At 43.1% G+C, this 104,072-nt stretch overlaps 7 protein-coding genes across 13 annotated transcripts; 4 read left to right on the top strand and 3 right to left on the bottom strand.

The window, feature by feature from the left end:
• The first annotated feature begins 411 nt into the window (after positions 1-411).
• Positions 412-5,399, top strand: LOC311032049 (cystine/glutamate transporter). The gene is made up of 12 exons (XM_084038658.1): positions 412-874; positions 1,641-1,767; positions 1,865-1,980; positions 2,082-2,207; positions 2,295-2,394; positions 2,504-2,548; positions 2,638-2,761; positions 2,831-2,934; positions 3,049-3,145; positions 3,877-4,026; positions 4,111-4,288; positions 5,033-5,399. Exons 1-12 carry the CDS (start codon positions 649-651, stop codon positions 5,095-5,097), a joined length of 1,458 nt encoding a protein of 485 aa, XP_083894784.1. The 5' UTR covers positions 412-648; the 3' UTR covers positions 5,098-5,399.
• Positions 5,400-5,450: 51 nt separating this feature from the next.
• Positions 5,451-14,759, bottom strand: foxm1 (forkhead box M1). 4 transcript variants are annotated; one of them, XM_084038237.1, is made up of 9 exons: positions 14,730-14,759; positions 9,638-10,128; positions 9,394-9,533; positions 8,987-9,169; positions 8,476-8,604; positions 8,284-8,343; positions 7,826-7,874; positions 7,520-7,692; positions 5,451-7,427 (listed from the first exon to the last, which is right to left on the bottom strand). In XM_084038237.1, the coding sequence occupies exons 2-9, from the start codon at positions 10,086-10,088 to the stop codon at positions 6,609-6,611; spliced, it is 2,004 nt and encodes a 667-aa protein (XP_083894363.1). In that variant the 5' UTR covers positions 10,089-10,128; positions 14,730-14,759; the 3' UTR covers positions 5,451-6,608. The 4 variants fall into 4 exon arrangements, with proteins under 4 accessions (XP_083894363.1, XP_083894364.1, XP_083894361.1 ...); XM_084038238.1 differs by lacking the exon at positions 14,730-14,759 and adding an exon at positions 14,446-14,587; XM_084038235.1 differs by lacking the exon at positions 14,730-14,759 and adding an exon at positions 11,203-11,364.
• rhno1 (RAD9-HUS1-RAD1 interacting nuclear orphan 1) lies at positions 11,464-13,242 on the top strand. Of its 2 annotated transcripts, none has more exons than XM_084038243.1 (3): positions 11,464-11,485; positions 11,745-11,929; positions 12,106-13,242. In XM_084038243.1, the coding sequence occupies exons 2-3, from the start codon at positions 11,765-11,767 to the stop codon at positions 12,844-12,846; spliced, it is 906 nt and encodes a 301-aa protein (XP_083894369.1). In that variant the 5' UTR covers positions 11,464-11,485; positions 11,745-11,764; the 3' UTR covers positions 12,847-13,242. The 2 variants fall into 2 exon arrangements, with proteins under 2 accessions (XP_083894369.1, XP_083894368.1); XM_084038242.1 differs by lacking the exon at positions 11,464-11,485 and adding an exon at positions 11,498-11,611.
• tulp3 (TUB like protein 3) lies at positions 13,650-32,424 on the top strand. 3 transcript variants are annotated; one of them, XM_084038240.1, is made up of 12 exons: positions 13,650-13,770; positions 19,919-19,960; positions 21,361-21,412; positions 25,208-25,373; positions 25,602-25,826; positions 28,965-29,098; positions 29,196-29,387; positions 29,503-29,615; positions 30,052-30,169; positions 30,271-30,369; positions 30,452-30,623; positions 30,715-32,424. In XM_084038240.1, exons 1-12 carry the CDS (start codon positions 13,751-13,753, stop codon positions 30,846-30,848), a joined length of 1,467 nt encoding a protein of 488 aa, XP_083894366.1. In that variant the 5' UTR covers positions 13,650-13,750; the 3' UTR covers positions 30,849-32,424. The 3 variants fall into 3 exon arrangements, with proteins under 3 accessions (XP_083894366.1, XP_083894365.1, XP_083894367.1); XM_084038239.1 differs by lacking the exon at positions 13,650-13,770 and adding an exon at positions 16,948-17,106; XM_084038241.1 differs by lacking the exons at positions 13,650-13,770; positions 19,919-19,960; positions 21,361-21,412 and adding an exon at positions 22,848-23,054.
• Positions 32,425-32,549: 125 nt separating this feature from the next.
• On the bottom strand, positions 32,550-34,986 carry LOC311032204 (protein mono-ADP-ribosyltransferase TIPARP-like; the record flags this gene model as incomplete). The annotated part of the gene is made up of 5 exons (XM_084038839.1): positions 32,550-33,005; positions 33,287-33,547; positions 33,644-33,831; positions 33,926-34,094; positions 34,193-34,986. 5 exons carry the CDS (start codon positions 34,984-34,986, stop codon positions 32,558-32,560), a joined length of 1,860 nt encoding a protein of 619 aa, XP_083894965.1. The 3' UTR covers positions 32,550-32,557.
• Positions 34,987-36,013: 1,027 nt separating this feature from the next.
• Positions 36,014-38,595, bottom strand: LOC311032012 (E3 ubiquitin-protein ligase TRIM35-like). Its single transcript, XM_084038617.1, has 7 exons — positions 38,534-38,595; positions 37,899-38,347; positions 37,726-37,821; positions 37,422-37,652; positions 37,196-37,218; positions 36,984-37,102; positions 36,014-36,908 (listed from the first exon to the last, which is right to left on the bottom strand). The coding sequence occupies exons 2-7, from the start codon at positions 38,319-38,321 to the stop codon at positions 36,364-36,366; spliced, it is 1,437 nt and encodes a 478-aa protein (XP_083894743.1). The 5' UTR covers positions 38,322-38,347; positions 38,534-38,595; the 3' UTR covers positions 36,014-36,363.
• A 19,943-nt stretch (positions 38,596-58,538) lies between these two features.
• On the top strand, positions 58,539-100,462 carry ptn (pleiotrophin). Its single transcript, XM_084039101.1, has 5 exons — positions 58,539-58,714; positions 86,478-86,572; positions 87,330-87,503; positions 90,133-90,294; positions 98,318-100,462. The coding sequence occupies exons 1-5, from the start codon at positions 58,554-58,556 to the stop codon at positions 98,371-98,373; spliced, it is 648 nt and encodes a 215-aa protein (XP_083895227.1). The 5' UTR covers positions 58,539-58,553; the 3' UTR covers positions 98,374-100,462.
• Positions 100,463-104,072: the final 3,610 nt, after the last annotated feature.

Below are 104,072 nucleotides of genomic sequence, written 5' to 3' on the forward strand. Positions count from 1 at the left end.
GTTTATCCGAGGCCACGTGTGTGTGAAAGCCGAGAGAGAGAGAGAGAATTACTGAAATAAACAAATTTGACATCAAACGACTCTAAGATGTTATAAAACGGAGATAAAAATGTTCTTTTGTTATTGAAAGCCCCCCCCCCCTGTTGTCTGTGCAGCTGCAGCACCAGGACCCCTTTCCCCCCCAGAGCCCCATGGGCCTCCTAAAGATGGAGGCTCCACCCATGTTAGAGCACAGGGCGAAGTACAGCGTAGGAACGTGTTGAGCCTTTAAACTGCAGTAATTAGTTGCTGATGTTTGGAAGAGTGCTGGCCTTGTTCCCAGCTCCGACTGGGTGGTGGGGTGAGAGGGCAGAAGGGACCAAAACATGCACGGGGGGGGCATGTTGCATTCATTCACTCAACGGCTGCAAATGTGTGTGCAGAAGGGTTAACAGGAGGCGCAGAGAGGACTGTTGATTGCTGTTTTGGAGAGAAAGAACCCACCACGGGAAGACATGGAAAGGATTCAGGGACAAGGAAAGAAGTGAGAACTTTAAGTTGCAGGACTAATATGCAATGTAGGTGTAAAAACCTCCAAGTGAGCAGAATTAAGGGGAACTACATGTGTTCAGTGTGAGGCGTCCCAGTGGGATCTGCAGCCACAGAGACATGGACGGCACACAAGTGGAGAAAGAGGAGGACAAGAAGGAGAAGCCGGACAAAGAGGGGGTGCACCTCCGGAGGGAGATCGGCCTGCTGCCGGCGATGTGCTTCGTGGTCGGCACGGTGGTGGGCAGCGGGATCTTCATCGCACCCAAGGGGGTCCTGGTGAACAGCGGCAGCGTGGGGCTGTCCCTGCTGGTGTGGGCGCTGTCTGGGGTCCTCTCCATGTTTGGTAAGTCGCCTGATGACATCATTTAGGAAAGCACAATATAGAATGATATATGAACGGTCCAGTGTGAAGCATTTAGGAGGGTCTTAAAGCAGAAATGCAATACAGTATTCAGAACTATTTTTCTATTTGTGTCCCTCATAACTACATAGTTTGAGTCTGAAATCACTCGTTCACTCCTCCCTACTCACTATCCAGAGAGTTCAATGTGCAGGACTGTGTAGTGTGCTCATGTGTAGTGAAAAAAACACACAATAAACAGATCAGATCAAAACAAGGCTGGTAGACCATCCATAATACGTACTATATGTGTTTTTTCAATAAATACATAATGTAAACTATGTTGTTGTATTTTAGGTTCCCCTGGTAATCAGGGATGCAACGTCAAAGAAATATTCAAAGTACTTTGAGATCGTCTCTGCTGTGATGATCTGCTCACATTGAATATATTATTTCAATGCTCTTTCTACTGTTATCCGTCTCAGAACTCACTATACAGGACTGTAGTGTGTTTTTAGGTCACCTTGAAGGCCACCGTAGAACTCTGGCACGCTTGGAAAGGGAGGGGTTACCATATTGGTATTCAGTTGGTTGCAATCGGCATCACTGCTTCTTTTTGATTAAATGATTTCTTTCGATATAGAATAATGACATACAATTATTGATTATGACATCATGTGAGTGTTTGTGATTCCAACGTCAACACTGATCGAGGACTATCAACTTCTATTTCACGTGTTTCCCCCTTGTCTGCTCTCTGGTCCATCAGGGGCCTTGTGTTACGCTGAACTGGGCACCACTTTCACTAAATCCGGCGGACACTTCATCTATCTCCTGGAGACGCTGGGCCCGCTGCCTGCCTTTTTACGACTCTGGTCTGAGTTCTTATTCATCAGGTTGGTTTGGTCCTGTTTGTCCCGACTCCAAGTCAAATCACACACACACACACACACACACACACACACACATAACCAGCATGTGTTCTGTGTCCAGGCCAGCTGTGGCCTCCTACGTGTGCCTGGCTTTTGGCCGTTATGTGGTGGAGCCCTTCTTCACGCCCTGTGCTCCTCCCCCAGAGCTTATCAAACTCGTCAGCATCCTGGGATTCAGTGAGTGGGTCCAATACCTCCTTCTACCCACAATGCATTATGTCCACGTGGTGCAGAATGTAGATTGGGAAACCTCTCTCCTCGTCCGTGTGTCTTCGCAGCGTTCGTCGTGGTGGTCAACTGCTGGAGCGTGACCATAGCCTCTCGCATTCAGATCGTCTTGACCTTCGTGAAGATGTTCGCTCTGGTCCTCATCATCGTCCCCGGGTTCGTCGCGCTGGCCAAAGGTGGGAGGACGTCACCGTGTCTCCATGAGGGTGCAGCTGGCTTTCCAGGGCCCCGTCACATGATCATGTTCTTTTGTTTTTCTCCAGGAAAAACAGAGAATTTCCAGAACGGTTTTGAGGTTGACTTGATAACGTTGGATAAGTTGCCACTGGCTTTCTATAATGGCCTTTATGCTTACGGTGGATGGTGAGCGAGTATTAATTCAAAAACACTTCGTTCTCCTCTTTGACCACATGGAACATTTTTTGCCGTCCCTATGAGATTATATAAACCATCTTTTTCCTTTCCCCCATAGGTTTTATCTGAACTTCATCACAGAGGAGATCATAAACCCGAATAGGTATTTTGCCTCTCATCTCCTCTCCACTCTCAGTCTTTTTCTAAAGCCATGTCGTCCCATCTCCCCGTTTGTGTGTCCTGTGTTGACAGAAACATCCCGCTGGCAATAATCTGCTCCATGGTGATAGTGACCGTCTTTTATGTGCTCGTTAACGTGGCCTACTACACCATGATGACCCCAGCCGAGCTGCTGCTGTCTGATGCCGTGGCCGTGGTCAGTGCTGCGCCCGCAGAGTGCCACGTCAATGAATATGTCTGTGTTTAAACTGCTGGTCTTCCGCAGACGTTCGCCAACCGGGCCCTCCAGGGCCTGGCCCCTGTGATTCCCTTCCTCGTGTCCCTGTCCTGCCTCGGGGCGCTCAACGGTGGCATGTTTGGGGTACCCAGGTAATCCGGACACTGAAACCTTGTTATTGTGATTAACTGCAGCGTGTGGCTTCAAATCCTGCCCAGACTGACCCCTAACAGCCTGATTGGAAGTCATACTTGTTTGTGTTGCAGGATGCTGTTCGTGGGAGCCAGGGAGGGCCACTGGCCCCCGATCTTCTCCATGATTCACATCCACAGACACACGCCTGTGCCTGCTGTGCTACTCCTGGTGAAGTACTTTACAAACACTTAAAACCATGCGAGCCGACAGCACCTACTGACCCAGAAACTCTGAAACAAGGCGACCCAGTCAGGTTTTTGTTGGCTGTCTACATCAGAAGACATGGGATTCAACAAGCCAGTCAGATCTGGCTCTTGCCTCCCCTCATCTGACCCACAACTGAATTTGCAACAGTGCACCATATTTTTCTCGGAGTAGAGCTTAAAGAGACAGACACTAATATGGAGCGTTTCAGACAGAGAGAATACAGGTATATAAAACATACAGTAATGTGTTTGTTGAACATTAAAGCAGGTTAACATGTTCTGGTTGAAAACCCAAAACATAAGTACGAACCTGATAATTAGCACGATTTGTCCCCTTTAACTCTAGATCTCTAGATCCACTTGCTAGTTATTCTCTAAACTGCAACTCACAGTCTCACCAGCAGATGGAGTTTTTTGAGTAATGTGTGAGAAAAGTGTCAAAAACGTTAACATTTTAATTTAAACAGTACAGTACAGGGTTCTGGGACTTTTTTTTTAAATGGATATTGAGACCCATAACAGTGGTCACTTTTGTTGTTTCAATTTGCAATCAATGATCACTTCAATTCCTTTACTTTTAGAACATGGTTCTAAACGGAACCCTTTGGATGGCGGTATCAGATAGATGTATGAAATGTGAAAAAGAAAGCAGACCGATGGATAAGTCATTATAGCCGTATTGTCTGTCTCCAGTACCCCATGGTGGTGGTGGTCATAATCACCGGAGAGATCTATCAGCTCATCAGCTTTGCCTCCTTTCCTCGCTGGTTTTTCATCGCCATGGCAACCACAGGGATGCTTATCCATCGATATCGCTTCCCCCTCTACCCAAGGCCCTTCAAGGTCAGTATGTCCGACTGCGCAGCATTTTCCCCGTCACACTGTACAAGTAAGTAAGTTGGATTTGCTCTTTTTGATCACCCTTAGGTGTCCTTGTTCATCGCGGTCCCATTCACCTTGGTCTGCTTCTTCATTGTGGGTCTGTCTCTGTACTCTGACCCCTGGAACACAGGGGTCAGCTTTGCTCTCATGCTGACCGGGATCCCAGTTTACTATGTGACCATCTACCGATTTTGGGTGCCGCGCTGCTGCAGACGCGTCTTCAGTAAGTCACGCTGCAAATCTAGCAAACTAGCTGTGTTTGTTGTTCGATGAATGTTGATTCACCGATATTATCCCGATAATTATGTACATATTACATATATACATAACAAAACTTCTTCAAATGTCACTCAAACATACTGGTATCACTTTACATTTGGTGAAGGACCAAATAGCACATCTTTTTTTAGTGAACACTGAAATAATCTTAAATAAGATGGTATCACAAGATCTCTCTGCATAAATAAATAAAAAATTTACTTTTGTATCCTGATTTTTTTTAATAAACAGGCTCTAATTTTCACTTCTCTACCATGAGCATCTTTTTCAAATCCCACCTGATGATATTCCCGATAATCCAGGAAATGGAAATTCACCACCATCAACTTAATCTGTTTTTTATCCCTACATGTAGTTACATCTTCCATAAACGCACAAAAGAAGGTCAGTAAATGACTTCATCTTCTCTCATTTTAGAACAAGTTTTTCTTCAGGAATCGAGTGTGTGCAATAGTGTAGGTCATTGGCTTGTAGAGCACAAACACGTGTTTGAAACACAGAGAAGGAAATAGAGCTTTCCCACAATCGTCGTCCAAGACTTCAAACTAACATTTGTTTTCATTTTTAAAATTGGCGTCCTCGGCTTCTATCTTATCAAACCCCACTCGAGACTTTTTGTCCTAACTTTGGCAAGAATGCAAAACCTTCTCAGCTCTTTCATAATTCTGATTCTCTTCAATATTCCCAGATTACATCAGCAAGCAGCTGCAGATCCTTCTACAAGTGATCCAACAGGAAGTCCAGACGTACTGAAGATCGTTTCCTACTGACAGCCAACCTGGATGCCACCTTATCACGTCCAAGAAGCTTGATTTAGATTTTTTGTTAAATCTGTGTTTTAAGCTTCCAGTTGGACTCTAATAATTTCAAGAATACTGTTACAAAAAGCAATCTATTACCTGACTTCTCTTGTAGAATTTCACAAGTGTACTTTTACATTTTAGTAAGTTCCTTTATACTGCCAGGGGAATAAGAGGTGCCTTTCTCTGATGTTATTATTCTTCACGAAGATCTAAAGCTCTGTTCAAGTTCTTATTTTTAAAGTACCACTAATAAAGTCATCGTTGAATCACAGAAACAATCTCTATTTTTTTTTTGTACTTTTATTCAAATATAAATACAAATAGCTATGTAATAACACCATGCAGGGGTTTCAACATTTGTGAGATTGTTGAAAACTTCTTTATTTACATTTTTTTTTTAAATGTGGACCGAGCGAAGGCAAATCTTCATGCGGTCCGAGGCACCGTCACCAGCAGATTTATCGTACAGTCGTAGAAACACCGATTTAAGAAAACAGAACAAGGCACATGCTTTGAAATCTGTTTGCTCCAAACCACAACATTTCACTCTGGCATGGCAATCAACGCTGTGGATGTAAACGGATCAACTGCAATGTAAAACCTCTCTCTCACACACACACACACACACGCTCATGCTAACAACCCTGAAGGACCATACATTATTTTGTTACACTCTCAATACAAGAATATCTCTCATTCTGCCCTCCTAAGATGGCGTTGATGTTGCAAAATGATTTTTCTCTACATCTCAGAAAAACACAATGGCATCTAATACAATCTGTGCTATAGATAGAAAATATTCAGTATTTTGCACCCAAGACTACCTTAAAATACGATGCTGATATGAGGAGTCTGCTGGCGTACTAATGAACGATCAGGAGGTATAAAGTCACGTGGTGAAGACGGTTCTACGAGGAACACACAAAGAGAATCCCATTGCTGTTAGTGCTATTTGTATTACTTTGCCGTTGCTAACAATCTCACAATCTAAAAGTCGATTCCAGGAGGCCGCTAAAATCAAACGCGGACGCATGTCGCTGGCCATATATCGTCTTTTCATTTACATATGCAAAAGCTAAATTATATATTAAAAATGTGCAAATCAACATACAGAAGTGTGTATGAACATACACACATACAGACATATTTCCCCTCTCCTTCAAGAGCCCAGACGGATACGACAGGTAGGATAAATGACCAAACTAAAGAGGACAGCGAATAGTTTAACAGAGAAATGAGAGGATAAAACCAAAATAAAGCGGTTTAGGAGTTATGGAACCAATTAAAAAAAATCCAGAGGCGGAGAGGAACATCTAACGTGAGGGACGACAAGTGAGCAGCTTGCTAATTTGACCTGGCAACAAAAGTGTCCCTGTCAGTATTCCCATCTTCTCCTATAGTGTTTTGGAAAACAGATGACACATCCATGCAGATAGAATGTCATGTGTTCTGGGCCTCCGTCTACTTAAATTGAGGGATGAAGTCGGACCAGCTGATATTGGCCATGCCCAGGTCCTCATCGTCCAGACAGGAGAAGCTAATGTCCACCAGTATCTTGCTCAGGCTGTCGTTCATTGTGTCCAGGACGAGGCCCTCGGTGATGGAGCGGTTAGCGGGCGTCGCGGCGCCCCCCGCCTGAAGCAGCTCTCTGGAGCAGCTGCTCCTGAGGCATTTGATGGGAGATTCGGTCGGTCCGTTGGACCTGGACGGAGCCGACGTCAGCAGCTCTCTGGGGGAGCTGAACAGCGGCCAGTCTTTAAAGGGGGTGGTGTTGAAGCTGAAGGTGGTGAACTCGTGCCGCGGCGTGACCGCGGGGCCGCCCGGTGTGCGTATGGGGCTGAAGTCCAGGAGGCTTTCGCTCCCTTTGCCCACAGGGGTCACCTTCCAGGGCTCCGGTAGGACGTAAGGAGGTTTGCTGGGTGTGGAGGACATCATGTGGCTGCTACTTTTTATGGGGGTCTTGAAGGAGAAGTCCCGATCGGGGCTGTGCTGCTCCTGCTGCGGCTCCTCGTCCTGTTCAGTGTCTTGCATCTCCTGGAAGGTTGAAACATCATGGACTACGCCGGAGTCAAAGAAAGTGTTATCGGGGCAGAGCAGGACGGGCTCCTCGTCCAGAGAGTGGACCAGGCGCTGTTTGCGTCGAGAGCTGCTGGCTTGTCTCTGCGACGGGGCTTTGGGAGTCTCGCATTTAATCGGGACACAAAGCTGCTCCTCCTTCACCTCGAGGTGTTTGTCCTTCTGAGGATACGCTACCACGGCTGGAACGTCACTTTGGATCACCTGTAGGGCATACAACCATGCACTTTACAATCCTATATGACGTTTCAACTGTTTGTTTGCCAAAAATGTGCAATCCGACATAGCCTTTTTACCTTAGGAGCGATGCGCACTCTCTTGGCTCCTCGCGAAGTGTTTCGTTTCTGCTGCGAGAAAGACGGGGAGAACTGGGTCGGGGGGGACGGCAGGTAGACGGGGGAGGCGACGGGGAGCTGGATGGGAACCAGGTAGGAATCCGTTCGAGGGAGAAGAGGTTTCATCCTTCTCTCTGAATGCAGAAAAGAGAATCTTAATGAACAAGATTTTTTACTTTTCTTTTTTTACTATTAATATTTACTATTACTGACATTTGTGTCTGCCCCCCATTTGACTCCATCAAAGTTCTTTGATCATTTACTCACCAGAGACAGGTGGTATTTTTCTAGCGTCTGGAAGTATCCTCTTTTGGTGCTGTGAAAAATGAAATGACAGTTAAAGCATACTGCTTCCGTGGCTTTATTGTAACCTCTCATTCCTGACTACACTTGAGTGACAACCTGTGTTCTCTATTGTTTTAGGCACCTCTTATATCTGTCCTGATACTTCAGGGAGGAAACAGATTTCTGAATAGAACATTTTTGTTGGACAAGAATTTCAAAGCAGACTTAAGTGTCGGCGTGACTTCAGCCTCCCTGCTGCTCATATCGTCTCCTCCTGCAACAAAAACATTTCCCTCGACCTCCATCTGCAGCTACACCCTTTGGGTCAAAGGCTCTGGTGGCAAGTGAAAGTAGACGTCTGATTTTCTTTCCCTTTTCTGCTTTCTTCCTGCCTGACTGATGACGAGTGTTAGAGAACTGAAAGGAAAAAGCCATCTTACTTGGTGGGGAAATAAAAGCATTGGCACCGGAACGGGAGCAGTCATTGGGTCACAACCGGGCTGTAGAGCGAGATGTGGAAGAAGAGGGTGGGTGATGATGAAAACAAATATACACAATGACGAATCATTCGGTTTAAGGGCTTGTTTCTTTTAGAGGTGGAAGAATGTGAAAAGGGTGACAGCAGTGCTCACCTTGTACACCTGATCCAGAGTGAGGCATCGGTTGGCTTCAGGCCGGATGGTCCAGAAAGAAATTTTCCCGTCTGGTGACGTCTCACGGATGAACATGTCGTGTAGAGAAAGGTTATGGCGGATGGAATTCTGCAATATAAATTAGCATAAAAAAAACTTTAAATGTGCTCAAATCTGAATTCAGAGCATTAAAATAGCAGCAAACAACGATTTGCTACGTAAAGCTACAGTAGAGTATTGTCTTCCTGAGATGGGGATGAAGTCACACTCCTCCTGTGTGTGTTGGAATCTGATCTTCTGTGTTTTGGAACCTGCCAGAAGTGTTGCACCCAACTTAATCCAACATCCGATACTGAAAATGTACGAATACGTGTACTGTTGAACCTCTAATAGATATGCTCTGATCTTTTGGAATTCCGCACCTTTAATGTGTGTTTCAGCAAGTGAGACGCAAAGATTTTCATTTTCTATATTACATGCCCACAAATTATCACTTTGTGTTGGAAAGCACCTTCCATCCGGGTTTGGCCACCTCTCTGAAGAAAGGGAAGTGTTCCTCGATCCAATTATAAATCTCTTTCAGGGTCATCCTCCTGCTCTTCCGACTGTTGATGGCAAACTGGATCATGGCCATGTAGGAGTACGGCGGCCTCTCGGACATGGGCTGCTGAACAGCCTCTCCGTCCGTTTGTGCCTGGAGAAGAAAAGGAAAGAGGATGTATGATGTGTGTACATCGATTTCTACTTTACGCACGGAAACATCTTAAATCTGACTTCAATCACATTTCTTCCACCCTAATGAACCGCACCACTTGTGAACTTTGAGAGTTAAACAGACACACTCACAGCGCCTATTAAGCTATTACAAAGGCATCATTATTCAGCTAATATTATATGTGAGGAGGAGCAGCAGCTGACCTGGGAATTTGAGTTTTGGTTCTCCTTGCTGACCATCTGCTTGGAAGGATCCGTTTCGAGGGCACATGTGTTCATTCGGCCCAGCCACTGGATGTTGGTGAGGCTGTCGTCTAAAGGACCGCACTCCAATTCCTTATTCACTAATAAAAAGAAAATAAAAAAAACATCAATGCTTCCAAGAAAAAGAAGGAATACATGTCAATCAAACTTGACACTGAATCTTAGAAAAACAGCTTCATCATACATGCTTTAATTCCGGTGAGAGGTTTTGCGTTCGGGGGGCTGGGCACAGTTTCTACTTTCACTGGCTGTTTAACTGGAGGGACATCATCCCCCTCAGCAGCAGTCTGACACAAAGACTCATTGTCCCGGCAGTCATTCCCGCTCAGAAGGATGAATTTGTTTGGTCCCTGGACTCCACACTCTTTGCCTTTGGCAGTGAGGGCCCCGATAACACTTTGAAGGTCCGCCGTTTTGGGGATGACGACCACCTGTGTGTCGGACATGGAAGGATGATCCATGATGCGGACGCCATCGGGGAAGCACTGGCTGGCGGCTGCTGCTTTCGAGGGTTCTTTGAGACCCGACTCATCAGCCGGGCTGGGTGACTGAGCTGCCGGTGGATCATTTTGTTGAAACGGCAACTTTCTTCTTCTGAGGATCAGGGGTCTCCTTGGGCTCTGTCTCATGGTCATCAAATCATTTAAGATGCTCCTTGGTGTTCACTGGTACTCTCTACAAAAATAACACAGACAGGATTGTTTAAGCCTTCTGAGCTTGTATTACTGCCTCACACCAACACACTGTGCTCACTGGAACCACCTGTAAGTCAACGTTTACCTGCCAGAAGTCAGGAAGTCAATGTCAACTTACTGGCTAGCTAGGCAACTGTTATTCTAAGTAAACCAGGTTGGATTCAAACCGTCGATTTAGACTGACACTTAGAAATACAACAGCGTTCAGGTCAAATACCAGCACTCTGCACACTGGTGGGACTGGTTATACATTTATAATTACCCTCGAGATTAAATACAGATCCAAATTGCTCCTGTGTCCGGTGTTTTTGCTCCGTTTTAAAGCGTATTCCCAGCTCGGTTGGTTGTGTTTCCTGGCGACTAACGTCTTCTAGAACAACAGTCGTTGCATGCGTGTCTTGTGTAACCCTAACCGCTGATTCCCCGTTAAAAATATCTAACGTTCAACGTCATATGGCTCCATATCTGACTTATTTAAATATGATTAAAAAAAAAAAAAAGTTAGGGCTCCCAGAAAAAACTCGGCTGCTGGGCGAAACAACAGAGAGGATTTAATCTCTATCACAATACAAGCAATTCACACGGCTCTCTACGTTACGACCGTAGTAAGCTAGCTAGCGTTAGCTAGACGGGACAACACGAAGCGGTGTGATAAACGTAGCTAATGGAGTTATGTTTTATTCGAACAAATGCTGCATTGTTTGCGCCGAATGAAATGCTGCATTGTAATTACTCACACAACACAACAAAAGAACTGAAATGTTAACTTTAAACGTTCAATATGCCACCGTTTTGATTCACACGAATTACATGCACCGGGGTACGGAATGAAGATTAGGAAGGAAAGTCCTGTGTTGTCGCGTTAAACCTGAAGTAAATAGAGATGTGCCATTTCCCTTAGCGAGCCTGGGTAACATTACAACTTTCTATCCGCTTAAGATGAACTATCTAGCTAAGCTAAGTTAGCTAGGTGGCTAGTCATCACGTATGTTACCGGCTAAAACTTAGCTAACTGCACCGTTGTAAAGAATAGCAAAGCTATAACGAGACAAACCTTCATATTATTGTGATGTTTCAGTCAACTCCGCTTGCTTCCTTATAGTTTAAACACTTTGTTAATATTCGATGTTAAATCAACGGATCCGTGATATCTATTATAGTCTTTCATTTCGTTTTATTTACATGCCGACTGGTCGATAAAGAAACGTTTTTGAATTTTGGCGCTGTGGGTGCCACCTCCGTCACGTCGGTCACGTGGTATAAAACGCCACCAATAGCAGCTAGACAAGACCGCGGCGGCACCAATCAGAGACGACGCTGGTGGAAACCGGGAAATGGTAAGTCACAAGAAGAAAAACAAAAGAAGTTCGTAGTGTTTCATATTAGACAACGACAGTTTGATAACTAACAGGTGCTAATTGTTTGAAACAATAACTATATCATGTGCGAAGTATCACATTTAGGTGAGTACAATATCGGGCTAATAGCTAACGTTAGGAGTGAACACGTTCAAAGGTATTCATCTGGGTGTTGAAATCCGAACTGTAAAAAGTAATGTAAAGTTAGGTTGATTCGGTGATGCCTTCATTCCACCAGGTTGGAAATGATTCCTATTAATGCCCCGTAAAGCCATAAAGACAGAGAAGCCTCCCCTGCTGTTCCTGGAGCAGCCTTTGCGTGGAGCCACATTACAAAATGGACCTGAAGTCCGAGCAGCACTCAACCCCAAAGACTTTTTCACAGAGAGCCGAGAAGAGAACACCTCAGCTCTTAATTCTTGGGTAAGTTGTAAATGCATTTTTATATATATATTTTTGGGGTACGACATGGGTATTGCCATACAGCAACTGAGCCCACTGCTAGTGTCCTCGAGTATAATCATTTATCATTATTATTATTGTATGAGACTGGGTTTTTATACAGCCGTTTTGTTTTCTCCACACTACTTTACTTTTAGGTAAGACCACAATTTGACTGTTCTGTGGCAGCTCTACCTCCAGTGAGACGAGGGAGGAGGAAATGCCTCTCAGCCACAAGCATCCTTGACAGTTGCAGTCAATTGTCCAGGAAAAAGACTGTGTGCAAATTCCCCTCATTATCGTTTCAGACAAGGTCAAGAGACCAATCTCATCAACCGAAGAGCACATGCCCAAAGAAATCTACAGAGACCACAGTTGCGTCTGATGTGGGAAATCAACCAGGGGGATCATGCCAAATCAAAACGACAGATTCAAGTGCACAGCACTCAGACACACCACAGAGACAGATGATCTTCAGGAGGAAAAGGAATGTGGAGAGATTTTCTGATGGAGCTGCACCCTCCAGCAGATGTTTGGACCAGCCTGAAACTCCATCTACTCAATCGACAGAGAAATGCAGAATTCCAGCAGATGGTGTTTCAACACCTACCTCCAACGAGTTCATCCCCACAGAGGTCAACGATGTCAGTCCACCACCTGATGTGGAGACTCCAAAAGTAATTAAAGAGCAGAGTAGCTTTCCCTCCTCCACCTCTCTACACTTGCTACAGACTCGGCCATGTACACCACCGTGTAATCAGCCACCTGACATTTTAGTGGCTGACACACCAGAGAGGGATTATGGGGTGAAAGTGACATGGAGGAGGAGGAGGGGTTTGATGAAGTTATTAAAAGAAAGGGGGAATCTCTCTGACTCGGATGCCTTGATTCACAGCTGATGTAGATACTTGGTAAAAAGAGGATTATGTAATGTCAACAGAGAACAGACACTGATAATTCATTGGACCATGTCTGTGAGCAGATTTTTTTGCCTACAAACTTTTTTTATTGCACTGCATTTTAAAGTCATGATCACATTTCAGTTGATTAACTTTTTACTTTGTTTTGCTCTGAACATCATAATGATAAGCCAAGGATAAAATTGTCAAAGCTCATGTCCATATGGACTATATCAAGCAAACAATATATAATTTTGTCAATGATCTGAAATATTGAGTCGCTGATGTAATAAAAGCAACGGTGCAGCTGAAAGATCATTTGAACTCAACTGTTGGTGATTGTGATCAATGATGTGTAACTTAAACCCCATTTCCTCTTTCAAATGTGTTTCATAAAAAATATGGAATAAATATACAAAGGGCAAACTAAATTATTGATTTATTATGAACTCTCTAAAGCTACGGTTAGTTATTGGTGTTAAATATTTTGTGACGATTTCAGAGAGGAAAGACATCAGTAACATGCAGAATCTCCATCTTGATGAACTTGTTGTCATGGTTACTGGTCACTGTCCAAATCCTTAACCAAACCATACTATACTGTATATTTCTGTGGATATATGCTTTCTTGTCAAACCTGTGAGGCATCTTTGCAATGAAGCGATAACGTATTTCAAGGTAAAATAATAATTAAAAAAGATAAACATCTGTCTCCACGAAGGATAACTCTCCGCCCACCAGAATGTCCACCAATCAACGTCTACATAAGTAATCTCCCGACCAATAGCAACATCCGTTCTTAGTGCTCTCGGTAACTAAGGACCGAGTAACACAGAGGTGTCCCCAACCGCGTCCACAAAAAGTACTACTGCACGAGGATCTTCCTTAGCAACCGTGGATAAACATGAGTTACTACAGCATAAGGTAAAATAGCACATACACCGCTTGTACGTTGTGTTCGTGTGTGTTCCGTACGGGGAACTGCGGGATGAGAAGCTAACCGGCGTCGTCACAATTTTCTTTTAACCCGAAAATACTTGACTGTCGCCCACAACTTTTAGAAAGGCTCCGTTCCATACAGTGGAGGCTGCGCTGAGGGAGCTAACGCTAGCTTCTAATGGCATCAAGCTAGCTATTACATTCCACAGCTGGCAGAAAAAGGCAGATGACAGTTTCCACGTCTATTTTTTCCTCATTTTTACGTTTTGTTACTTTATTTAATGTGACGCTATAGCGAGCTATCTAACGGACGGTGGCGTCACGGCACGACGTCGCTCACAAAATTGCTTAACATTGTAACCGAACAATGAAAAGGAAAAGAAACGAATAATTCAGAGGCATTAACGTTAACACAAGTGAATAACGTGCTTTAATAGTCTGACAAACAACATGTCCGCTACCCTGGTCGAAAGAACACATTGAAGGCAATGGACTAGTGGTCGTGAGAGAAGTCTGAGCTATTTAGTGATGTAAAAAAAGATACGTGTGCGTTTAGTTACGTAATATCTTTTTATAACAACAATGACATTTACGTATTTGTGTATTTGACGAGTAATTCCCTGCGGCATTTCCTTCGATACAATGTAAAAACAGGCCTACTTGAATAGGTTTGATGATGGAAGCCACTTCAAACCTCGGACTGGGCGACATTAGCTTCGCATACAGTGAACCGAGAGGCGTCAAAAAAAAAAGTTTGCGTGTCCTGTTGGAGCATGCCATTCTGCGTCAAAGCATTCCTAAAGTGGTAAACGTAATCAGCACCCGAATGAGTTAACAGCTCTAAAAAATTAATAACCTAGTAAATAGACGAGTAAATGCAAAACATGGATTTTATTCTGCATCTGAAAGTCTCAGGAGGGATCGATTGTAAACATGTAACAAACCTCCTGATAGCTACTGTCAGACTTTTCCTCCAGTGTGTGTGTGTGTGTGTTTCATTTTGCAGGGAGATAAAAATCAAAGTAGCTCCCACCCTTTCCTGTTACAGTCAGTCTTGATTTTTGTCAGTTTGTAGACCAGAGCTGTCATTCAAGGCATAGACACAATGCAAAACAAAAAAATACTGTTTATTACAGTTACATTCATGTTAAGGCTTTATTAATTGCATATCATGCTTCAAACAAAGCAACTTGCTTTATCTGTGGAACATTCTTGTTAAATATTACATTCATCCATGACCTGAGTGGTGCCAGTCAGTGTCAGTTGGCCCGTGACTTAGAAAATACTGTTTCTACCACCCTGTTCATGGTTTTTACCCCCAGGTCTCTAACAAACACTGATTTTGCACACAGAGAACTCTTGGCTTTGTAACTGTGTCGGTTGAGAAATGTGAGACACGGTATTTCTTATGAGCACACATGCTGTGATGTGCACTACTCATAGGCTCAACTGACCCAGACGGTGTGTGTTATAAAGTTCACAGATGGCTTACTCGGCATTTGTAATGATCAGCCTTCAAACGGCAGTTGAATAAGGGTTTGAATTTTATCATCTCTTGTGAATGTATTAATTACTATTTCTAGGCGCACTGTGTCACTGCAGAAATGTTCCAAAGGAAAAAGTAACGCTAACAATTCTCTAGGTGGTTTTTGTTGACAACTGAAGCCAGGTCTGCCAATGCTCATAACCCTTATGGATGGTTTTCTTTACTATGATTCTGGCTACAACAGTTATGCAAGTATCTATTATTACTGTGAAGAACAGCCTATAGTGGACGATCTTTAGCAAATTTGTTGCAGAACATGCATCAGTCGTTTACAGTAATCGTCAGCATGGTTGGAAAATGTAGAGGTATGGATGTATGAAAACTAATTCAATGCTCATAAATTGACCATTGGAGCATCGTCATCGTGGCAGACCGTTGCAACTACAGCCTTGGCTTGTGGTTGAGTTGTGATTTACTGTGGTCGTCCAATGCACTCCAAACCCACACGGCTCAGCTGGCCAGAGTAATCCACTCCGTTGCTCAATCACTGAGACACTGAAAAAACATCCCTGGTATTTGGAATGGACTCACTTTGTCCTTGTTGAACGCTACAGCGTGCCATTCAGTTCACTGACGTTATAGTTTCTGCTGTGTGTTTGTGATAAATCTGTGTTTCTGCATGATGGACGATCAGTGTCATGTGGCTTCTTTCAACATGAGAAGATTAAAATCAAACACTTCACGGACAGTAGCTGATATTTCTTCAAAGCTGCCTAAACAAAGTGCAGTTTCCCTTTAGGAGAGTCATGTGTAGAGCGTCAGGTCCCCAAGAGAAATGGTATTATTATCGACTCTTGAAGCTTATTTCCATCATTTGTTTTGAGCTCAATAATTACTCCCTCTGGTGAGTGATTCCCCTGCTTATCATCCGTTGACTTATATGCCATTTTACTGCTGTCTCTCAGGGAAAACATACACAAACACTCATTTACTCTGAGCGTTCTTCCTCTCACTCTTGCAAATAGGCAGAGAAAATGATTGGGAAGCTCTGGTTTCCTAGCAACTAGATTAAGATCCCCACACCATGTCTTGCTTTTAGAAAGGGTAATCTATAGTTTTCATTGATTTACCTCTCCGCTATTATTATGAGGAACATAGACTGGCATGGCTTACTCATAAGCAGACAGTTGAACATGGAGCAATCCAGTTATGTTGACCAGGGTGTTTCAAAAGAAATTTACGCTATTTAAAGCTCCTTAAATTCCAACTATTGCTTATAAATGAGTCGCCAGACAGAATGTGCATCTGTGGTTTGATATGTCAGTGCCATCTTATGAGTCAGAGGAAATGAGCTGCGACTGCTGAGTTTCAGAAAGTTACTGGAAATGGCAATAAAATAAGGGAATTTACAGTAGGTGACAGCAAGCAGTCAAACTGATTTTTTAAATATATCCAGCCACTTGTGTAACTTTATTCACTTTGCTAATATTTAGGCCTGCCACTATAATACCTATTTCTACTTGAATCCTTGTGGGTTGCCTGAGGTTTGATGTCATGGTAACGGTTCCAAGCCTCCCGACCCCAGTCTGCCTCTGTTCTGGTAGCTGTCACTCCCCTGGGTGGGACATCGCTACTCTTTGTCGGTGACATAATAGCAGAGATCTTGCAGCCCCGCAGGGCTTACTTAGGTAGGGCTGCACAATATCTCTGAGCTCCAGTGTGAATGAAGATTTTTCTGTGATAGGAGAGCCCTGGACTAGCATTCCTGCAGCCGCATCCATGGACACGATAAAGAATGGGGGATCACAGCCCGTCTACAGTCGCTGGTCATACAGGTAGCTGCACACAGGCAGACATACTTATATTATGCTCTACAGAGACGGCTCTTTCAAAATAGCGTTCCTTATGTGCTCTCCAAGACTTTTATTTATTTTTTTGGTCTTTACTTCTCCAAGCTGTATTGACTTTTCAGGATTGAGTGGCCTGTGCCAGGACGAGAGGTCAGCGCTACTATAATGTTTCTTCCAGCCGTTGCTCCATCCCTCTGGCCAGCTGAATGGCTGACCTGCAGTCAAAGATGTGCCTCTCGCTCATGTTTCTGCCGCCATGTCGTTACTTATTCAGAGCATCAGGCTGTGACTGAGCTGTAACCAGAGTTGGTGATTTGCGTGCGTGTCAAAGCTGTTTTTTGTTTTTTTTTGTTTTTTTTATGCTGTTGGCTGCTTGATTGGAACACTCATGTAACTAAGGATGTGCTGCGAATATCCATCCAACTGATTACAGAAACAGCTGAAATGACTGTGACTGTTCTTTGTCAAGGCTCAGCGATCAGTAGATTCTAGTGTAATGGAAGTATTGCCATGTTTGCTTTATTCCTGATCCAGTTTGTTGAGGTTTCAGCTAAACATTATTCATTGTATTTGAAAATTCTTGGCACACTTTTTAAAGGTTTCCCCTCTCCAATATGCCTAATGTATCATGTTATTTTTTTTAGATAGTAGTTAGCTTAACTGAGATGGGGAAAGCTATATCTGGGGATAAAGTGATGCTTAGGAAAGAGAATAGCAGACAGGCCTCCACGCTTCCTCCAGTTTTTTCACATTAAAATACAAAAGTTTTAATTATTAAGTTCAATATTTTGCAGTGAAATGAGATATTTCATCATGATGTTATATGTGTGATAAAGCTCAAATATTTTTTGGCTGTATTTATAAGTCACTATCTGGTGCTGAAGGAGGTAACACATTAGCCCACTGTATCGCAGTATTTATACATTTTAATTAAATCCATATTACAAACTGGGCAACTGGGGCTAGTAAAAAATGGTATATTATAGTTTTTGTCTATTAAAAATTAAACTATGCACACAAAGTGCAAGCTTCTAAACCACTCCAGACTGCTTAACTCTAAGCACATTTATTCACTCAAATAGACCTCACAGTTTTATGCTCACTACAACTAAACTAAGCTCCACTGCTTCTCCATCAAGCTGTCAGAGCGACCAAGGAGCCACACTGTCACTAACTGCACACCTGAAATAAATATTATCTCATTTTTTTGTGAAAAATGAAAAATTTCAGAGAGAAGCAGACATAAGGGTTTAGAATATGTCAGCTCCACAGGGTTTTACATAGAAATGAAACATATGAGAAATGCAACGGCTTAGAAACGTATATCTCCTTTCAAAGGCAGCGTCGTGCCGTTTTCTAGACATTTGGAAACTCCAGCAGCGCTGACAGACTGGGACGTTAAATCCCAAATATGGTTTCATGTCATGTTTAAACTCCTCGCCTGAAGGTCTGAGGAATGCCTCTGCTCATCGTCTGAGGATTTCTCTCTCGCCATTGATCTGTGTTCTCGACGCAAAGGCAACATTTATACTTTGCCACCGGGAATAATAGCAATCAGAGGCCCAAAATGGAAAATTGCAGGGGCAAAACTTAATGACTGGGATTCGTGGATCGGGCTTTGAGACGGGGCAGATTGTGGATGCAAGTGCCACAATCCATTCTTTGTGAAATTCGGGACGTGGTTCTACTTGCGGTTGCAGTTTCTGATCAGTGTTACATAATCAAACACAACCATGTAAAACTCCACAGGCAGTTAACCTTATCTGTCCTCCTTTTATTCCATATCCTCTCTTAGATAGAAGCTGAATTGCCCGTGGCAGACATTACATTATGCTCATCCAACTTTCAAATTCCTTTTTTGAAGTGACAAAGGCTTTTAATTAAAATGAACAACAGCCTGAATGGGCCGCGTTCCGATAATACCATCCCTCTAGTTAATGCCTCGCAAATCCTTAATGGCTTTGATACTGTCATCTGAAAGGAAGTCTCCAGTGAACTTGTCCTCTCTTGCACCCCGAATCAACAGTGGTGTGATAGAGAGTTTTCATTATTTATAGCATTAAAATCCCGTCCTTTTTTTGAAGTCTACAATATTATATTGCACTTTTGAGAGTCGCCTTCGCAAATCCTTCTGACCAAATGCTGTTTGAAGAAATATTTCGATTTGAATGTGCATCTGAAGAGAAACCACAGCCCTCGCAGACCCCTCCCCGTGTCAGTCTGTAAATCTTTACAGCGCAGTGCTAAGACCTCCAATTTCAGTGAAGCCCAAGAACCGGCTGCAGGCTTTTAATCAATGCTGGTGGAGGTGCGCTGTTGACGGAGCTGAAATCTCCATGGCTACCACCGTCCGACACACAACGTAGGGACAACAGGGGCTTGTCCTTCTCTTGTCACCCAAGCTGTGACGGACTAATGAAACATTGATCACTCACAGCTGTGATGAAGCATTCTGGAGGTGTGTGTGTGTGTGTGTGTGTGTGTGTGTGTGCATGTTTTCAAAGAACATTTGCAGCAGAGGACATTCTCTCAACCCCCAGCACATTGAAGTATTTATGATGTGATGGATGTCGATGACTTAATGAGATAATTACTGTCCTCTTAAATTATTAGAAGCCTTGTTCATCCAAGCTAGACGTGAATTAGTAAAACCTTACAGAAATATGGAGTATTCTTCATGTCCCGCTGATTTCGTGTTAGTTTTTCGATCTTGTCGCTGAACCTGTGTCGTTCTCTTATTTCCCACATGTCGTGTGCCACCGGCTGCCTTGGTGCCAAATTGCCATTTTCCCCGAAGACCCTCGAGCTCTGCCAGCTTCTCCTCAAACTCCACAGCAAGGTAGACTCTATCACACACAAACACACACTATTTCTCACAAGCTGTGACTTGATCTACCAGGTTAACAGAATTTAAATAGCATTTTATCCGTTATCGAAACACCATAGTTGCCTGATTTTGTCGAAGATGTTGTATGATTGCTCTCTCTGGGCAAACACACTGAATGTGCTTCTTCTGCCGCTACCAAGTGGCACGTCTTTGTGTGGGCAAACATGCTCTACTCTGAACCTAATCCACAGGTCTCAGGCCTCATGTAATAATACGAGACTTCTGCTATAGAGCACAACTCGTTCCCTACCATCCAAAATGACCTGCATGTGTAATTCAAAACTACCATCATCCTCCGCACTCTCCCCCGTCTCCTCGGGGCCACCACCTGCTCTCAGGTGCATTCATGGCCTCCGAGGGGACCCTTCTGTTTGCCAGTGTAAACAGTGAGGGATTTTACAAGTGATGCGAGATGACTCATTTGGACGGAGGATCCACAGGTCATTACCCAAGCCCACGCTGACCGTTGTGACTTGTAACTGTGGGCTGAAGGAAAGCGGAACATGTTCTTCTTGGCATTAATGGGTTTCTGCAACCCGTCACCTTGTGACATTAGGTGATTGTCTTCCAGCCCAGCGTAGGGCTTGACAAGTGTGTCATCACATACGCACTGGAGCTGTGGAAAGGATGTGACTGAGGGAAATAGAAATAGGGGGGCGAGGGATGAGTTAGTCATATATCTCATGAGCTTACCTGATGGTGAGATAGGCAGCCTGATTTAAAGACTATTCATCCTATATCCTTAATCCCTTTCTTAAAAAAAAAAAAATCTCATTACAGCCCAGCAGAACATGATATTTATAGATTTACCCGACAGGAAATGATGAGAAATGAACTTAGTGACTCACGTAGACATTATCGGCCTGTGCGAGGGACTCTGACTGACAGTACAGTCTCCTGCTGTTGCCCTTCTCTTTCCTCATGGTAACTAAGCAACACGGACCCGGTCCCTTCAGAAAGGTATCCAGGGTAAATTCCCAGAGCACCCAGACTTCGAGGCATCCTCTCAGCTGGAGATTTGTTCTTTTTTCTTTTTTTCCTTTCTCTTTTTTTTTTACCCACACACTCACTTTCTTTTTTCCCTTTTCTCCACTTCCAGAGAATGAGCCACGTATCAGACAAGCTCAATATTACTTGTAGATTTGGTTTTATTTGACTTTTAAAACCACCATTACTGGGACTAAACACCCTAATTGGTTTAATTCATAGAAGACCATACAGGATACAAAGTCTTTATTAGCTTGTATTAACAGCAGTGGCGACCTCTACTGGTTTGATTAAATAAAATTCAGTGTAAGGATTATCGTGTGTGTGAAATCTCTAAATTCACTTTTTTTCTTTTTCCTCTGCAGCGGTATTGAAGATGACAGTGTCAGTCTTATGCAACAGAAACTGGAAAAACAGGTAGGAACCTAAACTTTTAAACTTTTAACACACGTTTTGAAAAATAGTTTTTTCGGCTTTTCCTAAAAGTTGATGTCCCCACTTTTTTATCGCTGTATTTTCAAAGTGGGGTTTCATTGCTGAAGCAGAGCTGGATCGGGTATCAGTGACAATGGGGCCAGACTACAGTTCATTATTTACATTATACACTGGAATTAAAATCATTGTGCAGGTTTTGTCGCATTGCTGCATGAAAATAGGTTTACCCTTGAATAGTAAATCCTGTTAATTTTGATGATTTACCAAGTTGCTGGTGTATAATTTATCTTTTTAATGATCTTTTTAATTTGTTACATTTTGTTTTATAAAGTTAGCAATGTTAAAGTTAAGCCTTACACCTAAAAACGAATGATCCCAGTCACTTCCTCACAGTACAGATTAGATTGGTGCTTGGTATCGGCCGATACCCAAAGCCAGGTATTGGTATCTGGATCAGTGCATCCCCATTTCAAATAACATCTGGAGTAGTGCATAGCTACTAAGCCTTCTAACTCGCACACAGATGATGTTTTTGAAAGCTAACCTGTAGTATTTGTATTTTCTGCCAAGATTTCGCATGAATCAGCTCAAATTATAGGGCTTACCCTGGTTTCACCAAGGGGTACCTGCTGTTGGCGGGAAGCAGCTTCCACATCACGCCAGCAGTGTGCAATTTAGTGATTAACCCTCGCTTTGGAAATCTCCTGTTTTTCACCTGCCCAGTCACTTGGAATTTTAATGCTTGCTCCCTCTTGAATTGTTTCCTTTTATCCACCCATTTACCTGACACAGCCCTTCCACTGTCGCACGTATCTGTAAGACGCTTCATCCCAAACCTTGCTGAAGAGCCGCGGTAGAGCTTTGATTTAAGCCGGAAGCCGTTCTCCACTATCTCACACATTAGGCAGAAAGTAAGGGGAGGGCCACGAGTGGTGAGTTCAAAGAGAGGGAAGGATTTAGTGCGGGGCTCCTGGCTTTGTGTGCGTGTCCCATGGTCCCGCTGTGCCTCAGTTATGAGTCTGCTGTACTTATATAACTCATGAGGACAAACACTATCTCATGCCCAGAAGGGGATCACATGCAGGCTATGGGAAATTGATAAATATTAAACAATAAACAATCTTTTTAACGTGACTAAATTCTGTGTTTTTCCAAACATGAAAGCATTTAGATGATTACACCAGGAGCAGCGTGGCTCTGAGCATATCTCACTATGAGCGCCCCCCACAGCCCCTCTCCTCTCTCTCTCTCTGTCTCTCTCTCTCTCTCTCTCTCTCTCTCTCTCTCTCTCTCTCTCTCTCTGTCTCTCTCTCCTGCTGGCGCACTAATGACGGCTGATTCGGTTAGCAACGGCGGCCGCACATACACTCACACAAACACAGTCACTGGCGCTCAGTGTCTCCGCTGTCAGAGGAGCACATAGTGTCGAGGAGGCTGTTGGCTTTCCGTGAGGAAGAAGAGGAATGAGGGACGGGGGGTACGGAGTCATGCCCAGCACGAGTGCTGCTCTTTGGGAGAGAACAGACTTTCATCTGACCTCGAGACCAATGGGACTTGAAATGTTCTTTCTTTAAAGAAACCGACTAACTTTGGCTCACACTTGATCAGGATGTCAATGGAACGGGTTGGTAACTTTGAATAATATTTTTTCTTATTTCTGAGGATGTATTTATATGACATGGGTGTGTTTTTCAAACTTTTTGTCTTCGTCTATACTTTATTCCATGTTACAGGAAAGTCTGTTGGAACCCGAATTAAGTCACATCCTGGTCTCAAAATGCCAAGTACTGATTAGATTCTAAACAAAAGAATAATATAACAATAGATTGGCTTAAAATAGCAACTGGAAAGGAAGGCAATGCATACTGACTGTGTAGACTGACTCATTTTCAGTTGTTTCTGTTGTGGGTTTTACATCATTCAGTAGTCAATGCCTAAATAAAGGCAGATATGTCAGATCACGGCAACTGATTCGAGAAAGTAACACTTAATTCAAGAAAATCGTAAAATGTGTTCAATTTAATGGTTTCATTCATAACCTCAGAGAGAAAAAATGTACTTCAGGCCATTTTCATCTTTACATATAGCTTCAACATCATCAGTCTTCTGTGTTTCTTCCCTCCATCACTATTGTTATGCATCTGGAAAATTGGCTTTATTTCAGCATGCATGTATTACACAAAACAGTAATGATGTTCTTTATAATCCTGCTACTGTTTTATTCATTTGTTGCCTTTATCAAGCATGCAAATCCCGGTCCGCTAACAGAAGATTCTTTTGAAATGATAACAAATCTCCATACTTTAAAGCTGAACAAATGTATTCAGTTAATCTAATATTTCTTATATTTTCCCTTGTTCTGTCCTCTGCCTGTTCCACTCATGGAGATTGTTTTTTTTATGGAGCTGCTGATGTTAAAACTTTTATCCTTGACATTTCCACTCATTAGTCGTAACAGTGGTAGAAGATGTTGCTGTGGTTGAACAGAAACAGTGAGACTCACTGACCGATGAGTTATGAAAGCTGTTTGGTCTGACAAATATGAGACAAGGCCTCTCGGTCTCTTGAGGACAATAAACCGGACTTGTTGTGCATTTGACGTGCTAATTAATGCTTATGTAATCCACCGGCTGCTTTGACCACTGAGAGCGGAGCTGGGGGGCCGTGGATACAACATGGGCCTCACTGAGACCTCATCACAGAATCACTTCACACTACACCATACCACCTAAAGCATATACTGATGCTGCGTAGTCAAAAATACCATCACATTGTGTTGAATCCTAATAGGTCAGCAACTGCATAAATAATTGCAATAAACCACATTATTGTCATTTTAAGACCTTTTTATGCCAATTATAAATAACATGCAACTTTCCAAAGAACAGCAAACTTTTAATTTAAATGATATTCAGACCATAGAAATAGAAGAAGAAATCTAAATACTGAAAACCAAGCTAAAAGCTAAAAAATAAGAATACAACAAAAGCACACAACCAAAACAATGAACAAAACGTCACGAGTCTCGCGCCCTGTTAACCAAAATTCCAGCGACAAAAAATCCGATCAATTTTGTGCCATTGCATCCAAGGTAACATTAGCGAGCTAACAGTGGCAAAACAGGTCTGTATCTCCCTGATGATGTGTCATGGTTGCTGTGGTGATATTCAAACGTAACTACTCATTGTAATTGTGTTTTGTTATGTTCACATTTAGACAAAAAAATATATATATTTAACCACTCGGTAGTACCTCTGCAGACCACTAGATGTTGAGCGCCAGCCCAGTGGTTGAGAATAGCTAAAACACCAAATGAGGCTGTGTAGCACCCATTATTTCAGCCATTCAGGGAAACCATTCAAAGCACTCACATGTATTCAGGCCTTGGTACGATTATTGCATTCTATTATGGCTTTATTTATTTTTTTGCCCCTTCTCTTTTGTCCTCATTGTCCTTTTTTCTGTTGTGTGAATCATCCCATAATCACATCACCTCTACTGTGCCTGTGTGTCATCTATTCAGTACACATGTTCCATCACTCATTTTTTAAATTAAGCAATTTCCTGTTTTCTATACCAGGAACGGTTGCTATTATGTAAAATATCTTCCAAAGTTTAATATCGTAGGTGAATTGTAGTTAGTGAATCCCTGCCTTTTTTGTATCATCAGCCACTAGAAAGTCCTAAAAGTATTAAATACAAACTCCCAGTTAACCTTATTTTAAAACGTTACAACATTTTAAAATAAGCGTTTCTGTTCCCCTGTTTATTCCACAGAGGGCACTGCTGGAGCAGAAGCAGCGGAGGAAGCGCCAGGAACCTCTGATGGTCCAGCCCAACACGGAGGCTCGGCCCCGGCGCTCCAGGATGCGGCGTGGTGAGGAGCAGGCCCCTCTGATGGAGTCTCAACTCAGTACCACCAACGATGTCCATGAGCGGTGCGGTGAGGAAAACGCTTCTTTTTATGTTGCATCTTTTCTGAACAATAAAGATGACAAAGAAAAAAGGACATCTGTTTGTTTGAAAGGCAGCTTTATATGCATTACATGAAAGTTGATGTGGATATCTGTATTACTGCATGGTGCACTTGAAGAACAGCACACACACACAGTTCTATGTAATTAACCACATCATGAGAGCATCAACTACTGTCTGGTCTCCCCTGCTGCAGGCATCGATGGTCCAGCAGTTGTCTTGGGCCCAGAAGCCCCCGATATGGGAATAAAAATCCTGTCAGTGAGCCAGTGCCAGTCCCAGTCTCAGTTCCCGTCTCAGTTCCAGTCACAGCCTCAGTCTCAGCCCCAGTCCCCTGCTGAGGAGGAGCCTGAGAGAGATGGAGACACTGAGACGCTGCTCGAGCCCAAGACAGACATCCACGAATTACTGCAGAAACAAGGTGAGTCCTGGCAGAGCTGTAATATATGTTGTTGTTTTTTGGGGGGAAAATATACTTCAACCCATAAGTTTTTGCACCTGAAATATAGATTTCCAGATCAAAACGTTTGTACTCACATTACTTTGGAACATAGTTTTAAAAGTTGTACAGATACACAGAATACAGCAGTACAACAATAGCCGACACTCCTGTAAGCACTCATTGTGTTTGGGGATAGTTTTAAATGTGAGTGGGAAGAATGGACCAGCAAACAGGCGTTGATTTTCTAGAAATTCTAGATAAATTCAGACCAACTACAAAAAGGAAAAACAAACAAAACAGAGACGAATCAGTCTGCTGGTCCATGACCTGTTATACCTTGTCACCTGCTGCCTGTGGCCAATCAGGGAGGATCTCTGGAATTAGTGCCGCTTTAACCCAGATGGCCTCTCTGCTCGTTTGAAACCAGTTGATAATCAAATGCACTTTGACAAAAAATATTAAGCAAAAGTGCCTTCTTAAGAGGTACAATTAAAACATAATTGAAGTGTGTGAAGTAGAGAAACAAACATTCCCTTCCTTGGAACTGACGTATGTTACAACAGGAAAAAGTAGCTACAAAAGCAAAGGGGAAGCGCAGCAGAAAGACTGAACACAAGCATCATGCAAACATCCCAATTACCCGGCTCATATAAATGTTGAACAGATGAGCGAGAGGAATGTGTAAAAACCAACATTAACTCAAGTAAATTACACATCAGGAGTGAGAAAATAGGCTCCACGAGGGATGGAATGTTGGGTAAGTGGTAAGAAATTACATTTACGGCTTAAATATCGTTTTTAATTTACTTCTTAAAAGATTAGCGAGGCACTAATTTTCTATTGAAACATTTTAAATCCATGAAGCCTCATTGATTGACTTTTATCCTGTGACTTCAGTCAAATATATAGTTGATTTGTTTTCATGGGAACGTCCACTTAATTATTCGCCTCCCTCAATATGGTGGAGTCCCCTGATGCTGTTTTACAATCCACTCTGTGTTTTAATGTAGTCATGGTCCTGAATCATTCCGGATTAGCAGCTGTGCTTAAGCAAAGTCGGACATTTTTGACGTTGCCTCAAATTTTAAGCACCCTGCCGCTGCAGTAAGGAAGAGCGATGCAGCCAGTGGTGTGACTGATGGCGACGCAGTGAGAAAAGAGGTCATTTAATAATTCAATAATAATAATTTAAGAACTTTGAGACGGCTCTCCAAGTTTCAGAACGTTGGCAGAGCCACAATTCAATATGGGGGTCAAATGACCAAAATGCCACAGTAGCAAATGTCACTGTCCTTCTCAATAATGCAGTGGCTCATTGTTAATGTCAGCCCAGTTAAGTAATATGTCATCAGGAGGTATTTTTGGCTCCCTGTTCTTACATAGCACCCCATCCCCCGAGGAAGCGGAACAAAAAGAATAGTGGTGGTCATTTCGTATTTTGACTGACTGCAAATTTTAGATGTAGTGTTCGCAGTGTGGTGATTATTACGTGGCCGTGTGTCTTTGTTTGGGGGGGTTTGGTTTAGAAGGTTGTTGGTTAGCCCTTTATGAGTCCTCTCTGACATTTACAGATGGTTGATTTCATAAGCCACTGGCTCACACACAGCCTTGCTCGGCGTTTTAATTGGAGCCCTGGTGTCACTCTCAGAGCGGCGCTCACATTTGCAATCTGTGTTGCACGATGGTACTTGCTCCCCTCTCACGGACAGCTGCATATCCAGGGTTCATCTATTGTAAATACCCCCGTGTAAATATGGTCCGTCACCTTGTTATTCTTGTTGAATACTGCAGAGGCCAGTAGCAGAATGGCTCGTCTGTTTGCTCTGTGTGTGGAAGGACATTTCACAAAGTGTCATTGAATCACTTCAAAGATGGAGATTGTAATTTCTATCGTTTTATACCAACCCCATTGTTCTAATTAATGTCATTTCGGATTAAGCAATTCATTCAAGTCAACTTTTCATCAAAGTAAAAAAAAAGTGTCTAAGACATCAAAGTAGGACTTTCCATACCAGTGTGCCGCTGTGTTCCTCTGACAGCACATTAAACTGGGCTACAGCTGCAGAGTTGCATCCCGGCTGATAAATCCAATTTTCAGCGAAGAGACAGATGTCTCGAGCAGTCTCCACTGGCTGCAGTGAGCCAAGCTCATTTTACATCTGCATGGCTGCACGGAGCCGTCTCCTCACACAGATGCAAGCTACGCATCTCTTCACATTAACCTCAACCATCGCAGAAAACTGACTTAGAAAAAGGATGCATCGTTTTTGACAGTTTTTGAGGCCACGTGTCGCATGTGACCTTTCGGTAGGGTGAGTGCTGAGCACAAACCCTCTGAACCCCGAACACTTTCAGGGCGTTTTTTTGCCTCTATGGAAACAGCATATTTATGGCTAGATATGTACATATTTGCAACATCGTTTCGTCTCCTCTCTGCACTCTGTAAACAACCTGTAGTTGAGTGGAAGACTCTTTGGGACCACGTGACTGCTGGTCTTTATGTCTTCCGAGTGCAGAGTTTTTTTGACAGGATCTGGTTAGTGCAAAGGACATGCTCAGCTAAAATGTAATGTAATTTAAAATGAGAAATAGCACTTTTTTAAGCTTAGGTCACTTTTCCTGATATCTCTGATGTAATTACTTTTTTTTTTACGGTGTCTGGCTATGATAAACACTGTAATTTGTGCGATTTTTGAAAGAAAAAATGCTTTGGTTTCAGTGGGTTAACTGAATTATTGTTGTGTTTGATAGAAAGCAGTCTGATGGCTCGCTGAGATTCAAGACCAATTTGGTTGTTCAAGAGTTCAAATAAGTCTCCTGTGTAAAAGAAATACCCTTCTAAATATTTCTGAGAAATACATCAGATGTATAAGGCACTACTTTTGCTTCAATCATTGCATAAGTATTGCATCAGTTCTGAATTACCATCGATGAATGAAAAACTGGTGAAATCCACCTTGGGGACAAACCAAAGTAATGCCTGGGAAGTCTTCCAGCTTCTTTTGTATTTGGAAACATACACGGAGCATCTGGGATTTATTTTCCTCTTCTGTTGTGTGTGCATTTTTGTGAAATTGTATCTGTAAAGCTGCACCTCTACCTCCTCTCCCCCACCAGGTCTGTCGGGCAGCATGAACTTCGATGAGGCCAGCGAGCACGAGGACGACGCGGAGGAAGAACGCGCACGTTCTCTGTCCCCCAACGTGGACGCCACCAGACCCGGCTCTGCCGCCAGCGGCAAGGACACTCCAGTGAGCGGCGCAGGAAATGCACACAGACGACATCATCCCAACCCCAACGCTAAATATTGTTCCTCTAACTAATGTACGTGCGCTGTGTTGTCCCCAGGAGGTGGTGGCGCCCGGATCACCCACAGCAGACAGCTCACTCATCGATGTGGCCAATCTGGAGGAGTTCGTCCTGCTTCCCGCCCCGCGTGGCGTCACCGTGAAATGTCGAATCACCCGGGACAAGAAGGGCATGGACCGCGGCCTCTACCCCACCTACTTCATGCACATGGAGAAAGAGGACGGCAAGAGAGTGAGTCTACTATATATGAGGCTTGATTTTTAAGAATGACCACATAAACTACAAGATGACTAAAGAGTTAACTTCTCAGGAGTAAAGATGTAAACACACGTCTGTCTCTTTCAAGGTGTTTTTGCTGGCAGGAAGGAAGAGAAAGAAGAGTAAGACATCCAACTACCTTATTTCAGTGGATCCAACTGATCTGTCACGAGAGGGAGAGAGCTTCATAGGTAAACTGAGGTAAGAACTTCTACTACCTGCATCCACTGAGGACTGCAAAGTATTTAACGATAGTAGATATGTGATCCTAGCATCCTAATTAATCCATCTGCTCATCGTGAAGTCTCAGGAGGCGATCTTATAATTAAAAAATGAACTTAAACTTAAAAATAATTATGTCTCCTCTTTGTGACACCAAAGAACATAAACTACACTCATCAGAGGCTTTATTAAGGGGCTGCAAAAACTTCTGTCAGACGAGTTACCTGAGGTTCTCTATAAATTCATGTTTATAAAAAGTCAATGTGAACACGAAGCAGAACTAAAATGCAACAATGTATAATTCCCCCCCTTTGGTCTGGACCAAATAAACCCAACTACAGGTGTGTAGGAAGTTTGTTTGGTTTGAAGATAGCCGAGCTCAGTGATCACATTTCATGCGTGTTTATTCTATCAGGTCCAACCTCATGGGCACCAAATTCACAGTGTACGACAACGGCACCAATCCCTGCAAAAACCCCGGGACGCTGCTGGAAGAGAGCAACACACGGCAGGAAGTGGCTGCCATCTGCTATGTGAGTGAACGACAAAAAAAACAAAACACCCACACAAGCTTTTTGCCGCGGCCCCTGCTCATTCATAACACGAGGCGAAATCTCTCTGTAACATTTGGCAGGAGACCAACGTGCTGGGATTCAAAGGGCCGCGGAAGATGACTGTCATCATCCCGGGCATGAACATGAGCTTTGAAAGAGTCCCTGTAAGGCCTCAAAACGTGAGTCTAATAATCCCAGAGTCATTCCCTGTGAAGACGAGCATCGCCTGAATGTGTCACCGTGAACATGCTTGTGTTACAGGAGCAGGAGAGCCTCCTGAGCAGGTGGCAGAACCACTCGCTGGACAACCTGATCGAGTTGCACAATAAGGCGCCCGTGTGGAACGATGACACCCAGTCCTACGTGCTGAACTTCCACGGCCGCGTCACTCAAGCATCAGTCAAAAACTTTCAAATAGTGCACGACAACGACCGTGAGTAGTCCTCCTCGCTGACCACCATTCCCAAAAACTGTTCAGGCTTAAGGATTAACGTTGTTTTACCGCTCTCTCCCCCCAACTCCAGCCGACTACATCGTCATGCAGTTTGGCAGAGTGGCAGAAGACATGTTCACTCTGGACTACAACTATCCCATGTGCGCTCTTCAGGCCTTTGCCATCGGCCTGTCGAGCTTTGACAGCAAGCTGGCCTGCGAATGAACCGCCGGTTTTAGTTCAGCACCACCACCTTTCCCTGGAATCTCTTCTCACGGGACTGTTTGGAAGTCAACATCAGGAGCCGGTTCACGCAATATCAATTTAAACATATTGTACACTTTATGTGTACACATGTATACAAAATAAAGGGAAAAGTCAAAGTGTCACACACACACACACACAACTATGCTGTCGGACATCTGGTGCAAAAAGAACCAATGTTAAATGGTTGACTGTCGTTGTTTGAAGGGCGGTGATATATGTATTAATTATGTATTTTCTGTTGCCTTCAAGTTTAGTTTCACTCCGTGTTTTCCGCCGCAGTAGTAGTTTGGCTCTTAGGACTTACAGAGTGTAAACCATTCATGACATGACCTTTCCTCTGGCGCCACCCACAGGCCAAACTGTATTTAGTCAAAAAGGGACTAAGAAAGAAAAGCTCCTTTCAGTTTTTCACCCATCCAGCTGTCTTTTCCAGTAAGTATCCAAGTCCGAATTTTAATCTCGTTCCCATCTTTAAACGTGACTACAATCTGTAATCTGTAATTCTTTTATTATCACTTTTTCAACCCTCTCGTTGTTCTTGGGTGGACGGTTCCTCATTCAGAACAGGCCTCTTCTGGTTTTTGTGGGGTTTATTGTGAATACTTTTATCAGTGACTGATTTTTTTTGTTTTGTCGTAACACGGATTATCATGAAAGAAAAAAATCCAATGCGGAATTGCACATTTACAGAGAGGATATACATACTGTATATAAAACACAAGGTGATGCCTTATTTGATCTATTGTAGCAGTCTTTAAACATAAAAATACTAAACGTCATTTCAAGACATGGAAATTTAAAATAATGGATAGAAGTTGATACACTAGATGGAGCTTCTGTTTTCTTTGATGCAGATACAGAAGTCGCCTCATTAAGTTACATTTTATTGAGTTGAGATGGACTACAACAATGTAACTGCCAGCGAAACTTATGGAAACGGATCCATACGTCATTAAATGTTAATAATATTTCATGTGAAAACATCTGTATATTACACGTTCAGGGTCGTAAACAATTCAGTTATTTTAAATGAGTATGAAGGAGAAGTGTTTTTCAGGATTTTTTAATGCAATTGCCATTTTAATTTGGCAGAAATCTTCCTCTCCGGGCTAACAAACACCTGGTGAAGGAAATTAATGTTACAAATATTTTTCAAATTAATCGTGCCAGCAATTTATGAAAATCCTGTTTTGTGAATTAATGTGGAGTAATGGAGTTGTGAGGAGAGAGAAGGGAAACAAAGATATTTTGAAATATAAACGTATGTTTTTCCTACAGATGTCTGAAACACATTCCAGTCCAACATGATGTTTATACGATTTATTTTAACGGGTGAAAATATAACAATGGATGATCAAACTTCTTTATCATGTTAAAATACAGAGGGATGAATGTATTCAGAGAACAGTTTATTTTCATAAACACATACGATGTCAATTTGAATCAGAACACCTTTGAGAGAAAAACAAAAAGTACTTATTTCCGTCAATGTAAAAAACGTTTGAATAACCAAAATAAAAGACATTATGAAAGATCACGTGCTTGTTCATTGACTGCAACTGATTTAATATGATAACACATCAGGTCATCTTACAACTGGACCCTATTAACACTTTTAAAGTCAAACAATCAACATCAACATCAACATCGAGGCTCTGTCCTCTTCATCAAATATCAATCTCTTCAGGCAGGTCTTTGTACTTGATAAGGTAGTACGGGTAGCACCGACAGCTATCAAAAACTACAAACATGGTGGGCTTGTCAGTGTTGTCCACGCAGGTGTCGTAGAGGTGGAACTGACCGGTCTTGGACTTGAGTGGCGGCGGTCGGCGGTAGCGGGTCTTCCCGAGACTCACCTTCCCCACCAGGACTTTGGCGAGGAACATGTGGCGGACCTCAGCCGTCCCCGACTTGTGTGCGTAGGTGTTGGAGAAGGAAGCGGTGGTGGCGAAGTAGGAGCCATGACCGTGGGACGCTCCGTTGAGCCCGGCCACGCGAGGGTCAAAGTTGTTGTGGCAGATGTCCTCCGAGGACTCTTTGGAGGTCCCGTGGAAGAGATGTCTCTCCAGAGGCTCCTTGGACTTCATGTGCTGCTTCTGCATGTACGCCTTCTGCCTGTAATGACAGCACAGGTACAAGTGTTTCGATGTATGATTCACTTGCATAGAAACCTTAAATATAGACTTACTAGATATTTTTTTCTTTCTAAGTCTTAAGTCTTTAAGTGCGTTCACACCAAACAAAGTGAGTCTGCAGTCTTTGCATTGACTTTGTATGCAATAGACAGTCAGTCTGAAGTGCTGAAATAAGCTTTTAAGAAATCAGATCTTGCTACCAGCTCATTTCTGTCTGCAGAAGAGCTTCATGGTACGAGCAAACAGACTTTAAATTAATACCTTTGGTACTTGTCCCAGTGGAGGAGGTTCTGGACCTGCTGGATGCTGACGATGTCCACCCCGGTCTCAGGCAGACTCTCACAGAACAGGCTTTGGACACTCCGGTAGGCCTGTGTGCCAACCGGAAGGTCCACCAAGCTGTAGTCCTGCTCCGAGTCCAGACACCACGATGGAGGATACCAGGAGATGAACTCCTGCAGAGGGTCCACGCTAAAGTATCCTCCTGGAGGTTCAGGTTCAGGCTCGGTCAGGGTTCCTGTCCTGGGTGTAGAGGAAAAAGAGGGAGGATGTTGATGTGATGAAGAAGAGATATGGTATCTACTAGGTGTGAGTGAGACAGAGAAAGCGGACACTGACTGCAGGTGAGGCCGCATGGATTCGGGGGAGCGGTAGACCGGTCTGCAGCGGATGTTTCTCGTGAACCCTGTGTTGACGTTGGTCTGGATCATGGTGGTGAAGTCCACCTCGTACTCCTGCAAGCGGATGAAGAAGGAACACCCGTTCTCCTTTTCACGCATCTTCTTCAGCAGCAAGGTGGACAAATCCTGATGAACCAACCAATCAACAAGGAGCTGATGAAAAAACAGGCATTGGTTGCAACTTGTAGCTGAGAGAGAGGGGGAAAAAAATAGCATTCACCTTGTTGTACTCCTCCCAGTCCAGGTTGTTCCACCAGTAGATGTGCCATTTACTGGGAAAGTAAGGGTTGTTGACCAGACTGTCGGAGTTCGTCAGTCGTCTGACTGCGTCGTACTTGTATGACCTGTTCAACTCCATCTGGTCAAAGACCAGATTGTAGCAGAGAAACCTAAAGACAGTGTATACATATTTAGTTTTCACTCATCTCCATCAGAAGAGCAGATCTTCTAAAGTCAAAAGCAGAGATCTGCGGCTCCTCTTACTCACCCATCCTTGATGCAAATTTCGTCTTGTCTGACATCGCAGTACCTCCTTTCCAGTAAGAGCTGGGCGTGGGAGGGCACGTCCACCCACAGGTGGGTGCTCACGCACCACAGCTGCCAGTGGAACGGGTAGGGAGTGTGATGCATCTTACATTTCCCCCCCGCCTCACACAAACGCAGGAGGAAGTCGTCACAGATCTGGACGTCGCCAGAGAGCTTGGTGTGGAACGGAGAGGGGCAGGCCCCTACGGACGGCTTGGTGGGCGTGGCCGTCGGGGTCTGGATGGCGGGCTTCTTGGTCGGGGTGCTGGGCTGATGGGCGGGCTGCGGTTGGGTGATGATGAGAGGCAGGGAAAAGACGTGGGAGTTGACGGGCGCAGGGCTCCCGGGTGTGTTCGGCGGCAACTGGGCGCTGTTTGCGGACAGGGTGAGGAGGACGCAGGAGCTCTGGGACTGGATGACCATCTGAGGCTGCAGGACCTTGGAAGAGGGCGCCATGGGCGTCTGTGGCCCGCTGGAAGTGCTTTGGGTTTGGGTGGAAGCGGGGCTCACTCGCCCAGAGGTCAAGGGGGTTAAGTGGACGCCGACGCTGTAGGGGTTGACGTTCCAGGCGACGTCCACCTGCTGGGACCTCACGGCGTCCCACACCGGGAGGCTGGTGTTGGTGTCGGCGGGGACCTCCAGGAGGATGAGAGACGGGCTCAGGAAGGTGACTTTGGAGGATTTGGACTCTGGATTTGGAGGCTCTGCAGCCAAAGCACCCTCCGCCAACTTCTTCTTCTTCCGAAGGTTCGGCATCTCCTGTAATAAAACATTTATAGTAAACAACGTGGAGGAAGATTATATGTTGTTATGAATTAGACCTCAGACCAAGAGTTTTTAGGCTCCATGGAACCAGATTTAAACTATATTTTAAAAACGTTAAACATGCATAATTAGTTGAAACTCAACGCCCGCAGACAAGTAGACGTCTAATATACATCTATGACGCGTATTGTGGAGGTCAAATTTCAAATTGGGAAGTTTAATAGTAACAGAAAGAGAAATGTGTTTTTTTTATCGACGTCCACAAACTAATTAAATCTATCTTTTCCAACACTTTGACCGTCACAACTTTTTAACGTTCAATTATAAAAACACACCCTATTAGCTGTTAGCACTGCGGTTATAACGAGCTAATAAAGGTAATTAACGAGCTAGCCGTACCGTGATTCCTGCTGAGGCCTCTACCGTTGAACCTGGTCGGGGAGACGAAGCTTCATACAAAGTGGAAAAAAAGGAAAGAAAAAGGACACACCTGCTGCTGCAACTTTCCTCACGGTGAAGAAGAGGAGGAGGAGGAGGAGGAGGAGGACGTCGACGTGCCAAGCGAGGAATGGGTGAGGAGAAGGGGGAGGCATCATGCTGTTTAAATACCAATCATTTATCCATTTAGAGTAATTTCACAGTAATGGCACGTATAGATAACATGAATAATGTATATATACAAATATAAATTAAATAAATAAAATATCTATCAAAAATATACATAATATTTGTATATATTAAATATATATATATAAAAAAACCCTAAAAAAAACATATATATATATATATATATATATAGATATAAAAATAGATATGTATTAAATACATATATATGGATAAACAGAATCTTAATATTAAATATCACACATGTAGAGTATGTCTATAGTTCTGTATAAATGTATGTTTATGGAACCTTTTTCCACATTAATACCATTCATCACCCTAAACATGAGAGAAGAACATCGTTCCCATAGTTTCATAGACTTGCTGATTGCACAAAATCAAGGGAAGTCCCGTATTTGCAAATTATTTATTATATTTAGATTAGAATTCTCATAGAAATTGCACATAAAACATTTTATTTTGCAACTAGCTAGCTGGTTTGACATGCACATTCATAATCATGCTACAAACGCTGATCCACGGCACGACAGATACACTTTTGGTTACTTTTTAAACACATTTTGCTATTTTACATGAGTGATTTTAAAGAAATAGCAGGAGCTTAAAGTGCAGAGATCCATTAGTGTACTCAATATGCTTTAAACTGGATTGAACCAGGAAAGAAAAAGGCTGAAACGTGATTTTAGATTCTGAGTGTCTGACATCCTTTAGTGCTGAAGAAAAGCAAAACGTGGAAATGCACTTTCAGAAATATTCCACAGCTTTCACAGAAACCTCCAGCGGCTCCACGGTCAGAGGACACTCCTGGCAGCCCACCCAGAAGTAAGGGAAGACCCTCTCGGTGATGGCGTGCTTGAAGGTGTAGATGTGCGTGTTGTCCTGCGGGTCGTAGAACGCCACCCTGCCCTTGTCGCAGTCCAGCAGCACCCGGATCCTCTGCGGGTTCCTCTTCAGGGTCAGCCTCGTCAAAGGGGAGGTGCCCGCAAAGTACATTTTGTGGTAGAAGTACACGCTCAGGTAGCCGTTCTTCAGCACCGAGGACACTTTCTCCTTCCTCTGGACGGACTCCTTTGCCACGCCGACGACCCACGCCTTGTTGTCGCCCACGTTGACGTCCCAGGCGTGCTTGCCCGAGGTGAAGCTCTCGCGGCCAAGGATGCCGGTGTCGGGGTCGAACCTCTCAGGGTTGTCGGGCAGCTTCTGCTTCTCGTCGCTGTCACAGATGCTGGCGAGGTCCTCAGACAGGATGAGCCACGGGGCGGCGGTGTTGGGGTCAAGGGTCACCGGAGCTGAAGGGAAACATGGCAGATGTCAGCCGTCTCATATTCCGACTGCAGCATCACTTGTGAAGCAGAAATACTCACTGAATTTGACGGTTTTATGCATCTTCTCCCACACTTGGAAGCTCAGAGAGCCCAGGTATCTGGCCACATCGAGGAGCGCCCCGGGAGGCAAAACGGGATCTGAGATGGGACTGTTGACTCTGCAGGGAGCAGAATGAGGCACTTTATGTATCTGGTTATGAATGCAGAGTAAAGAAAGAAAACTTTAAAAAGAAAAAGCTTTTTGTTTTCACCTTGCCAATGTCTTCTTGCATTTCTGAAAAGAAAAAAGAGTTAAAAAAGAAGCTTAAAAGCAAGGCTATTTTTCTCTTAGTATTTGCATTTTATTATATTATACTGATAACTATCAAAATATACTTCAAACTCTTAAATTGCCACCAAAACAGATATTTTTGTATCCTGTAAAAACCCTTTATCGTCCCATCCCTACTGCATTCATTCATATCTTGAAAAACGTACGTGAAGCACGGAGAGGCCCTCCATAGCCATCGCCTCCTCCAGAAGTCTGATGGATTCGGACGTGGACGTTATGTTTCGGTCAATCTCCTCGATCTTCTGCATCACGGCTCGACTCTTCTGCTCTTCCTCCCCCCTCAGCGCCGCCATCCTGGCTTCCTCCTCCACTTCCAGGAAGCTGCGAAGCTTTTCAAACTCCTCCCGGGTCCGTCTCTCCACAAACCGGGCCTGGACCTGAAGTCAAAACCTGCATGAGCACGGAAATGACCAGCGCTGCTTATTAAATAAGTGCATTAAGGTGCTTTACCTGAATACACTCCACGGTATCCTCATATTTTTGCTTCATCTTGTCAAAGTTATCCCTCCTCTCCTGCAACGAGCTGAGAGCAGCCTTCATCTTCTCCTGAGGAAGAGAATGAAGAGAAAGGTCATTTTAAGGCGTCTTTATGAAGCATCTTAAAAACGTTCTGAAGTATTCACCTTCACGTCTACGACAGCCTCGCTGACGGGGCAACAGTCGTGCAGTTTGTGCTTCTTGGAGGTGTGGCAAACCACGCAGATGGGCTCCTTATCTTGCACGCAGTAGAGCTTGAGCCTCTCCCCGTGGCGAGGGCACATCTCCCCCGGATCACAGTACAGCTCGTCCCCGGTCTCCACCTGAGCCTCGCCCTCCTGGACGTACGCCTCGCACAGGTTCTTCAGGGTGAGACTGGGCACGGGGTCGTCCACACTCTGGCTCCTGCACAGGGGGCAGTCGCGTTTGCGAGCCCCCCCGGTCCAGTACTGCTGCAGGCAGGGCGCACAGAAGCTGTGGCTGCACTTGAGGACCACCGGGTCCCGGAAGATCTCGCAGCATATGGGACAGGAGAGGTCCAGCTCCGGGAGCGAGAGCCTGCCCGCCATTCTGACACTTGACACTCCTGTATTTGCTGGGAAAGAGAAAGTGGGGCAAAGGGGCAGACACTGGTCAAACACAGGGAGAGCCCTTCTAAATACCCACAATCCCTCATAGGCTCATTACTTCACACTATGAACACAACTCATCAGCATTCGGTCTTTAGAAGTGCAAACTCCTTAACTGTCAGTTTCCCATGAGAAGTTGGAGGCGAACATACCTCACAGCCAGAGTCCTGTGACAGATACGTGCATAGGAGGCGAGCACTTCCTGCTTCCTGTATTGTTGAGTCATCCAAAGGAGGCGGAGTCTCAGAGGCAGAGCAGGCACTGTTAACCCTTCACTCCCCCTCCCATCTGATTTACAGTCTCAACGTTCCCGAAGGGAGACAGGCGTTACCTTACAGCACACAGCACAGTGTCACTGCATCTGTAGCGCTGTGAGAATCGGTCAAATTATTATTATTATTAATAATTAAATAAATAAAACATGATTCTTTGGTTGAACTGCTGAGTCCCCAAAATCACTGATCTCTGGTTTCATTAGGAGCCACAATATACACTACAATAATAATTAAATAATAGTATATTGCAAATATACTAACAAAGAAATTCACTATCTGGAAATATATTCAAATTATACTAACATCATACTTTTAACTATGTTGTCATAATAACACATTTTAAAATTATTAATAATAGTCCACTTTCTATAAATATATATTATTGTAAAATAAAGTTCAAGTGAAAGTTACGTGTAATTACTAAAGTGCACTTGTGTCGACTTTGTACAAAATATATGCATAGAATTATTATTGTATCAATGCAATTGAAGAACATTTAAAATGTTTATGAATTGGAATAAGCCAGAAGTATAACAGAGCATATTATTATAACAAGTATTAATAGTTTATCACTTATTTATTAGCAAGACCCTCAATACATTTTTCATGACTCATGACACAAACAAAGCCAACTTTATCTTTTTTTTAAACCAAACAATGTATATTAGTACATGCACAGCTACGTACTTAAGTATACTTGAAACTGCTCCATTTTAGCACATACAAGTATACAAAATACACTTAAAATTGTGCTTTTCGACAATTTAAAATCCAACTTAAATACACGTGGTACAAAATGAGTTGTTCCAAAATAGCAACCTTCAAGATTAATCTGTCTGCAAGTACACTCTAGTATACTAAAATATAATATACTTATGTACTAGTGTACCTTAGGAAATATTGCAAATATTTAAATATAACATTTTTGCTCCACTGCTTCTCATTTGACTGGTTTCATAGAGTCCTGTAAACAGCTATATGTCGCCATCTAGTGGCAACAGAGGTTTATATCAGTGTGCAACTAAATACCTGCTGAGTGTATTATGTCGTCCAATAGGGGGCGTAATCAGTTAGCAAATATAAGGTTTAGCTTGTTATGAAGGTTCAGCAGCTTTTTTCCAGCTTTCATTTCCAGCAAACACAACACGTTGTACCGTGCTGCTTTCCATTTGAGGAAAATAAGAACGCTTTTCTGTGTGTTTCTCATTTATAATGTCTGTCATGGTGGTAATATAGTTTATAGTTGTGTAAAATAAAACATTTTATTTCTAGTCACTTTCTATTTTATATAGCTTTTGTATAGTTTCTAATGTATGTTTAATGTATAATGTATGTTCTATGTATGTTATTGCTACTGGATGCTTGAATTTCCTTCGGGATCAATAAAGTATCTATCTATCTATCTATCTATCTATATATCTATCTAAAGTCCCTTTGTCTTATGTTTATCGTCTGCTCTCCCGTTTTCTGTTGCAGTCTTTGAAAATATACACAGAGAAAATGGAGTCTGCTCACTCTTGCTCCTTGATAAATGTATCGCACAACTTCAGGGCATCATTCTGCTGACTGTGTCTTAATATCCAGAGTCCAGTCGTGCTGAGCAAGAACGGCTTCTTCTGCATGGAAGCTCCTCGTCGGGAGCCTGGTAACGTGCTGCGTTTGGCCCCGTCGTCCCTCTCTGGCGTCTGATTAGAGACGCGGAGCTCTACGATCGCTTACATTCTGGAGAGAAACAAAGTCATCCCACTCACAGATCCTCCTACCTTCTTTGAATGCATCGAGAGCCGTTTTGAGACACGTGGGAAAACAAAAGAGTGGGAGCTTTTCTATGGTCTCAACGGGGTCACAGCTGAGCCGGTGGCTTGCAGCTAATGGTGCTAATGTCAAGGGTTAAAAAAAATGGCTTGAGGGAGCTTGTATGCAATGAAAGTAGTTCTGCAGAGGTGTCAACGGTGGAAAGCGATGCAGGGTGGAGGTCGGCCGTTAGAAGAGAGATCCAGGGTGAGATCGTGTGCCAGCTTTTATCGCCTCAGGGCCCAGGTGAGTTCAATCAGATGAACAACCCCTCCGCCTGCTGATGTCGGCCAGCAGCCTCCAACACAATTCACCTTTTTACATGTAATCGTCATGTCATTGATTGCACGAATAATGCTTTGGTAAACTGAGTAAAGTCAAGAGTCTGTACTCGGCCACGCCGTCGCCTTCCAGAAGAAGGTGAGCATTAAGTCGGCTCTCCAAAAGCAGACACTTTTAATTGAGTTTTCTTCACTTGATGGCGCTATAATGGCTTCTGTGATGCCGACATGAGTTTTAGCAACATGCACAGATGGTCTGTTTGTCATCCGTAAAAGAGGGTTTTTTTTTTTTGGTTGAGTTTCCAGCAGATGCTCAGCCTGTTCTTTTCCTCACTTCCCTCCTGGAATGACTCAGAGTCTTTAACGGCATGCTAAGCTGCCGCTTCGGCAGGGTCAATGAAGCACTCACCTCGACACTCATTGTATATGGGACGTCGTGAAAACGCTGTGATGCCTTTGCAAGCCGGCCACTGTTCATACAGTCATTTAGTAATGAGGCAGCAATGCGTTTTATTGTGGGGCAATCACGACAGGTGCTTCGTGGGATGTTGTGACATTGAACGTCGTTAAATTAAATGATGTATTTGTTATTATGCTGCTGCTTCATATACCTTCTTGTCATGTACACATTTGTTTCCCGCAAACGGGATGTGTCGCATAATCTGTTTGCTCGGCATACGGTATATAGAGGACTCAAAGTTTGCATCTATCTTTATTGGGGACAAAGTCAACGTCTTTCTTCGTGTGACACTTTGGATGATGAAGTCTTCCTTTGTACTGAAATGAAACACCATGTGTCCCTGATGTTGGGATTATTTTCCACCAGTAGATGTCAGAGTGCACCCACGTATGGCGAGGCACCGCCACAATAAGGCACTGAACATAAGTGCATCAAAGGGAAATCAAGAGATAAGACCTAAATAATTTTTATTGATTTTGGGAATACCTGCGTTAACTCGGGATAAAGTGGTTAAAACACTCACATCTACCTGGATGTCACCGTCTCCAACTTCTCCCAGCAAATTGGTCGTCAGCCGCTGTGACCTGAGCTAATAGTGATTCATTATTGCTCACACCCTGCTAGTGTTCGGAGATTCATGTGGGCTGAAGGGGAAGGGAGGAGGGGGGGGGGGGGCTGTGTCAGTCTCCCGGCCTCTAATGAGGACAGGCAGGCTAACACACGAGAGAGGCAGCCCCAGTCAGACCTGTCCCTCAGCCTGATACCTTACCCAGAGCCTCCCTTTGACAGATACCCATTTCCTCTCAGGTCGAGTGAAGTAATGATGCAGCTGAGGTGCATTAAAAAAAAAATTAAATATAAAATAAAATAAGATCAATGATCAGTTTCATATTTAATTCATACTCAGACAAGCCTATTTGCAAATGTCTGACAAAAAGTCAATAGTCTGTGCTGGGCTGCGCAGTAAAGCTGGACAGTAAAAAGTGAACTAAAGCTTATGAATTATGGGAGAGAGGGAGGGGGAGAGAGAGACTCCCCAGAGTCCCCTCCACTTCATTATCAGCTGTATGCCTCCACAACACCTCCTCAGTGTTCTGTTGGTTATATAGCCCTTTATTAAAGTCCCCACTTTCTAAGTATGCACACTTAACAAGTTGTGACTAATGTCTTTTTAAATAGTCATTGAATTGTTTACGAGTAACTGAATGCTACTAAAAAAAAAAAGACAGAACTCTCACTTTTGGCCACCGGGGGGCAGCAGAAGCAAACTGTAAAACAAAAACATACATATTATCGCCTTCCACCTCATAATGTGTTCAGGGTGAAAGAAAAGCTCATTTTTGTCTCTAATATGTACAAATATATATTGAGATCACTGCAAGAAGGCAGCAGCTGAGTCAGCGTGTCGTGTGCAGAGGGTTGGGTTTAACCCATTATATATTAAAGACTAGTTTTGTCACAACAGAGGCAAGAGAAAGAGTGGAAAGGGGCATCAGAAGTGCATTGTTCTTTCTGCCACAGGAAGCATTTGATCTTTTCAGAATAAAACACACTGGTGACGCGGTGGACACACCGTTCTCATGCTCTTCACATTGTGACTCAACGATCTCCGTCGTCGCCAGAAGCGGAAATCCTCAAGCACATCCGTTTCATCGGGAGGACGCTTTTCATTTCGCCTCTCTTTCACACATGAATCGAGTGCTCAATATAAAAAACTAAAATCGGATTAAAATGCACAATTTCACGAGGGCTTTGGAGGATCTCACGTGGATATTGAAAGACATCGTAGAGAAGAGAGTTCAGGTCTTTTCCCTGCTGGCTATTTTTAGTGTGTATTTGGAGGTGTGTGGACTGGAAGACATGTTTGCTCACACCCACACACACGTTAACATGCCTACATAAGCAAACCAGGCATTTCCACACAAAAAAACCCAAATGTGCACTGGATCGGAGGTGAATTCGATCTTATTGGAGATGCTGCTGGAAAAGCCTGGGGGCTCAGAAACCTCTTTCAGCCTCTGGAAGGTCGCCAGGCCCGCCAGAGTCACAGGAAAACCACAGTTATCAGTATTTCCCTCCCTTTCTCCTTCACTCTCACTCACTCGCACACACACACACCTGCACACAGCGACCCAGCCCACTGGAGTTTAAAAAGGAATGACATCAATTCAATAAGCCCGGGCTGACGGGGACAGCGCAATACACCACAGCACAGCTGCTCTCTCCATCTCTTCGCGAACCCATTTCCCCTCCTGGCTTCCTCCCTCTCCCTTTAAACTCCAGCTCAGCAAAGCAGAGTGATGACAATTTTGTTTTAGCCGGATGAATCTGCCGTCTGTGATGACCCAAATCTTTATTAGTTTTTTTCCCCCACTGCTCTGCCATTAAAAAAAAGAAAAAAAAAAGTATAGAACGTGTCAGGAAATGGTTTTCAGTGTCTGGAAAATTGCTCACGATCATTTCCTGCTGGAATTGAGTTACGTGTGTAGTTATTTTTTTTTTTATCTCATTAGGGATTCGTGTCATCTTGAGAAGGCGAAGTGGGATATTAACTCAATTGCTTTCAATCCTGTGAAAGACTCGTAGAAAAATGAATCTCGATTAGATCAAATTGTAGCCTTTCAACTCGGGTCTTTGTGGTGGCTCCGCGGGGCCGTTGCAGGGCCAGGGGGGACCCTGCGCTGACCGTCTCTATGTGGGTCATCTGGCTCAGCTAAGGCCAGAGCCGCCTGTCACCATCGATGTGTCAAATCAGCTGTGGCGTGACAAGATAGGCCGCAGGGCTGATGCCAGGGATCTAACATGGCGGAGCGTCATTATCCAGCTCCAAAGCCGCCGAACACTTCCACTAATTGTGATCATCACCTGCACCGTGGCGGACTTTATCGGGGTGTATCAAAATCCACTTTAAGGACTAGAGCAACAAAACGAAAAAAAGCCTGTATGGCGGGTTCTGTTCTTCAGGAACAAATTGGCCCCGGGCTCCCTTTCATTCCATCTACTGGAGGGAGGCCTGGGTCTCTTTAAGGCTCAGATGGATGGGCTTGCTTTGCCAGCACGACACCCAAAGGGCCCCCGTCACGTGATAGCGCACATTAAGAGCTGATCTGGGTGACAAATACCCCGCCCGCGACGGCTCCACGTTGGGGCAAATGCGAGATATGGATTGCTGGATGGAGCTGCAACAATCCCCCACTGACCCCTGAAAGTCCTCTGTGCGTGCACATGTGTGTGTGTGTGTGTGTGTGTGTGTGTGTGTGTGTGTGTGTTGCTTCTGGGAGTGATAAAAGCACAGGACAACACGTGGACGAGTGCGTGATACACATCATTTCACTTGATGAATGAGCCGGTAGCCTGGACAAAAACTGTGGCAGAATACAGAGCTCTGTAATAGATACACGAGCTGCTCAGGGTAGTGGTTTTAAGGCTGCAGACCCAGGAGGTTAAATCAAACGCATCCAAACCGCTTTTCCCGACTTCAGTGTTAATTAACATTCCTGTGGCTGCACATATCAGAATTATTTCAGACAGTGATAATTCCGTGGGATTATATTAATAAATATATATTTTATTTTTTTTATCTTAGCACCAGGTTTGAATGATTTAAATCCTCATCGCCAGAAAAAAGGATTGGAGCTTTTCGCCCGACTTAAAGAGGTGTCGAAAAGTCCGCGACAGCAGTAATCCTGTAATCTGGGCAGTCAGCAGCACCGCAAAAGGTCCTGACTACAGTATGTACAACACACACACACACACACACACACACACACACACACACACACACACACTCGTGGACTGATGGAGAAGCACAGCGCTGCCATTAAGACTACAGCTGCCACCCGCCACACCGGCAACACCACCACCCACATGGCTGCTGTCGTCATCTCCCACCTCGCACTGCTCCACTTTCTCCCAACTCCCACTTTGTCCTCGGGTGAGATCACGGAGCTGTTGGTGTTTTTTTTTTCTTTCTACGGTACTCCTTTTGTCTTTGCGCTTACATTCTTTCACATCTTGTGTTTTACATACAAAAGGTTTAATCTTGCTCATATCTGGGAGGTGTCATTGTGTTTTGGTGGTAGTGCTCATTGTGAGTGAAGAGCCCATAAAGCATTTAAAACCATCAGTTCAGAGGGAAATGTTTTAGAACGGCCGATAAACACAAAGGGAGGTTAAACTTCATTTATCCATATTATCAGTATGGCAGTAATGAGTCCCAATGTTTCAGCTGATAGGGAGAAAGCCTAGTTCCCAACCACATAACACTGAAACTCATGACAAAATGCCTCTTCCATAATAGGAAATGTGGGCTTCAGGTTATTGTTTGGCACAAAATCTCGCAAAGTGCTGACACTCAGAGTCTCTGGCTGAAATGAGGTTTGCAATAAGGGGGGGGGTTCGTTCTTTTAAGCCCTAAAGAAAGGGCGTCGCCACGCCCTCATTGGTCAATAGGGGAACTGCGTCAAGCTGCTGTCAATTCTTAATTAGCAGCCAGCCTCCACACCTGCAACAGGTGGTCTAAGCCTCCAATCAAGTCATGGGCTCACTGGTAAAATATGACCCACTAAGTTTAAATGGCAGCGTAATTACTTTGATCAGTTACACCTGCGATACGTTGGCTGCGTTCTACAGATTGGGGAAAAGGAGTTTGATTTCATGAAAATATTAATCAGAACTTTAAACAATTAACAATACAATAGTTGTTTTGTTAACACATTTTTTTTAACATATCTATTGTTACAGTAATTTATGTGTAACAGTAAAGGTTTATAAACTATAGGTGTATGAATATTGGACTATATCCGTGTGCCTACATGTGTAGGGATACGTGATCATGTGACCATATCATGTTTGTGTGTTTTTAAATCTACAATGAACTGCAATATGGGGACGAAGACCATGTGATACAGCTGAAAGCTCCAGGATAGTCAATAAATGGACCTCAAGTTGTGATTGTTTTGTCCATTGTCCATTGTTTTTATTTTCAGGGTCAATAATGAACTTCCTTATTATTCAAGGTGAAATATAGACCAATTACAGATGAGAAGTGTAACGCACGAGGACCATGCAATGTGGTTGAAAGCTCCAGAATGGAATCGTGGACTTTTGACTACCATTTGGACTACAAAGAGAGAGAGAGAGAAATACAACACTTTCCAGCCACCTGGTGGTTCTTACAACAAGATACTAACATATCCTTAGATCTAGTATTTTACTCCAGCTTGCAGCATCAGAAGAGGACCACGCCGACATATTCTCTGGTCCTGACCTGCTGGAAAATGACTGAATCCTGCTTGTCCTTTTGAACACCAGCATCTTGCTTGCAAGAAGCTGCCGGGCAGAGATGAACACATTCCTCTCGGTAACCAGCCTGTCCCCCTCCCACTCCCTTATGTATCGGCTGGCAGGAAAGATTTAGAGGTCCGGGAAGAGAGGCGCGGACACGTTGCCGGGATACCGGAGGGCTGGATACGTTGATGCTTAAAGATGTACGCTGAATCGGATTACAGTGGCTTGTTTGTACCTTATTAGTCTTGATTTGTACAGGAGGGGGAGGACGGTGTCCCCGGATGACTCAGGGAACTGGCTGCATTTAAATGTCTACAAGGGCTAATAATCTTTATGTCTTCACATACATTTTAATATGCTTAAGAGGGGAGAGGGGGAAAAGAAGCCAGTCTAGAATTGCAGCGGAGAAACTGATAATTTCTTCTTTTATTATCACTGCATATACCCTTATTAATCTGAAGGGTATATCTACAAGTGAGTACTCAATCAATATATTTATAATATCATCCCATCTCAATATTAACAAATATTTACTTCCATCTCAGTGATTATGGAAAACATTGTTTCCTCAAGACGAGGAGACGCGGCAAAGTCTTCGAGTGAAGCCCCGTCTGAGTGCATTTGATGATAGCAATTGCATAATGAGTCTATCCTGAAACTCGGCTGAGATGTTCACAGGTTGAGTGTGGGGGAGTCAGAACAATGTTTGAAGCCTTTGTTGTGGTCCTTCCCTTTTTGTTTTTCCTCGTTTGAAATATTAATAACGTTCGACGATGGCCTAAATCTAATGAACGTCACATGGAGTTGAAGGAGGCTCCGCTCTTGCATCAGCATCTCACAACAGGAAAGCACGACCTTACCTGAACTACAGCATCTTCGTTTTACACCAGGCTCATATGAAGGAGAGACAATAACTCAGATAATCCATAAAATGGCTATCATGTGGCTTATAATAAGGTAGATATCTGTATTGACCCGTGCTGCTATCGTGCTGCACTCAGGGTTTGTGCAAAACATGCTTAAAACCACAGCGGGCGCCGTAATCAGCCATCGATCCGTGGACGGGGTACTTGCTGTATTCAGTCAGGTCTTTTTTCGATTTTGATAAAACAATGATGTATGGTGGGCGACCAGCAGGGGAAACGAGCTGAGATGATTGTTTTGTTGGCGTTCCCTCCCTGACCACGGCGCGCCCTCGGTGAAGGTCACGCCTTATTGAGTGTTTGGCAGCACTTGTGACCATAACCACAGGCGGAATAGTGTTATCGATCATAGCTGTTTGCCGCCGGGGAGTTTTATATTTTCACACGGCTCCCAAATATATACGGAGAGAGGGGTCGTTGAAAATCTTGGAGGTGGCACAAAAGCTAATCCGTCAGGGGGAATGCATTTTAGTTTTTTTGTTTTGCAGGCGCTCGTTCGGGGAACCCGCTGGAAATGTGGCTTGTAAAGTCTCATTATCATAATGCCGGCAGACAGGAGTGGAGATTCGATTGAATTTAAGTCCACAGGAGTAGTGGCTGTGAGAGGGAGACACCATGAGCTATATAGCCTGTATTAAAGTTTATTATAGTTATGATGAAAATACCTTTTTGTCATATTTGCTCAACGTTAGCCTGATGGAAGAACAGAAGATAATCTGTGGTTCCTCCTTTTAGTGTTCCTGATGGCATTTCAAGGTTCCACCGAAGGAAAACGACCAATCAGAGCCGGACGCAGCACTTGGTTATACAGCGAGCGGATGGCTTGTTACGCGAGTCCCCCATATCCCCCCCATGGGATGTCCTGGGGGGGTGAGGGTAACAAGGTTACATTTTTTTCTCACTGGGAATAAAGGCATCAATCAATCTCATTGTAGTGTAAGTTCAGGTTTTTATGAAATATCAACACGGAGGCTCCGTAGTCCAAAACAAGACAACCGCACCTTGATTACTTCTTTCACATACCAGAACCATACCTTCCTTTCTTACCTTTCACAATAAAAGCCCCATTTCATCGTTTATCCCTCACACCCCATGTGCGTAAAAAAAAAAAAAATAGATTTTTGGATTTACCATTGGTTGTTCAACAAAAGATATTGGCTGGTTTTAAAAATGCTTTTGTAGATTCACACCATGAAAAATAACTAAAAATGAATATTGACTGCAAATAGAAAATACATTTTACTGAACAAAAATAAATAAACCTGCCAGTGGAAGAGAAATGCTTGGATATATTTTTCTCCAATTCCCTCTCAATAGTGCATGAAAGGTTAAAAATGAAATAAGTATACATAGTACATTGTTTAAATTGATGCAAATAACTGCACAGCCAGATAGGGATTCATTGGGAATTGATTTCCCCCCGATGTCCTCTGTGCTGGGCAGACAGATTCAGACCTCTCCACAGTGAGTGATCTGCATGCTCCAGCCAGTGCTTCGGTCAGTAGTTTGCAGGCTGTCAGCCTCTTGTGATGGATGGTTATGGGGTGTTAAAGGTCAAAACAGTCTGGCCTAACCCTCTCGCACTGGGGCTATTCGCAACCTCATTAAGTGGAAATCACAGAGCTCCTCTCGGACCAGACGCTTTCTCATCTGTATTCTAGGAGACACTAATACAGACATCAATGTGGCTGGCGCTCTGCTCCGTCTGCTTGGCTGAAATTGACCCAAATAAAACACAAATGAAACACATATCACTGCTCGGGCGATTTTTTTTCCAGACGGTGCCAGTCATAAAATGTAACTCGCAAATGCAAACAGCTCAAAAATGCTCAATTTTTAATGCTATGATCAATATTTATGCAAGCCGGAATGAAGTTAAAGGCTTATCTTATAAAAATAACATTCAGAGAAGTTTTCGAGGGGAAATTAAAAGTGCATAAAAGATGTCGCATTTGTGGTTAAACTTACAAAGCCACTCATCCAATTACTATAATGCAGCCCATTTGGGAGGGCCGCATTGTAATGCACCATGTTTAATGCTTGCTAATGGGAATACAGAATTGCTGTACCTCGGTGATAGATGAAAACTCATCAGTAAGCATCAGGCATGGGCCGCTGCAATGCAAAGGCTAATCTTCATACTTTATCTCTGCAGGAATGTCCATTTCCATCCGTGACGAATTGTTCGTCGCCGAAGCAGCCGCGCGTGGCTTCATTAAAAATGGATGTTAATCAAAACGAGTTTGGAGTAGTGTGATCAAAGTTAAGTCCCTGTTTACACAGTCGACTTTGTCTCGTCCCCGATGTGAATCGGACGGCTTGTGCCTTTCAAATGCTGCTGCAGCGTCTTGGAATTTGAAAAATGCACCCTCTTACAAACAAGCAAGCATTCATCAAGATTGATTGCATTTTTTCAACTGAAGGAAATAAATTGACTTCTGCAAATGCTGCAGGTAGACTGGAGCGAATCCTCAAGTCTGATTAAAAGACCAATAATTCCCTGCTGTTTTCTTGTTTTCAATAACGTGCTACTCGAGGAAGAATCGGCGGCCTGCAGAGCGCCGGTTGCAGATGGTCTGAGCTGTGATGTCAGACGGACTTTTATTTACTTTACCACCTCCCCTGGATTGACAGTGAGCACCTGCAAAGGGCAGGACCAGCTGCCCGCTAAGCTGATGTGTGTTTACACGCCTGGCCGACTCGGAGAGAAGCCCACGACTGCAGAAATGAGGCCAAGGGGGCCCCGGTGCCAATCACAAACACTTGAGCTGTCTCACTAAATCCCTCCAAGAAGAGAAAGTAAAAAAAATAAAAATAAATCGAGACAAAATCCATCACTTTTGCATACGGCCCCCATCACCCAGATGCTGTCTCATTATTGGAAGTATTACTCAATTCTTCTTCTTTTTTTTGGGAAAGGGTTGACTTGCAGCTGCGGCTCAACCTCTCTCCTCAGTCATCTGGTGGGGATCGCGGGTGGTAATTTATTTTCCCATCGATCGCGACTGCAGGCCCTTCCGAACACCGACTGGCGATCAGCTGGAGTGAGACAGAGGTGTTTTATTATGAGGGTATCGACTTCTATCTAAATTCACTTAAGTACTACAGGTAGGTCATCTTTGGGAAGCGCTCCGAAGCGAGTTGACGATCAGAGCGAGTAGCGTCGCCTTGGATCGGGATGTTTGTGTGGAGCCGGATGGTCCTCTGGCTGACAACGCTTCCCTTCGCGGTTCCCTCGGAGGAGGAAGGTTCGGCGTTTTGGTCAGAGAGCTGTTTCCCCGTCTTTCTTTCTCTCAATCAGCAGATAAAGGAGCAGTGCAGTGCCAAGCAAATAGCCCACCGGCTACAGACGAGATGACAGAGAACAAATCAAACAGGAAGTCGAGTGCACCCTCGGGGGGGTTCAAGCTCCATCAGTGATAGCAGAGAGATCCCAGGCAGGTTTGATCCTCGCCCCCTCTGCCTCGGCACTAATCCCATTGTTAAAGGTGACTGCCGGGAACGCCGAGACGCTCCGAGCACAAGCAGCTCTGTGTTTTTTGTGTGTGTGGATGATGACACAAAAGTAACTTTAAGCGAACCGTGCAAATGATATGCCATTTAAGTTTTTCTCACCTCTCTCACTCCGGCCCTCTCTGTAGTTTCCTTCCTCCACAGCACTAATTGGCCTCAAAGCTATTGTGTACCAGGCGTGCACTTTCTTCCTCCTTGAGAATTTGGTTTGTTTTGACAACGGAAAGTCTGAATCGTTGAGTTGTCTTTGAGACCCCGGAAATCGGGAGGAATGTATTTTCTGTGGAACGAAATATGGAAGGCTGTGTTTATTTCAGCAAAGCAAATACCCAGAGGGGGGAGAGAAAGAATCCATAATCCCAACAACAGTTAGGAAGCACTATATGTCTTGTTTAAAAAAGTAAGGCAGACAAACTTCTGGATCCTTTTTGGCATTTGACCACCTCATGGTGAGGTTTCCAATGTACTAGCAAATAGGATGTTTGAAGACCAATCACTGAGATATGATAAAAGTTTGTTTTTCCCCACAGCTGTGGATATTTTTCTAATAACCGACTAACTACCGTGCTGCGAAGGGCGCCTTTCCCTCTACCCTGATTTTTTGTTTGAACTACGGCTTGCTTGACGCTTTTACACATTTTCAATTTCTGTCATCATCCCTCCTACCAGATCACGTACTCGATTATCTGCAACGTTCACCATCAAATAACTACATGAAGCATCGCATAGATTTTCTACTTCCAATCTAAGCCTTCTCTCTCTTTTTTTCCCATCATAGCGTAAGTACATTTCATCGTATAGCGTAAGATTGAAAAGCCATTAATGAGAACATACGCGGGCCATACCGGGGAACACAGAATTAAGCCATCAGAGATTAATGAGTTTTCGGGGGGGAAGCGTATGGAGGCAGATAAACGCTGGGGCGACAAGGCCAGACTGTTGGCTGGGAGACGAATCGGGCAGAGAGCTGTTTTTGCCAACCATGTCACGCTCCGCCAGCCACGCTGGAGTGTTTTTGGCTCCTTCAGATTAATTGTCAGTCATAAATTAAGTTCTGCTGCGTTTCAAACAGGACAGCCGGGACGGGGGGCTTTCACCGACATACATGAGAATAGGAGAGGATGTGTTTGATTTGTCTGGTTGGAGTCGCATTGAGATTCAGCTGGAAAAAGTTCTGAGGCGTCGTACACAGGAAAATGAACCTTGTACTGTATCAGATTTCCATTTGTATGGCGGGTAGGAGACTCCGCAGTCTGTCGCCCAAGAGTAACTGAAAATTTGACATCCTCTACCTATACCCGGGGGATCACTGGCTTCCAAGTATGAGGGAACCACATTATCATACAAAAAGTATCTGGCTAATAAATCAGCATTCATTCATTGTCAGTCTGATTATCTCACCAATCAATACATTTCCAGCATCACAGTGCTGATGCTGTGCTGAAGTGTATGACGACTAATTGGCATTAAAGAGATTTTAAATTGAGATTAAATACTGCATTTAGGACTGAATAGCAATTGCAGCGGTGGTCTTGGAAGCATTAGAGGTAAAGCTTTGCTTCTGACATTGAAAATGTGAAAAAAGAAAAACACCAACCAAAAAAAGGAAAACATGCCAAATCGAATTCCAAGGGGAATGCCAAGTATGATTTTTGGAAAGTAAAAAAGACTCTTGCCTTTTATTAGCGAGGGCCTAGAAATATTAATATTAATATTCAACAAAGAGCTTATGCTTTACGAATGAAACTGAGCTTCTCGCGGAATTAAATGGCTGTAATGGGACATCCATCCACCTCATGCTGAATAAAGGTTGAGCTTTCATAAGAACTTGTGATGGGAATTGACTCCCGAGGCTGAAGTAATCAATGTTCTTACAGTAATATGAAAGGGAGCGAATACTGAGCGAATTATATCGAGGGAATTATTGAGCGCTTTAGCTTCTTTCAGCTCATCATTTTGACTTTTCCGACTTTTACTATTATGATCACTGCTCTCATCAACTGAGCTTTCAGTGAGCAGCATAAACGACTCGTTGGTGAACATAATGGAGCAGATATCGCAGCCAATCACCACAACACACCACAACTTTACTGCAACTTTACTGTGATTGGCCCTCTACCGCCACAGCAACTTTCCCATACAACCAGGCTCATCTGCACACGGCATAGAACAGGGAGATATCTAAGCCGGCAGCTAGCAGCTAACGGTGCTAACAGCAGTAACGACGGCAACAATGCTTTCAGAGCTAAAAGTGGGGAGGAGCTTCTCCGGGGGATGGCGTTATCAGCTGTGATTAGCCACTTGATGGGTATCGAAAGAAACACGTCAAATGCAGCTTGTTCAGTGTTTGTGAGTTTCTACGTACCAATTTAGCTAAATCGCGTTTCGGCATCATTTCCCTCCTCTGCAGTGACAGTCCTCAAAATGGCGGAACGACATTGAAGCCTCTGGAGGACTTACCAATCCAATGTAAATACAAATGCGAAATTCTTTGCTTACGAGGAATCAGAGGTAATTATACACTTCTGAGGACCTATTTATAAATGGAGATATTGATTTTAGCTAATAAATGACTTAAAATGTTACATACTGTCCCTTTAAAATTATGGTCACTGACAGACTTCTACACGTTCACATGCCGACTTTACGACCTTGGTGTGTTTGTACTCGCGCTCATGCAACTGTGTCGTTTGACTGCCGATTTCATCGCAGAGAAAAGTGGTGTTCGCTTGTGAAGATTACCTTGCTGAACATGCGAATAGAGTTTATGCAATAATCCAAAAACCAGTCGAAAAATCCCATTGTGCTTTTGTCAAGGGAACCAGGGCGATGTTAACTTCCGGGGGTGACCTACAAAAGTGTGTCATCCCTGCAGCACTCCATTGTAATTACTATTACCACTAGTGCTTTGACTATCTGGCACTTGTGTACTTTAAAGGCCCTATATCCCGAGGTCTGTCTCTCCACTTTCCCTGATAAGATTTTCTTTTGTGGAGCACTTCTTTATCCGAACCAAGGGGGTTAGGATAGAGGACGCCGTACGCTGTATGCATCGCAAAGCCCTCTGAGACAAACTTGTGATTGGAGGTTGACATAAATAAACTTGACTTGTTTCATTAGGTGTACGGTCGACAGCTGGATGCAGTATTTAGCCAGATCCGTGTTTAAATGGCGGTCACGGCCCCACAGATGTTTCGTGTGTGTGTGTTTGTGTGTTTTCTCCTGTGTCTGATATGACTTGTGGCCCAGCGGGGTACATTCTATGAATCACACTGTCAAGACATTTTGTTCCTGCATTCGGTCTTCGTAGGGGGAATATAATGTACGGACAGTAACAGTGAAGACAGCACACATGTGACCTTGACTCTGGAATATGTTACTGGGGGGTTCTGATATGCTTTGTATGATTAGCTGACATCTAAACAGTTGTTGAGTGATTTTGAGAGGATGTCCTGAGACATAGCTATTTTCTCGCCTCCTCTTTTACCCATAAATTCAATCTCCATTTCCTTCCAGACATGTCGCACAAATTGAATACTTGCTTTCAGAAGAAAGGTATGAAAAAAATGACCTTCCTACCATTTTCACTGCACTCTAGTCTGCGCAGATATTTTGCGACGCTCATGCCAGCGGACCACGGGATGGAGGGGCAGAGCCGATGGAGCTGTGGTTAAAAAGAAAAGGAGAAAAAAAACTGACTGGCTGACTTCGACAAGGCTGATTTCATTGGGTTTCATCAGACTCTCACCGCACACAGGCCCGGCCCGATGCCGTCTTCTCATCGGGCTGCCAGCGGACATTTACAGGGTTATTGGGGCTCGACAGTGACTTCATCCCCGGCTCTGTTCAGGCTCACCACGGCAGCAGCCAGTTTAAAGTGAGTGAAAAATAACGAGGAAGCCGCTGGATTCAATTTAAAGATCATATTTCACTCAAACTGTGATATCAGTGTATCAGTGTTTTCTGAAGCCCCCCTTCCCGCCCCTTTTTGGGGGGGCTTTCAGCTGAACCAAAAATCTCTTGGCCATCAAGATCTATGTTAATTATTTTTTTTTCATCATTTGCCATATCTCATTTAATCAAATGTTGGAAATGATATCATTGGAGAAAGCTCCTCTTGGATGGCATTAAAGCCTATCGCACACTTAGGGGAGGGATGAAGGGGGGTTGCAAATGGATGAAATGTATTATTAATGAGCTGAATATGAGACGGCAGCAGTGGAATGGTGTATCGTTATCAGCAGGGGGGTGGGGGGGGGATGAGTCATACTAATTACTGGCCATCACTGGGACTGATGCTGGAATCCCTCAACGGTGCAACATGATGCCGAACATGTGGAGCTGCAGTGTTTGCAGCTGCAGCACAACAATGACTGTGAACGAACAATGGACTAACGTGCAGGGTAATTATAAAAAACACAACCTTTAACGCATTCGCTGGTTATGAAAGTTAAGATCAGAGGGGCTTTTATTCCCCGTTTGTTGAACGTCTGAAAAACACATTGTGTTTTGATGCGGTTTGGCCGCATGTGAAGCTTAAATTCAACTTTGTTCAACTGCTTGTTCTTTTCCTAAAAATCAATTCCTTTTATTTCTGCTTTAATCTAGACTTTGGATGAGGCATATTATTCTGGGACAGACACACCAAATGGCCTTAAAGCTCCTTACTTACTCATCCATTATTTTGCTGCTGGCCTATTGCTCGCCAATTTCAACATTTCTTCAACACTTGCACCCCTTTGATGACTTTCAAAACAAGCTCTGTTGCAAGGCGAAAGGTGTGTGAAGCGTCTGCATTGCTTTGATTGAGCGATGGCCTCTTGAAATGTATAACGTCAAGTCTCACCTCTTTACCCCCCTTCATCATCTTTCATATCGCCCTGAAAAATAGATACACAGTGTGGTACCGAAAATACCATTTTTAGACTTTAAGGGACATTTCAACCTAAAATAATAACAAAATAATATTTTAGCTTTTGTCCTATTTTTCAATCTAGGTTGATTTTTAATTAGTTGCTGAGTTGTAGATATGCCTTCTATCAGATATAATGGAATAAGATGACACCCTGTTTGTAAGATAATGAAGTGGGCGTCGACTCATGGATGAGTGGCTGATGTTTATAATTTATAGCTGAGCTAAAGCTGCTAAGCTAGCTAGCTACGCTGAACTAGCTAACGTTACAGCTCATTTGAAAGCAGCTGAGACCGGACTGGAAGATTTTGGTATTAGTTTTAAGACCAAAGCTGACCATTAACGTATGTCCTTCTTGTTGAATGAATAATGCTGAGTCTTAATCACTCGGCCTAATGGTTCCTGAATATGCTTCCACCTGTAAATGATCATTATATTAGTGAAATGGTGCATTATAATTACATTGTGAGGAGCTCTGAGTATCACCTTAACGGCAGAGTCTGGCACTAAAACGACTATCTTATAATTATGAGCTAAAGAGCTGCTGCTGTCTTGGCACTATGACTTTTTTTTTTTTTTTTTTGCAGAATGAATCCGTGCCAGCCTCTCAATCAATAACGCAAGTCGGGAAAGACAGCGTTATAAAGTGAAACATACGACCATTTTCTGTGTGTGCGTACTGCAGAGGCGGTCAGACATCAGTATTGTACACGGGGCTTTGTGGACAGAACTAATGGTACACTTTATTGATTGTGTGTGCTGTAATCTGTCAATCCAGGCCTGTCCAGCTGTGGCAGAGTGCCGGGGCTGCTCTATAGGGTCATCTCCAGCCATCTGCCACTCCAAACACCCTGAGAGTACAACACACAACTTATTACCACACTCCCTCTCAAAGGATACGTGGCCACAAACAGGAGAGAGAATGGATTAGCTGGAAACATGAGAGGAAGAGATTAACTGGCAGATAGATGTTGAGATTTAATTATCTAAATTCAAGTTTGACGGTTAAAAAGGAGCAGTTTTTTAACTGTTTGCTGTTTGTAATCTTTGGGACTGTGGTGCTTTGTTTTGGTCTCAAACAATTAGCCAACTAATCAATTAGTCGAACAGAAAATCAGTCGAGCGAGTTACTTGAAAAATATAATCAATTATTACTTATCGAAAACAGTAATTACTTCATTAAATACTCATCAGCAGAAGTAATTAGTCATATTACATCACTAATTACTCAGCTCAGATAAAAGGTGACTTTAAACAACCCCAAAACTTCAACATCTGACCTCTGCTTTTCGCCGCACTAATGCATCTTGTACAGGTACTCATGGTCCCCAGAGGATGAGTCATAATGACGTCTGACTCTTCCTGTCGTGTCATCAGCTTGTAAAAGTTTTCACTTAGCTTGAGAATAATGTCAACATTTACTACGGCGTACTGATATTCATATCCCTCTTAAGAAGAATTATAATACCTTTGACGATTCCTTAACTTTTAATTAAGCATTAGAATCAGCTTAAAATTTAAATTTATCCAATACTTTAGTTAATGACCAAATACCTGCATGAAGGTGTTAGCTTGGACTCTGGGAAACTATGACGCATACTTTTCACAATTGTTACACTTTTAAGGGACCGCTTTCATCCAGGTGAAGGGAGGGACTATGGGGCTACGCTAACTAGCTAATGCGATACATTTATTTAATGTCATAAAATTATAACGCAGCCAGAAAATGAACCAGGATACATTAAGGTTTGTTCCTGGAACATCTATGTTAGCTAGAGTTTGCCATGTTGCTAGCGCTTTCTAGACTAGCAGCTAAAATTACACATTCATGCTTCATTGCCCATTTAAAAATCTAAACAAAGAAGACATTTTCTTGCCGTGGCCTCTCCAAAAGGAGCAAGTGAAATGTATTATTTTCGCTTCATTTGTCTTTGTGAATTCTCGGGAGAAGAAAAGTTCAAAAGTTGCCCGTTGCCACGTTAATCAAAAAAGTAAATGACAGATTCAGCCCCAGTGGTTATCTCAGCGACTAACTTTAAGTTGTAAAAAAAAGCAGTGATTTTCAGTCACTTCGTTCATTGTGGTCCACAGAGCAGCTAAGCCAACCATGAAGCCAGCATATAAAAGAAACAATATATTCTTCCAACGACATAATTGGAGATATACCGTCACACATGACACATTTTTTTACAATGTTGGCCCATATAAAAAGTTGCAAAACAAATGCACAGCCCCAGCTACTGTTTGTCAGTGTTTTATTGATTACTGTGGTTGGACTCACTTTTCCATGGATCAACGAGATATTTTATATAACTCTGTGTAGCTGGGCCGGGCAGCTGTGGGCTCAGCCAAGGCTCCTACAGACACATTCATCTGTTGTGTTTGCTTGCTCCTCCTGAATATCTGCCTCTCTGTTTGGTGTTCGGATCAGCCTTCTACTTCACTCTCTTACTGTTTATATGTGTTTGTGCATCTCTTTTTTTCACTCTCTCAGCTCTTTCTCCTCGTCCCCACGGATCTCCAGAGGCACTTTGGCTCTTAACTGCTCTCTTCCCTTCCCCTTTTCTCTCACGCTCTCATCGGCACAATCTCACATCCTCCTCTCTGGTGTCTCAGTGAGTGCCAGGCAGGGCGTCCCTGGAGTGACCTTGGGGGTAATGAGCTCCTGATCACGAGTCAGGAAACCCAGCATTCAACACCCAACCCACCACCCTCCCTTCACCCCATGCAACACACAAAAAAAACTACACAGCTATCGCATGCTCAGCCCACAAAGAGAAATAGTATTGGAGAGGCAGGGCAGCGGGGCAGAGGTGCAGATGAAAAGAGCATAGAGAAAAATCTTTTTCCATCTCTGATATCCAACCACCAGACCTCCAAAATAAAGTAAGTGTTTTTATTTTTTCTGTTAGCACACTGCGGATGCATGGTGGTTGAAGGTGTGGTGTGATGGTGAAGGTGGTTGCTTGAGCAGGAAAGTTTGGAGTTCAGCTGCGGTCTGTGCCGAAAGACTCGGCAGTAGAGAAGGCCATTATTTTGGCGTTTGTTGTTTGGTGTGGCATGTTGGGGGTGGGATTTATGAGATTTAGAGAATATCACCCCTCTGTTGTGTTCATGCTTTTAAATCTTACAATCGGAGAACTTCGAGAGTTAAGTTGCGAAAGAAAGCCAGTTAAAGTTACTCTGGTGATTAATATATTATTAAGCCTTCTCCATTTTTCCTAATATATTTATTTTTCTTGTGTTACCAAAACACTTCTGTAGACGCGATCCTAATCGTTTGTTTGTTGCTCTTCCCATTTAAAGCAGATTTTGCCCCGAGGCTGTTGATAAGAGATAATAAACACAAGAAAATATAAAAGACTATTTAGCTTAAAATGCAGAGAATTATGGCTGCAGATGGAAAAGTGGCTTGTAGACATATTGGGTAAACAATGGGAAAGTCCCAATAATCCAGCAGCCATGGGCTATACGGACGGTGGTGTTAAATCATTTACAGGGCCGTCTCCTCAGTGATTAGACTTCAAACATCCATATGTTTGGTTTATTATCGCTATCAGCCAATTTTATGCGCGTCCAATTAAGTATGTCTGTGCATGTGCAGCGGTTGAAGTAGGCCACTTTTGCCTAGGATGTCGTAATTTGGGTCAGGCCTGACTGGAATGACAAACCCCGAAGCGGGTGTATTGTATCGGCACTATGTGGTCCGGCAGACCTTCTGCTTTCGTTGCCATGGCTTTCTCCAGCACTGGTATAGCAACCCGAGTCAGACCAAACAGTGTTCCTCTCTGTCTTATGGGCATTCCTGCTGAGGACAAAAGCTTTCTCTGGCTCATTCTTGCTCGAAATGAGGTGTCCGCTTCATTTCTTTAGAATCAACACATGGTGTGGTCTAATGAAAGAGCTGGGGGGAGATTAAACATGAGGTGGAGATGAGCTTGAGAAACCAGCTTTGGGCCCCCGTAGGAAGTCAGGACACAATGTTGATTAAGCTGGGCGACTGCCAGCGGGGCCAAACTCATAAAACCGGCTTAATTTTTTAAACAGGTCCTGGCATTTTCCTTCCAAGTTGGCCACTTGGAGGCCTTCAAGAGACATTTTACACATTCTGCCCTTTTCTCTTGTTAAACACTTGCCCCACAAACTTCACCCACGTGATCGCGCCTATATGTCAAGACCAAGCACAAAGGCTGGTCATTTCCTTCTGTGTCCTCACAAATGCTTTGACGAGGCTGCTCTCCATGGAGGAGCTGGAGCAATAAGGCATAGAATTGCGCTGTTAGGGCCCTGAGAAGTCCACTCCGGGGGTGGGGGGGAGAGAGAGCTGTGAATGGAGCCAATTCTCATCTATAGGGCACAAGTAAGTGAGGGAGAGAGAGAGAGAGAGAGTTAAAGAAGGGGAAGGGGGATGAGGACATACACAAAGATCCTCACATTGAGTGGCTGGTTTATTCTTCTGGGGTACGCAATGACCCCTCACATGTGGGATGAACAGAATGTAGACTCGATGGGGTCCGGAGGGCCTCCACAGAAAAGGGAGGATGGAATAAAGAGTGGAATGGAAGAAAAGAAGAGGGGAGAGAGGTCTGTCAAAGAAGCATCCTTCATTGCATCCAGTTGGAGGCATCATATCGCAAAAAAACGTCAAAAGTTGCGATAAAGCAGACCTGGAAAATGGAATGGTGAAAGGACTATTCTGGTGGATTGAAACTTAGACCTTATTTTATTATGTTTGGTCATCATTCCTATTAGTAGTAAGGTGGGAAGTAATGAAATGCAAATACTTTGTTGTAGAAGTTCACATTTTCAAAACAGGCTCATTACTTTGGTTATAAAGCCTTTGAGGGGAATTATCGATTCTTTTTTATTTTTATTTTTAACACACAGAAAAGACGGTGCCTTAGTGTGTGTTTGAACTTGTACAAGCTCGACCGCAAAGAGAAAGCATGAGGCGGTTCATGAAGAGCAGTAGAAATGTGCCTCATAGGGATACTTTTGACTTTTTATTTTATACTTTGAGTACCTTTCAGAGAGTGTACTTTTTCACTTTTGCTTGAGTAAAGAATTTGAATCAGTACTTCTACCTTTACCAGTCTTTCTGAACAGAAGTATGTGTACTTGAGTTGAGTACTTTTGGCACCTCTGGTAGTTAGTTATTTACTGAGATCTAGAAACATGGTGAAGGGGCTCGAGAAAGTAAGACCAGATCCAAACCAGCAGAAGCTGAGATGATGTTCAGTTCCTAGTTTAGGTCGAAACACCAAAGACACTGGGTCCCATAATGCAACCAAGAAGTTTATTTTGTCTAACGCTCCCTGCCTTGTAAACTCCATGGCAGCAGCAATACCAAAGAAGACAGAATACAGCTTTTAGAGTAGCAATTTCCCAACAACTAAATTGAAGTGGTAGGCAGCAACACGTGCTCATCCCAACTAATACTGATGCTTGGTCTGGATCCTTGGCATCACGTTCTAACCTCCTATTGGGCTTAAAATAAGTATGGAAATTATGTTAAATGTAAAAATATAAAATACATACAGAAAAAATGTCACTTTAAATAACAACAAAACTTTGGGTCGCTTAAACAACCTTCAGGTTAACCAAACTTAATAACAAGAACAAAGGTGCAGTGTAAAATAATTACAGTGACCATCCATTGTAAACATGACCTGCCATCATTAAGTACACAGTTTTTCAATTTCACTGAATAAAGTGCTAAATTATTAGCTTGTTTCCAATACCTAACCACTCAATTTATTGAGCACAACATGCTCATTCAATAATCTATAAAAAAGAATGATATTATCCTTTAGTCCCGAGTTTGCCACTGAAAGCTCCCCTCGTCCTTTAATCATTTTGAGCAGTGACTGCTCCTGATCAGTCTGCTGGGCTAATGGCAATGTGTGGAAACGCAGACGTTCTCATGGAGACGTCAAGCAAGCAGCTATCTCATTACAGGCGAGGGCGAGACAATCAAAGCTGTCTGCAAAAACTCTAAGCCGGTGATGAGAGATTGTTCCTCTTGTGTGGTTTTGGTCCCGACTGCCTGAAGGAGCCCATTGTTGGGGCTACCAATGCTTTTCATGAGTGATTGAAATACACAAGTCAAGGTTTGCGTTCGTGCACGAGTGTCGAGGCATGTTGCCGTGGTGCCTTTTTTGATCAGAATCAAACGTACATCATTAGCACCCTCAAAAAAAGGTGTTCCTTTTTTTCCATTTTGTACAGATTTTCTCCTTTTCCTATGGAAAAACAAATATCTAATTGTGGCCTCCGTCTCTCCGCCCTGTTGCTGACTTGATCTGGTGTTTGATCCTCAGAGAGCTAATGATAACCCGGGGCTTTCCACTGTAATCAGGCAGCTCATTAGTGTCCCACTCAGTCACACAGCCACCCACACACACACATACACACAAACACACATAAACTGTCCCCAGGCCTGCTGGTAGGTGACTGAAAGAGGGCTAAGGTCACGGCTCTGGAACATAAGTTCTGTACCTTTTGACGAAGCACAAATACAGCAATGGAAGACAGAACATCTCATTTTGCAAACACACTTTTTAAAACATTCTTTCTGCTATTCTGGCATCCAGTGTGATATGAAAATACTTTAGAGGCTTCTCAAAAAATTAATTCTGCATTGTTGTTGCAAAAATCACATTGCGTATTTCCATTGTGTTTGAAAAGGTACATTATGTAGAATTGTGGTTGTGCATTGCAACCAACTGAATATCTCTGACTAAATATCATGTTGGTGAGGAGTTTCAGGCGCAGACAGTGGCTGAGCATTGGCTAATAGTAAACATGCTAGGATAACCATGACTGTTATCGCAGTAAGTTATCTCCGACAACAACGAGCCAGTTAATCACGTAAACATGTTGATGAAGTTCGCTGTGCTTCACTTCGTGTTTTGCTGTCTATTAGGGGTGAAGTTACATTGTTTAGATGCTGGTGAAGGCATGCTAATGCTAGCTACAGTGCTAACGCTAGCTACAGCTGCTGTGTTTAGCTTTCAGGCTCTGATATTCAGTGCACTCTTTAGCTTTTAAATCCACCAAATTCGGTGTGTTGACTTCTCTAGCTTTGTAGTACACTCGACTGACCAATGGTGCAACTATCATCACCGACTTACTTACTAACTTACTTACTCTCTCAGTACCAAAGTTCTGCACTTTGTGACTCACATTATCGCAGTTTCACAAGAACTAGCGTGGCCTTCGTGTCCTATCAGACGCCGAGGGGGGAGGTGGCGTGAGAACCAGTCGATGTTTCTTTAGAGCATTTTAGTTGAAAAGAGCCATTTTCAACCTGTTGCCATTGCTGCTGATAATGAGGTTGATGGAGCAGTGAAGCTGCAAAACCAAAAACAAAGAGCTCAAAGACGCTAAAAGGCTCCATAGAGCCAAGGGAAAACGGGGTTAGGAGTTAGGTAATAATTCTCCATGGGCGCATCTACCGGTGATGAACACAAACTCATAAAAGACATATTGATCTGAGCAGCTTTGAGTATGAATGATTGGTAAATAAGACGCTAATAAGGTGGAGGCACATTTGCGCATAAGCTTGAGTGCCATTTGATTATCTCACAAGCAGCTTAAACTGTTCCTGCAGTGTACGAGATGCAGCAGAGGCTTTGGACAGAGATGCTGTAGTTATGATATTTTTAGCAAATGTCATACAGGGAATACAGGTCCTGGGGGTGCACCCCCACCCCCAGTTATTGTGTGTACAGGCTTCAGAGTGTGAAGCACAGGGGAGCGGGGAGTGTTTTTATTCCTCTAATGAACTGAGGGATGATTGTGTCTCTCTCGAGCACCGTGTCATCAGAGAGAAAGCTCGAACCTGAAAGCAGTCTGACATAAAATGCTCCATCAGTTGTATTCACCATGAAAAGAAAAACATTAGGGTGCAGAATCACGCCGTGGAAGGTGTAATGGTCTTTTTTGTAACCCCTGACCATCCGGTCGTTCATCCCTTAGTCCCTCTCCTGATGATTACAGGTGCAGCAGAAATTGAGCAACGTTATCGACTGAGAGAACTTTCTCCCCGAGAACCTCGCAGAATGGCCCAGAGGTAAAAATCCTGAGGGGCCGGTCTAATAACATACAGCCAATATGCTGCCAAAGCTCCACCTAAATGCTGTAATCTATTGGCTCGATCAATGCAATCTAATTTTATTAAGAGCCCCATTTTTTTTGTTTTGTTTGGCTGCTAATGTAGCCGGGAACGAATTCGACCGGGCCAGTAGAGTTATTAGCGACATTCTAATCATTTCTACGGGGAGAATTTGATTCTTGTAAAAAGGTGCAGCTTGTAGGCGATAAAGAAGGGGTCCGTTCAGAGACGTGTGGCAGCAGGTCGCTCATACTCGCAGGGATTTGTTGTGCTGTGGCTACTGATGTGAAATGGAAAGGTAAATTGATCGTGAGCGTCACTGTGGAACACCGTCTGCCACTTAGTGTCTCCATTCCAATCCCAGTGCTAATTAGATTGCTAATGGTGGGGTTGCACAGGGATGACAAACTCCTCTGATTAGAAGGGCTGGCTATGCTCAAAACATTGTTGACTCTTTAAAAACAGTTAGAAAATTGTTGGTTAGAAAAAAGCAGCCACCATCATTGCACATCACTCAAAAGTTGAACTTGATGACCTTCCGCAGTCTTCTTTCGGCGGACATGTGCCTGATGTACGTTAATTCACCACCATTTAAACAATGTGTGGTTGTATTATGTTGGTATTGGGTCTGTTTTCTTCTGTTTGGCAAGTGAATCTGGCAAAAAGAAACCCTGATATTCCCCCATGATATAAATGATTGCTTTCAAAATCTGTCCTGTCCACTATATTTACTGGAATTAGCCGATAGTGCCACCACTGATTGTTATTGTGGGTTTTAAAAATGGATGCTTGTTCTGATTAAATTTCATTGTTCTTTCACGTCAGCTACTTTCTGCCATGGTTCATTTCTATCTACCATTCAGTGCATCTACTCTTCTTCTTCTTCTTCTTCTTCTTCTTCTTGTATTATATTGTTGTATTGTACTCTTTTTACATTTTTCCTGTCCAGTGACTGCGGGTGCAAATTAGCCACATAGCTAATTCTGGCTTAACAGGTGTGTTGTGCAGGACCCCTGTTAATAAACAAGCTATACTACTACTTCTACTACTACTACTACTAGTAATAATAATAATAATAGTTGATCATGAAATAAAATCATGTTTTAAGTGCAGCAATCATATAAAAAAGACTATTTTCTTCAATGGATTCAACTAAATGATATTTTTAGGATATAAAACTGCTGTCTTTTCCCCTCTTGTGTATCTTTTTATTAGGCCAAACTGTGGTTACAGGCTGCTTAAAGCGCCATATCTTCAATACTTAAGACCAAAAAATAATTTTAAACAGTTTATACAGCCTCCTGCTGCCAAAGGGGGTGTCTAATCCTTGGTTAAATCAGCAGGTTTTAATCTAGCCCGGTGGAGAGATTCTGCAGCTCTGGGACGTCTTTTTGTTCCTCCCTCAAGGTGCCACATTCTGGAAGAAAGATTTGGAAAGTTAAACACCTAAAAATGGATGGCGAGAGGATTAAATAATCCCACTCAATGGTTGCAAACACCAATGATGCTTTTATGACCACCCACCAGTAAGTGATTAGAAACCAGGATCAGTTAGCGTGGGGGTGTGTTCAACAAAGCCCCGAGGGGGAAAACATTCCCTCACTTGCCCCAAATAACGTAGAATGCATGTCACACCTGTCCCTTCAGTCGTTACTGAATTATGCATTTTGAAGCTCTGACCGGAGAGTTAAACGTTTCATCCACACGGAGGCAACGGGAGAAGGAGGGTGAGGAAAGAGAGTCAAGTGGGAAGGAATCAAGGAGAAAAGGGAGAGAGAGACTCATTAGTCATATCCATTAGTATTCCATCCACAGCTTGTGCTGTGAGACAGCCGGTCTGTCCAAACAAACAACCGGCAGAGGGGGGATGCCTCATTATTACTTCCTCTCTTTTTTCTCACACGGAGTTCACATTCCAGCCCGACTGCAAACACCGGGCCGGGGCTGTGGCCTTGCCCTCTGTCCCCAGCTGGAGTTGAGAGACGTTAGCGGGGCGAGTAGAGCAACAGTGCACATGCTGTTCGGTACATGACGGGGACACGGAGCGAGGCTGCGGCCCCGGAGAGGGGGAGGCAAAAAACACACGCGAGTTCAGAATGTTTCGTTCGCTGAGCGCCGACACACTCTACAGCCCTTCCACGTCAGCCACCTTACTAGTTGCCCTCAGCTGGCACGCAAACCTCAACGATTGAACAGAAAAGGGGTTTCGACAGATTTCCATTCAAACGTTGCGAATATCTGCAAATGTAAATCAGTGCATATTTGCTTTAACCGTCGTTTCATGTAAATATTCATGAGGCGATGACAAGATTATGTAATTAATGTAGCATGAGTAACTCTGATTCATTAAGCCATTTCAATGCCGCTTCCCACCTAAGTTGTCATTTGTCTTTCAATGAATAAATTGATGTTTTTTGATGCACATGCTGGTGTTTTTATCAGCCTTTATGGCCCCCTCCCCGGATTGTTGCAGTTACCCCCCCACAACATGATTACAACTTTGGCCCTTAATCCACAAAAAGATAATATTCCCACTAAGCTGTTTATACGGCAAATGAATATTCAGCTAATATTTGCTTTCACAAGCTGCTGAGCAGACTTGTAACATAACTCTCTCTCTCTTTCGCCTCCTTACAAAGGTTGGCGTTGTGCTCTTTGTGTATATACCCAAAAGCCTGTTGATACATTTTAAAAACGTTTAAAAGTATGTGTCTTTCTCCTTCCGACCAGTTATGTGGGCTTTTCCTTTGGGCATGCATCTCTACCTGTCAACAGGTCAAAGGTCGTGTGTTGCAAACGTGTGTTGCTGTAAAAACCCACATTTAGAGACACATAATGTCTGAATCAAGAATTTTGTAAAATTTTGAATATCCACATGGAATATGCTGCTTATACACGACCATCAAATTGAAAATATCGTCATATTTGAATACAAGAGGAATATTATAAACGTAGACAGTGAGTCCCTCTCTACCTCCTGCTCTTCGCTAGAAGGAAGACTGTTAAATAACCAGAGGAGACTGATCCCTCACCGGCTTCCCACCAACGCTTACAATTGAGGTCAAGCATGGCTGCCGGAGATTGCTCTCTCTCTCTCTCTCGATCTCTGCACTGTTTTTTTCATCAGTTCGCTTGCCTTAACTGACTTTGAGAACATGACATTTAATTCAGGCGGAACTGGCATCGGTAGCTTTATGGTTGATGAAAAAAGAAACGTACACATCTGCTCTCTTGAGGGCCTATTCATTCCAAATCTAATATCTAAGATGGGATTTTTGTTTTCCTTAGAATCGTGGCGTCCTCAACAATTTGTGGCGTGCGTTAATTCACAAGAGCATCTGTTACGTTTCTCCACCCATCTATCGCATATATTGCCAAGCGTCTGCACGCCTTGTTTGTGCTACATTTGTACTTTTTATTCTAGAAGTATTCTACTCTACTCTCTGCAGAGACGAGTGGCTCAGCGCTGGAGTTATCGAACCGACTGTGGTGTCACTTTGGGGGGTGAACCTACGTTGACTGCGGAGGCTTGTGTGACACACATTAGAGGAAGTGAGGGTGCCGGACCCCGCCACGCTGCTCTGTTTGTACATGAGGACTCGACGTCTCCTCTGACTGTTGTAATGCTCAGTGGCAAGTTGAAATGTCACGTTGGATGCCCTGGGCTGTGACTCTGGGCGAGAGCCACATTACCCCCCCCCACACACACACACATAGACACACACATAGACACACACACAGCTGAGCACAGCCCATGTCAGAGAGGAGCTACTGGCATTTGCACGGCAGCACCGAGTTGTTGTTGTTGTTTTTTTTGTTTTTTTTACTTCGAATGGGAATGATTGGACCCGTCCATGCAGCAATCTGGGGCTCCCTTATTTATTTGTATGTTGTGCAACATCACCACATTTGCGGTTTGTTAAATAAAGCCGTTTTGTCCGGATGAATGTAGACGGCGGCGGGCGCAAACAAACAAAACCTGGCGGGGTTTGTGCTCCTGATGGATGGAAATAGCTTACTGCAGAGGCAGCGTGATGGTGAATTGGATGGATTTGTGAGGTGGACATCAGCAAACATGGCATTGTGCGTGTGTGTGTGTGTGTGTGTGTGTGTGTGTGTGTGTGTGTGTGTGTGTATGTGTATGTGAGAGAAACTGCAGCAAATTACTTTGGTTGGAAAATGGGACACATTTTGAAAGGAACATTTTCCTGCAATATTACCATACTGTGGCTGCCTCTGTGGCTTATTGGAATATTGGATTGTTCAACGTCCTGTTTTATAACACCGCTGCAGCACATAACGCAGCAAATGAACTGTGGCCTTGCTGTTTATTACAAATTCACCGGTGCCTTTGTTGGGCTTTTCCCCCCCAAGTTATTCTGCACTCGTTTTCAGCCGCTTAACAAATAAGTGAGAAGAGATTCACAGAGAACCTCCTTTCAGCTGAAGGATCAGCGGCGAACTTAAGTGGCGCTCGCCGGCCCGCGAGCCGTTAGCAGAACTGCAGACAAACAAGCTGCAGCCGATTTTATTGTGGAATAAATTAGGCGGTGTGGATGCTGCGTATTGAATTCCCATCAGCCTCTCCGGTCTGACGTCAGAGGACCTCAGGCGGTAGATCTCTGCGGTGCTGCACGTGCCCTCCTCGGTGGCTGCTCTCCACTTAAAACTCCAAACTCTCTCTCGAACACGCACACACACAAACAAACACACGTACAAACCCCCGCGGGATCCCCGGTAACAATTACATGAAAGTCACTCAGTTTTTTTATTTTCAAGACAAGGACATTGCATCTAAAAAAGAAAAAAAAAACGTATTTCCATGTTTATTAAGATAAGTGTTAAGGCAAGATTTCTCTTTGGGAAAACAGGTGTTCAATTAACTTTCTGCCAGCTGGTGCCAGAGATGTTTGAAAGGGAAAAAAACGAAGACGCTGTGAAAGACGTCGACACCATTGGTTTGGTAATAATTGTGTGTTTCAGATCAGCAGTTCGCTCCGGAGAGCAAGGCCGGACTGTGAAGAATTGTTCAAGTGTTTCGAGATTCTACAGGTCACAGACTGGACTTTATCTCTGTCCAGGAAACTTAGCAGTGGTAGACAGTGCTAGATGGAGGCAATGCGCCGGGGTTAGCCTCCCAATTCCATCTCCTCGTGCCGAATGGCCCAAAAGACAATGCAATAAAAGTGAAGAATTTGCTTTGGCCAAAAGTCACGTCCTTGACGGATCAGGGATGTCCAATCCTCCTCCGTCCACCGTTCTCAGTAAATAACTTTCCCCCTGCTTCCTAGATGGCTGGAAATAAGACTGTCAGCGGGTCCGGGAATGTAGTGCCACATAAGCTATGCTTGAGTCATTGAGGGTCGCGCCGAGCCCGGCAGAGTCGGAGCTGAGTGAAGCTATCATTGCAAACGGGAACAAACAAGTTACAAATGGCCCGTCATTCTTTGTCGGAGAAGGGTTTGAGCATTTTGCATAGAAAAAATGTGTATATACCAACCACCAACAACACAGAGGAAGTCAATGGCACTGGATCAGGTCCTTATGATGAGTTGTAGCCCCTTCAACCTGAAAGAGATTCCATTCTTCTAGAACACTTCTGCTTCTCATTACAATCGTTTGTTAATGCTATTGCAAATTCAAAATAGATGATCTTTGTATTTCACATTAAAAAAGAATCCTTAAAATTGATCAATAATATAAAAGAAAGAAAAGAGAAAAATATAGATCATAAAAAATACATATTAATTGATATTTTTCCTTGCCCACTCGGGGCAGTAATACAAGCTGCATTGATGTACAGGATCATCAACTGAAGTCTAACATGAAAAAAACAGTTTTCTATATATCTTATATCTTATTTATTTGTGTGAGTCACGTTTTCCACCACCTGAACACATTTTTAGTCCAATATTAACCTTTTAGCTTTGTTTTGTTCTCCACCAACTCCTGAGGGAAATATCTGATTCTGTAGCAGCTAAATGATCCATTGTGTTCCACAGTGAGTCGCTGATTTTATGTGTTTGTCTGTTTGGTGTTGGGCAGGTGGTGTAGATGTTCTTTGAAAATAGCATAAACTAAAACAGCAAAGTTGTGAGTCGCAAAAGGAAAACAGTGTTAAAGATGATAAACTGAAGGGCAAACGCAGTCTAATGACGATGTAGGTTCCGTCACAAGCAACCTTTTATTCTTTATATGTCGTCACTTGACTCAGTGCAGTTTTAAATCATTGTAGTTTCAGTTAAAAGCATGTTTGTGAGAACTGAAGCAAGCATCTTTTCAAAACGTGTTTATTTTTCTATTTAAATGACTCGCAGGAGCTGTATTTATTATTTACTCAGAAAAAGGGACATAAAGGCTTCACGTCTCATATGTGAGGATCTCTCCGGCTCGCTACATTTTCAGAGAGACAGAAAAGTTTCTGACATGTTTGAGGGGTTCTTGCAGTCGGCGAGTATTTCATGGCTGTTTCACTCAATGAATTTTGATGGGCTGCTATGGTCCAGGCGTCTTTAACAGTCCCGACAAGCCTTTGTTCTTTCCCTGTTTTCATGTCTGATCCCCAACAGCCCACAGGCGGAAGCTCTGTCGGCCGCGCGCTCCCAAAGCCTCTCTGTTTGATCAACTTCTAACATATTTGAGCAATTTAGGCAGGGAGGAGTGCAGGTAATTCAAATGGCTGCCAAAAGAGTGTTTTGGGGAGATGACAGGACGCGGCGGGTTCACAAGGAGTTGCGGAGGAAGCTCGGCTTTTCTCATTCCTGCACTGCTGCATGCTCTAAAACTACCCATCAACATGAACACGAACCCCCTAATGCGGCTGACATCCTCCATCTGCAAAAAAAAGAGGAATGGTTCTCTCCCCGAAAAGCATCTCTACCCTTCCTCTGCTTCCCTTTCCTCTGGTATTAACTTATTTCACCCAGTAGAGGCCAGTGTGTAGCTGATAAGGTCATCCACTCGATATGACAGCTGCACTGCAAAAAAATACAACAACTTTTGAACCCCCGAAAATGAAGAGGGCCACAGGTATCATATTCCGGTCTGAGGAGATCAATGGGATGTAGAGCAGCAGGTAACAAAGGGGACAAATAGAGTTTGACAGTGAAGTAAGGTAATCATTAAAGCCGTCCTCTGCCATTGTTTGAAGAAGAAAAACACGGCCGGTGGGAGAGAAAAGCCCCGTTCAATATTACCATGAAAGGACACTGATGGTGGGTGTTGCACTGTCGGCGCAGCAGAGTGCAGACGAGCGGTCAGAGCCATTGTGGATAGATCATGAGAGCCCTCTGCTGACAGTTCAATCAAAAGAAACCAACATCTCCATTAAAAAGCAAAGTCCCCTGCTCCCATTTTCTGCCGCACATGAAGATGAAGAACAGACGTGACTGAATAGGTGTGTGATTATTTTTCTGTGGTTGAGTCATCAGAAAAACTTCATGTGGAGAAACGAAGTGGGACGGAGAAATTCTAATCATCATTTAGCACTAAAATCTTATTTCAAACACCCACCTACTGCTGCAAACGGTTCTAAGTGCTGATTTAGTGATCAAAGGGGAGGTGTGGAAAATAACAGCGTGAGCACGCCGGAACTGTTGACAGCCTTGAGGAGTGACCGGTGATTTATTTTCAGTTTTTTACTCGTTACAGCTGAAGCCGGGCAGCTTTACAGCCTTTTTGTTTTAATTTTAATTTTTATAAAGGTGTGATTCTGCAGAAACAACAAATCAGCTGATTGATTTTGTAACTGGAATGAAGTCCAATAATTGATTGTTAATTGAAATGATTGAACGTTTTTTTTTCAAACCACATGGATATTGTTTTTCTCTCTCCCTCAATGCAATAAAAATTAGATTCAGACATTTAAATTTACAATTTAAGTAATTCATTGTTTTTTCCGAACAATTTCAAACCTCAAGCCATTTTATTTATTAAAAAAAAAAAAAAAGCTGATATTCATTATTTCATCTCACGAGAACATAAAAATCCATTTGACCTGTAGACATTTTTTTTAACAACTTCACCTCAACTCTCTCTGGTTATCTTTGAGTTTCAGGTGGATATTTGAGTTGGGAAACTACATGGAGAAGGGAATCCCCAACCAAATCAACAGAGAAACACTGTTAACAGTGTGCAAATGAATATCAATCAACCAACCATTCCAAAGCGCTGATGGTGATCAAACGGAGGCTTTGAATGTGGACTAACAGGGGAATCAACATGTTTTGCACATGCGGCGCAAACCTTAGGGTCACTGACGGATGTCCTTGGGAGAAAATAGTAAAAAATGACCACTCGTCATTTCCTGCTACCAAAACCGCAAAGGTTAGTGATTAAAAGGCCCAAACTCACTCGGTTGCAGTCATCCCTGAAATTGGACGGATATGGAGGTAACGCTGTGGCTCAAAAGGGCTGTAGAGATTATTATTGTTATTTTAAAATCAATAGGCTTTCTTTTGGGCGGTGCTTTTGGGGTCCTCGACCGGTCCGCCGTGTGTGACTTTGCCACTCATAGATGTCGAACTGTTGCTATTTCTCTCCGCCCGTGTGATCCGGGGTGAGCCTCCGCCTGCAGGGAAATGTACAACTGTTCGCCTTTTGTGAGGCTTTCGTAATCTGCAGTCGATGCTTTGTTCCGCCGCCACACAGGCTGCAAGGGAACCGACAGGACTGAGGCGCTCCGGCAAAACAAAGACACCATGCTGCATCTTTTGTTTTTCTACATCAGAGACGATATAGACCTGCACCTTTAATAATAGCTATTCCAAGGAGGGATAAAGGAACGCATGAAAGCACCACTGATTCACACTACGTGGGCTCAGGAGAGCCCGGATCAGTTACAATGCGATAGGTAAATATACATAGCATGTACTGTGTGTGTGCTCTGGCGTCTTTGCCACCAGCGAGCGTAAACATCCCGTCCTCAAATCGGTGGCGAGAGCCGTCAAAAACTGTCCGCCGCAATTTGTTTCGCTGAAGTGAACAAACAGAATCCGCCCACGCGTCCTCAGTTATTGTCTTGTGCCGAAAGTCAGACAGTCCAAACTTCTCATCTCTCGGTGACAGCGCAGCTTAGCGAAGCCTCGCGAGCTAACGCCGCCGCTGTCAGCTCGCTTTCCCTTAAGATGCAAGATTGGATCTGCAGGCAGGATGTGGAGGGGAGGGTTGACGGGGGGATAGAGGGACATTAATGAATCCTTTGGCAGTCACATTTTGTTTTTTTTTTGCTCTCAACTCACATGTGGCACTGCGCAAAAACAGAAATGCCAAATTAAACTTATATTCGGTCTTTGTATTCTCCACAAAACGACATTATGCCGAAGCAGCGGCAGAAACTTTCCGCCGTCACATTAGCCGACGCCGTTCCGCACAAACCTGATGCATAAACCTGTTTAATCAGCCCGGCAGAGGCTTGCGACTGTGCCCTGATGTGCTTTGGATAAAAATATACCAAGTGACGTAGGTTGTGTCATGTTCAGACTGCAGAGAGTGGCACATACCCTGCACCCACAGCTCCTTGGCACTTGTACAATGTCCGACCACTGACCTTGAGGTTCTTCTGGTGGCGAGCGGTGGCTGCTTTAATTGACATGGATCAGACCGCGTGGGCGTCCACGCTGCAGAACACCTTTCCCCGTCTGCGGACATCACGCTGACATCAGTTCCCCTCCACCCCCGTGTGCATTGAAGATGGCGTATTATTCTTCAGATGACATCTCTATTAAGTTATTTTTTCTGTTATTAAATCAAGGCCAGGCCTATTCATCATTTTTCAGGGGCAATCGACCACAGTTTTAAGATCATCCCTCATCAGCATGGAGGCAATCTGCAGTATTATTTGTTGTGGGTTTGTGATTTGTTTGAAGGAAAGAAAAGACAATCTGAGGAAGAAAATAAAAGCCACCAGCAGCACTTCAAAATGCAAAAGAGAGAGAAAAAAATCTCTTGGAAATTGATTGAGAAAATACCAAAGAAGAGAATGTGAAGCACCAAGAAAATGAGAATTCAGTCTATCTGTATGTGGCTCTTACAGTTCATGTTCTCAGTCTCACTTAATCCCGGTCCAATACTCTCGCTGCCACACTGGACGTGTCGCCGTGTGTGAGAAACTGGTGTGGGATTACAGGAAACTGGAGACTTTATCTCTCCACCAGCTACTCCCTCTCAGCCTGGCAGTGTGACGCCTGGTTTCGGGGGAAGTGGGTGGTGAAAACCTCTGTGGGGAAATGTTGGCGTGCGTGTAGGTGGTAAAATGTAGGTTATCTGAGGCTGGAATCACGGCTTAATCTGGAGGATGAGCAAGAGCTCCTCTCTGGTGTGTGGTATGTAATACAAGGTTGTTCTGTATATATCGTGGTGCACGCAACCTTCAGCCTTCAGCCTCAGTCGTTATTATTCAAATTAGACACAACCCCCACGGGTCTCCCACACCCAAGTATTCCCTTTTTAAATGCTGAAGTGATGCTTTCAGCTCTTGCATGTATGTATGTGAGGATCCGTGTGACGTAACAGCAGAGTGTAGGCTCCACGTAGCCGCTATGCTAAAAGGGGTAGCCATCTACTGTGCATTTGTGGACCTTGTCCTCCACTGGTGGAGGGATCCATCCATCCATCCATTTTCTACCACTTATCCTGTATTCAGGGTCACGGGGGGGCTGGAGCCGATCCCAGCTGTCATTGGGCGAAGGCAGGGTACACCCTGGACAGGACGCCAGTCTATCGCAGGGCCAACATATAGAGACAGACAACCATTCACGCTCACATTCACACCTACGGGCAATTTAGAGTCACCAATTAACCTATCCCCATCCTGCATGTCTTTGGACTGTGGGAGGAAGCCGGAGAACCCGGAGAGAACCCACGCTTACACGGGGAGAACATGCAAACTCCACACAGAAGGAACCCGGGCCGACCCGGGAATCGAGCATTTCAAAGCCTCGTTTAAGACACGTAAAACCTTCAAAATTCACGAGTGAGATATTTACTGGCATATTTTACACTGTAGAACAAAATGGTATCTTAGGTTAATCTCAGGCCTTAATTTGTGGGTGCTGCCATACTATAACTGCATATTTAGCATACTATACTGAACTGTGGGATTTAGATGTGCTAAATAAAATAAGTGCATATCCTTCAATGCGGTGAAACCTTGTGATGTGTACAAAAAACAGAAACGAAATTATGTTCATAAAACAATAGATGTTATGGCTGAGTTACCAGATAGAAACTCTGAAATGAAGCAGCTGTGCAGATCAGAGTGATGGATGAGCGTTCAGACTTTGGAGTAGAATGTCTATCAGCTTCTTGCTACGAGAAAGCTCCAGAGCCCAGAGATAGTTAAACTTTTATTGAATTGGTGCTTGCATTTTGATACGACTACATCATCATCATCAGTCAAACTTTTGTTCTCTGTCCTCCTCTATGATCTCCTCGTGTTTGAGGCTTTATGTAAGAGTGTGAGGAACTATCACTCATGTGGTTTCGTTTCACGCCAACCTCATTTGGAAAAGTTTACTTCTCCAAGTCAACTTTTTCTGTGACATGAACATGATCTAGTCTCTTATCCAGTCTGTTTATTACATGTTTATTACATGTAAACATGGAACATTATAGAGAAACATACTATACTAAGCAAACTGAGGGACCACCGGTGGATTATTCTGCAACAGTGGGTTGAAAAAAGTTACTATGGATATTCTTAAGCCATAAAAACCCACAATTGGAATTTATTGTAAACGCAGACCCAAAATAGACTTCAGCCTCCATTGCCTATGTAGTGGAGATGTTCATATTATGGATGAACAAGTCCAAAGCACCGACTATCTGTATGTTTTTCTGCTTTGCGCTGGCTGTGAAAAAAAATCTCCCTCTGGGATAACAATAACCCCTAAATCTAAAACCTTGATATATATGAAGTGACTTCCTGGCTATAAGCTTGCTGACAAAACCGTGAAATCCATAGAAACAAGCATGATGGTGAATCATATCTGCTGCGGCATTATTTACCTCATTCCACAGCGTATTATTCTCACTTTTAAGACTGCAATTTCCCGGGCTCTCGAATAAGTCATCACTGCCGTTCACCTCCAAATATGGTAATCCACAGTCTGTTTACAAGCAAAAAATAAAAAAACCCCACAGAGATAGGAATGGCATTGCTCATGTGGACGGAAACACAATGGAAGAAAAGGAACGGATAGAAAGAGAGAGAGGGGATGGAACTGGGAGAAGGAGGGAGAATGGCTTCATCAACAGGCGGACAAAACGGCCCACGCTGTGTTGCAAAAGCTTTCTCATCAAGCAGGGTTTAATGAACAAGTGACTCAAGGTGCTTTCAGCAGGTCCTTGAGAGGAGCACTCACACACAGAAGCACACTGGCGTTAAGATAAATGTTGCCCATTCAATTAAACAGACACCTCGAAGCTGGCACCTTTGGCGAGGAGGGAAGTGTCTGAGAGAGGGAGGTGCTGAGTGTTGATGCTAACAGCGTGGGGGCTTGAGGGATGGAGCTTGGTTTCTGGGCTGTCAGAGGTTGCCGGGGGGGAGGGGGTCAGCAGCCAAACAGCCAGATCCTTAAAGGGAACCATTTCCAACAATCAAGAATCACCCAAACAGAGAGAAAAAGTATGGACAAGGTGTTCTAAGAAGTCCCCCCTCCTGCACTCAGGTGATTCAGCTGTCTTTCTTCGCCGAGAGGAATGGAGATTAATGATCAGAGAGAAAATGTGTATGAATACCGCGCACCGTATCAGCCGGATCTAAAATGATGAAAAACCCGCTGACTCAAAATATTCACTCTGTGTCGGCCTTTTCAGCATACACTCTAAATGCGCCGCCACATCTATCAGCGTTTAGCCTGTGAACCTTTTTAGTTCTGACATTTCGTACAGAGAAGAAACCATATACTGAATGCCGCTGCGGCTCCAGTCGAACCCAGTGTCAGTTGGTGCGAGTGCAAGAGTCTTTCAAGGAGCTGTAATCTTGTCAATGCATGAATGAAGACAGATCTGACCCTACCTTGACTTATTTGAACAAAACTAGTCAAAAGCTTGCCAATAAGTGCATTTTTTGTTGTTGCATATGAATAATGAAGTGTGTTTTGGGTCCCTGTAAGGGAGCAGTGTGTAGGATTTAGTGTGATCTAGTGGTGAGGTTACAGATTGCTATCAACTTTCACCCCTCCATTTCCAAACGGAGCTAAAAGAGAGTGAATATGGGATGGACAGAAACATGACTCCAAATAAATGATTATGTGATGATAATGATAATATGACTGTGGCTGTGTAAACTTTATCGACTTATAAGTCGGTGATGATATGTCAATATTGTTTTCAGTTTGTTTTTCTTCCCCCAAGTGGCCAAAAATGTATTGCAGGTTTAAGGCTATGCTGCATACAAGCATTAACATAAACCAAACTATCAAAATAATTTAAATGAGATTTGACACAGGAACTCTGTATGACAGGGCCACAACATTTGAACTAATTACAACTGTCACATTTTTTATTTTGAGACCCAAGAAAAGCAGCTTGAAACTTTCTCTTTTTGATGGATGTGCTTTTGGAGTTTGTCCACATGAAACAGTTCATGTTCAACATCAAGATCGCCAACATTCTTGTGTTGATGTATGTATTAAGCATACTGCCAAATAGAGGAGGGAGTAAAACTGGAGACAGGTCCACTTGTGAAAACATTTTGAGAAGACTTTCAAAATAACTTCAAAGAGTGGCAATCTTTCAAACTTTTACAAGGTCCTAACTTTGAACTTTCTCCAATATTTGGATGGCATGTTTACCCCTTGAGTCAGTGCTAAAAGAGGTTGAATTTGTGTGGATATTATACCAACCTCCACTGAAAAGAAAGCCCTTATTGGAAGTTTAATCCACTTGTATGCCCTCTCCCTCCAGCTCTCTTTGTGTAGCCCTTTTTCATGTAAAAAATGAAAAACTGGCTGAAATATTACAAAGCTCAATAGCTATAAAGAGGATGGGGGAAAGGAGTTGAATATAGTCTTCATTGGCGGCACTGCAGTTTTATAATCCTAAAAAAAGAAGGTTAATTGATAACTACTGGAATTTGTTGCACCATGACTGCATGGAGCTCATAATGTCCTCATATGAGTGCTAATAATAAAGAAAAACGGGGCAGAGATGAGTAGGAGGATAAGCGACTGAGTGGGTGTTTGGAGGCGTAGATATAATACGATCAGCGTAATGGAGGCATTCATGCGTAAATAGAAGTCTTCAATTTCAGATGTTTCAGCTCGGATGCTCTCACAGAGCCATTGTTTGTCATCCACATTATTGTGTTTCTTTTTCTTTTTATCATTAAACAAGCCCGTCATTCTGCACCCGCAAACTGAGCTTACTTTTCAGGACTTGGCCTCGAACACAAAAAAAATCACACAAACTTAAAAGAAAGGGGCACACACACACGCACACACACACACAGAGTCACACATGGTGTTTTTGTTCTTGAGCGGGACTCCCTGGGGTGCTCCTGCAGGGCTGCTCTGAGAGATAGCGGGGACCCTCTCCACACACTCTCTCCCCCACTGTCTGACCTTTCCAAAACACAAGTCAGAAAATGTGTGGCATTTTCCTCTAATCATCTGCACCTTAACACATGAAGAACGGTGGCGTGCTTCAATTAAGGCGTCCCAAGGCCCCACGAGGAATGATTCACTTTTCTTCAATGGCCGTCATTAAGCCACAGTCATTATTACACAGAGTGGCGTTTCCTTTTTCTTCACATCCTCTCCTATGATTAACTGTGTATTTGACTATATTCCTGCTGTTACCCTTCACACCACTGTTATGCTTGTCTGCTTGTTTTTTCTCCCCTCTAGTCAATACACTGTTCATTTCATCTGTGCTGGAATCTCTCAAAAGCTCAGCTCAAGGAACACACGGACCGAGAAACTCCTTTCAATCCTTTCAATATGCCCTGTGTCTAGGTGAGGCGATGGCTTCTCTACTGAATCACTACTGAGATGGGAAAGCCACTCAGAAGTGGATTTTTTTCTCCCTGTCTTTTCCCAAGGACACAGTGCAGGAGTCACTGTCTGTATCTATAGATAAACAAACAGTGAACCGTAACGAAAAACCTGTCTATAGAAAGTTTTCTAAATATCCAACATGGCTTGAAAAGAGCAGACATGTTCATTCAAGTCAATATATTTCTGCGTGAGATGTTTCTCAAACACTCAAACTGTATTTGCTAGGTAAAGCTCATCAATTTTGCAAGAAAGAGTATGTAGGCATCGGTCAAACTGGGATTATTTTTGAGCGAGGTATTGCCAAGAGAGAAACGTATAAGATTAATTTAAAACCAAGCTGAAAAGCATTATATATCGGTGACCTTTTCTGACTGAGAGTTTCTAGCACCTGTAACCACGCCCAGTACGTGATGTCACAGAGTACAACTTGAGTACTCTTCTACATCACTACAGCAAGGTGATACCTTTAAAGTCCTGGTGAAATGGAAGCTAGAGGATCTGTAGCTTCTATACTGTGACATATTACCCGATGACATGGAATATTTGCGTGGAGGGGGTGATTTAAATCAGTTCCTTTTTTGTACATGGAACAGACCTATGTGTCTTTTTCCCCACCTGAGACCAGTGTTTACCACTTGAAGGGGAGCTTGGAGTGCCCGACTTCAACTACCTTTCTCACTTCCGATAAAATGTACCTCCAAAACGTAGTGACTTTAAAAAGACGGAAAGGCTTGCGGGATAATCGGGAGAAAAAAGCTTATTATTGCACAAGACAAAACATGCTTATTGCAGCATGTTTGTCGTCTTTGCCATCGACAACTTTCTCCTTTGCACAAAGGGGAGTTAAGGCTTTTCCCCCTCGCTAGCCTGTTGTTCAGCAGTTGAGGTTAATCAGCTTTACGTCATGGAAACATGTTTGGCTCCTATCCCTCTTTTTACTTTGCAGATGAGATAGGTGGAGACTGCTTCCTGTCTGTTCTGCTATCAGGTGATACTGAAATAGAACAGAAGTTATGTAATATCTAAGTCTGACTCACTGCACAACCCCATACATATTTGCCTGCCATTGTATTAATCACTGAAGACTGAATTCAACCGCTCTTTATGGTTTGCCAAATGTATATGTATGCAAATGTTGATCGAGATCCTTTAAGAAGGCTCCATCCGTTTGGAAGAAGAGCTTTAATGTGCCTATTGTTATACCATTATTTGCATATATACCCCCTTTAATTGTATGGACGTTTTCCAGTGTCTATCCAATGTATAATGATGACTTCAACTTGCAATCACTATTTTTTGGCCACTCGGAGGCAGCAGAAACAAAAAGTGAACATAGCATTGTCATGTGGCTAACTTGGTAGCAAACAGATGCTTATTTATACATCCAGCAGATTAGGGGGAACATTGTCTTGATTGCCTGGTGAATGTGAGTCGAAAATTAACTCTTTTAGCTCCTTTTTTGGTCACTACCAACTTCCGAGGGGAATATTTCTATCTTAGCTGCTAAATGCTCCACTATGTTCACTAGTTGTATGTTTGATGTTGAGAAGTTAGTGTATTTAATATTTTAAATTATTTTACTGTTTTTTTGTGGTTCAATGTACTGTATGGCTAAGGTCAAAAGGACAAAAATATATCTTTATATTAAAAAAGGTCGCCTCATATTACGTGATGAGTTAGAGCGAGCAGAAGAAGAAGACTTGCCTTTGCAAAGTACATTGTTTGATTTGTTACCTCTGGAGGGCAAAGAGATATTAAAAACCCATGTATAATGCATGGGCAGCTAAGTGATATATTAAAAGCATACATGTGTGTTATGATAATATTTGTGTTCCCCATTAACAAACCTCAGAGGGGCTGTTGCTTAACTAGCTCCCCATATGTGTTATGACAAGTTCTATGGAATTTAAGAGGTTTATATTAAAGAAATCAAAATCAATTCCTCCCTGACTCGTAATGGTGGAAATCTTTTCCCCCCGCTCAGCCAGTACAGCTAATAACACCCTTTCCTGGGTGTTATAATTGATTCATTAAACTCCTCTCTCCTTCATGTCTTCCGATTCCATCACCTCCTGCCTTCATAAGCAAAAGGATCGGATGGCAGGCCTATAGATACGTTCTCCTTTATGTGCTCGGTAGGGATTACGTCAGCGCTAATGAGAGGGAGTAGAGCAAATGGGGAGCATTTAGTATCCGGTGTTTGTCTGCGCTCTGGTGTGGTGGAGCATCTTGTGTGTGTGTGTGCTAGAGCACACGAGGAGTTCACGGAAGGTCCATCGATTTGTGGGCAGTATCGGCTTCCCTCCTCCATTCCCTTCATCACCAACCCACAGCTGCGTCTGGATCAATGGGGCAAATGGTGGGTTTGATAGGACTAATTGTCACTGGCTCAGTAGCCACAAGCTGATGTTTCCAGCTAAAGAAACCCCCAAGGTGTGAGGATAGCAAACAGTCAGTTCTCCTGTTACCGTCCAAGCATCTATATTTAGACTTTAGGCTAGGTTTCCTAACCCTTAATTGCAAACTGTTGCTTAATTTGATCATCTTTGTCTGACCAGTGTAAAAACGACTTGTGTTTTGTACCCTGAATTCATTCTCTCTTGGGAACCGTATTTACTTTCTCTTCTCAAATACTGTGATGTTTTTGAAAGTCAAGCAAAGTTGCGTGACAGTTGATTTGGGAGTGTGATGTATTTTAGCCACAAATATCTAAAATAAAGCTGAAAGGATTAGTCGATTAATTCACAAGTCGAGCCAAGTAAAATTAATCTTCTGATAATCGTTTGACTGGTCCAGTCATTTACAAGCAAAAATACCAAACATTCTTTGATTCCAGGTTCTGAAATGGGGGGATTTGCAGTTGTGTGCCGTTTTTTAATTAAATATCTTTTAGACATTTCATAGACTAAATGATTAATTGGCGGAATACTCAATAATGAAGCACATATTTCTCGCAAATACATGCCAGGAAAACAACATCTTGGTGGCTTATGAATGTATATTAACCTTAATGGTTAAAATGTTCACTATTCCAAGATAGTTTTTGTATGTGTGACACACTGTAACAGTTTTTAATTTTCAAGTTATTATTATAAGTGTAGGAAGTTAAGGACAATATTAACCTGACTTGGGATAAAGAAGGGACATCATAATACACACTTATATATGTAAGCCTAGACCTGGGAAAGAATAGGGAGGAAGAGATAAGGTGTTGTCTTTTTATACTTTAAGGCTTGTCCAGAAGAAAAGTTACTCAAAATCCAGAATGGTGTTTGATGGAGTCTTAATGTCTTCTTGTGAAGGTTTCTTCTTCCTTCTTCCACGTCCTGGGAAGAGGAATGGGCATTAAGAGGGAGCGGAATTGTTCTTTGTTCAAGTGGTCCTGACCTCTTGGTCAGTGGGAGTTTAAAGTCATCAGGAGATCTGTTTCTTTCCACCCTTAGGCGGTCTGGTGACCCTGTCCTGCATGGTCCCATCCAGCAAGGAGAAAGTAGGCCCTCTTGACTTTTCTTCCTGTGGAGGTTTAAATGACTGTTTCACATCTTCTCCCGAGAGGAGGGGGAGAAGCACAACTCTTATTCATGAGTTTGATTCATTTCATTGTTGGTTCATCAATAAAACTAGTCCTGATAGTTGAGGAATTAAAGAAACTGATATGTTCCTACTTAAACTTCACCAGGAGGGATAATGAGATTGGTTTGTGATGCGTGAGTGCATGACTGAGCATCTATGCGTCTGTCCGCAACAAATCTTGCATTCCACTGCAACACACAACATAATATTTTGGTTGCTCGTTCCCGACTGGAAGCTCAAGGACTACTCTCACGGGTGCAGCGATTTACACTTTTTCCAAACCCCTTTCATTGCCTGTTTTATACAGCCATTGATCGCCTGCCGACTCCTCCATCACTGCTCTTAACCGGCCCCCGGCCAGTAGGGGCCGCAAGTGATAACACAGCTGAGTGCTTCGCTGCCTGTCAGTCGCTGCTCTGCGGCCAGAGACACGGGGAGAGAAAACAGTTTGCTCAGTCGACTCGAAGCCTAAATAAACGCTTCAAATCATAGTTACGCCTGTGAGACGGAGCTGAGGCGCACGCCTGCACAGGGCTTGCTGCAGACATCTGCATACATTACAGTGACAGCGTATCTGTTGTGTGAGAAATGGAAGTGAAAAACACGTCTGATACACTTGGAGTCTACACGGCGAGGGAGTGTCAATTGTGGTTTGTAGTCATTCAATCAAACATTACAGCAGTGGTTGTTGCAGACACACTTGGAGGAGATCTGAAACCGACAGAAGTACACCCTTCCAGTTTCTTTTGTGAATGGTGTGTGTGTCCAAAAAAAAAAGAGTTCCAAGATGTCACAAGAAATTCAATTGAGTTGTGCTCAAACAAACTTTTTTAGAACCTGTAGAATGTTATGAAAATCATTTTGAAACTTAATTTCTTACTACAAGATCCGAGACATTAAATGACTCTTTTTATTTGAAGAGTTTCAATCCAGTAAACCTTTGGGTATGGCAATATCCTGCATCAAATATCTAGCCTCAAATCTGGGACAGGTTTGAGGCATGATTGATGACTCCGTTTCTCTTTTGTCCGGCTAATGGAGGATCACTTTTAGCAGAGTATTAAAACATGAGTCTATATCAGTATCTCGCTGAAAGAAACAGGACAAGATGTCCCACGGGGCAAAACACCACGTCTTTGTTGGTGATGATGAAGGATGATGAGACCTTTGGTGAATTGAGCAAATATAAAAACGTACCCCCATTGCCCATTTTGGGGGCATAAACTGAGACTTGGAAGATAAAAAAAATCCTCTACTCCCCGTCATGAAGTGTTGAGCTGTAGGTGACTAGTGTGTCTATTAAAGAAAATGAAAGCATTTATAGAAAAGCACAAGTAGAAAGCTTCTATGTTCCACAGCGCTTCTTATCAAAGTGCTACACTGGCGGCGGAGCACATGTCTACTGAATGATAATCAAATGCTCCGATCCACTCGGTCCTCAGTTATGCTGTCATACTCCGGTAATAGGAGCTACATGGCTGGGATATACTTCCATTTAATTTATTGAGGAGGAGAAACCCGTCGTCTCAGAGGATTCTCTCCAGAGGAAACGGTTAATTCACTTCAATTCCAAGACTTTTCTCTCTTTAAGCTACTGCATAGAGGGCTCATTCAAAGTCATCAACCCCGTCCCCTATTATGCTGGCACTGCAGCAAGAGCCCATCACTGTGCGTGTGACTAACTGAGGAAAAGGCTTTCTTATCTTTTGAAAGGCCACAATGCCTTTTTTCTCAAAAAATGATCTTTATCGGGGTGCGTTCATTGGATTTTCTCTCTGAAAACTCTCTGAAATCATTGTATGCGCTTCTTAAAGTTGGGATTCACAGATTTTTTCTCTCCTTCCCCTTTTTGTGGTTATGGAGATGAAAAGTTTGGAATCTCTTTAAAAGAGTCAACATAAAAGAACTTGGAGATAGTCTCAAGTATTTAATCAAAATAGGGTTTGCCTGCATGCTGCCACTGTCAGTAAAATATAAAATCAACCGTGTGAAGGTTTCAAATGACTGCGGGCGCTGCCATAAGGCTCATTATGAGTTTCTAAGAAGTGCTGGGAGAGATTAAATACGAGATAGAATGTACAACAATAACATTTCAGAATTAAGTATGAGGCTTGAATACCTGATTCACATTTCGGAGGCTTTCATCGTCGTATTAACAGACTCAGACTCATTTTAAGTGAAGTTAAATGAAAAGTTGGGAATGCACATTGCTGACACAATAAGAAGGGAGAGGCTCAGAACCAGCTCACGATGAGTTAAAAATGATGAATAGATATTATTTTCCTGACAAGGATCAACGTTTTTACAGGAGTTTGAGCATGGGAGCTATTTCCCCTGTCCCCAGTCCCCCGTTGCCCTGACAGTTACAGTTACAGCTTTCTGCTGATCCAGAACCAGCCGGCGGATTAAAGCCGTGTGCAAATAGATAGACAACTGATGACATTTTTCTATTCATTGTACAGCAAATTAACCCGAGCCAACTTCCTCTTTTTACACTTTCTTGCAGCAGATGTAATCTTTCGAACAATGTACAAGTCAGTAAGCCTGTTTGGACTCAAAACACAAATCTCTCAAACTACAAGCATCTGCATCTTCAGGCAGCTAAAAAGTGAATACTGATGTGGGAATATTCACTATATTCACATTTACTTTACATTAATGTCTTGTTTGTATTTTCTCTGGACTAGTCCCATCAGTCTAATACCAATACACTTAAATGTTTTTAAATAACATTTTGATATGTGCACTGTTTAAATCCATCTTTTCTTGCTAGCAATGTTCTTCCACTGACCTTTTGTTGGCACATTGCTACATTCCTCGGGTCATTACTGCCACCTGTGGATGAGATGAATCGTGTGAAACCATTGGCAATTATGCCTGTGTATGTAGACATCCTTGTGTGTGCAAAACGGGGACCATCTCATAAATACAAAATGTGGACCGACTCAAAAAACAGACAAAACTGGGACCCACTCAAAAAACAAAAAAAAACGGGGACCATCTCATAAAGACAAAGTGGGGACCCTCTCATAAACTAGACAAAATGGGGACCCACTGAAAAAACAAACAAAACGGCGACCATCTCATAAAGACAAAGTGGGGACCCTCTCAAAAAATAGACAAAATGGGGACCCACTCAAAAAACAAACAAAACGGAGACCATCTCATAAAGACAAAGTGGGGACCCTCTCAAAAAATAGACAAAATGGGGACCCACTCAAAAAACAAACAAAAACAGAGACCTGCTCTTAATGAAAACAGAATAAGACCTAATACTGGTAAAAAAATAAATAAAATAAAAAAAACCCACAGGATAACTTTAATATGATCAGTATAAGAACCAATACCGAATATTCCTTCACCAGCATCAAATCAACCCTCAAAAAGCATCTAAACACAAATAATATATATATATATTCTTTGCTTTCACTCTTAATCTTATGTTGTCAGCAATGGTTAACTAACCTTCACACGTATATATTTATGTGAGTTTCGTCAAATCGTATCAAACTTGTGTGTTGACTTTATCTACCCTTGACAAGGTTTTATCGAGACTGACAGCAAACACAGCCGTAACCGACAGTGTGTTGGCAGTGCAGACAATCAAAATGTTGATATTGGAATCCAGCACGGTGGAAATGACACAGGATGAGAGATGGAAATTCCCCAGGCTCTCCCTCCGTCTCCTGAGACTCGGGACTAGTCCTTCCTCTTCTTCTTCTTCCTCTTCTACCAAACATCAGAAAATGTAAAGTTCAGGCACATTTTAAAGAATTTATAAAGTCAACAGTCCCCAAAAATGTGTTTTGAAACGTGGTAGATCGATACACAGGTGGACAGGAGGCACATGACATTTAGCAAACAGCTCCTGGATTTGGACTGAGAAGCAAAGACTGGTAACACATTTACTGTGTAAAGAAAGCAGGACTCTCCTCTAATGATTGACTTGTCTCTCTTTCAGGATGTATGGACAGAAGCAGTGGACACGAGTGGCCGTGATGGCTCTCCTGATGCTCACGGTGATGGCAGCTGAAGGAGGCAAAGGAGAGAAACAAGGTGAACTTTACAAAGCCCAGGAAAACTTCTTTAATTATAGAAAAATAGAAGTAGTCAATCTGTTGGTGACACATTAATATTAAATATTAGCACTGTGCTGTTCAGTATTAAATCCAATATATAACTTCATTGCTGATGTAGAAAAAAAATTGTTAATTAACCTCATAAATAATGCTTTTCCCCATTGGAGTGACATGCAACGCTAACATCGCCCCAAAATCAGGCGCTGGGAGAAATGTTCCTTAAAAACACCTTACTTAGTTGGACACAACTCTTAAATCTATATGAAAAAGAAAAAACAAAGCCTTTGGGGTTGAAGTAATTGGTGTCCTTTGAGAATTTACAGAAACAAATAGCAATATCTTCCAAGAAAAGGCAAAACAAATCCGATTTTTCCCACTCGGGCGAAGTAAACAACATTTAGATAATTTAATTCAAAGAAAAACAAGTTAATTTGCATTGGAAATTAGCAGAAGCAATAAACTCATTACATCTGCCTTGAAATATTGAAAAGTCAAAGGGGGGCTAAATACTAGTATACACTGCAAGAATCAGTCTCCATCATTATATGTAATAATATAATAAAGACTATAATTCTAACAAGCTTGGTATTACAGGATCTGCAGACATGAGAATTTTAAAACTTCCGGCAAGCCTTGCATGACCACACACATTGGATATTTATATTTGAAATGTAATATTTATTTATAAGGGCTATGCAGGGAAAGGAAAAAAAGGTGTATGTTTGCTCTTACAGGAAAGAAGGAGCGTAAGTCCGACTGTGGAGACTGGCAGTGGAGTGTGTGTGTAGCCAACGAGGGCGACTGTGGACTCGGGACCAGGGAGGGAACGCGTACCGGGACCGACTGCAAGCAGACCATCAAGACCCAACGCTGCAAGATCCCCTGCAACTGGAAGAAGAAGTTTGGAGGTGAGGAAGGACACAGATCTTGACTAACCTAGAGGTCTACTTTTAAACAATATTTAAAAACTCCTTCCAAACATCCTACTTCCTTCCGTATAACTGCAGGGCTCCCATCCCTCTCTCACCCCACACCTCCTCATAATGTATGTTGGCCTGTCACTCACACAAACAATGGCCCCATTTTCACAATAGGAATGAGTAAGCTAGCTAATTAGAGCTACAACAGAAACGTCTGCTGAGGAAGTGATACATCGTCTTGGAAACTGCACGAATAATCATCCCGCTTTGTCATTTGCCTTTTTGGTCTTGAGACTGTGTAGCCGTCACAGCTGAAATGTCTTGCAGTGACAAGCCTGAGGGACTTTTGTTCCCCCAGTAAGGCCTGTCAGGCAAGAGCCTGCTGCTCTGCAATGAGCCTGTCACGAGTGATGAACACACTGCAGGAAATAAGGGTCCCGCTAACTGGCAATATAGATTACAGCAGCAAAAAGTTTGGGAGTATGGGCATTAAGTAACATGCCGCTGGCCTTTAAATTGTGGAAAGTTATTTGAGAAAATAAATGAAAGGAAAATAAATGAAAGGGTTCCTTTTGTGTTGTAGAGGCTGAAACTGAGTCAGCCCTCCCTTTTTTGATTTTGCACTGGAAAAAGGCAACTTCAAAACAAATTTAAACAAAAAAAACAAACAAACATATGGTCTTGGAAAACTTTATTGTTGGCAACTGCACTTGTTTTAGGTTTTTGAAGATGTTTTGCTCCTTCAGTTGAATACAAGGTGTTACTTTTTTGATAATTGTGTCTTACATTAACTGTAGTTATTAGACAAATATACTTAAGATTGCAGTGTGGATATTTTTGCAATCAAAAAGATAAAAACGGAACATTTGGTGCCTACGACCCACAAAATTGTTGTGAATAGACCTTGGATTCAGATATGCTGCTGTTAAAATGCTCGTCTGTCATTCATGTAGAGACAAAGTAGGCTAAGTGTGAGGTAGTTATTAACATTTACATCATCATCATCATCATCATCATCATCATTATCATCATGTGGCTCAGGTATCATTACAAGGAAGGCAATACATGAACAAAGTGTAAACTTGGGATCATGGAGAGTTGTTCAGGACTCCACCCGGAGTACTATGCTGGGAGATTATAAAAGTGCTTACATGAGGAGGGTGTGCCCAACCCTGTAGAGCCAGGCTGGTCAGCAGGCATGAGGGCCAGGTGACATGGTAACCAACACTAAAAGCGAATGGGTCTCCATGTACAGCGAATGCACACATGCATGGAAACAAAGCCTCAAACAAAAGGTATACTGCAATATTCTAATATGAAAGGACATACCTTTTTCTTCACGGTATTCAAAATATTGTAAAAAGATCTCATACCAATTTCAACTGTGAGTATTCTCAGTTTTGATTTCTTTTGAGGGATGACCTTTAAATCCAAAACAAGTACTTGATAGTGGATTTGACATTCTTCGAAGGCTAGGTAAGATTCTTAATGATCAGATTTCCCCTCCAATCATCCTGAAATCTATATATGACTGTCTGGATGTAGAGTTATTGATGAATGGCTGAATCCGCTCACGTGCAACCATTTTTTTTGTTGCTCGCACACTTTAAAGAGGAGATTCGTTGCCTGTCAAATTCCCAGGAGCAACCAAGGAAGCGCTCTCTTTCTCTCTCTCAGAGACAAATTATGGAGGCGAAGGGGTTTTAAAGTTGGATGCTCAGGGAGTCCCTGTAGGATTCTTGCAACAATGGCCCTGTCACTCCCTCTCGCCACTCTCCGTCCCTCCTCTCCTCACCCCGTCGTTGTGCCTCTCCCCTCCTCTGATGAGCACCCGGGGATCTCGGAGGCAGTGACAAGGGGTCCGACACTTTCATGTGAAAGGAAGCTGACGAATGAGTGTCACAGCCTCGAGGGAGCCCGGCTAGAGTGGCAACAAAATAATGGAGGGAGATGTGAAAGGCATGAGAGACGTACAGTACACAAACACGCACACACATGGCTTCAAAAGCGTTTTTATAACATACGGCAGCCACCGCTGCCATTTTTCTGGAGCAATCTTGCCTCCTTTGGGCTTGGGTTTAAGGTAGGTACAATTTAATATCAAATGAAAGCACATATGTGAAATTGTGCATTTGAGGTCCTGCTGGAAGTACTTTCAGTCTCCGCTGCCCAGATTGTATCCGTCCATTATTTCCAGGATGAACAGGAACCCCGACCGGGTTTTGATTACATTCATCTGTGAGCGGCTTTCATTATATAGGAAATACAGGATCAAAAACTGTGAAGCACCATCTGCTCTTGTCAGGAAAAAAAGCTTTAAGCATCTTTTATGTGGATTTTAATAAGAGCATGTTGTGTTATGGTTTCCTGGCTCTTGGGCACTTCCTATTGATAGGAAGGAGATAATAGCCAGGTAAATTAAGTTCATCAGACAACCATTCAACGTGTATGACTCACAACTGTGCAGGCTCAATGGAGGTTGATTCATTGACTGATTGCAATTGACTTTTTAAAAAAACAAAAAAACAAATAGACTTATATTTCGTGTTTTCCTTTCCTTTGCAGCTCCTTCACTAAAAGCCCCTAATGAAGCATCTGATTTCTTTGTGTGCTGCAGGGGAATGCAAGTACGACTTCCAGGCTTGGGGGGAGTGCGATCTGGCGACAGGCAAGAAGAACAGGACGGGCGTGCTGAAGCGAGCGCTCATGGACGCGACCTGCGCCGCCACTGTCACAGCCACCAAGCCCTGTGGGAAAATCCCCAAGACTAAGCTGCAAGGTGAGCTGGGAGGAATAAATCATCACTAGATAAGATGTAACTCACGCCGGACGTGCTCTCGGCAGCAGAAGGGAGCACCGACGTCCCGTTGATGAATCACCATGTTCTCAAAAGTGAGGCATGAGGTTCTCTGTAACAACAGATATGATATTTTACTGTCTGCTTTCAGAAGCATGAACACAACCTGTTGTGCTTGTGCGCTCTGAGGAAGAAAACCTTTTGTTGGCACAATTACGTTTACTGAAAGAAATCAATATACCACTCTTTTTAAAATTGACTTTTAATTTGAATGGAATTCAACTGGGACAAAGCAACGTCTTTCAGGGTGCTTTCACAAGGCGAAGTCTGTTTAGCTTATCCCTATCAGAGTGGAATTGATGCTGTTGTTTGTTTTTAGTCAATTTAGTTTCAGAGTGCACAAATTAAAGCTGATCAAGTACAAAAAATGATTTGCTGAGGGGAGGAAGGAGTAAATGTACCCTTTTTATCTCCAGAGCTAGGACTACTAAGGAAGTGCAGACTTTTAATCATATCTGCCAAAGTTTTTCCAGTTTGCACTGATCGACTGCGTGTACTTAGTTTCACAAATGACTTTAACAGTGTCACTACTTTTGTTGACTTTATTTAGCATCTTCTGGATTTTCTCTTCGGCCCATATGTGAAGCAAATGTCGGACATCCATAGAGAGAATCTTTCATTCTTTTCAGTCCATGGCAACAAATTGCATCCAGCATGTTGGTTCCCTTGTGAACTGTGGTGCGGAACAAAACTGATCTGAGAGCGCTTTTAAATCTGTAGTTTGGAAAACTACATGATGATACATTTTTGCATTTTATTTCTGGTCTGGTTCCTGTTCACATTACTGACAGTAACTCTTTGATTGGACCGTTTTGGGGATTTGCATTCTGCATCATCGGGGGGGAAATCAAATTCTGGTGACTGACAGAAGTTTATGCTACACTTTAATGCTTCTGATGAGTGTGTTCATGTTCTATGATTATTAGGTGATAACAAGCATTATTCATATTATGTGTTATGATGAATAATGGTAGATAGGGCTGAACCCACATGCGTGAGGCATATTCCTGGCGCTGATGTGCTTACACACACACAGACGGCTCATCAACAAGACGTGTTCATGGACTTTGTAATGTGAGCTGGAGAGACTCATCGAAACATAACGTCCTTAAACTCTCAACGCAACACAGTCGCCTTTTTGGACCGGGTTGAAAGCTGGGAATGTGATTCGTTATTAGGAGAAATCGCATCATGTTGCGAGGACGGCTCGGATCAAAAGAAAGAGCCGCGCAGATGCAAACTAATGATTTACAAGAAGAATTGCTCCAGCACTTTCTTGTACTGTCAAATCGTTGTAAACAGTTACAGGGAATGTTAGACTGGTTGGTTTGTTTAATTAATTATAGCTGAAGGGATGTTTACCACTTGTGTGTCTCTGTTTATTCAGATGAATGGCTGAACTGCTTCCCAGCGACACTCTTGTACATTTGGTGCCGTTTTTGATGCCCTTTTAGCAACGAAACGCACGGGTCAAACAACCTGGAATAAAGTCATCTGAATTTAATTTTAATTACGATAAATGAACATCATGTTCGTGCATCAAGGCATATTTGAGTGGGTTTATCCGACCTCCTGGCACATCTCAGACTGACTGCATCTTCGCTGTTAAATCCCACAAACCCTTGCAAATGACTCTAATCTCAGGCAACGATTCCCATTCACATGATGGAAATCCACCCACCTAAGTGCTAAATTGAAGTGGTGGTGTTAAAGCAAAGGGGGACAGGTTAACTCACTATTCAGGTGTAATTACATGCTTTTAGTGTTCTGCAGTCACTTCAAAGAAATTGGAGGCAGAGGGCTCTGACTTCCCGCATTCTACAGGAAAAATGGCCAGTTATCGGAAAGCTGGAGTTGACACAAGATTTGAGCTAATGGGAGAATATTAAATAACCATGTCGAGTATATTACCGTCTGCTTGGTGTAAAAATGGCGATAAGAAAGCCTCCGCTTCCAAGTGAGGCGATGCCCTTTGTTAATCTGTAAACAAGGATGTAACTGACCCACTGTGACTGTCCCATTGTCCAAACAGGATTATAATGAGTGCAGAATCGCTGCCAACGGTCATAAACAGCGCCCCTTATCGCGCTCGGCAGATGACATGTGTGCACACAAAAAAAGGTTTGCACACACAGTTTGCCTAACCTTACTGTCACTTCATCAAACGGCCGCAGTCAGGTGAAGCCCTGAATGACGACAATAAATCAAATGTGACAGTTTTCTTTTTTTCCTGCAGGAAGTAACACGTACTTCTGCTTGACTTGTTTTCCTTAAGATGTGACGCCAAACCCTATTTGAAGGAGGAATCGGTTAAATGTTTAACCAGGTAGCACATTATTAATGCATTGTGACGGGAGGAAGCTTCTCCAGGAGCTCTACTGTACTCGGCATCTGGGACTCCCTGCCAAATGTATAATACAGGATGCGTCTGCTGAAATATCTAGAGATGTATATGGATTTATCATAGGCGACACATTCTCACTCCCAACTCGATGAAGACAGCAGCTTAGGGCGCATTCACACCAGGAACGTTCGATCCGTACCGTACCTCGGCACGATCCCAAATGGGCCTCGGCCCGATTGCCTGTTGTACATACATCCTCATGTCGTGATACGACACACGCATGGCTTGATGTTGTTTTCAAAGAGCGCTGTCTCAAGTTAACACAAGAGAGAACAACACAGAGAACATGACTGAAACTTTACTGACAAGTCCCGTCTGCACATATTTCTAGTAAAAACTCGGCCTGCATCAGAGCATGTGAGCAGGAGCGATCGCGAGTGAGAGGCTGCTGAAGCGGAGCGGATTTTTATTATAAAAGGACCGGTCCGGTTCCGCTCCGGTAACGCTCACACCACGAATCTGAAGCCCAAACCCAACCCAGAATCCGGGAGATCCGAGTTAAACACTCAGCGATTATGGGAGGGACGGCCTAACGATTAAAGCCTACGTCATGTCCACATTGCGTACCTGTGCATGTGCGTGTGCATGAACCGTACCGTACATAAATCCACCTCTTCCAAGCGTGCCAGCGTCGAGGAAGCGTACCGTGCTTGAGTACTGGCCAAACAATCCGGACTTAAGGCTCAATGGTGCCTGGTGTACGGTTGGTGTAGTGCTACGTACCCCTCCCCCGTCAGTTCTGTATGTGACAGTAATGATTCCATTGATGTTAAAGACCTCCAGCAGCCAATAGTTATCACTCTTGTCCAATGGGAGCAAAGGCCAATGACAAACATACGTGTATGTATTCTTGCTTTTACATTTGGAGGACTTGTTGTGTAATGTCCATTGATTTACATCCAGAGCTGTGGGGGATGGAACCGATTCCATAATGCAGACTGGTCTCCAATATTTCAGCGTTCATCACACACACACATTCACACTGTGGCCAATTTACTCATCTTTGGACTGCGCAACTGCTGACATGCAATTTGCATGTTCTATTTTTTCCCCCCATTTGGCTATACTAGTTAGTGTTATAAAGTGAATATAAAGAGCCTTACGCCAAATGATGGATTTAATCATGAACCCCTTTAATTTTTCACAGCGCAGTATAGAAATTCAAGACAAGATGGTCCAAATTAAGATCCCCTTAAAGGACGCATGAGTGCATCCACATTCCTGCGTTTCAAATGTAATTCCCTGTGTTTCATTATGCAGTAATAGCGAGGTGGACCATGAACCTCTCACGTTAAAAATGTCCATAAAATGCAAATATATTCACATACTGGATGTCTGCGTGCATGCAAATGGAGAAAAAAAAGGTGTTTGCTTTGCAGGCGTAGTGTGCAGCGCTGCGTACCTCATCAATGCTAAAGGGAATCCAGATGCATGTATGGGGGAGTGACGGTCTAAGAGGTGTGACAGTGAAGACAGTGACCGAGATGTGATGTGCTTCCCCCCACATGCATCTGCCAGTTGGAAGATAAGCCCTGGAGGCAAAGGGGTTACTGGGGAAAAAAAGAAAGCGGGTGCAGTACACAATGAGATGTGTAGAGGAAGGAGGAATTGTGTTTGCTTTTCTGTGTCGGGGGGGATGGCAGAGATACAGTGAACGGCGGGATCAGGGAGCTTATGAAAAGAAAACAGAAAATGTTTGGCTTTGGAACGACTGAGATGGAGAGAGGAGAGGCCATCTCAACCTCCCCTCCGGCTGGGAGCAGAGATCTGCCCAGCCAAATCTGCAATTCTGAGCAGCCACCTTGGCTTGGGAGATAGGTCCCCCCCCCCCCTGACTGCTGCAGGTTGCTGTGATGGAGGTAGCATCTGTCATTTTGCAGATTCTGGAGGAGACAATGCTAAGAGGCGTCTTGGGAGCGATCCGAGACTCAGAGTTGCGTGTCTTTGCTGTCTGGCCCAGGTGAAACACGGACCCCGCGGAGCGAAGGAGGGGAACAAAGAGTGACAGCAATGAAACATTATGAATGCCTGTAGAAACCTCAAGGTCCCCGCCTTTCTCTTTCAGCAGGAAACAGGAGTGAGCAGAGTGTTTGGAGTGTTCGGATGCCAGAGATGATGTTTTGGGTCGAACAAAAGGCTTTTGTAGGAATAAATCTGCCGTCTTTGAATTTGTTTGGTGGATAATGTGTTTGTTTCATTCTTTATGGACAGACAGCAGGTGATTAAGTCAAAGACATTTTTTCAAAGTCGAACAGAGGTCCCGAACAGAAGGTTTGATGGTTTTAGGTTCGCCAGCCAAACTGTGGAATAGAGATTTCGCTAGAAATGGTTTTATTTGATCATTTCACCGTGTGATGACCCAGGTCCAGCTTCTGGAGTCCTCAGCTGTACTGCTGGGGCAATAGAGCCTGAGACACGGGAGAACCAGAACCAGAACCAGGACTGTATGTGACAGAATGTCAGACCCCACTGCTGTAAAAGAGAGCTTTTTTGAAAGAGACTGTCACTCAGAAACACGACCACTTTTGTCCCCAGGGGCTGCCAAAATCAACACAAGAAAGAAAGTTCCCCATAGTAAAACAAACACCTCGAGCATCAGCTGTGGAAGTGGTTTTCCACATGTAGAAGCTGCACTGCAGTTGGCTGCAAACTTGACATTTTCTTTGAAATAGAAAGATGAAAGTAGACAAATTACAGGAAACCAAGGGGTCGTGTTGAGGTTCATGGTCGGTGGCTTATTTTAATAACGAAAATGTTCATGGTGAAATAAATGTGGTGGAAGAACATCCATGCATGCAGCTTTTGCTATTACAGCTGGTCGAGATGGAGCTAATTTGATCTACTTTATGTACATTTTTATAATGGATAATAAGATTTAAGGTTATAATATAGATGAACAGTGGACATCTTGATCACATGTCAGCTCAAATTGATCAATGGATTGTTTTTTTTCTCTTCGATTACCATCTCATTGACATTTGTATATTTATAACATGAATATAAAGTAGTGAAACTGACAGCTTTGTCATTAATATTATTGACTTTTTTTTGACCGGCCATTTCACTCCACTAGACGAGGGCGGCTTCGACCACAGTTGCTCTCACCACACACATCCGTCCTCTTTCTCCATTAGCGGCCCATAATTGTTTCTCGTTGCTCGAGTAGACTAAACAAGGTCGCCTGAGGGACACCAAGTTTGGCTGCTGCATCTAGTTGTCTTGTTTTTGGAAGTATGTTACAAGCTTCCAGGGGAGAAAACGCCTTGTCATGATTTCACCAGCTTCATGTCGGGTCTCATCGAAATATTTAGAATTAGTGCAGTTTTTAAGGATTTTTACATATAGACTGTGTATAAGGAGTGATTCACCCGTTGCTTTGTGGACTACAGTTTTGAAGCCTCGAGTTGGCCATTTTGGACTTCACCATCTTGGAATTTTGGCCAACAATACTCACAAGGTAGCCAGGCCCTGAAGCATACCCTGTTTTATTGCTTGATCTACTCTAAATCGAGCATAATTGACTAAATTCACTTCATGCTGTGTTGAAGAAGACATGGAACTAGTGACTGAGACCATAAACTCATGTTTACAATGTTTACTGAGGTAATAAACCATTGAGACGAAGGGTCGTATATGAAAATACCAAATGAACGCTGTTAGCAAATTGTTTAAATAATTCTTTCCCAAGTTTTGATAGGTCATTGTTTACTGTAACTGTGAACACTTTAATCAGTTTATACTATAAAAAGTTACTTTGTGGGTCAAATACATACAGTAGGGTATATGACATCCCTCTAAAATGTTGTAGTACAAAGTAGTAGTTCAGTAGTAAGTATAAAGTAGTTGTAAATATACAGTAAGTACCTCACAGTTCTACATAGGAAGTTATACTGCTACATACAAATATCCAAACTACAGATTCTGCCCTTGACACAGCTTTTTAAATGTGTCCCCCGTGTTTTGGCTGAGGGCAGATTTGAGCCGGAGACGGCAGCAACGGCCTGATTATGAGTTTGTGTGTCAGAGACGAGGAGGGCCATGTAATGTGCAAATGCAGCAGAAAGCTCTCCAGCCTGATACCAGAATCCCACATCTCACATATGGAGAAAGATGGAACAGAGCCGCCATCGCTTCCTCTCTCCGGGGAGCAGAATGTGCTGACGGAAACAACATGTGGAGAGAAAAAAGAAAGGGGGGGGGGGGAGAGGACAGATTCAAGCAAATGAAAACAAGCTAACAAATGGGACGCAAGAGCAATTTCCGTATGTGCATGGTTGAGAGTGCTTTGCACGTCAAAATCCTAATAGTAGTTTGAGGCTGAGGTGACAGGAACGGGTTTCTGAGATCTCCTTGGGTCCACATTCAGAATGTTAAAAGGCTGAAACTCAATTGAAATCTCAGCGTACCTTGTCACTGTACTGCACTGCTTGCTGGCATGTCATTACAGAATTTGTGGAGGTGTCCTTTCAAGCTAATCCATTTCATACAAAAATTAAATCAGGATTTAAGTGCAGCCTTTTCATATCATCATCACAATGTATTTCTTTTTAAATACACCAAGTTTTTTTTCATACATCACATGTTTTGGATTTGTCAGGGATTTTAATCAAATCTGCTTTTTTTCGGTGTGACTTCCACTAGTTTCACCTCTGAAACACCATCAATATTTAAATATGTGGGGCTTTTTTAGTTTGCATTTAACACACCTACCATTTATGTTAAGCTGGTTGACTTTTGAAACCTAAACAAAAGCGATTTCAGAGGATCTGAATTTAGTGTAAAGTGCAGCAGTGGAATTTCACTTTGGGTTCGGTGGAAATAAAAAGGGTGGTGGATTATGCAGGCTGACATCTCTGTTTTACATGTCATAAACTGAAACACTACTTATACTTTAGTTGCGCCCAGCATTGAGGAAATTATAACAATATGTTTTGAAAAAAGGATAATTAAATACACTGAGAGGAGCAGAAATACAAACTTTAATTTAATAGGACTTTCATGAGCAACATTAATCTAATCAAGTGTCCCAGTAAACCATGATGGTGGGACACACTGACCTCATGGGGCCTGCTAATGTTTTTGTTTGTCTCATAAAGCAAAAGTTCCATATTTTGGGATATTGCTAGGTTGCTTTATTGCGGAGGGTTACAGGAGAAGACAAAAAACAACATTTTGTGCCTTTTTTTCCAGTGTTTGTGCCACTAAGCATTATATTTATAATACAGACATTACAGTGGAAAACAAGCCAACTGTTAAATTGTTAAATCCTACTTTAAATTTCTCAAAGTTTGAAGCCCATGGCTGGACCATGGCTTCTGTCATGTTCTGTCAATATGCTGTAGCAGGAAGTTGATAGTGGGGGTTTTCACGGAGCAAGGCCACAAAATAAAAAATATTCAAACTCACGGTTGATTATTACAATCTTAAGTGGAGCATTTGTGCTCTTCATGGAGACAATGGGATTGTTTATTTGCCAAAAACGCCACCCCTGGCAGGGAAAGTGTAAAAGTAAACACTGTGTGCTCTTTTCTTCTCTTCCAGACGCAAAGAAGCAAAAGAAGGAAGGCAAGAAGCGAGAGCGTGCCCAAATGGACTGATGAGGTTGTTTGTCCCCGGCAGGAAGGAAGAAGAGGGTGGAGAAACCAAGTCCACTGCCCTATTTCAACACGGTTCCTCTTTGTGTGTCCTGTAGGTCGACAGTAGGAGCCTGTAGAGCTTTTGACAGAACCAGTGGAAACATGACTTTTAGTGACGACGTGTTTTACTTTTCTTCTTTCTAGTGCCTAGAAAACAACTCGTATATTGCGATAGGAGATGTAATACTCAGCGGTAGGGATGAATAATGAATATGGAAGAGATTTGTTTACTAGCATTCTTACCTAATGATGTTATTTTTTTAGGATTTGCCTTCTTACGAACAAATTGGATAGAGTTTGTTTCTACAGTCGTGTAGCCTAACTCTAATTTGAAAAAACCTCTTTGGTCCATGCCTCGACTTAATGAAGCAGTCTGTGAAAATTGAAACTCTAAACATCTTCACTTAATTAATTTGTGCAAGAAGAAAAAGAAGGAAACAAAGGCTATATGAGATGTCTCTTCCATTTCCAGTAAGAATAATAGCTCTGTCTGGATGCTGCATGACATAGCATCTGTACAAGTATGCAAACTACTACTGTTTTAGTGTGTTTTCCTCCTGCTGCTCTGTTGTACCTCAATTTATACCCACTGATTTTTACTCTCCAGCTCTTGGCTGTAAAATAATAAATAAATAAAAGTCCTCACCATTGTAGTCCTCAGTTGGATTTATGTCCCCTTTATTTCCCCTTTCCAAAAATAAAAATGAATATAAAATAAAGCTAGAATCTATATTTCTCATACTGCATCCCCACAAAATTAAGAAAGAAAGAATTGGAACTCATTTAATATATCTTTATTTGAATTTCATTCTGAGAGAAATGGCACAATGTAACCACTTATGGCAGTTCATCTTACAGTGTCAAAGGTGGCCAGTGATAATAATTAATTGTCCAGAACAGATAATCAATCAAGAACGCATCGAAAAGGAAAATCAATACCATTGTTACTGTACAGGAAGTATCATAGTGGGGGAGGGGGAGGAGAATAAATGAGGGATTTTTTTGGGGTGGAGGAAACATTCAGATAGTAGCTATTAAAGACGTGTATACATTTCAAATGTACCACATCCGAATTACATATAATTTGTTATCATATAGATATATACAATGCAAACGATAGACTGTAAAATTAATTTTTTTTACCTATTGCAAGAGAAGCCACAAGCCACAGTGAGTGAATACACAATGGACATCTACATACAGAAGCAAATGAAAATGAACACTTGTATGTACATTAACACTTGCAGCAGGCTACGGATTTTACTTTTTTTTGTCTTTTTTTTTTTTAATTGCTGATTTTGCTTTAAATCCACATGTTGATCGTGACCCTTGAAGTTCAGAGTGGGTCAAAAAAAAGAAGAAAAAAAGCTTCATCTTCAAGGTGAGCGTGAGGCCTCATGAATCTACAAGTGAAATCAAAATGAAGCCCTCGCCTCTGGGTCTTTGGGTAGCTGGAAACGGGTTTCAGCGTCGTCCTCCCGGTTTCCAGCTCGTTTTTCCCGCCCTTTCTGGCCGCAAACGTCACTCTTCAAATCCCCTTGAACGCTGCTCTGAAGCTGAAAACTGGATCGCTCAATTTTCAAGGCAAAACTCCATTTCTCACCATATCCTTCCCTCAGAAATGTACATATGTATACCCTCTACTCGTATAATCTACTTGAAACACTTCTGTAAACCATAATATTCATATCTTTATAGATTCTTCATAACATTTCGATTCCAAAACTAAAAAAGAAAGAAATAAAAACTCTCTGGCTATACACTGCTCATATTTCAAATTGCAATATTACATCTGTACTTTGTACAATGATTAAAGAAACGGCTTTACTAAATGGGATAGAAAATGTACAATATAATGCATTTCCATGTAATTCCAGCAAAGCTGTGTCTAAGTGAGTCTTTGGAAGCCTGTTGCTAATGAAAGACTTGCTCAAAGAGGAAGGAGTGATGGCGGAGGAATAGACAATCACACTGTGCGCATCGTCCCTGATATGTGCTGTGATATTTTGTCCAATCTGATGTCTTCATGCTGAGGATGCCATTTAGAAAACACACACAACAATATGCACACACACACACACACACACACACACACACACACACACACACACACACACACACACTGTTCTGTGTATAATGGCAGACACACACTGAAAAGCACAATTTCCCATATAACAAATGAGAATGCACACACACACACACACACACACACACACACACACACACACACACACACGCACGATGGAAAATCAACCAAAATAGCCCACTGTGCCTCCAGGATAGCATTGAAATAAGTCACTGCTGTGACCATACACTGTTCATTTTGTGATAAATTACCCCAGAAAGGCATCGAGATTATGGTTTCAGATTGTTCAGTCCAAAACTTCCATTGCCTCCGCAATCAGACGGCATCTGTTCAGATTTGGAAATTATAGTAGCGGGAGCTCAGAGCTGAGAAAACCCAAAAAGTTAATTTAAAAACAAAAAAAAAAAGAAGAAGAAGCTGAACACGCTACTTTAATGTGCATCACATTGCAGCCCCTATCGACAACTTTCAGCACAGACGCAGGAAGAGATACAACAGAGATTTTAGGATAAAAAGAGCAATTTGCTTATGTTACTCTTGATAAGGCACTTCAAATTGCTCCGTACAATCTGGCGATATATGTATTTTTGTCTCCGATAAAAGTCCCGCAGCGTCCGCGTTCTCACTTCGGTATCGGCTGCACGAGATTGGGCCCCCAAGAGCGAAGCCAGAGAAACCTTAAATTTGACAAACCTTACATGTCACACGTTCTCCATAAAAGGAGTTTAGCCCTTTGACATAAGCCGTATGAAGAGGAGCCCAGCTAGCTCTGACGGCACAATATGATCTGTTGAGTACAATAGAGACAATGTTTTCTCTACTCGTATTAGAGGGATGAACATCGGGATATATATGTCGTGACGTATGCGTTGAAATGGACGTCGTAAAATACCACGGTTATGATCATAATGACTCCAAAGTGAGAGACTGTGGATTCTGTGTTTGCACAACATGAGAGTGAGACGCAATAAAAAAAAGAAAAAAGAAAAAAAAAGCACAGGAGGTTGGAGGGTAAACAGCGCCGTATCGCGCCGTGTTTACACCAGGCGGCGGATTTCGTCTGGGACACTGAAATTCCTGCAGCAGAACCCTTGGCTGACCTGCTCACGACGGCTGTGACTTCTCCAAACATGGTCCACATGCAGCCCGATCCTCCAGCTTTGGATTTTGTCACTGACAAACCAACTCTTCCTCTCTCTCTCTCACACCCCCCCTCCCTCATTGTAGCCATGACTACAAAGGCAAGCTTATCTGTTTCATAGGTACAAAGTGTACACCTAGGGGGGGCTGTCTCCCTCCTGTGTGTGACAGCCGTTCTCTTTCCCTGTCAATAAACAACGCTTCCCTGTTCTATCATGAGCCCACATTCTCTCACATCATCCACCCCCGTCACCCCCCACCCTGTCACCCCCCCACCCCGACAACGCCTGATACAAGAACATCTTTTTGTTCTCATCTGTCCACCAAATTGGCAACAGGAGCGAGGGGGGAGCGAAGCTGTTTACGAGAATTTTGCTCCTGATGTTTGAAGTGCGTGCCGTGGAGATAACCACTTTTGTGTTTTAGATGTGCCCCCCCCCCCCCCCCCCCCCTCCCCCTCCCTTCCTCTGCTCCAGGAGGTGATAAACTGCCATCACCTTCCATCAAACACCCAAGCAGCGGCTCAAACCGGGACCCCGCGTCTACCGCCGGAGCTGCAAGCCACTTACTCCCCTCCTGGCATCACTCAAACGACAGCTTAGCAAAGATTAATCAGATATTCTGGAAGGCTCTCTACCCACTACTGAGATGTGTGACGGATGTCAGACAGACACGGCTCCACTTATCACCGTGACGGATGGCTGGATGTCTAACTCGGATGGATGCGCTGGTTCCCGCTGAAACCACTTGGAGAGATGAACAGGAACGGGACGTGCAGTGGAAAGTGGTGGAAAGTACATTTACTTAAATACTATGAATGTTAAGGTACTTTAAAAAGTGCTCGATCATACACACATACTATTCCAAATTTCTGGTGGTTATACACTAAAGAAAACATACTTAATAATATTCTATTCCATTTCTGGCAATAGATTCCCTAAATGTGACACGCTGGCCCTTTAAGAGTTTTATTAGTTAGTTTTATTTAGGTATCGAGAGATAATGGATGTTTGGTATTTCAACATGGCATTCTGCTGTAGTTTGCTTGCAATGCAATGTAAATACCAGTGTGCTAGGTTAATGCAAAAAAAAAGTAATTTTCATGTAAATGCATGTACAAGGATGTTTTCCCTACACTTGTTCTGCACATATAGGAGCTTTACAGTGTAACGAAGCAGGAAGGAAGGAAGAAGATAATTAATAATAGAACAAGCTAATATATGTATATGTACATATATTTACATTACATTTATGACCTGGTATATGAGGTCGGGACTGTAACAGGATCAGGACTGGAGCACTAAGTGGGGCATGGGTTCGGGGATCGCAAGCACAAGCTGAGCGTGTAATGGGCAATCTTTAATCTGGAATGTAGGTGTTCCACGTCGTCCTGTAATCTGATCAGCCTCATGGTGAGTTTTCATTATAGGATCTGTCCCAGATCTCGGTTTAAGGAGACAGCCTTGAGGAGCTGCTCCTTGCGGGCGTAATTCTTTGCAAACCCCCCTACCAGCCGCCGTGGCAACCTCCTGGTGGCAACAAAAAAAAAAAAGAAAACGCTCCCTGAATATTCATCATTCCAACTGGTGAGCGTACATTAATGTAACAGAGAATCGGCTAATGGGTTGAAATGATGGATGACATGCATGAATACGCGGAACACGTCTTACAGTAAATGGATGTTTTCTCATTTTCTTTTTCCAATTAAAATAAGACAACTATGTATAATTGAATAATGTGATGATTTGATTTGAATCAACTCGATTGTTAATTGTTAGGGAGATGAGTTACGACACATGTACAGTAAAGACGCATAAGTAGCCCTTATTTAAATCACAAGGTCGTGACCTGTGATCAGAAGTAAACTCCACTCTTGGAGCGAACAAGCATCACATACCCACACACACACAATCATCTACAGTACACGCTGTGACACCAATCGGCCAATCAGCAGAATCATACGACGTCTCCCACTCATCCACACACAATGCCTTCCCACAGACAGTAAAGACACAGCTCTGAGCTCCAGACACCTGTTTCACTCGCAGACTAGGACGGCTCCTAGCAGCGACAGTAAACACAGGCGTCTTAATAAACCACCATAAAATAAACATCAGACATCCTGTCAGCAGTTGTAAAAGAAGACGGGATGCAGTGTGATCGGCTGGCGAATCAAAGAATGCAACTGAACAATCTTTTCCCCTCTTTCTGTTTTGTCATAACTCTTGTTCTCGCAGCTATCCGGGTGTTCTCGACGATGACACTCGGCTGGTTGTAATCCAGAATGTGAAGACAGACCAGTTTTTTTTACGGGGGTTAAGAGGAACTATTTCTTGGCCGGGTGCAGAGATTTCCTCACGGTGATGACAAGACTTCGGGGGAATATTTTGCTCTGTGCCAAAGGAAATAGCACCGCACATAAACCTTAGGAAAC

This window comes from Eutrigla gurnardus, assembly GCF_963514095.1.
Source record: "Eutrigla gurnardus genome assembly, chromosome: 21".
Taxonomy (NCBI): Eukaryota; Metazoa; Chordata; class Actinopteri; order Perciformes; family Triglidae; genus Eutrigla; species Eutrigla gurnardus.

Bases quoted from the DNA above. Each gene is read 5' to 3' on its own strand.
- tulp3 (XM_084038239.1), top strand. From the start codon at position 17,051: ATGGACACGATAAAGAATGGGGGATCACAGCCCGTCTACAGTCGCTGG. The intron at 29,616-30,051 runs GTAAGAACTTCT...TTATTCTATCAG, and splicing joins AGCTTCATAGGTAAACTGAG to GTCCAACCTCATGGGCACCA. The intron at 30,370-30,451 runs GTGAGTCTAATA...CTTGTGTTACAG, and splicing joins TCCCTGTAAGGCCTCAAAAC to GAGCAGGAGAGCCTCCTGAG.
- LOC311032012 (XM_084038617.1), bottom strand. From the start codon at position 38,321: ATGGCGGGCAGGCTCTCGCTCCCGGAGCTGGACCTCTCCTGTCCCATA. The intron at 37,653-37,725 runs GTAAAGCACCTT...TTTTGACTTCAG, and splicing joins ATACCGTGGAGTGTATTCAG to GTCCAGGCCCGGTTTGTGGA. The intron at 37,219-37,421 runs GTACGTTTTTCA...TTTTCTTTTCAG, and splicing joins AGGGCCTCTCCGTGCTTCAC to AAATGCAAGAAGACATTGGC.
- rhno1 (XM_084038243.1), top strand. From the start codon at position 11,765: ATGCCCCGTAAAGCCATAAAGACAGAGAAGCCTCCCCTGCTGTTCCTG. The intron at 11,930-12,105 runs GTAAGTTGTAAA...CTTTACTTTTAG, and splicing joins CCTCAGCTCTTAATTCTTGG to GTAAGACCACAATTTGACTG.
- LOC311032049 (XM_084038658.1), top strand. From the start codon at position 649: ATGGACGGCACACAAGTGGAGAAAGAGGAGGACAAGAAGGAGAAGCCG. The intron at 875-1,640 runs GTAAGTCGCCTG...CTGGTCCATCAG, and splicing joins TGGGGTCCTCTCCATGTTTG to GGGCCTTGTGTTACGCTGAA. The intron at 3,146-3,876 runs GTGAAGTACTTT...GTCTGTCTCCAG, and splicing joins TGCCTGCTGTGCTACTCCTG to TACCCCATGGTGGTGGTGGT.
- foxm1 (XM_084038237.1), bottom strand. From the start codon at position 10,088: ATGACCATGAGACAGAGCCCAAGGAGACCCCTGATCCTCAGAAGAAGA. The intron at 8,344-8,475 runs GTGAGCACTGCT...CTCGCTCTACAG, and splicing joins CTCTGGATCAGGTGTACAAG to CCCGGTTGTGACCCAATGAC. The intron at 7,693-7,825 runs GTGAGTAAATGA...TTCTGCATTCAG, and splicing joins AAAAATACCACCTGTCTCTG to AGAGAAGGATGAAACCTCTT.
- ptn (XM_084039101.1), top strand. From the start codon at position 58,554: ATGCAACACACAAAAAAAACTACACAGCTATCGCATGCTCAGCCCACA. The intron at 58,715-86,477 runs GTAAGTGTTTTT...TCTCTCTTTCAG, and splicing joins CACCAGACCTCCAAAATAAA to GATGTATGGACAGAAGCAGT. The intron at 86,573-87,329 runs GTGAACTTTACA...TTGCTCTTACAG, and splicing joins AGGCAAAGGAGAGAAACAAG to GAAAGAAGGAGCGTAAGTCC.